Source organism: Oncorhynchus kisutch, linkage group LG13, assembly GCF_002021735.2.
Source record: "Oncorhynchus kisutch isolate 150728-3 linkage group LG13, Okis_V2, whole genome shotgun sequence".
Taxonomy (NCBI): domain Eukaryota; kingdom Metazoa; phylum Chordata; class Actinopteri; order Salmoniformes; family Salmonidae; genus Oncorhynchus; species Oncorhynchus kisutch.
Window position 1 is genome coordinate 39,055,503 of NC_034186.2, and position 126,519 is coordinate 39,182,021.

General features: G+C 43.2%; 2 protein-coding genes and 2 long non-coding RNA genes across 7 annotated transcripts; 1 reads left to right on the forward strand and 3 right to left on the reverse strand.

The window, feature by feature from the left end:
- Nucleotides 1-13,498: 13,498 nt before the first annotated feature.
- LOC109902435 (uncharacterized) lies at nt 13,499-69,772 on the reverse strand. 2 transcript variants are annotated; one of them, XR_004202395.1, is made up of 4 exons: nt 69,677-69,772; nt 57,656-57,787; nt 13,765-13,863; nt 13,499-13,614 (listed from the first exon to the last, which is right to left on the reverse strand). It is a non-coding gene; the product is annotated as an uncharacterized LOC109902435 (long non-coding RNA). The 2 variants fall into 2 exon arrangements; XR_004202394.1 differs by lacking the exon at nt 69,677-69,772 and adding an exon at nt 60,783-60,956.
- An 8,277-nt stretch (nt 69,773-78,049) lies between these two features.
- LOC116353072 (uncharacterized) lies at nt 78,050-86,596 on the forward strand. Its single transcript, XR_004202396.1, has 3 exons — nt 78,050-78,323; nt 86,030-86,223; nt 86,521-86,596. It is a non-coding gene; the product is annotated as an uncharacterized LOC116353072 (long non-coding RNA).
- An 8,355-nt stretch (nt 86,597-94,951) lies between these two features.
- LOC109902433 (scaffold attachment factor B2) lies at nt 94,952-110,581 on the reverse strand. 2 transcript variants are annotated; one of them, XM_020498777.2, is made up of 18 exons: nt 110,269-110,581; nt 109,555-109,645; nt 109,340-109,404; nt 109,017-109,244; nt 108,716-108,761; nt 107,522-107,927; nt 107,123-107,169; nt 106,869-106,978; nt 106,572-106,721; nt 99,977-100,062; nt 99,742-99,874; nt 99,491-99,633; nt 99,010-99,330; nt 98,655-98,792; nt 98,347-98,389; nt 96,837-96,919; nt 96,653-96,745; nt 94,952-96,523 (listed from the first exon to the last, which is right to left on the reverse strand). In XM_020498777.2, the coding sequence occupies exons 1-18, from the start codon at nt 110,431-110,433 to the stop codon at nt 96,415-96,417; spliced, it is 2,457 nt and encodes an 818-aa protein (XP_020354366.1). In that variant the 5' UTR covers nt 110,434-110,581; the 3' UTR covers nt 94,952-96,414. The 2 variants fall into 2 exon arrangements, with proteins under 2 accessions (XP_020354366.1, XP_031642060.1); XM_031786200.1 differs by having other exon boundaries at nt 98,655-98,807; nt 110,269-110,566.
- Nucleotides 110,582-113,934: 3,353 nt separating this feature from the next.
- Nucleotides 113,935-125,398, reverse strand: malt2 (MALT paracaspase 2). 2 transcript variants are annotated; one of them, XM_020498773.2, is made up of 17 exons: nt 124,956-125,398; nt 123,673-123,816; nt 123,257-123,423; nt 122,987-123,117; nt 122,304-122,454; nt 121,935-122,122; nt 121,652-121,748; nt 121,400-121,444; nt 121,242-121,283; nt 120,869-121,072; nt 120,574-120,751; nt 120,386-120,460; nt 120,170-120,297; nt 119,889-120,038; nt 119,539-119,696; nt 115,210-115,344; nt 113,935-114,960 (listed from the first exon to the last, which is right to left on the reverse strand). In XM_020498773.2, exons 2-17 carry the CDS (start codon nt 123,807-123,809, stop codon nt 114,502-114,504), a joined length of 2,445 nt encoding a protein of 814 aa, XP_020354362.1. In that variant the 5' UTR covers nt 123,810-123,816; nt 124,956-125,398; the 3' UTR covers nt 113,935-114,501. The 2 variants fall into 2 exon arrangements, with proteins under 2 accessions (XP_020354362.1, XP_020354360.1); XM_020498771.2 differs by having other exon boundaries at nt 123,673-123,820.
- Between the last annotated feature and the right edge of the window lie 1,121 nt (nt 125,399-126,519).

Here is a 126,519-nt window from a genome sequence, read left to right on the forward strand (position 1 = left end):
GCCGCCAGTCTGCCCAGCGCCGCCAGTGCCCCCAGTCTGCCCAGCGTCGCCAGTCTGCCCAGCATCGCCAGTCTGCCCAGTACAGCCAGTCTGCCCAGCACCGCCAGTCTGCCCAGCACCGCCAGTCTGCCCAGCGTCGTCAGTCTGCCCAGCGTCGTCAGTCTGCCCAGCGCCACCAGTCTGCCCAGCATCGCCAGTCTGCCCAGCATCGCCAGTCTGCCTAGCGTCGCCAGTCTGCCCAGCGTCGCCAGTCTGCCCAGCGCCGCCAGTCTGCCCAGCACCACCAGTCTGCCCAGCGCCGCCAGTCTGCCCAGCGCCGCCAGATCTGCCAGTCAACCAGACTCTTCCAGATCTGCCAGTCAACCTGACTCTTCCAGATCTGCCAGTCAACCAGACTCTTACAGATCTGCCAGTCAACCAGACTCTTACAGATCTGCTAGTCAACCAGACTCTTACAGATCTGCCAGTCAACCAGACTCTTCCAGATCTGCCAGTCAACCAGACTCTTCCAGATCTGCCAGTCAACCAGACTCTTCCAGATCTGCCAGTCAACCAGACTCTTCCAGATCTGCCAGTCAACCAGACTCTTCCAGATCTGCCAGTCAACCAGACTCTTCCAGATCTGCCAGTCAGCCAGGATCTTCCAGATCTGCCAGTCAGCCAGGATCTTCCAGATCTGCCAGTCAGCCAGGATCTGCCAGTCAGCCAGGATCTGCTGAAACCACCAGCCAGCCAGGATCTGGTAGATCTATCTACCTGCCTGAGCTTTCTCTCACTCCCGAGCTTCCCCTCAGTCCCGAGCTGCCTCAGTCCCGAGCTGTCCTTCAGTCCCGATCTGCTCCTCAGTCCAGTGGGGTTCTGGGTGAGGACTACTAGGCCATGGTCGGCGGCGAGGGTGGACTATCCAGGGACGAAAGGAGAGGGGACTAGGACATTAACTGAGTGGGGTCCACGTCCCGCGCCGGAGCTGCCACCATGGACAGACGCCCACCCGGACCCTCCCTATTGTTTTGAGGTGCGTTCGGGAGTCCGCACCTTAGGGGGGGGGGGGGGGGGGTTCTGTCACGCCCTGGTCAAAGTATTTTTTGTTTATCTTTATGTATTTGGTCAGGCCAGGGTGTGGCATGGGGTTTTTGTAACTGTGGTGTGTTTGTCTTGGGGTTTTGGTGGTGGTATTGGGATTGTTGCTTAGTGGGTTATCTAGCAAAGTCTATGGCTGTCTGGAGTGGTTCACAATTAGAGGCAGGTGCTTATCGTTGTCTCTGATTGGGAACCATATTTAGGCAGCCATATTCTTTGAGTTTGTCGTGGGTGATTGTCCTTAGTGTCTTACTTGTACTCTCTGTTAGTTTGCACTAGATAGGCTGTTTTCGGTTTTCATTACGTTTATTGTTTTGTAGTGTTTAGTGTTTAGTCGTGTTTACGTTTTGTTTAAATAAATATGGATCGCAATTGACACGCTGCAGTTTGGTCCGACTCTCCTTCATCACCACTAGAAAACCGTAACACCAAACAGCCGGAGGTGTCCGCATGGTCCTAAAGCACACAGTTGCCTCGTTATGTCCCCTCATCCCCAGCGAAAGTTGCGCCCCTGTCCTGAACAGAAAGCATTATGTTCGGGGAAAATCCAACACAACACATCACTGAGTATCACCCTTCATATTTTCAAGCATGCTGGTGGCTGCATCATGTTATGGGTATGCTTGTCACCAGCAAGGAATAGGGTGTTTTTCTGGGATACAAATAAGTGGAATAGAGCTAAGCCAGTCAATCCTACAGGAAAACCTGGTTCAGTCTCCTTTCCAACAGAAACTAGGAGACAAATTCACCTTTCAGCAGCACAATAACCTAAAACACAATGCCAAATATACACTGGTGTTGCTTACCAAGATGACATTGAATGTTCCTGAATGGCCTAGTTACAGTTTTGACTTAAATCGGCATGGAAATCTATGGCAAGACTTGAAAATTGATGCTTAGCAATGATCATCAACCAATTTTTTTTATACAATAATAATATGAAAATATTGTGCAATCCAGGTGCGCAAAGTTCTTACAGGCCTATCCAGAAAGACTCACAGCTGTAATATTTGTCAAAAGGGATTCTAACTCAGGGGTGTGAATATTTATTTAAATGAGATTTTTTTGTATTGAATTTTCAATAAATGTGCAAAAATGTCACTTTGTCATTATGGGGTGTTGTGTGTAAATGGGTGAGCAATTAAATGTATTTAATGCATTTTAAATTCAGGTTGTAAGACAACAAAATGTGGCATAAGTCAAGGGGAATGAATACTGTCTTGTCCCTTAGATTCTGATGCCTTTCCATTTGGCTGACCCACCAATATCATTTGGTCTCTTGTTTTTCAGTGGCACTCTCTTTTCAAGCTCCAGTACAATGGCTGATGAACAGCAACAGTTCTGAGTAAAACTGGATTATTCTGCCTGGTGTACCATGTCTGTCTACACAGCTTATTTTAGTCCTCACCTCATCTAGATACCTCAGTACTCCAGTGGACAGACATACACAATACAGGTGATTAGAGGTAATCCTCGTGTCCTTCAAACTGGTTCAAGCTGGTCCATTGTGTCAAATGAGACAATGCCACTACGGTGGAAAACTGGATGATTGTCAAGGATCAAATTAGCCTTCAGGTTCAAATTGCTAAGCGAAGGACACTGATGGAAGGCCATGGACGGAAGGAAGAATGGTACATGAAGTGCATGAATGGACAGGTGGATGTAAAAAAGAACATCCCACTCGTAGATCAGTGAGGGCAAAACAAACTTGGCGACACCCCCTTTTCCACCACACATGCATTGAGGAACGTGGCACAGAGTTATGACGTACTTGTTAACATAGATAGCTAGTTGACGGTTATAGTCTTTGTCCTAGTCAGAGACAGAAATGGAGCTACAGGGTGCATTCACACAGACACACGGTGCTGACCATCACGGCAGACAGAGTCATGATGGCCAGGAGAATAGCCTACCAGTGAGCCTGCGGACGACAAGAGCACAACAAGTCAAACATTCGCCCACTCTAGTTCAAGTCTGCTATAGTTAGCTGTTTAATAGCCAAAACACCTCCAATTCCATTTACTTTCATTCACATTGACTTGAGGTCTTTTCTTCAAGAAGCCATTTGCTACAGGACGTTAGTCAGTTAACATTCCAAATGTGACACACTGATTTGGATGGAACCAATGGGCATGCATTAGCGGTTCAGCTGTGGTGTGGAAACACTACTGTTGCCATACCACAGCCTAATAACCTTAACCATAGCTGGCATAGCTCCTAAACCAGTTATGTGTAGTACTGTCCTCGAATCAAAGAAAAGATAAGACATCAACTTTGAGCTGGGGGCCTCCCGAGTGCAGTGCTAGAGGCATCACTACAGCCCGGGTTCGATCCCAGGCTATATCGCAGCCGGCCACGATCGGGAGAACCATGAGGCAGCGCACAATTGGCCCAGCGTTGTCCGGGTTAGGGGAGGGTTTGGCCTGCCGGGATGTCCTTGTCCCATTGCACTCTAGTGATTCCTGTGGCAGTCCGGGCGCATGCATGCTGACTTCGGTCACCAGGTGTACAGTGTTTCCTCTGACACATTGGTGCAGCTGGCTTCCGGGTTAAACGGGCAGTGTGTCAAGAAGCAGTGCAGATGCATGGCTCTCGAACTTTGCCTATCGCGAGTCCGTACAGTAGTTGCAGTGATGGGACAAGACTGTAACTGCCAATTGGGGAGAAAAATATATATATATATATTTTCTTTGAGCTGGAAGGGGGTATGGATGCACAGATACGGACAATAGAAAATCCATTAATACTAAAAAGCCCTGGTCATAGGGAGTGAACGATCCATCTAAGCGCAAGTAGGGGCTGGGTTGGGTAGGTCACTTTCTTAATGTAATCCATTATAGTTACCTGTCCAAAATTGTAATCAGTAACGTAACTTTTGGATTACCCAAACTCAGTAACATAATCTGATTACATTCTGTTACTTTTAGATTACTTTCCCCTTAAGAGGCATTAGAAGAAGACAAAAATGTATGTTACCAATTGAATGACATCTATTGAAGGATAAATCAATGTTAAAGTTTACATAGCTGGCCATACTGTACATGAATGTTACATTTTACTTTATGGGTTGGTTATGGAGGATTCGTCTAACCATTCGCTTTCTACTACATATAATAATACGATTAAATTATATCTTTACATCAATATATATAATTTGTCCAAAAATGGATGTAGCAACTACAGATTGCCCTTTATCAAAAGTGTGCGAGTTTGAGCATGTGTCCATTAGGCAAATGGATGTCATTTTTTTATCAGCATGAATTAGATTGAGCAATAAAAGCCCCACTTTTATTCCATAGGCTTGGATCTGCGCTATGCAGCTGTTGCAAGAGCGCATTTTTCACTGGCTGTCCACTGGTTTCAAAAACAATGATTGATAGGCAGCTTAAACTTCTTGAAGTCATCCATTATTGGGTTCAAATATACATTTAGATTTGTGGACAGCCATCGACAACAACCACAATCCGTAAGGCGCAAATAGCTAAATGAGAGAGCAACAGTATGAGTCACATCAATGCGCTATGTAGATATCAATAATAAGTGATATCTGTATCGCCGAAGACTACACCACTGCTGTCATCCTTACCTCCAAGCATTTATTCAAGTTGGATAATCTTTGGATGCCGACAGCAGTCCAACAAAAGCCTATTCCAACTCTTTTCACGCAATCCATCAAACACATTTGGTGTGTCATCATAGTGGTCTCTGACTTGTGGTCAGACTCGCTCAGGTGGAACAAACTTAAACTTCCTTTCTGAATTTAAAAGTAATCCTCAAAGTAATCACATAGTTTTTCAAAAGTATCTGTAATCTGATTACAATATTTTTGCTTGTAACGTGACTGATTACTGTAACCGTAGTTTTGTAATCCCTTACTCCCCAACCCTGAGTAGGGGTCACCTTCTCGCTAACTCAATCTGACGTGTGACCCAAGTAGCTCTTTTAAATCCATGTGGCATTCCTGATTCACCGCACTTCACAGCGTGGCCAAAGCTCAAAGCCAACTGAGGCTGGAACATCAAGCTGGAACATCAAGAACATCAAAACAGGAAGCTTTCCATATACACACTGAGCTCAACACGCATCTCAACACACTACATCTTCTAGGATCCTCAGGCCTGTTGTAAATGAATAACCTGAATACATCATAGGGTAGATAGATAGCCGACCCCCATAAAACAAACCTTCATCCACTCAGACAGGTTGTCAAACTCATCCAGGTCTACCAGGTGGAGGAAGGAGTTCTTCAGCCTGGCGATGGGCCTGTCAGTGTTCAGGATGCCTAGAACACCAGGAACTTGTCGCAGTAGACCTGCTTGGCTGAACACGGCTCCAACAAGGCTACACGCTTCACCTGGAACTGCTTAGTCAGACAGAGGAAGTGGTGCAGGTCGCAGGTCGCAGGCATGTCTAAGGTGAAGAAATGCATGGGAAATACAGGTTTTGTTAACGGTGAAAGATTGAGTTTACCGAGGGAAAAAGCACATGCACACATTGGTAACCAAGCTCCTTATCCTTGTTAAATTCTGCTTTTACACAGCCCACCACATCAGATGCCCTTTTGGTTGTTAAGGGAAAGACTAAGCAAATGTACACGGTCTTGTTTGTCCCCAAATCATAAACACATTCCCCAGGTTTAAGCGCAGCAGGGGAGGAGACGGGGGTGAGGGAGGAGAAGAGGGTGAGGGAGGAGTCGGGGGTGAGGGAGGAGAAGAGGGATTGTGGTTACCTGGCTGCTGGCAGCACGTGGCACTTCCCTTTCTTGGACTCTCCCAGACAGTCACACTGCTCCAGGCTGTAACTCACACACTGTGACTCAAAGTGACAATTCTGAGAAATAGATGGAGAAATGGACAGAGAGAGAAGGATAGGCGAGAGGGAAGGAGGGAGAAAGGGCGAGAGAGAGATGGAGAAAGGGAAAAGGACAGGATAAGAGGAGGGAAGGATAGTGAGAGAGAGGAAAAGAGGGAGGGTGAAATACAATACAGGAGAGAAGGGAGAGGACATAGAGAGAATGAAAGGAGAACACAAGAAAAAGAAAACCAAAGTCTCACAGAAAAATAATTCTGCTAGATAGTGCCAGACAGGCCTACTCATTCTCACAAATCCTAAACATCCGTGTTCAGTTAACGTGTTCCCTGATCCAGGCTGCATCAGAAATGGGTTCTGGCCCAAATCTAATATTTCAGGATGTATGCCCCCATAGAGAGCCATACATATGGAATTTACATTGAAATCATCCCAACCAGAACGACTCTCCAAACCCAGAACCACATTCATCATCTGAAAGGGTAAAATAATGGAGGAAATTCACTCAAGATGGCAACCAAGGACAACAGATCCTGTTAAAGTGGATACTGCTGACGTTGGAATGTCATCACATTGAAACAGTGGGTACAAGGACTGAAAATGTTGAGTCATTATCTGGCCCTCCATTGAGACACACCCGATTCCCCCTGACTACATGCGGTCATGTTGGCCTTGGCTGTAGGCTCAGGGCAGATGAGGGAGAGACCAGAGCACACACTCTCCAGCTGACAGTCCGACTCCTCCTCACATCTGTCCCCTGACAGCTTATGATACACTCTTGGCCACAGCACAGTCCCTGACTGGGACTGAGGGGACAGAAGGAAAGAAAGAAACAGGTGGGTGGGCAGACAGGCAGAGACCATTTCCTAATGTGGGTGTTGTTTACTGTTACGTTTTGAATGGTATGAAATGCAGTAATTATCCCTTTAGCCACAACCACAACTCTGCTTTGTCAAACATGTTAATCTTCTTATTAAGAGCTCCATGGGAGATGTTATGTAAACTTTGGACAGAAATGAGTAATTACCCATAGAAACAGATCTAGGACCAGCAAATCACAAAGGGCTTTTTTCATCCTACTCCTGAACAGCTAATCAAATGGCTACCTGGACTATTTGCATTGTCCCCCCCCCATTTTTAAGCTGCTGCTACTCTGTTTATTATCTATGCATAGTCACTTTATCTCAACCTCAATTACCTGAATTTTTTAAAATTTATTTTTTTAACTTCAGTTTATTTTAGTAAATACTTTCTTAACACTTATTTTTCTTAAAACTGCATTGTTGGTTAAGGGCTTGTAAGTTGTATTTGGAGCAGGTAAAAATACTATTTGATTTGATTTTGATTTGATCCTACAGCAAACTTTTGACCAGAAGTTACCTGCAATGTTGCCAGGTTTCAGGCAACATTGGGTTCCCATGGGTTCCTTGTTCTCTGTGCAGCAGACGTCTGTCTTGTTATGGCCCAGATCACACTCCTCCCCCTCCTCCATGATCTGGTTCCCACAGATTGGCTGATCAATTGCTGACAGGGCATGTATACCCACACACATTATTTCATCAAACACTGCTGACTCATATACAGTATACCAAACATATATCTGTGCTGTCCTTGCAGCACCATATATCTGTGCTGTCCTTGGTGTGTCGTTTGTTATGAAAACAATGTATTCCGCTTCCAGAACTATGGGCATCAGTAACACAGCACTTTTGTCTTTCGTGTCAAATGACCTTCACCTAAGTTAACAAGCATTTGTGTCTATCAATAAAGAGACCTGGTTTTAGTCTTCAGCCTGTGATCTTGAGAGGAATTAACTATTTTAAAAAGTAGTTGCTTTCCCAAAATTGGAACTTTAGTTATTTTGGAGTGAAAGGCAGGTTCCTGATGTTCCCTCACACCACTAACGAGGTCTGGGAGAACAACGATAAGTTCTCTCACTGCAGCATCAAGTGTATCAGCCGAGTCCTGATGGTCAAAAGGGATGACTGCTTCGTGGGTGAGGCGCTACAGGACTGAACAAAAAATACCTCCTATGTCTCTCTCTCTCTCTCTTTCTCTCTCTGCAACTGAGTAATTCCAGGCATTTATGAAGATCAAATCAAATCAAATTCTATTCGTCACATGCGCCGAATACAACAGGTATTACAGTGAAATGCTTACTTACGAGCGCCTAACCAACAATGCAGTTACATTTTATTTTATTTTTAAATACAGACAACAAAAGTAACAAGTAATTAAAGAGCAGCAGTAAAATAACTATAGCGAGACTATATACAGGGGGGTACCGGTACAGAGTCAATGTGCACCGGTTAGTTGAGGTAATATGTACATGTAGGTAGAGTTATTAAAGTGAATATGCAAAGATGATAACAACAGAGAGTAGCAGCGGCGTAAAAGAGGGGGAGGGTGGGGGGCAATAGTCTGGGTAGCCATTTGATTAGATGTTCAGGAGTCTTATGGCTTGGGGGTAGAAGCTGTTTAGAAGCCTCTTGGACCCAGACTTGATACTCTGGTACCGCTTGCCGTGCGGTAGCAAAGAGAACAGTCTATGACTAGGGGGGCTGGAGTCTTTGACAATTTTTAGGGCCTTCCTCTGACACCGCCTGGTATAGAGGTCCTGGATGGCAGGAAGCTTGGTCCCAGTGATGTACTGGGCCGTTCACACTACCCTCTGTAGTGCCTTGTGGTCGGAGGCCGAGCAGTTGCCATATCAGGCAGTGATGCAACCAGTCAGGATGCTCTCGATGGTGCAGCTGTAGAACCTTATGAGGATCTGAGGACCCATAACAAATCTTTTCAGTCTCCTGAGGGGGAATAGGTTTTGTCGTGCTCTCTTCACAACTGTCTTCGGGTGCTTGGACCATGTTAGTTTGTTGGTGATGTGGACACCAAGGAACTTGAAGCTCTCAACCAGCTCCAATGCAGCCCGTCAATTAGAATGGGGGCGTGCTTGGTCCTCTTTTTCCTGTAGTCCACAATTATCTCCTTTGTCTTGATCGCTTTGAGGGAGAGGTTGTTGTCCTGGCCTCCCTCCTATAGGCTGTCTCATCGTTATCGGTGATCAGGCCTACCACTGTTGTGTCATCGGCAAACTTAATGTTGGTGTTGGAGTCGTGCCTAACCATGCAGTCATGAGTGAACAGAGAGTACAGGAGGGGACTAAGCACGCACCCCTGAGGGGTCCCTGTGTTGAGGATCAGCGTGGCGGATGTGTTGTTACCTACCCTTACCACCTGGGGTGCGGCCCGTCAGGAAGTCCAGGATCCAGTTGCAGAAGGAGGTGTTAAGTCCCAGGGTCCTTAGCTTATTGATGAGCTTTGAGGGCACTATGCTGTTGAATGCTGAGCTGTAGTCAATGAATTCTCATGTAGGTGTTCCTTTTGTCCAGGGCGAAAGGGGCAGTGTGGAGTGCAATAGAGATTGCATCATCTGTGGATCCGTTTGGGCGGTATGCAAATTGGAGTGGGTCTATGGTTTCTGGGATAATGATGTTGATGTGAGCCATGAACAACCTTTCAAAGCACTTCATGGCTACAGACGTGAGTGCTACGGGTTGGTAGTCATTTAGGGAGGTTACCTTAGTGTTCTTGGGCCCAGGCACTATGGTGGTCTGCTTAAAACGTGTGGGTATTACAGACTCGGACAGGGAGAGGTTGAAAATGTCAGTGAAGACACTTGTCAGTTGGTCAGCCCATGCTGATAGTACACATAATAGTACACACTAATAGTACACATTCACAAGCCCTGCGGCATTGTGAAAGTTGACCTGTTCAAAGGTCTTACTCACATCAACTGCAGAGAGCGTGATCACACAGTCTTCCGGAACAGCTGGTGCTCTCATGCATGTTTCAGTGGTATTTTCCTCAAAGAGAGCATAGAAGTAGTTTAGCTCGTCTGGTAGGCTAGTGTCACTGGGCAGATCTCGGCTGGGCTTCCCTTTGTAGTCTGTAATGGTTTGCAAGCCCTGCCACATCAGAGCCGATGTAGTATGATTCGATCTTCGTCCTGTATTGACGCTTTGCCTGTATGATGGTTCGTCAGAGGACATAGCTGGATATCTTATAAGCTTCCGGGTTAGAGTGCCGCTTATGGTCAGATTTGCCAAATGGAGGAAGAGCTTTGTATGCGTCTCTGTGTGTGGAGTAAAGGTGGTCAAGAGTTTTTTTCCACTCTGGTTGCACATTTAACATGCTGTCACATTGGTATGCATGATTCGGGAGACAGGCGCAGGAATGCGTAATAGGGTTTTTTATTATACAAAAATTACAGCGTGCCTTGTAAAGACCAGGACGAAGACCAAACAAACACTATACAAAACACAGGGTAGAAACCCAAACAAAAGAGTGAGGATGAATGATCCACCACCCAAAGGACATTCAGCCAACTTGACACAACTGTGGGAAGCATTGGAGTCAACATGGGCCAATATACAAACTGAGGATGTTCTGAGGGCAAAAGGGGGTGCAACTATATTAGGGAGGTGTTCCTTAATGTTTTTTACACTCAGTGTACGTTAGTCACTAAAGTTCACTCTTTTTAACATCTGGCAAAGTGAAGTGAATCATTCGCAGATTGATTCGTTCTCCAACAAGGCAAATAGCCATGTAGGTTTCAGGGTGCCCAATACGTGGGAAATGTGGCAGGGCTTGCAAACCATTACTGACTACAAAGGGAAACCCAGCAGCGAGCTGCCCAGTGGCGCGAGCCTACCAGACGAGCTAAATGCCTTTTATGCTCTCTTTGAGGCAAACAACACTGAAGCATGCATGAGAGCACCAGCTGTTCCGGATTGACTGTGTGATCATGCTCTCCATAGCCGATGTGAGCTAGATCTTTAAACAGGTCAACAATCACAAGGCCAGATGGATTACAAGGACGTGTACTCAGAGCATGTACATACCAACTGGCAAGTGTCTTCACTGATGTGTTCAACCTTTCCCTGACCTTAGTCTGTAATACCTTCATGTTTCAAACAGATCACCACAGTCCCTGTGCCGAAGAAAGCGAAGGAAACCTGCCTAAATGACTACCGCCCCGTAGCACTCACGTCGGTAGCCATGAAGTTCTTTGAAAGGCTGTCATGACTCACATCAACACCATCATTTCAGAAACCCTAGACCCACTCCACTCGCATACCGCCACAACAGATCCACAGATGACACAATCTCAATCACACTCCACACTGCCCTTTCCCACGTGGACAAAAGGAACACCTACAGTGCCTTCGGAAAGAATTCAAAAACCTCTTTCCACATTTTGTTATGTTACAGACTTATTCTAAGATTGATTCAATCGTTTTTCCCCTCATCAATCTACACACAATACCACATAAACAGTTTGTTTGGTTATTTTGCAAATTTATTACAAATAAGTATTCAGACCTTTTACTCAGTATTTTGTAGAAGCATCTTTGGCAGCGATTACAGCATTGAGTCCTCTTGGGTACGATGCTACAAGCATGGTACACTTGTATTTGGAGAGTTTCTCTTATTCTTCTCTGAAAATCCTCTCAAGCTCTGTCAGGTTAGATGGGCAGCGTTTCTGCACAGCTATTTTCAGGTCTCTCCAGAGATGTTCGATCGGGTTCAAGTCCGGGCTCTGGCTGGGGCACTCAAGGACATTCAGAGACTTGTCCCGAAGACACTCCTGCGTTGTCTTGGCTGTGTGCTTAGGGTCGTTGTCCTGTTAGAAGGTGAACCTTCACCGCAGTCTGAGGTCCTGAGCGCTCTGGAGCAGGTTTTCATCAAGGATCTTGCTGTACTTTGCTCCATTCATCTTTTCCTCATCCCTGACTAGTCTCCCCGTCCCTGCTGCTGAAAAACATCAACACAGCATGATGCTGCCACTACCATGCTTCACTGTAGGGATGGTGTCTGGTTTCCTCCAGACGTGATGCTTGGCATTCAGGCCAAAGAGTTCAATCCAGAGAATTTTGTTTCTCATGGTCTGAGAGTCTTTAGGTGACTTTTGGCAAACTCCAAGTGGGCTGTCATGTGCCTTTTACTGAGGAGTGGCTTCCGTCTGGCCACGCTACCATAAAGGCCTGATTGGTGGAGTGCTGCAGAGATGTTTGTTCTTCTGGAAGTTTCTGCCATTTCCATAGAGGAACTCTAGAGCTCTGTCAGATTGACCATCGGGTTCTTGGTCACCTCCCTGACCAAGGCCCTTCTCCCCCGTTTGCTCAGTTTGGCCTGGCGGCCAGCAATAGGAAGCGTCTTGGTGGTTCCAGACTTCTTCACTTTAAGAATGATGGAGGTCATTGTGTTCTTGGGGACCTTCAATGCTGCCTTCCTCCCGATCTGTGCTTCGACACAATCCTGTCTCGGAGTTCTACGGCCAATTATTTTGACCTCATGGCTTGCTTTTTGCTCTGACATGCACTGTCAACTGAAGGACCTTCTATAGACTGTTGTATGCCTTTCCAAATCATGTCCAATCAATTGAATTTACTACAGGTGGACTCCAATCAAGACATAGTAAGATCGCAAGGATGATCAATGGAAACAGGATGCACCAGAGCTCAATTTCGAGTCTCATATCAAAAGGGTCTGAATACTTTTGTAAATAAGGTTTTTCTGTTTTTCATTTTTAATACATTGGCAACAATTTCTAAAAACCTGTTTTCACTTTGTCATTATGGTCTATTGTGAGTAGATTGCTGAAAAAAATAATATTGATTAATATTAATTATTAATTAATATTAATAATACCGACAACGATGACACAGCCTATAAGGAGGAGGCCAGAGATCTGGCAGTGTGGTGCCAGGACGACAACCTCTCCCTCAAGTGGCCCCCCGGACTATCTACATTGACACCCCACCCCCACATAATTTTTACACTGCTGCTACTCACTGTTTACTATCTATGCATAGTCACTTTACCCCTACCTACATGTACAAATTACCTCAACTAACTTGTACCCCCGCACATTGGCTCGGTACCCTTGTATTATGGCCTCGTTATTGTTATTTTATTGTGTTACTTTTTATTACATTTTTTACTTTTGTTTATTTAGTCAATATTTTCTTAACTCTATTTCTTGAACTGCATTGTTGGTTAAGGGCTTGTAAGTAAGCATTTCACAGTAAGTTCTACACCTGTTGTATTCGACTCAGGTGACAAATAACATTTGATTAGATTTGATTTTGGATTGATCATGCTGCATGTACACAATCAAAACAAATCCTGCATGACAACAAGCCAGGACATGATCTTATCTAACCCTATGGCCTAATGTTTTCCTTTGTAATAGTTAGATATTGTGTGCAATACAGTACAAATTTCAAGAGATAAGAACAGATCTGCCCATAGGGTTCAAGTCCTGCAATGAATGTAACGGCCGTTGTTGGTGGAAGAAGAAGAGGACCAATGCGCAGCGTGGTAAGTGTTCATATCTTTTAATGAAGTAATAGAACACTGAACAAAAACAATAAACAACCAGCGAACAGTCCCGTAAGGTGAATGACAAAATTCACTAAACAGGAAAATAATCACCCACAACTCAAAGGTGAAACCAGGCTACCTAAGTATGGTTCTCAATCAGATTGACAGCTGCCTCTGACTGAGAACCATACCAGGCCAAACACAGAAATCCCAAATTCTAGAAAAAATAACATAGACTGCCCACCCCAACTCATGCCCCGACCATACTAAAACAAAGACAAAACAAAGGAACTAAGGTCAGAACGTGACAATGAATTAACACAGAGAGCTGCAACAAGACCTGTAAAACAAAATAAGTAATATAATCAAATGGCATATAATGATATATCAAACATCAAATATCAGTGAAATAACAAATAAAAGTATGTGTTGGAACACCAATGAGAAAAAACAATAACAATAGGCAAGGATGACATTGTCCAGCACTCACAGCGGCACTCGTGGGCCAGGGTGACCTTAACATGTTGAGGGGGGAGGTACTGGGTGTAGTTCTGCAGCGTGTGTCTTGAACAAATTCCTCCCCAGTTCCCTAAAATATAAGGGAAAGGTAAGTAGAGCAAAGGTAAGGTATTAAGTCTTGAGACTATAATTTAGGTGAAAGGGCAATTTGCTTGGCATAATGTGTACAGTAGACAACAACATGCCCTGAAAAGTGTCAATAGAGCTGGTGAATCCTCAGCTGCAGTGGGTTACTCATGAACGTGTTAGGTGTTAGTGCAGGAGTGGTATATACTGTACTGTAACTCTACTTAGACAGTACCAGTCAAAAGTTTGGAAACACCTACTCATTCAAAGGTTTTTCTTTATTTTTTACTATTTTCTACATTGTAGAATAATAAAACTATGAAATAACACATATGGAATCATGTAGTAAATAAAAAAAGTGTTAAACAAATCAAAATATATTTTATATTTAAAATTCTTCAAAGTAGCCACCTTTTGCCTTGATGGCAGCTTTGCACACTCTTAGCATTCTCACAACCAGCTTCACCTGGAATGCTTTTCCAACAGTCTGGAAGGAGTTCCCACATATGCTGAGCACTTGTTGGCTGCTTATCCTTCACTCTGCGGTCCAACTCCATCTCAAACCATCTCAATTGGGTTGAGGTCGGGTGATTGTGGAGGCCAGGTCATCTGATGCAGCACTCCATCACTCTCATTCTTAGTCAAATAGTCATTACACAGCCTGGTGTGTTGGGTCATTGTCCTGTTGAAAAACAAATGATAGTCCCACAAAGCGCAAATCAGATGGGATGGCGTATCGCTGCAGAACGCTGTGGTAGCCATGCTGGTTAAATGTGCCTTGAATTCTAAATAAGTCACTGACAGTGTCACCAGCAAAGCACCCCCACACCATCACACCTCCTCCTCCATGCTTCACGATGGAAACCACACATGCGGAGATCATCTGTTCACCTACTCTGCGTCTCACAACGACACGGCGGTTTGAACCAAAAATCTCAAATTTGGACTCATCAGACTAAAGTACAGATTTCCATCGGTCTAATGTCCATTGCTTGTGTTTCTTGACCCAAGCAAGTCTGTTCTTATTATTGGTGTCCTTTAGTAGTGGTTTCTTTGCAGCAATTCGACCACGAACTCCTGATTCATGCAGTCTCCTCTGAACAGTTGATGTTGAGATGTGTCTGTTACTTGAACTCTGTGAAGCAGACTGCTACTGTATATTCTATATATAGCCGTGTTAAACCTGTCCGCCAGACGTCCACAGGGACTTTTTTTCATCCTACAGTATATTGTTTGCATTCTAGGTTGCATAAATGACCACTGTGACCTTGACCCTAGCACATCCTTTCAGTAAATACTTTTACAAAACAGGGCAATTTTTTCCCAGAGTTTTATAGCGGTTGTCCCCAGCCCCCTGCATATTAGTGGAGGTGTGGACAGGCCAGCAGGCAGTCTTAAGTCTCACTGTGGCAGATGAAAGCCTCACAGCCAGTTGGATCTGTATCGGTGACCACCTTATATATTGCTCCTGCGGATCAGCTCTGCTTCTCGGGGGGCACTGACAGATACTTATTGATTAGATACATGAGGTAAAGAGATCAATGGAATGCAGACCATTGAGGAAAGAACAAGGACGCAGTCATTGGTGACATACATTTTTTTTTTTACAAAGTGGATATATTTGTTAAATCAGTCATGATTTTTGAGTTCTAACAGGCCCACAATGTGGTTACTAAAATCCGATGTGGATATATTTGTCTGTTTTTGCTGCATAATATTTAGAAATAGTCCTTTTTGGGGTTAGAAAAAATGTCTGCTAAATGCTAACTCCCAACTCCCATTTGTATAAGCTGGTAAGCATAGACATTTTTTTAAAGTGTAATGCAGTTGTTTGGGGACGATGACATGAACATGTTTTGGGGTTGACATCCATAAACCTATTATACTCAGATTTTTACCCCAACATAGTGTGTAATACACATACAAACAATAGCCTAAATGTAGGCTAATTTTGATGGGGGGAAATGAAGAGATTCTGAGGTTGTCACGTTCTGACCATCGTTCGTATGTGTTTTCCTTGTTTTAGTGTTGGTCAGGACGTGAGCTGGGTGGGCATTCTATGTTGTGCGTCTGGTTTGTCTATTTCTATGTTTGGCCTGATATGGTTCTCAATTAGAGGCAGGTGTTAGTCATTGTCTCTGATTGGGAACCATATTTAGGTAGCCTGTTTTGTGTTGGGTTTTGTGGGTGATTGTTCCTGTCTTTGTGTTTGCACCAGATAGGGCTGTTTCGGTTTTCACATTTCATTATTTTGTAGTTTATTCATGTATAGTTTTTTCCTTCATTAAAATATCATGAATCATCATCACGCTGCATTTTGGTCTGATCCTTGTTCCACCTCTTCGTCAGAGGAGGAGATAGAAGAGAACCGTTACAGAGGTTTTGAGTAGAGGGAGTACAGCTATGACCAGAAGTAACTTTTCACAGCAGTTTAGGAGAGAATTTTAGCTAACCCTAACCCTTTTCCTAACCTTAACATAAGTCTCCTAACCTGCCACGTTAGTTATCCTTAACTGCTGCTTAAATTCTTCTTACCTGGCAATTCCAATGTTTTGGTCGAGTTCGGTTGATCTCTTTACCACATCTGTGAATACTGTTCGGGAATTCAGGTCATGTGGTCAGGGCATGTGGGGGTGGCATTTAGCCTTTTCTACCTGTCTCAGACAAAGGATATTTGCAACTTATACAAGCAAATAGTGAGGAAAGCACGTATTATGATGTTCTCCAGGAAATAACCGCTACTAGCAATAAACATCGGCTACCACTGCAGAACAACTATAGTCATCATCATCATCAACACCACCAACAACAACAACAATGAAGAACAATGTCTCATTTGACTACTGTATAAATTTAGCTAATAATAAACAAGAACAAGAACAAGGAACTCCCCTCACACACATATACACCCCTACCCCCAAGTCTGTCCCTTTTCCGGTATTTCAGACCAATGCCTGATGTGTATGCTTTGGGTAACAGGGCCTGTCCAGCACATGCAAATGCTATGCAAATGCAAAACCTATGTCTTTTATATAACCATTCTGCTGGGTTGGGGAGTGACGGACTACATGTAATCCGTTACATGTAAGAGATTACAAAAAAACTGTAACTGTAATCCGTTACAAGCAAAAAATAATGCAATCAGATTACAGATTTAAAAACTAGATGATTACTTCGAGGATTACATTTCATTCAGAAAGGATGTTTGCGAAAAAAATCTTTACACTTCAAATCAGCATTGAAAAAAGGCACAAGTTTAAGTTTGTTCCACCTGTGCGAGTCTGACCACAAGTCAGAGACCACTATGATGACACACCAAATGTGCTTGATGGATCGCGGGAAAAGGGTAGGAATAGGCTATTGTAGGCTCCAGTCCAAGCTATGTCTTCCAATGGTGCGACTGCTGTCGGCATTAGAAGATTATCCAACTTGAATAAACACTTGAAAGGAAGGATGACAGCAGTGGTGTACTCTACGGCATAACGGATATCACTTATTATTGATATCTTGGGCTCCCAAGTGGTGCAGTAGTCTAAGGCAGTGCAAGAAACCGCACTACAAACTCTGGTTCAATTCCAGGCAGTATCACAACCAGCCGTGATAGGGTGACACAATTGGCCCAGTGTGGTTAGGGTTTGGCCGGGGTAGGCCGTCATTGTAAATGAGAATTTATTCTTAACTGATTTACCTAGTTAAATTAAGGTTAAATAAAAAATATAATCTACATAGCGCATTGAATCAAGCTGCTGCTCTATAATTTAGATATCTGCGCCTTACGGATTGGGGTTGTTGTGGACGGCTGTTCACAAATCTAAATGTGTATTTGAACCCAATAATAGTTGAATTCAAGAAGTTTCAGCTGCCTATCAATCATTGCTTTTGAAACCAGTGGACAGCCAGTGAAAAAACTGAAGATCTCGTACAATGCTGTGTACCACTCCCTTCACAGAACAGCGCAAACTGACTCTAACCAGAATAGAAAGAGGAGTGGGAGGCCCCAGTGCACAACTGAACAAGAGGACAAGTACATTAGAGTGTCTAGTTTGAGAAACAGATGCCTCACAAGTCCTCAACTGGCAGCTTCATTAAATAGTACCAGCAAAACACCAGTCTCGACGTCAACAGTGAAGAGGCGACTCTGGGATGCTGGCCTTCTAGGCAGAGTTCCTCTGTCCAGCGTCTGTGTTCTTTTTCCCATCTTAATCTTTTTATTGGCCAGTCTGAGATATGGCTTTTTCTTTGCAACTCTGCCTAGAAGGCCAGCATCCCGGAGATGCCTTTTCACTGTTGACGTTGGGACTGGTGTTTTGCGGGTGCTATTTAACGAGAATGGAATGGTCTAACGTATCAAAGCATTGGCCAAGTCAAAAGAATAGAAGCACAACATTGCTTAGAATCAAGGGCAATTGTGTCATAATATAGAACCTTTAAGGTTGCAGTGACACATCCATAACCTGAGCGGAAACCAGATTGCATACCAGAGAGAATACTACAGATGTCAAGAAAACCAGTCAGTTGATTAAGTTTTTCCAACAATTTTGATAAACAGTGCAAAATCAAAATTGGCTTAAACAGTTAGGACAGCTTGATCTCCCCCTTTCAATAAAGGACGGAGGACCTTTAGCTAAAGGAAGGTGTCTAAACCATCTGACCCAGATGTTTTTTTGGGGTCAAGTTTCAGGAGCTCATTTAGCACCTCGACTCAGTGACCGCCTGCAGGGAGAAACTTTGTATCATTGCAGGGGAAAAAGAGGGAGGAGCATCGGGGATAGTCACATTTGAAGGGGTGAGAGATGAGGAAATGTTGGACAGGCAAGGAGGCATGGCAGATTCAAATAGGAATCCTGACTTAATGAAGTGGTGATTAAAGAGCTCAGCCATGTGCTCCTTGTCAGTAACAACCACATCATCAATATTAAGGGACATGGTCAGCTGTGAGGAGGAGGGTTTATTCTCCAGGTCTTTAACCGTTTTCCTTGGGATTAAACCCATAGAGAGAGAACTGCTCCTTAAAGTAACTAACTTTGGCCTTCCGGATAGCCTGAGTGCACTTATTTCAATTTGCCTGAACGAGTATGCGTGTGCAGAGCAATTTGCCAAGTGGAATTCTTCTTCTAATGCCTCTTAAGGGGAAAGTAATCTAAAAGTAACCGAATGTAATCAGATTACGTTACTGAGTTTGGTTAATCCAAAAGTTACATTACTGATGACAATTTTGGACAGGTAACTAGTAATTGTAACGGATAATATTTAGAAAGTAACCTACCTTACCCAGCTACTCTGTTACACCATTACATTTACTTTGATATTTAAGTACAGTATATTTAAAACCAAACACTTTCTGACTTTTACTCAAGTAGTATTTTACTGGGTGACTTTCACGTTTACTTGAGTCATTTTATATTAAGGTATCTTTGCTTCTACTCAAGTACTAATTTTACTCAAGTATGACAATTGGGTACTTTTTTCACCACTGCACTGGAGGACAGTGAAGGTTGAGCTGCAAAAACAAGGCTGCCCTTTCCCTAATTGCTGATATAGGTATTATTTCATCAAGGCTATGTTAGGTTAACTATGATAATCTGATCCTAGATCTGTGGGTTAGGGTAACCTTTAATTTGAGCATCTAATCCATGCTGCTTTGTGGATGAGGCTGTTTTTACTGTACATTAATCTGAAAGTGTTCATCCCAAAGGCCATGCCTTTCAGGCTGATCAAAAAAGCAATTAAGAATCACCATCAAAAGGAGTCCCTGCTTGAGAACACATAGCCAACCCGGGCATGCTTTGCTTGGGGAATTCACAACATGGGCCGGCTGCATGCCAACACGAACATCTCCAGGCTAATCAAGAATGCCGTGCGCATCCTCACTGAATGGACCCAAAGGGACTATTCAGAGGGCTGGATTTCCTAGAAAGAGCATGGCTTTGGCACCAGTGTTGTGATCTTAGGTTGTGGTTTGGCCAACTGCAATCAGCTCTGTTTATATCATGTCCTCCTCCCCCTTTCCGCCCTAGAAAGAGCCCTGATGAATGCCTCCTATTATTAGTCTCCTAGACTCACCACAAACACACAGCCCCCACACACTAACACTCTGATGCAGTTACTCTCTCTCTCTCAGGGGAGCTCAGTGTTGGAGGAGAATTGGGAGACATTTTTCATTTATTAATTAATGCTATCAGGTTGAGTTCATGTTTTACAAAAAGCCAGGGAAAGGCAGATTAGTTATCAGGGCCAGCTGTCCAGTCCAGACTGGCTTCTCTCTCTCTCTCTCTCTCTCCCTCTCTCTCTCAATTCAATTCAATTCAATTCAAGGGCTTTATTGGCATGGGAAACATGTGTTAACATTGCCAAAGCAAGTGAGGTAGATAATATATAAAGTGAATATATAAAGTGAAATAAACAATAAAAATGAACAGTAAACATCACACATACAGAAGTTTCAAAACAAAAAAGACATTACAAATGTCATATTATATATATATACAGTGTTTTAACAATGTACAAATGGTAAAGGACACAAGATAAAATAAATAAGCATAGATATGGGTTGTATTTACAATGGTGTGTGTTCTTTACTGGTTGCCCTTTTCTCGTGGCAACAGGTCACAAATCTTGCTGCTGTGATGGCACACTGTGGAATTTCACCCAGTAGATATGGGAGTTTTTCAAAATTCGATTTGTTTTCGAATTCTTTGTGGATCTGTGTAATCTGAGAGAAATATGTGTCTCTAATATGGTCATACATTTGGAATGATGTTAGGAAGCAGTTTCCATCTCATTTTGTGAGCAGTGTGCACATAGCCTGTCCTCTCTTGAGAGCCAGGTCTGCCTTCGGCAACCTTTCTCAAAAGCAAGGCTATGCTCACTGAGTCTGTGCATAGTCAAATATTTCCTTCATTTTTGGTCAGTCACAGTGGTCAGGTATTCTACTACTGTTTACTCTTTGTATAGGGCCAAATTGCATTCTAGGTCACTCAGTTTTTTTGTAAATTATTTTCTATGTTTTCTCATGATTTGGTTGGGTCTAATTGTCTTATGGCTCTGTGGGGTCTGTTTGTGTTTGTTAACATCTTTTGTTAACATCTAACAACTTTTGTTAACATCTAACAACAGCTTCATTAGGGGTCTCTTCTCCAGGTTAATTTCTCTGTAGGTGATGGCTTTGTTATGGTTAAGGTTTGGGTGGTTTGGGAACCGCTTCCATTTAGGTGGTTGTAGAATGTAACTTTTCTGGATTTTGATCATTAACATGCATTATTTGGTGTTTCACATTGTACACTGAGGATATTTTGGCAAGAATTCTGCATTCGTCTGTGTTAGTGTTTGTCTGGTGTTGGTGTTTGTCCCATTTTGTGAATTCTTAGTTGGTGAGCGGACCACAGACCTCACAACCATAAAGGGCAATGGGTTCTACAACTGATTCAATTATTTTTAGCCTAATTGGTATGTCAAATTTTATGTTCCTTTTGATTGCATAAAAGGCCCTTCTTTGCGTGTCTCTCAGATCGTTCACAGCTTTGTGGAAGTTACCTGTGGCGCCGATGTTTAGGCAGAGGTACAAATGAAGTCAGAAGTTTACATACACTTATGTTGGAGTCTTTAAAACTCTTTTTTCAACCACTCCACAAATTTCTTGTTAACAAACTATAGTTTTGGCAAGTCGGTTAGGACATCTACTTTGTGCGTGACACAAGTAATTTTCCAACAATTGTTTACATACAAATTATTTCACTTATCATTCACTGCATCACAATTCCAGTGGGTCAGAAGTTTACATACAGTGCCTTGCGAAGGTATTCGGCCCCCTTGAACTTTGCGACCTTTTGCCACATTTCAGGCTTCAAACATAAAGATATAAAACTGTATTTTTTTGTGAAGAATCAACAACAAGTGGGACATAATCATGAAGTGGAACGACATTTATTGGATATTTCAAACTTTTTTAACAAATCAAAAACGGAAAAATTGGGCGTGTAAAATTATTCAGCCCCTTTACTTTCAGTGCAGCAAACTCTCTCCAGAAGTTCAGTGAGGATCTCTGAATGATCCAATGTTGACCTAAATGACTAATGTGTAATCAAGTCTCCGTATAAATGCACCTGCACTGTGATAGTCTCAGAGGTCCGTTAAAAGCGCAGAGAGCATCATGAAGAACAAGGAACACACCAGGCAGGTCCGAGATACTGTTGTGAAGAAGTTTAAAGCCGTATTTGGATACAAAAAGATTTCCCAAGCTTTAAACATCCCAAGGAGCACTGTGCAAGCGATAATATTGAAATGGAAGTAGTATCAGACCACTGCAAATCTACCAAGACCTGGCCGTCCCTCTAAACTTTCAGCTCATACAAGGAGAAGACTGATCAGAGATGCAGCCAAGAGGCCCATGATCACTCTGGATGAACTGCAGAGATCTACAGCTGAGGTGGGAGACTCTGTCCATAGGACAACAATCAGTCGTATATTGCACAAATCTGGCCTTTATGGAAGAGTGGCAAGAAGAATTCTTGGAAGAACACTCTTCCATTTCTTAAAGATATCCATAAAAAGTGTTGTTTAAAGTTTGCCACAAGCCACATGGGAAACACACCAAACATGTGGAAGAAGGTGCTCTGGTCAGATGAAACCAAAATTGAACTTTTTGGCAACAATGCAAAACGTTATGTTTGGCGTAAAAGCAACACAGCTCATCACCCTGAACACACTATCCCCACTGTCAAACATGGTGGTGGCAGCATCATGGTTTGGGCCTGCTTTTCTTCAGCAGGGACAGGGAAGATGGTTAAAATTGATGGGAAGATGGATGGAGCCAAATACAGGACCATTCTGGAAGAAAACCTGATGGAGTCTGCAAAAGACCTGAGACTGGGACGGAGATTTGTCTTCCAACAAGACAATGATCCAAAACATAAAGCAAAATCTACAATGGAATGGTTCAAAAATAAACATATCCAGGTGTTAGAATGGCCAAGTCAAAGTCCAGACCTGAATCCAATCGAGAATCTGTGGAAAGAACTGAAAACTGCTGTTCACAAATGCTCTCCATCCAACCTCACTGAGCTCGAGCTGTTTTGCAAGGAGGAATGGGAAAAAATTTCAGTCTCTCGATGTGCAAAACTGATAGAGACATACCCCAAGCAACTTACAGCTGTAATCGCAGAAAAAGGTGGCGCTACAAAGTATTAACTTAAGGGGGCTGAATAATTTTGCACGCCCAATTCTTCAGTTTTTGATTTGTTAAAAAAGTTTGAAATATCCAATAAATGTCGTTCCACTTCATGATTGTGTCCCACTTGTTGTTGATTCTTCACAAAAAAATACAGTTTTATATCTTTATGTTTGAAGCCTGAAATGTGGCAAAAGGTCGCAAAGTTCAAGGGGGCCGAATACTTTCGCAAGGCACTGTACACTAAGTTGACTGTGCCTTTAAACAGCTTGGAAAAGTCCAGAAAATTATGTCATGGCTTTAGAAGCTTCTGATAGGCTAATTGACATAATTTGAGTCAATTGGAGGTGTACCTGTGGATGTATTTCAAGGCCTACCTTCAAACTCAGTGCCTCTTTCCTTGACATCATGGGGAAATCAAAAGAAATCAGCCAAGACCTCAGAAAAAAAAAATTTAGACCCCCACAAGTCTGGTTCATCCTTGGGAGCAATTTCCAAACGCCTGAAGGTACCACGTTCATCTGTACAAACAATAGTACCCAAGTATAAACACCATGGGACCACGCAGCCGTCATACCGCACAGGAAGGAGACGCGTTCTGTCTCCTAGAGATGAACGTATTTTGGTGTGAAAAGTGCAAATCAATTCCAGAACAACTGCAAAGGACCTTGTGAAGATGCTGGAGGAAACAGGCACAAAAGTATCTATATCTACAGTAAAACGAGTTCTATATCGACATAACCTGAAAGTCCACACATGGGGACAAAGATCGTACTTTTTGGAGAAATGTCCTCTGGTCTGATGAAACAAAAATGGAACTGTTTGCTCTTAATGACCATCGTTGTGTTTGGAGGAAAAAGGGGGAGGCTTGCAAGCCGAAGAACACCATCCCAACTGTGAAACACGGGGGTGGCAGCATCGGGTTGTGGGGGTGTTTTGCTGCAGGAGGGACTGGTGCGCTTCACAAAATAGATAGCATCATGAGTTAGGAAAATTATGTGGATATATTGAAGCAACATCTCAAGACATCAGTCAGGAAGTTAAATCATTTGGGGCGGCAGGGTAGCCTAGTGGTTAGAGCATTGGACTAGAAACTGAAAGGTTGCAAGTTCAAATCCCTGAGCTGACAAGGTACAAAATCTGTCATTCTGCCCCTGAACAGGCAGTTAACCCACTGTTCCTAGGCCGTCATTGAAAATAAGAATTTGTTCTTAACTGACTTGCCTAGTAAAATAAAGGTTAAAAAATTTAATGTTTGCAAATGGGTCTTCCAAATGGGCAGTGACACCAAGCATACTTCCAAAGTGGTGGCAAACTGGCTTAAGAACAGCAAGTGGCCATCACAATGGAGTGGCCATCACAAGCCCTAACCTCAATCCCATAGAAACTTTGTGGGCAGAACTGAATTTTTACTGGGATTCAATGTCAAGAATTGTGAAAAACTGAGTTTAAATGTATTTGGCTAAGGTGTATGTAAACTTCCAACTTCAACTCAATGTATAGTTTATTGTGTGCTCAAGGGCAACTGTGTCCAGACGGAATTTGTATTCGTGGTCCTGGCAACTGGACCTTTTTTGGAACACCATTATTTTTGTCTTACTGAGATTTACTGTCAGGGCCCAGGTCTGACAGAATCTGTGCAGAAGATCTAGGTGCTGCTGTAGGCCCTCCTTGGTTGAGGACAGAAGTACCATATCTCAGCAAATAGTAGACATTTGACTTCAGATTCTATGTGCTGCAGACTGTTCTAGTGCCCTCGCCAATTCGTTGATATATATACGTTGAAGAGGGTGGGGCTTAAGCTGCATCCCTGTCTCACCCCTGGCCCTGTGGAAAGAAATGTGTGTTTTTTGGCAATTTTAACCACACACTTGTTGTTTGTGTACATGGTCAAATTTGTCTCCACTTTTGTGGATTTGGGTGATCAGTCCTTGTTTCCAAATATTGGGGAAACGATGCCAGAGCTGAGGATGATGTTAAAGACTTTAAGTATAGCCAATTGGTATTTGTGGTCTGTATATTTTATCATTTAATTTAGAATAACATCAACCCCAAAGACCTATTTGGGTTGGAGGGGTTGTATTTTGTCCTGTAGTTCATTCAATGTAATTGAACCAGTGGGTTCTGGTAGTCTTTAGTAGTTGATTCTATGATTTGTATTTGATCATGTACACTACCGTTCAAAAGTTTGTGGCCACTTAGAAATGTCCTCGTTTTTGTCCATTAAAATAACATAAAATTGATCAGAAATACATTGTAGACATGGTTAATGTTGTAAATGACTATTGTAGCTGGAAACGGCAGATTTTTTTGTAGAATATCTACATATGCGTACAGAGGCCCATTTATCAGCAACCATCACTCCTGTGTTCTGGCCTTCTAGGTAGAGTTACAAAGGAAAAGCCATATCTCAGACTGGTCAATAAAAAGAAAACCTTAAGATGGGCGAAAGAACACAGATACTGGACAGAGGAACTCTGCCTAGAAGGCCAGCATCCCAGAGTCGCCTCTTCACTGTTGACGTCGAGACTGGTGTTTTGCGGGTACTATTTAATTAAGCTGCCAGTTGAGGACTTGTGATGCATCTGTTTCTCAAACTAGACACTCTAATGTTCTTGTTCTCTTGCTCAGTCGTGCACCGGGGCCTCCCACTCCTCTTTCTATTCTGGTTAGGGCCAGTTTGTGCTGTTCTGTGAAGGGAGTCTTCAGTTTCTTGGCAATTTCTCGCATGGAATAGCCTTCATTTCTCAGAGCAAGAATAGACTGACGAGTTTCAGAAGAAAGTTATTTGTTTCTGGACATTTGTAGCCTGTAATCAAACCCACAAATGCTGATGCTCCAGATACTCAACTAGTCTAAATAAGATATTCTACAAAAAATCTGCCGTTTCCAGCTACAATAGTAATTTACAACATTAACAATGTCTACACTGTATTTCTGATCAATTTGATGTTATTTTAACAGACAAAAATGTGTTTTTCTTTCAAAACAAGGACATTTCTAAGTGACCCCAAACTTTTGAACGGTAATGTATATGTTTTAAAACGGTCTCAAATAAAACTGTGAAGGACCTCGGCGTTACTCTGGACCCTGATCTCTCTTTTGAAGAACATATCAAGACCATTTCAAGGACAGCTTTTTTCCATCTACGTAACATTGCAAAAATAAGAAACTTTCTGTCCAAAAATTAATCCATGCTTTTGTCACTTCTAGGTTAGACTACTGCAATGTTCTACTTTCCGGCTACCCGGATAAAGCACCAAATAAACTTCAGTTAGTGCTAAATACGGCTGCTAGAATCCTGACTAGAACCAAAAGATTTGATCATATTACTCCAGTGCTAGCCTCCCTACACTGGCTTCCTGTCAAGGCAAGGGCTGCTTTCAAGGTTTTACTGCTAACCTACAAAGCATTACATGGGCTTGCTCCTACCTATCTCTCTGATTTGGTCCTGCCGTACATACCTACATGTACACTACGGTCACAAGACGCAGGCCTCCTAATTGTCCCTAGAATTTCTAAGCAAACTGGAGTCAGGGCTTTCTCCTATAGAGCTCCATTTTTATGGAATGGTCTGCCTACCCATGTAAGAGACGCAAACTCGGTCTCAACCTTTAAGTCTTTACTGAAGACTCATCTCTTCAGTGGGTCATATGATTGAGTGTAGTCTGGCCCAGGAGTGTGAAGGTGAACGGAAAGGCTCTGGAGCAACGAACCGCCCTTGCTGTCTCTGCCTGGCCAGTTCCCCTCTTTCCACTGGGATTCTCTGCCTCTAACCCTATTACAGGGGCTGAGTCACTGGCTTACTGGGGCTCTTTCATACCGTCCCTGGGAGGGGTGCGTCACTTGAGTGGGTTGAGTCACTGATGTGATCTTCCTGTCTGGGTTGGCGCCCCCCCCCCCCTTGGGTTGTGCCGTGGCGGAGATCTTTGTGGGCTATACTCGGCCTTGTCTCAGGATGGTAAGTTGGTGGTTGAAGATATCCCTCTAGTGGTGTGGGGGCTGTGCTTTGGCAAAGTGGGTGGGGTTATATCCTTCCTGTTTGGCCCTGTCCGGGGGTGTCCTCGGATGGGGCCACAGTGTCTCCTGACCCCTCCTGTCTCAGCCTCCAGTATTTATGCTGCAGTAGTTTATGTGTCGGGGGGCTGGGGTCAGTTTGTTATATCTGGAGTACTTCTCCTGTCCTATTCGGTGTCCTGTGTGAATTTAAGTGTGCTCTCTCTAATTCTCTCTTTCTCTCTTTCTTTCTTTCTCTCTCTCGGAGGACCTGAGCCCTAGGACCATGCCTCTATCTGACATGATGACTCCTTGCTGTCCCCAGTCCACTTGGCCGTGCTGCTGCTCCAGTTTCAACTGTTCTGCCTGTGATTATTGGACCATGCTGGTCATTTATGAACATTTGAACATCTTGGCCATGTTCTGTTATAATCTCCACCCGGCACAGCAAGAAGAGGACTGGCCACCCCACATAGCCTGGTTCCTCTCTAGGTTTCTTCTTAGGTTTTGGCCTTTCTAGGGAGTTTTTCCTAGCCACCGTGCTTCTACACCTGCATTGCTTGCTGTTTGGGGTTTTAGGCTAGGTTTCTGTACAGCACTTTGAGATATCAGCTGATGTACGAAGGGCTATATAAATAAATTTGATTTGATGTTTTTGCTGTTTGTTCATTGTTTCAGAGCCAAAACAATTGGAGAAGTGGTTAATCCATACATCTCCATTTTGGATAGATAACTCTTTGTGTTGTTTGTTTAGAGTTTTCCAATTTTCCCAGAAGTGGTTAGATTCTATGGATTCTTCAATTACATTGAGCTGATTTCTGACGTGCTGTTCCTTCTTTTTCCGTAGTGTATTTCTGTATTGTTTTAGTGATTCACCATAGTGAAGGCTCAGGTTTTCTGGGTCTCTATGTTTTTGGTTAGATAGGTTTCTCAATTTCTTTCTTAGGTTTTTCCATTCTTAATCAAACCATTCGGCATTGTTGTTAATTTTCTTAGGTTGTCTGCTTGACATTTTTTGATTTGATAGGGAAGCTGAGAGGTCAAATATACTGTTTAGGTTTTATACTGCCAAGTTTACACTTTCACTATTACAGTGAAACCTTTTGTCCAGGAAATTGTCTAGAAGGGATTGAATTTGTTGTTGCATAACTGGAAATGGTTGATCTCCCTCTCTAGGATGGAGAAGCTGTCATCATTAAAGTATGGAGATTCTATTGGGGGGATATAGGTAGCACACCTGAGCCTATTTTCTCTGTTGAGATCATTTCCTTATTAATTTCTAGCCAGGTGTAAAATGGTCCTGTTTTGAGTAATTTAGTAGAGTGGGTTAGGTCTGCTCTATACCAAATTAGCATACCCCCTGAGTCTCTTCCCTGTTTCACACCTTGTAGTTTGGTGGTTGGGACTACCAGCTCTCTGTAACCTAGAGGGCAACCAGTCTTCTCTCTCTCTCTCTCTCTCTCTCTCTCTCTCTCTCTCTCTCTCTCTCTCACACACACACACTTACACTTTCATGGTCTTGGACAAACAAACAAACAACAGTAGAAGGAGGAGCTGACTCAAGTGATGCTCTCTTTTGAATGAGGACGCCCGGGAAACAGATGAGTGGACCGTGTGCTATATTTAGACTGCACTGTCAAAACAACAAGACTTTCCCATCATTTATCCACTTCACATTAAGCAGCAAAAGCGTAGGTTGTCGAGAGTTGCCACTGTACCATGTGAGTCCTTGTACAGGGATGTGTGTTTGGTTGCAGTCTGTTCCAAGCTGGAGCTATGCTTTCTACTGTGTGTCAGGCTAGTTTTTCACAGAGCTCAGACAATGCTGTTTTAGCTCTGTGAGGCTCTGTGTGCCAAACATTGTTGATGCAGCTCCAATGGAATAAGCTGTTGCTCCTCATCACTATGGACACCCTTCCACTGAGTTCATTGTCAACAGAGGAACAACTGGGGCAGTGTTTTGTGTGTGTGTGTGTGTCTGTGTGTCTGTGTGTGTGTGTGTCTTGGTTTGAGAGTGGGGGTAAGGCTTGTGTGTTTTGATTCGCTCATAGTGTCCTCACTCCAAAGAAATTCCCTTCCTATGGCTGATTATTAAAAGTGTTCATGTTACCCAATCTCTCTACCCAATAAATTCGGAAGTTTTGGATGATGGCGATACTGTGGATTTAGGCCTTGTATCTAGACTCAGGTCAAACATTCTCACATTGTGGTAATTCTTTGGGTTGTCACATGTCAGTGGTTCAAGCCATTCAATGTCACAGCGATGTCATCAAGACTGTGTGTGCGTGTTTGCATGTGTAAGCGTGCTCCTCATGTGAGACCTCACCATGGTGACCAAACTATGCTTCTGCAGGGGCTGTGGAATGCAGTCACTCTATGTTCAGTGAAGTTAAAGCGTCTGAGGGTGGGTGAGGGGGGTTAGCTGGAGCCAGGGTTCAAAGCATTCTGGTCACGTGTGACCATGAGAGTCTCTCTCTCACACCCCTCCGATTAGCCAATCAAAAGGCGGCCCTAGCTGACAATGTGATGGAAAAGGTGCTCCACCCATTGTGAGAACAGGTCCCACTTCCTCCAAAACAACAATAATTAAACAGAGAAGGCTTTGTCACCGGCCTGTGAAACCGCGCTGACATTAAGAAATGTCACATTGTCCATAGAATGGCAGCACTGTGTGTTTTATTGATGACATTTCGGAGGTGTTTTTGCAAAGATGATAAGTTTCCGTAAAAAAAAAAAAACTTTATCCACCAAACCTGGGGTATTCACACAGGTCAAGTTAGGTCAAATAAGATGCATATCAGATATGGACAAGTTCAGATGTGAATTTGGCTTCCAGCGAATACATTGGACACGCAACTTTGATTTAGTCATTTGTATTTATTTATTAGGATTCCCATTACAGCAGCTACTCTTCCTGGGTACCAAACAGGGTCAGAACAATTACATTAAAACAAAACACAACAACAGTTTACATCAGAAATAACACAATACATCATACATGTCATTATTACATTATTACACATTTACAATATAAAATCCACAATACCACAACATTACAACGTGTGTTTGTGTAGAGTGTGCGTGTTTGTGTGTCTCTTCACAGTCTGCGTTGTGCTGTGTTGTTTTATCCGTAAAAAAAAAAAATTTAATCTAATTTTACTGCTCGCTTGAGTTACTTGATGTGGAAGAGAGTTCCATGTAGTTATTGCACTATATAGTACTGCATGTTTCACAGATACTGTTCTGGACTTGGGGACTGTGAAGAGACCCCTGGTGGCATGTCTTGTGCGGTATGTATGAGCTGTGTGTTAGTTGTTTGAACAGACACTTTGGTGCGTTCAGCAAGTCAACACCTCTCACAAAGTGATGCAGTCAATCTCTCCTCAACTTTGTGCCAGGAGAGATTGACAATTTGTTATTGATACCCCCCCCCACCCTGCATGTCATTGCTCATCCATATACAGTATTTATATGTATATATTCTTATTCCATTCCTTTACTTAGATTTGTGTCTACTAGGTAGTTGTGGAATTGTTCGATTACGTGTTAGATATTGCTTGATGCCCTGTCGGAACTAGAAACACAAGCATTTCGCTACACTCGCAATAACATCTGCTAACCATGTGTATGTGACCAATAACATTTGATTTGATTTTAATTTAAGGGCCAGCCATGACGCTTGGTTCTGGGCCAATTGTAATTTGCCTATGATTGGACACACAGCTGTGATTGGAGTGCAGTCAAAATTCAGTGATTGAACTCTGGCCGTAGGGAGAGAGAACTAACAGGGCTCACACACTCATAGTACAATAATTCAGCACATGTTGGACACAGGCCAGCAGGAAAAATATCTATTCTACATGTACCATCTTAAAAACATCCACAGGAGTGTTGGCACAGCCCAGTTTATGGACTTGAAAAAGCACTATGCTAAACCCTTTTCCGGCCTTATGACAGCCGTGCTAACTTTCTTTATCCAAAGTCACCTGCAGTTTATGCTGTGAAGGTCAAATATTCAATAACCCTATTTACCTTGACTTAGTATGGAAACTTTTCCAATGTGGGTGTTGGGAGGGGCCAGGGGTGACCTCTGGCCAGAAACGGACAAAGGACAAATACCAACCACTTGAAAGGTGCTGAGCTAGCTCAACTGTTACAAATATGGGCACTGCCCCCCACAACTCACAGATAGGGGTGGGTTTGTATGTGTGGGTAATCCAGTGGTGTTTAAAAGGTCGTGGGGGGACTGTTTTTATGGCCATGTTGTAACTGTTGAGGGAATTTTGTTCGATCTCACCCCATAATAACAAGAGTGCTTCTGTCAGAATCAGAATCACTTTTATTTGCCAGGTACACATACCTGGAATTAGCCTAAGTGAGAAGGTGCTGCCAGCAATAGACAATATACAAACAGAATACAGACACAAGTGCACACAGACATCATACAGAATATAGCCATATCGGAACAGTATACATCAAACTCTAGGGTATAGATTGATTACAGCGGGAATATACAATTAACAATTTACAGAGGCATGGATGCTGCCGTGGCAATTATGTACAGTGTATATACAGTGTTGTGCGGAAAGTGTAATGCATTATAATGCAGATTAGTATTAGAGGCCATTGATGACAAGGTGGTCATGTGTGTCTGTCCATGTGTGTGTGTCTGTCTTGCCCTCCCAGACCAGCCCCAGGACTCCACTGTAGTCCCTGTTGATCAGCAGGTCGGACAGACAGTCATTTTCCCAGTTTCTCTCAGACACATCAGCACCACCTGAGAACACTGCATTATTTCTATAAGAGCTCTTCTTAAAATCGGTCATAAAGCAACCTTTGAGTCTAAGGAAGAGAGAATGAAAGGGAAAACATAACTCGTTTGTGAATTGCACATCAAGTTGAAGCTCGGGGTTACCATAGCATAAGATCCGCACTTCTAAATTGGATAAGCCCTGAAACAGGAAACATTGCAGCCATTGTGAGTCTAGAAAGTTCTTACACTGAGGTATTTCACTATGAAGTTGATCAGCTGGAGTCCATCACAGTCGGCCTTGCCATAAGTATCATTCACCGCTCTCTCGTAGGAGGCAACCAGGGAGAGGAGGACACAGAGCCAAAAAGGGACAGAATATTCAACAACAAAAAAACACTCACAGTGTGATTCGATACTTCTCTGCTTGAGGAGACTCACTACAGTTAGGGCTGGCACAATTACCATATAACCGTGTAACCAGCAGTTATGGATGAAAACCGCCATGGAAATAAAATAACCGTCATAACTATTTTGGGAACGAACAGCTGACTGAAGATGGGACGGGCGGTCATTTGTATGGTTGAGTCTGTTTCTGCGATAACATGGACTCAACAAAGTGATTCAACTTTGTTGCTCCTTGTTGAAACAAGCAAGGTGTTGTAGAAAACAATTAATAGAATGGGCTTGGAACCTCTAACTCAGGCAATTTGACTGGTAAACTCATGGGTACACTCACAATTGCTGCCTTGTAGAGTGGTGCAATCACTTCCATGGTAATATAGATTTTGTAATGTTAGTTGAGTTGAATCAAGAAATCGCAGCACATATTAATGGGTACACTTCCTGCTTTTACTTCCTGCTTTGCTCCTATGGATACACTCGCAATGGCCACCGGTCCACCCATTTTGCGACCATTGACTTGAATGGGAATGCCTGTTTTATTCATTACATTTCTATGGCAGAAAATGCAGTCAGGAGTGGAGGAAAGGAGAAAACTACAGTACAGTGGATATAGCACTAATACAATTCATAATCTCCTCCACAAAGATTTATAAGCCACTGTATTTTCAGCATGAGTGGGAGACTGCTGACATTGTACCCTGCATACCCTACACGTGCAAACCAGTCACATGCCAACCAAGGCATACAGAACATATAATCCCTACTCTTCTGCATGCAACAACGACGCACAGCGTGAACTTTCCTCTGTCATAAATATTGACACCTCGGAGTGAGGAGACAGCAGCCGTGTCTCTATCCTGTGAGAATGGGGTCATCAGTGACAACACAAGGGCCATATTTACAGGCAGACAAAATCAGTGCACCATTTACATTATAATGCTTTAAAAATAAAAATGCCCAATGGGCCACAACAAGGGCCATGGACAACATAAATTGTCACGAGTGGAAAGAATCTGGCTAGTCAGGAGAGGTGAGAAGAGAGGAGCAGAGTCTAAATAGCGTGGCTAATGCCATGTGCACATTCACTGAGGGCTCGATCCAGATTTAGGAATTTTTGCCATTCCTACGCACACCATTCCTACGCACACCATTCCTACACACACCTTTCCTACGCACACCATTCCTACGCACACCTTTCTTACGCACACCATTCCCACGCACACCATTCCTACGCACACCTTTCATTCGCACACCATTCCTACGCACACCTTTCTTACCCACACCATTCCTACGCACACCTTTCCTGTGCACACATTTCCTGCACACACATTTCCTGCGCACACCTTTCCTGCGCACACCTTTCCTGCGCACAACTTTCCTACGCACACATTTCCTGCGCACACCTTTCCTGTGCACACAGTTCCTACACACACCTTTCCTGCGCACACCTTTTTTCCTACGCACACCTTTCCTGTGCACACCTTTCCTGCGCACACCTTTCCTACGCACACATTTCCTGCGCACACCTTTCCTGTGCACACCTTTCCTGCGCACACAGTTCCTACGCACACCTTTCCTGCGCACACCTTTTTTCCTACGCACACCTTTCCTGCGTACACCTTTCCTGCGCACACCTTTCCTGCGCACACATTTCCTGCGCACACCTTTCCTGCGCACACATTTCCTGCGCACACCTTTCCTGCTCACTTCTCAGCATTTGGTATTCAGACTTAACTTATTCATTTGCATAACTTAGAAATATCATTGTTTTTGAAAGAAAAGCAAATTTTTTGTACATTAAAACAACATCAAATTGATCAGAAATACAGTGTAGACATTGCTAATGTTGTAAAAAAAAACATCTTTATTTCAACCTTGATTTAATCAGGCAGGCCAGTTGAGAACAAGTTCTCATTTACAACTGCAACCTGGCCAAGATAAAGCAAAGCAGTGTGACACAAACAACAACACAGAGTTACACATGGAATAAACAAACGTAGTCAATAACACAATATAAAAAGTCTATATACAGTGTGTGCAAATGGCGTAAGGAGGTAAGGCAATAAATAGGCCATAGTAGCAAAGTAATTACAATTTAGCAAATTAACATTGGAGTGATAGATGTGCAGATGATGATGTGCAAGTAGAAATACTGGTGTGCAAAATAGCAAAAAAGAAAAGAAAAACAATATGGGATGAGGTAGGTAGATTGGATGGGCTGTTTACAGACGGGCTGTGAACAGCTGCCGTGATCAGTAAGCTGCTCAGATTGCTGATGCTTAAAGTTAGTGAGGGAGATATAAGTCTCCAACTTCAGCGATTTTTGCAATTCGTTCCAGTCATTGGCAGCAGAGAACTGGAAGGTAAGGTGGCCAAATAGGTGTTGGCTTTGGGGATGACCAGTGAGATATACCTGCTGGAGCGCGTGCTACGGGTGGGTGTTGTTATGGTGACCAGTGAGCTGAGATAAGGCGGAGCTTTAACTAGCAAAGACTTATAGATGACCTGGAGCCAGTGGGTCTGGCGACTAATATGTAGCGAGGCCAGCCGTCGAGAGCATACAGGTCGCAGTGGTGGGTGGTATATGGGGCTTTGGTTACAAAAGATACACTGCATCCATGATACACTGCATCCAGTTTGCTGAGTAGAGTGTTGGAGGCTATTTTGTAAATGACATCACCGAAGTCGAGGTTCGGTAGGATAGTCAGTTTTACGAGGGTATGTTTGGCAGCGTGAGTGAAGGAGGCTTTGTTGCGAAATAGGAAGCTGATTCTAGATTTAATTTTGGATTGGAGATGTTTAATATGAGTCTGGAAGGAGAGTTTACAGTCTAGCCAGACACCTAGGAATTTGTAGTTGTCCACATATTCTAAGTCAGAACCGTCCAGAGTAGTGATGCACGGAAGGAGTATTGTGTGGCATTGAAGCTCGTCTGGAGGTTTGTTAACCTTTTGCGTGTAGGGGACAGTATTTTAGTTTTTGGCTAAAAAACGTACCCATTTGAAACTGCCTATTTCTCAGCCCCAGAAACTAGAATATGCATATAATTGTCAGATTAGCATAGAAAACACTCTAAAGTTGCCAAAACGGTCTAAATATTGTCTGTGAGTATAACAGAACTGATATTGCAGGTGAAAACCTGAGGAAAATCCAATCAGGAAGTGCCTCTTGTTTTGAAACCTCTCTGTTCCTATGCATGCCTATCCTTCATAAAAAGGGATATCAACCAGATTCCTTTTTCTATGGCTTCCCTAAGGTGTCACCAGTCTTTAGGTGGATAGGTGGGGGCTCTCAGAGTGAGTTTTGCGTAACAGTAAAGTAGTAAAGCGAGTAAAGCGGCCATTGTTTCTCCCTGTCCTATTGAAAAACCTACACTCACGGTTGATATATTATCGAATAGATATTTTAAAAACAACCTGAGGATTGATTATAAAAAAACTTTGACATGTTTCTGTGGAGATTATGGATATTATTTGGAATTTTCGTCTGCGTTGTCGTGACTGCTCTTTCCTGTGGATTTCTGAACATAACGCGACAAACAAACGGAGGTATTTGGATAAAAAATCATCTTTATGGAACAAAAGGAACATTTGTTGTGTAACTGGGAGTCTCGTGAGTGAAAACATCCGAAGATCATCAAAGGTAAACGATTAATTTGATTGCTTTTCTGATTTTCGTGACCTAGCTTCTTAATGCTTAGTGTACATAATGTTTTGTTATGCTATCGATAAACTTACACAAACGCTTGGATTGCTTTCGCTGTAAAGCATAATTTCAAAATCTGAGACGACAGGTGGATTAACAAAAGGCTAAGCTGTGTTTTGCAATATTGCACTTGTGATTTCATGAATATGAATATTGTTTAGTAATATTATTTGACTGTGGCGCTATGCTATTCAGCAGTTGCTGATGACAATTATCCCGCTTAGGGGATGGGTAGCGTCAAGAAGTTAACACAGTGTCCAAAGAAGGGCCAGATGTATACAGAATGGTGCCGTCTGCGTAGACTTGGATCAGGGAATCCCCCGCAGCAAGAGAGCCATCGTTGATATATACAGAGAAAAGAGTCGGCTCGAGAATTGGTACCCTGTGGTACCCCCATAGAGACTGCCAGAGGTCTGGACAACAGGCCCTCAGATTTGACACACTGAACTCTATCTGAGAAGTAGTTGGTGAACCAGGCGAGGCATTCATTTGAGAAACCAAGGCTGTTGAGTCTGCCGATAAGAATACGGGAATTGACAGAGTCGAAAGCCTTGGCCAGGTTGATGAAGACGGCTCCTCAGTACTATCTTTTACCGATGGCGGTTATGGTATCGTTTAGTACATTGAGTGTGGCTGAGGTGCACACGTGACCAGCTCGGAAACCGGATTGCACAGCGGAGAAGATAACGGTGAGATTTGAAATGGTCAGCGATCTGTTTGTTAACTTTGCTTTTGAAGACTTTAGAAAGGCAGGGCGTGACGCATATAGGTCTGTAACAGTTTGGGTCTAGAGTGTAACGCCCTTTGAAGAGGGGGATGACCGCGGCAGCTTTCCAATATTTAGGGTTCTCGGACGATAAGAAAGAGAGGTTGAACAGACTGGTAATAGGGGTTGCAACAATGGTAGCGGATAATTTTAGAAAGAGTGGGTCCAGATTGTCTAGCCCAGCTTATTTGTATGGGTCCAGGTTTTGCAGCTCTTTCAGAACATCTGCTATCTGGATTTAGGTGAAGGAGAAGCTGGGGAGGATTGGGCAAATGACGGGACCATACAAATACCGTGGCTTCCTCCTCCAGTGCTCCCTCTATTTTGCTTATCAAATGGGAGCCCCCACCTCCGAGAGGTCCAAGGTTGCCACGGTTATTTCCCTGTTGACCGGGCGGGCGTTTGAGTGGGCTACGGCCATCTGGGAGAGAGGAGGAGCTGGATTCCTATGGGAGGTTCATGGCTCTGTTCAGAAGAGTCTTCGGTCGTCCACCAGAGGGCAGAGGGGATTGAGCGCCTACTCCAACTATGGCAGGGGGACCAGACCGCTGCGGAGTACGCCCTCACCTTTCGTACAGAGGAAGCATCCAGCGGATGAAATTAGCCGGCACTCTGCACCTTATTCAAAAGAGGATTGCATGAGGAGGTCCAGACAGAGTTGGCATGCCGAGACAACACCCTCTCATTGGACACACTCATCACGATTGCCATCCATCTGGATAACCTCCTTCGGGAGCATCGGGACTCCCATCACCTCTCTCCCTCCTTCGTTGACCAGAGCCTGAACCCATGGAGGTAGGGGCCACACGCCTCCCCACGGCTGAGTGACGCGGTTGGAGACAGCTCTGTCCCTTTTGTGGCCAGGAAGGACACCAGCTTCAACAGTGTCCGCTATGTTCTACCCCGAGAGTCACTAGAGCAGAGGGACGGTCCAGTGATAATTTGTCTCGTGGGGTAGGTGTGAGTATTTCATCATCTTCACTCTCCACCAAAACCTTTTTAGTACCGGTTTCACTAGCTGGCTGTCCCTCACGTGTTGTTTCTACAGCTCTGGTGGACTTTTGACCAGGCCCTTGCCTCCTCCCGGAACATAACATCATACCCGCTCTCCTCTCCTTTTCTGGTTCAAGCACTGGATAACTGTCCACTGGGATCTGGCACAGTTACACGCATCACAGCACCCCTCACCATCACTGTGGGAACCCTGCACCAAGAAAGGCTTCCCTTCCTCATCATCCAGGCACCCGTACACAAACGCCACGACACCACCATCTCCTGGCCGAAGATAGAGATTATGGCCTGGGCACACACCTGCTTTCCTTTACCCTGTCATTCCATGTCGGTTAAGAGTCCTGTGGTTGCCTTCTAGGTCGACATCCGATGTTTACCAGGATCTCCGGGAGGTTTTCTTCAAGACTTGCGCCACCAGTGATTTCTACTCTATGCCTATAGGCAGCAACCTCTAATGTGCTAGTGATGGATGTTTAACAGTCTAATGGTCTTGAGATCAAAGCTGTTTTTCAGTCTCTTGGTCCCAGCTTTGATGCACCTGTACTGACCTTGCCTTCTGAATGGTAGCGGGGTGAACAGGCCGTGGCTCGGGTGGTTGATGTCCTTGATGATATTTTTGACCTTTCTGTGACATCAGGTGCTGTAGGTGTCCTGGAGGGCGGGTTGCTTGCCCCCGGTAATGAGTTGGGCAGATTGCAACTGTCTGTGGCTGAAGCAAAGGCTATGGAAGAGTACATCCAGGAGGCTGTCCAACAGGGTTCCTTCCGCCCATCCACATCCCCTGCGTCGAATGGTTTCTTCTTTGTGGCCAAGAAGGAGGGGGGTCTTTGTCCTTGTATTGACTACAGATGACTCAATGCCATCACCACCAAGTACCGCTACCATCCTCCCATTGGTGCCGTCCGCCATTGAACACCTCCGCAGGGCCCAGTGTTTTACCAAGCTGGACCTGCGGAGTGCCTACAATTTGATCCGCATCCGGGAAGGGGATGAATGGAAGACGGCCTTCAGCACCCTTGTCTGGGCACTACGAGTTACACAATGTGCTTTCTATTTGGTGTTTTTTCAGTAACTGGTGTTCATGTTCAGCTTTTCAGATGCAATATTGTTATTATGTTCGTTCCATGTTTAGCCAATGCTATGTCGGTGTTCAAGACATTCGTGAACGAGGGGTTTCGGGACATGCTTGGGAGCGCCAGGTGGTCGTGTATATTGACGGCATCTTGATCTACACGGCCACCTTGGGGAGCACATCGCCCAAGTCCGGGTAGTCCTGGGACGCCTCCTGGATAACCATCTGTACATCAAAGCAGAGAAGAGCCAGTTCCATCAGGTCTCCATCTCCTTCTTGGGATATTGGATCAGCCCGCAGGGAGTAGTTATGGAGGAAAGGAAGGTAGATGTGGTCAGGTCATGGCCAGTCCCAACCACCATTGAGACTACAACGGTTTTTGGGGTTTCCAACTTTTACCACCTCCTCATCAGGAACGTCAGCTCCATCGCCTCTCCGTTCACCTCTCTCCTCAAAGGGGATCCCCTTAAGTTGGCGTGGAATCATGCAGCTGATGAGGCCTTTCACCTGCTGAAGAGGCGTTTCACCTCCGCCCCATTTCTGAAACACCCAGACCCTACGCTGCACTTCGTGGTTGTGGCGGACACCTCAGAAGTGGGCGTGGGGGCCGTTCTGTCATAGTGTCAAGGTAATCCACAAAAACTATATCCATGTGCATACTACTCTAAAAAACTGTCCCCTGCAGAGAGGAACTATGACGTCGGTGATCGGGAGCTCCTGGCAGTGAAGTTGGCATTAGAGGAGTGGAGACACTGGCTGGTAGGAGCCACGGACCTGTTTCTCACCCTCACCGACCATTGGAACTTGGAGTAGATACAGACAGCGAGGCGTCTGAACCCACGCCAAGCAAGGTGGGCCCTTTTCTTTATTAGATTAATCTTCACCTTGTCATAACGCCCAGGTTCAAAGAACATCAAAGCCGATGCCCTGTCCCTTCTCCACGATTCGGGACAGGTCCCTGTCCTGAGTGGTCCCATCATACAGCCCTCCCAAATCGTTGCCCCCGTACTCTGGGACATAGATGTGGACATCCGCTAATTTCTGGAGAGGGAACCCGCACCGTACCCCTCTGCACCGTACCCCTCCCATACAAAACAAGGGAGGCGTCTTACATGGAAAAATAAACAATATTGCCTGGAGGGTGATAACAAAGGAGTGCTAGATAAAGGGGAAGTAATCAGGGTAATGCTGGAATCCAGGTGTGCCTGTTCCCGGAGTGCACCTACGTTCCCACGGAGGTTAAGGGATTAGCTTTTCACCTACACCCCTCAATCCAGCTCCGTTAAGTACTGGTGGCCCACCTTGGCACAGGACGTCGCCTGCTACGTCAACTCCTGCTCCGTATGTGTCCAAACCAAGTTTCCCCAGAAAGCTCCAGCAGGGAAACTCCTTCCCCTCCCCGTGCCTCTGTGGCCTTGGACCCATCTGTCAATAGATTTTGTCAATGATCTTCCCGTCTAATGGTTTCACCACTGTTATGGTTGTTGTGGACAGATTCTCAAAATTTTGCCATTTTATACCTCTCTCATGCCTCCCTACCACTCTCCAGGTCTCTGAGGCACTGTTCCAGTAGGTCATCTGGCACTATGGCCTTCCGAAGGATATCATCTCCAATCGTGGCCCTCAATTCACATCATGTGAGAAAGAGCAGGCGGAAACAATAGGCGGATCGCCACCACAGTGAGGCTCCCGTGTTGCATCCTGGTGATCACGTCTGCCTCTCCATCAGGAACCTCCTGCTCCATCTGTCCTGTAAGATGCTGATTCCCTGGTTTGTGTGGCCGTTCAAGGTCCTCCGGGAAGGTCAACGAGGTATTTACATATTACAATACCCCACTCACTAACTACCGGATCTCATCATATTTTCATGTATCCCTCTTCAGGCCGGTGGTTCCTGGTCCCCTGGCGGATGCTGTCCCCCACGACAACCCTCCGCCTCCCTTGGACATCGAGAAGAGCCGTGCCTATGCCGTCAGATCACTCCTGGACTCCCAACGTTGTTGGGGTCAGCTCCAGTACCTGGTGGACTGGGAGGGGTACGGTCCAGAGGAGGGGTGCTGAGTTCCAGTGGGCGACATTCTAGATCCCCACATCATCCAAGAATTACATCTTCGCTATCCGGACCGGCCTCCTGGCCGGCGTCATCCTGCGGTTGGAACCTTGCGTCGGGGTGAGGTACTGTCACCTACTCCCGCTCCCCCTCTCCGGCACTAGACGTCGCAGGTCTACTAACTCCCTGCATCTATGTTACAGGGCCTCAGTACATGTCATGTTGATTTGATTTTCAGTTTGCTTCCATATGGTTGGTTTCACATTAGTCTCCAAGGATCATCAGGAAAAATAATCTAAAACGATTGCTATGTGTATTTACAATCCCCTTCTCCAAACGGATTTCTCATTTACCTGTCTCTTATCAATAGCACTTATCAATTTTTTTATTGATTATTTGTGTGGATAATGTTCTATACACAGATATTTACAAGAAACCCACTGATCGTAACAGTTTGTTGAAGGCTGATAGATGCCACCCGAGTCCCTTGAAAAACAGTTTGCCCGACAGCCAATTCTGTCAAATCAAAAGAATTTGCAAAAAACAATCAAACTTCAACAGAAACATGGCTGAGATTCAAAGAAAATGAATTGAAAGGGGGTACAAAACATGGATATTGAGAAAATCAAAAACAAAATTGAGACAAAAATAATAATTATTGAGTTCTCACTACACGCTATTCAAAATGCTCTGAACAAATTAAGGGAATCGTCCACAAATATTACCACATTCTAAAATCCGATGACAGTATCGGTAATGTATTTTCGCACCCTCCCTTGGTCCTATTCTCCCGGGGTAGAAATCTATGAGATCGATTGGTAACCCCCCCCCCCCCCACCACACACACACACACAAAGTCTCCTTGCGCCACCACCAGATAGATACCACAAGTGTAATGGCTGCGCTCAATGCAATGGCACTTACAAACGTTGATCCTTCAAACCCCCCCAAACAAGAGAAACAGATCCCAATGAAAGGTGATATCAAGTGCTCCACTATGGCAGTTACTTATCTAATAACTTGTCCGTGTGGTAAAAATGATGTGGGCAAAATGAAGCGAGAACTAAAAGTAAGAATCTCTGAGCACCGTAGCACAATTAGGTGCAAAAGCGTGATGTACGCAGTTGCTGCCCACTTTTTGGAAGCGAACCAGCCTATTTCGTCCCTTCACTATTTTGGCATCGAACACGTCGTGAACTTGACAATTCTTTGTTAAAAAGAGAGGCTGCCCGAATCTTTAATTTAAAGACCCTCGCTCCCTTCGTTCTCAGAGTTTGATCTGAAGCCAGTCCTGTGATTCTTGTGTTTTTGCTATCCATTGTAACTAATATTGTGTTTGTAGGCCTATATGATGTAGCATAATTGTATCTATGATCGTATGTTATTTATTATTATTTTTTTATATGTACTATTGATATTTGTAAATCAACCAATGAAATCATGCCACAGCCGGCCACAATTACAAACACCTGCACAAGTCCTTTGAAACCCTAAAAAAACTGGTGACCTGGTGAACTGGTGACCTGTGCTGTTTGTCAGTATACCTCAATGAAGACAGCTTGGCTGTCGAAGCGGTGGAAAGTAAAGATTGCATCGGTGCTCTTCGAGTGTGACGCTTTTCCTTTTCTTTTTTAAGATGAAGTTATGTCACCAGACTCCCAGATCAATGTGTGACAATCTCTAATCCAGACCATCATACATTGTTCCATTATGGAACGTTTCCACATAGACACTTAAATCACTGCCATAGGGACATTTATTGCACAGCATCCCAGCCAGTCAGGCAGGCGGCGGGTGGACAGGCAGGCTGTTTGGTGGGCGGGGCGGTGAGCCTTTGACCCAGTCAGTCTGCCAGTTATGCCAGAGTTCACTACAGGTCTCTGGGGCTGCAGGGACTGGGACTGTGTCATGTGCATGGGGGCTCACAGTCACACGAACACCCAGGGGAAACTATCCTGGAACAAGGACTTGGCTGCAGCCATCTTGGCAGCCCCAGTATAGTGCTGGGCATGGCAGTGGTGTTACTACATTCTGAAGAGTGTAGCTGGCACAGACTGTAGCTGAGGGCCTGTGGAGGGGAAGGCAGCCAAATAGCACTAGAACCTGTGTTGATATGCCCTTAGCATTGGGTTAACTTATGGGGCAGCTTGCGCTTACACCTGGCACACTGTCTTGACACATATGGCACCATTTGCCCTGAAGCTCTCTCTTAATCCCTGCCAGTGTGGTGCCACAGCAGCTGTGTGGTCAGGAGAAGAGAGGGCTTGGCAAGTTGGCACAGAAAAGGTGGGGTGTCTTTAACGCCCATGCATAACGCAGACAGGCCTGAACGTTCAACATCAAAAGCTAATTTAATTAACTCAGACTGAACATACCAAATGGAATTCCAACATGTCTCCGTAATAATCTGTTTTATCCAGTCATCTGACTGAATAGCAGCATTGAACTTTTGACATTTATCTTTTATTCAATCTAACTAATCCGGAATAACATCAAACGCTATTAGGATTGCTTTGATGTCTGGTTTATGTAGCAAAGCTTTTAATAACTTCTTTGACAGACAGTCGAGATCCAAAAGCTCTAAAGTTATCAAAGGTTTTCATCAAATTCTGAAAAAAAACTATAATTCCCCAAAAGGAGTTCTGATATCGATAGACGGCAGGGAAGGCCTAAATATGTTGGACAATGGTTAACACAAATGCAAATGACCCAAAACAAGTGAGCTTTTGTCCAGATGTATCCGACATCGAGTAGTAACTCCAGTTCTGGACACAACTTCAGAGAACAAAGGTAAATATAACGGATGGGGTTACTGAGAGACAGGGAAATCCTGATGCCTTATCTCTGGCATACTAATACTACATAATGACGGCATCTAGCATGCTAGCGTTTCAAATGTACTGCACGTTCTCTGGGTCATGAAATACAGAACAAGTCAGATGTGGCAGACTCCCTTCCCATTGAACCAACTCACAAATGGCAGACGGAAAGGGCGGAGGTCAGTCCAAAAATGAAATAAATTCTCTCTCCATTCCATAAATGGACATTTGGAGTAAATACTTTGGAAAGTATTTGGCCATTGGGCTGAAAAGACAGGCACAATAAACCCCCTTACATAGACATGGATCCCATCTGGACAAGAGGAATACCTATGTAAGAATGCTGTTCATTGACTATAGCTCTGCCTTCAACACCATAGTACCCTCCAAGGTCATCATTAAGCTTGGGGCCCTGGGTATGAACCCCGCCCTTTGCAACTGGGTCCTGGACATCCTGATGAGCCACCCCCAGGTGGTGAAGGTAGGAAACAACACCTCCACTTCGCTGATCCTCAACTCACCGGCCCATAAGGGTGCGTGCTCAGCCCCTTCCTGTACACCCTGTTCACCCGTGACTGCGTGGCCAAGCACGCCTCCAACTCAATCATCAAGTTTGCAGACGACACAACAGTAGTAGGCCTGATTACCAAAAATTATGAGACAGCCTACAGGGAGGAGGTGAGGGCCCTGGAGGACCGGCGCTAGGAAAATAACCTCTCCATCAACATCAACAAAACAAAGAGCTGATCGTGGACTTCAGGAAACAGCAGAGGGAGCATGCCTCTATCCACGTTGACGGGACCATAGTGGAGAAGGTGAAAAGCTTCAAGTTCCTCGGTGTACACATCACTGACAATCTGAAATGGTCCACCCACAAAGACAGTGTGGTGAAGAAGGAGCAAAAGTGCCTCTTCAACCTCAGGAGGCTGAAGAAATTCAAATTTTGTTTCTGGTGTCCTTTGCCAGCTCTTTGGTCTTGGACATAGTGGAGTTTGGAGTGTGACTGTTTGAGGTTGTGGACAGGTGTCTTTTATACTGATAACAAGTTCAAACAGGTGCCATTAATACAGGTAACGAGTGGAGGACAGGGGAGCCTCTTAAAGAAGAAGTTACAGGTCTGTGAGAGCCAGAAATCTTGCTTGTTTGTAGGTGACCAAATACTTATTTTCCACCATAATTTGCAAATAAATTCATTAAAAATCCTACAATGTGATTTTCTGGATTCTTTTCCCTCATTTTGTCTGTTGAAGTGTACCTATGATGAAAATTACAGGCCTCTCTCATCTTTTTAAGTGGGAGAACTTGCACAATTGGTGGCTGACTAACTACTTTTTTGCCCCACTGTAGCTTTATGGCCTTGTGCATTCTCACACCACCACAAATGTATGGTTATTACTAGCTAAGGTTTGTTGTCAAAATCACATTGTCCGGTAAAAAAAAGAGAAGGTAATACGTCTGCCACATAGACAGAAGGCCAGTCACCTGTGGGAACGTGTTTGAGGGGAGAGAACGGGTTCGGCAGGATGGAACATTCCTCATGGAATAACATCTGCTCAATCCATTTTATAGCTAATCTCAAAATAAAGGAAATTATGTATGTTTCCAAGCATGTGGCTATAAATAACTTTACATGATGTTCTGTATATGTTCAAATCTCCCTGTACCCATTGTTGATCAAGATATAGGGACCATAACCAAACTAGCCTCATGCCTTAGAGACAATGGCCTGCCTATAATAGATTATTCATGGAGCTGACACGCAAAGTCATAACTGCTGTTTATTTAATCAATTTACAGGGTAGCTTATAGCTCTAAACATAATAGGACCTGCAATAGCTATTGTATCTGCAGATCATCTACAATACTAAACTCAGCAAAAAAAGAAACATACCTTATTCAGGACCCTGTCTTTCAAAGATAATTCGCAAAAATACAGATCTTCATTGTAAATGGTTTAAACACGGTTTCCCATGCTTGTTCTATGAACCATAAACAATTAATGAACATTCACCTGTGGAACGGTCGTTAAGACACTAACTGCTTACAGACGGTAGGCAATTAAGGTCGCAAATATGAAAACTTAGGACACTAAAGAGGCCTTTCTATTGACTCTGGAAAAACACCAAAAGAAAGATGCCCAGGGTCCCTGCTCATTTGCGTTAGCCAAACAGGGAGACAGGACGGACAGCTGATCGTCCTCGCAGTGGCAGACCACGTGTAACAACACCTGCACAGGATCGGTACATCCGAACATCACACCTACGGGATAGGGACAGGATGATGGGTTTGTGCCTGTAGGCCTGTTGTAAGGCAGGTCCTCACCAGACATCACCGCCAAACAACATTGCCTGTGGGCACAAACCCACCGTCGCTGGACCAGACAGGACTGGCAAAAGTGCTCTTCACTGATGAGTCGCGGGTTTGTCTCACCAGGGGTGATGGTCTGATTCATGTTTATCATCGAAGGAATGAGCGTCACACCGAGGCCTGTAGTCTGGAGCGGGATCGATTTGGAGGTGGAGGGTCCGTCATGGTCTGGAGTGGTGTGTCACAGCATCATCGGACTGAGCTTGTTGTCATTGCAGGCAATCTCAATGTTGTGCGTTACAGGGAAGACATCTTCCTCCCTCATGTGGTACCCTTCCTGCAGGCTCATCCTGATATGACCCTCCAGCATGACAATGCCACCAGCCATACTGCTCATTCAGGAACACATTATTCCATTTCTGTTGGTCAGATATCTGTGGAACTTGTTCAGTTTATGGCTCAGTTGTCGAATCTTGTTATGTTCATGAATATATTTACACATGTTAAGTTTGCTGAAAATAAACGCTGTTGACAGTGAGAGGACGTTTCTTTTTTTGCTGAGTTTATGTGGGCACTCTTTTCTCTTATCTTTTCTCTTACCTGCCATTTTATCATGAATTCTGTCAAACACTATGCCATAATGGTGCCAATACTAGTACCAAACACTGTGTGTGTGTGTGTGTGTGTGTGTGTGTGTGTGTGTGTGTGTGTGTGTGTGTGTGTGTGTGTGTGTGTGTGTGTGTGTGTGTGTGTGTGTGTGTGTGTGTGTGTGTGTGTGTGTGTGTGTGTGTGTGTGTGTGTGAGGTGATGTCTGGCCTACTTTATTGGATCTGAGGCTTTGGGCAAGGCGCTGCAGACGCTCTGCACCACAGAACCCGTCATGGCTGCTTCCATTGGGTGGAGAATCTATGTGGATTTTTATCCCTGATCTGCTGACAAAATATTTTTCTCTGCTCATACAGGAGTCGTAAAAGCCTAGTGCCTAGTGCACTAACTTGGTAAAAAAAAATCTTACAAAATATATATTTTACTGTATGAACACATGAACACATGCACAACTACACAGTTAAACATTTAAAGAACCCAAATGTGCAAGACATATTCAGCCTCTTGAAGTTTTCACAAAAAAATGCATGTTTCTGCCTTAATTCATCACAGTTCTTCAGGGTACCAAATACAAATGTATTTATTTTTTATTTAACCTTTATTTAACTAGGCAAGTCAGTTAAGAACAAATTATTATTTACAATGAAGGCCTACCAAAAGGCAAAAGGCCTCCTGCGGGGACTGGGGCCTGGGATTTTTTTTTTCTTTTTCTTTTTTTCTATTTTTTTTTTCAAATATATAGGACAAAACACAAATCACAACAAGAGACACAACACTACATAAAGAGAGACCTAAAGACAACAACATACCAAGGCAGCAACACATGACAACACAGCATGGTAGCAACACAACATGGTAGCAGCACAAAACATGGTACAAACATTATTGGGCACAGTCAACAGCACAAAAGTCAAGAAGGATCTTTAACAGAATGTGACTGGCAGAATGGGTGTTGTATGTGGAGAATGAGGGCTGCAGTAGATATCTCAGATAGGGGGGCCTAAGATGCCTAAGAGGGTTTTATAAATAAGCATCAAACACATTGACTTTCTAATTTGCATTTACTTCTAAATGTTTATTTGGAACACAAACCAACCCTAGCAACTCAATTCATAATATTTATCACGATTGTACACTGATGTTTTCCCGTAAAAGCAAAGACTCAACTGCAGCAATCTGAATTCCCATCAAACAGTCATTGCAGTAGGCCAAAGGTAATGGGCCTTGTACTATGTTCTACTCCTCCATTTAAGCGTAGGAGGTGGTCACATGATTGTGGATAATCCACCAGTATTGGCCCTAATATGGTGTTGTGTAAAATCAACACACCGATGACCGGCACACCCACTAGTCTAGGTTAATGGAGGCTGGATTGCTGAAATAAAAGCCATGGCCGGAGAAGGTTAATGACTCACTGTATGTGTTGGCGCGTGTGGACACCTGAAACATCAAACAGCATTTCCTCTTTGGCAGGAAGCAGTGAACGTGTGTTTGTAGTGTTGAAATACGAGTTGCACAGCTGCTTTTTATCAATAAGGACCTAAATTACTAATAACTGGCTTGGTAGATAGGAGCAGTTGTGTTTCCTGATAACTTCATGTACACAACAGACTGGATGACATGGAACATCTCCAAGTTGTATACAGAGATCTGTAATCTACTCCATGTCTCATGAGGCTAATACTTACTATTATCAACTACAAGGGTGCAAAGGGCAACTTTAATTGCTTTATGTCCCAAAAGATACAAACCACACCAACTAATAGATAAGTAAGCTTCTGTTTTATTTTACTCACAGTATTTTACATATATAATGTTCAACACTCTACAACACAACCAACTCAACTTTTTTGTTTTGTGTAACTCATACCATTCTATAGTGCCAGTGCATAAAATAATGATACATTTTTAAGTTGTAGTTGTAGGCCTATCTCAGAGTAGAAAACACGTATTTATCCAATCAACATAAACTGGCTGTGTAGCCTTTAGTATTACCATGTGTGGTTTCCCTGAACCACAATCATTTGTCTGAATTTGAATTAGAACTCAGGGACCATGAACCCTCAGAACTTTAAAAAAAATTATTGAGTAGCCATGCTGTCAAGGGCGACATTTTGTTTCCATAAATTGATGCATACAGGTAACTGCCAAAATAAAGGAAACATCAACATCAGTGTCAAATCAAATCAAGGTAGGGGTAAAGTTACTATGCATTGATAATAAGCAGCTAGTAGCAGCAGTGTAAAAACAAAGAAGGGGGGGGGGGTTGTCAATGTAAATAGTCCAAGTGGCCATTTGATTAATGGTTCAGCAGTCTTATTGCTTGGGTCTTTGACAAATTTTTTGGACCTTCCTCTGACACTGCCTAGTATATAGTTCCTGGATGGCAGGAAGCTTGATCCCAGTGATGTACTGGGCTGTACACACTACCCTCTGTAAATGTGTTGTCGTGCCCTCTTCACAAGTGTCTTGATGTGTTTGGACCATGATACATGATAGTTTGTTGGTGATGTGGACACCAAGGAACTTGAAACTCTGGACCCGCTCCACTACAGCCTGTTTATGTGAATGGGGGCATGTTCGTCCCTCCTTTTCCTGTAGTCCACGATCAGCTCCTTTGTCTTGCTCACATTGAGGGAGAGGTTGTTATCCTGGCACCACACTGCCAGGTCTCTGACCTCCTCCCTATAGGCTGTCTCATCGTTGTCTGTGATCAGGCCTACCACTGTTGTGTCATCGGCAAACTTAATAATGGTGTTGGAGTTGTGCTTGGCCACGCAGTCGGGGGTGAACAGAGAGTACAGGTGGGGACTAAGCAAGCACCCCTGAGGGGCCACCGTGTTGAGGATCGGTGTGTTAGATGTGTTGTTACCTACCCTTACCACCTGGGGGGCGGCCCATCAGGCAGTCCAGGATCCAGTTGCAGAGGGAGGTGTTTAGTCCCAGGGTCCTTGGCTTAGTGATGAGCTTTGTGGGCACTATGGTTTTGAACGCTGAGCTGTAGACAATGAACAGCATTCTCACATAGGTGTTCCTTTTGTCCAGGTGGCTACAGACATCAGTGCTACGGGGCGGTAGACATTTAGGCAGGTTACCTTTACTTTCTTGGGCACAGGGACTATGGTGGTTTGCTTGAAACATGTAGGTATTACAGACTCGGTCAGGGAGAGGTTGTAAATGTCAGTGAAGACACTTGTCAGTTGGTCCGCGCATGATCTGAGTACAAGTCCTGGTAATCAGTCTGGCCTCGCGGCCTTGTGAATGTTGACCTGTTTAACTTCTTTGGGATAGGGGGCAGTATTTTCACGTCCGGATGAAAAGCGTGTCCAAAGTAACCGGCCTGCTACTCTGGCCCAGACGCCAGGATATGCATATTATCAGTAGATTTGGATAGAAAACACTCTGAAGTTTCTAAAACTGTTTGAATGATGTCTGTGAGTACAACAGAACTTATTTGGCAGGCGAAACCCTCAATGGGGTTTCATTAGGAATCTAGAATTCTAAGGCAGAGGCTTGCAGTTCCCATCACTTCCACTGGATGTCAACAGCCTTTAGAGATTGGTTGAGGTTTTTCCTTTGTGTAATGAAGAAGTACGGCCATCCAGAACGAGGGTAACTTGAAGTGTACTGTTAGATAGAGGCGCGTGACCAGAAATGTTCGCTACACTTATCATCCTGTTTATCCCCTCTTCAATTTTATCGAATATTTACATAAAAAAATACCTAAAATTGTATTATAAAAGTAGTTTGAAATGTTTGGACAATGCTTACAGGTAACTTTTGAGATATTTTGTAGTCACGTTGCGTAAGTTGGAACCGGTGTTTTTCTGGATCAAACGCGCCAAATAAATGGACATTTTGGATATATATCGACTGAATGAATCAAACAAAAGGACCATTTGTGATGTTTGTGGGACATATTGGAGTGCCAACAGAAGAAGCTTGTCAAAGGTAAGGCATGAATTATATTTTTATTTCTGTGTTTTGTGTCGCGCCTGCTGGGTTGAAATATGCTTTTCTCTCTTTGTATACTGGGGTAGTATCCTCAGATAATAGCATCATTTTGTGACAATACAGAGGCGGATGCAAGATGCAAGCAACGATGGTTTAATGAATACAGTTTACAGCAGCAACAGGACAGACTGACTGTACTCAGACGGAATCCGACCCAGGGACTAGGGCGCATCTTCCGATGATAGCGTGCTGAGAAATCCAGGGGAGTGTGTCCGGATGTGTAGGAGGGAGCACAGCAGATAATCCACACAAGGGCGGTGAGAGATGAGTACGGACACACGACACAAACTCAGAGAAGTAACAACGATCTGACAACAAGAAACACTGGTTACAGAACATATAAAGGGAAGATAAGTGATTCCAGCTGGCACAGACAATCAGGCCGAGATTGGGAACCACGCCCACACAAACACGGGAGAGAGAGAGAGAGAGAGAGAGAGAGAGAGAGAGAGAGAGAGAGAGAGAGAGAGAGAGAGGCAGTGGATTCATGAACCGTGACACATTTGCTTTCGCCTTATTAAAGCATTTTTTACATCTGACACGCTGGCTGGATTCACAACAAGATTAGCTTTAATTTGATAAATTGAATGTGAGATTTCATCAAAGTTAAATTTTTATTGTAATTTATTTGAATTTGGCGCTCTGCATTTTCACTGGATGTTGGCCAGATGGGACGCTACTGTCCCACATATCCCAGAACGGTTAAAGGTCTTACTCACATCGGTTATGGAGAGCGTGATCACACAGTTTTCCGGAACAGCTGGTGCTCTCATGCATGCTTCAGTGTTGCTTCCCTCGAAGCGAGCATGAAAGGTATTTCACTAGTCTGGTAGACTCGCGTCACTGGGCAGCTCGCGGCTGGGTTTCCCTTTGTAGTCCGCAATATTTTGCAAGCCCTGCCACATCTGACGAGCGTAAGAGCCGGTGTAGTAGGATTCAATCTTAGTCCTGTATTGACGCTTTTCCTGTTTGATGGTTCATCTGAGGGTATAGCGGGATTTCTTATAAGCATCCAGATTAGTGTCCCACTCCTTGAAAGCGGCAGCTCTAGACTTTAGCCTGGTGCTTCAGTCTGTGCTAGCAAAACAGTCCTGTAGCGTAGCATCCGCGTCATCTGACCACATCGTATTGAGCGAGTCACTGGTACTTCCTGCTTTAGTTTTTGCTCGTAAGCAGGAATCAGGAGGATAGAATTATGGTCAGATTTGGTACAAACAAGCAAAATTTCTGGCTCTCACAGACCTGTAACTTCTTCTTTAAGAGGCTCCTCTGTCCTCCACTCGTTACCTGTATTAATGGCACCTGTTTGAACTTGTTATCAGTATAAAAGACACCTGTCCACAACCTCAAACAGTCACACTGCAAACTCCACTATGGCCAAGACCAAAGAGCTGTCAAAGGACACCAGAAACAAAATTGTAGACCTGCACCAGGCTGGGAAGACTGAATCTGCAATAGACAAGCAGCTTGGTTTGAAGAAATCAACTGTGGGAGCAATTATTAGGCAATGGAAGACATACAAGACCACTGATAATCTCCCTCGATCTGGGGCTCCACGCAAGATCTCACCCCGTGGGGTCAAAATGATCACAAGAATGGTGAGCAAAAATCCCAGAACCACGCGGGGGGACCTAGTGAATGACCTGCAGAGAGCTGGGACCAAAGTAACAAAGCCTACCATCATTAACACACTACGCCGCCAGGGACTCAAATCCTGCAGTGCCAGACGTGTCCCCCTGCTTAAGCCAGTACAAGTGCAGGCCCGTCTGAAGTTTGCTAGAGAGCATTTGGATGATCCAGAAGAAGATTGGGAGAATGTCATATGGTCAGATGAAACCAAAATAGAACTTTTGGGTAAAAACTCAACTCGTCGCGTTTGGAGGACAAAGAATGCTGAGTTGCATCCAAAGAACACCATACCTACTGTGGGTAACGGGGTGGAAACATCATGCTTTGGGCTGTTTTTCTGCAAAGGGACCAGGACGACTGATCCGTGTAAAGGAAAGAATGAATGGGGCCATGTATCGTGAGATTTTGAGTGAAAAGCTCCTTCCATCAGCAAGGGCATTGAAGATGAAACGTGGTTGGGTTTTTCAGCATGACAATGATCCCAAACACACTGCCTGGACAACGAAGGAGTGGCTTCGTAAGAAGCATTTCAAGATCCTGGAGTGGCCTAGCCAGTCTCCAGATCTCAACCCCATAGAAAATCTTTGGAGGGAGTTGAAAGTCTGTGTTGCCCAGCAACAGCCCCAAAACATCACTGCTCTAGAGGAGATCTGCATGGAGGAATGGTCCAAAATACCAGCAACAGTGTGTGGAAAACCTTGTGAGACGTTTGACCTCTGTCATTGCCAACAAATGGTATATAACAAAGTATTGAGATAAACTTTTGTTATTGACCAAATACTTATTATCCACCATAATTTGCAAATAAATTCATAAAAAATCCTACAATGTGATTTTCTGGATTTTTTTTCTCATTTTGTCTGCCATAGTTGAAGTGTACCTATGATGAAAATTACAGGCCTCTCTCATTTAGGTGGGAGAACTTGCACAATTGGTGGCTGACTAAATACTTTTTTGCCCCACTGTATATATGAGAGTTTTTAGGTGCTTTTTGGCAAACCCCAAGTGAGCTGTCATGTGCCTTTTACTGAGGGGTTGCTTCCGTCTGGCCACTCTACCATAAAGGCCTGATTGGTGGAGTGCTGCAGAGATGATTGTCCTTCTGGAAGGTTCTCCCATCTGAGTGACCATAGGGTATTTGGGCACGTCCCTGACCAAGGCTCCCCCGATTGCTCAGTTTGGCCAGGTGGGCAGCTCTAGGAAGAGCCTTGGTGGTTCCAAACTTTTTCCATTAAAGAATGATGGTGGAGGCCTCCTGGGTGGCGCAGTAGTCTAAGGCACTGCATGTGCCACCAGAGACTCTGGGTTCTAGCCCAGGCTCTGTCGCAGTCGGCCGCGACTGGGAGGTCCATGGGGCGACGCACAATTGGCCTAGCGTCGTCCGGGTTAGGGAGGGTTTTGCCGGTAGGGATATACTTGTCTCATCGCGCACTAGCGACTCCTGTGGTGGGCCAGGCGCAGTGTGCGCTGACCAAGTTGCTAGGGGCACGGTGTTTCCTCCGACACATTGGTGCGGCTGGCTTCCCGGTTGGATGTGTGCTGTGTTAAGAAGCAGTGCGGCTTGGTTGGTTTGTGTTTTCGGAGGACGCATGGCTCTTGACATTCGTCTCTCCTGAGCCCGTACGGGAGTTGTAGTGATGAGACAAGATAGTAACTACTAAAAACAATTGGATACTATAAAAAGGGGGTAAAATTGAAAAAAAAAGAATGATGGATGCCATTGTGTTCTTGGGGACCTTCAATGCTGCAGAAATGTTTTGGTACACTTTCCCAGATCTGTGCCTCGACACAATCCTGTCTCAGAGCTCTACGGAGAATTCCTTCCACCTCATGGCTTGGTTTTTGTGGGACCTTGTATAGACAGGTGTGTGCCTTTCCAGATCATGTCAAATCAATTGAATTTACCACAGGTGGACAACAATCAAGTTGTAGAAACATCTCAAGGATGATCAATGGAAACAGGATGCACCTGAGCTCAATTTCAAGTCTCATAGCAAAGGGTCTGAACAATTATGTAAATAAGGTATTCTGTTTGTTATTTTTAACACATTTAAAAAATGTTTGTCATTATGGGGGTATTGTGTGTAGTTTGCTGAAGATTTTGATTTATTTAATCCATTTTAGATTAAGGCTGTAAGGTAACAAAATGTGGAAAAAGTCAAGAGGTCTGAATACTTTCCGAAGGCACTGTACATCATTGTACTTTCACTGTACATCACTGTACATTCACTGTACATCACTGTACTTTCACTGTACATCACTGTACTTTCCGAAGGCACTGTAAGACATAACAATAATCACTTTAACATGTGATTTCCTGGATTTCTGCCATGTTATTAATTGGCGACCCATATTGGAGGGCTGACAGAGGAAGACCTGATTGTTGAACCGTGGAGGACTGAGAAAATACTACTGTCAGGCCTGGGTGACCTGTCGCTCCATCAAACACTCAGGGAGACAATGTGTGATTGGGTCACACCATTCTGCGGAGGCACCTATGGCCAATGAGAGTTGTTGGCTCTATAGATGGCATGGGTGGGGATGTTGGACTGGGGAGAGGGGGAGGGGTTAAATGCCAGGCGTTGACCCATTGACAGAATTATTTCCAGACATCTGCCATGGGCTCCCTGAGCCTCAGAGATGAAGAGTTGGGCTCTCTCTCAACTATGCATGCGTGGGGAGACAAAAATAAGCAAACGCTCTACAAGTTTCTGGACCATGCAGCCAAACTCTTTAAAAAAAGGCATAGCTCTTTGCCAACTTAAATAACTCAACTCAATCTGTCTCACTGCAGTAGAGAAATACCCCATACATAGTTTAAACAGCCTATTGCACAGCCTATTGTAACGGCCACGTTTGAAACGTACTACATCCATCATAAAACCCATAGGTGGATTTCCTGTTCGGTTTACCTGAACATCAAAACAATTCAGGACTAAGAGTTAATATTCAATCCTATAGGAGAACTTGGCCACATGAACACCCTGAATGTGCTAATTTAAAAGTTATGTCGAAGTAACAGAGTCATTTGCTAAAAGTAGCCACCCTTAGACGTCATCCGCGGTGGGCTTAAAGTCATGTCATCAACCCAGGCCAGGAGAAGACCTTGTGGGGGTGTTGCAAGCGTGGTCATGGGGGTATTTCCCAACACGGATTCTTTCCGCAAAATCCTCCATGGAGGGACTGAAATCAGTCTTCGATGATGGATGAAATTCAACAGCTGTCCCTTTACAACACACATTTTAGGAGACACTCATATCCAGTGACTTCATACATTTTTCATTATTTTCCTATTTTGTTCATACTAGTCCCCCATGGGAGTTGAACCCACAACCCTGGTGTTGCAAGTGCCATGCTCTACCAAATGAGCTACACGGGACTGCACTATGAACAATGTGTGAAAGCACTGTGTGAGGGCTGCCCATCTTTTGAATCTTTAAGCAAAAATGATTTCACACATCTGGAATACATATGCTTCAACTATTGTTTTTGTTTTGTTTTTCACCTACAAGCAGAACTAGAGACTTTGTCAATCTGCTTGCTTGCAGGGTGTTGGCGGGGATGTCTAAGTATGTTTTCATGAGTGAGCCTCTTAACTAATGATACCCAGAGTGGAAGGAGAGCTAGCAGGCTGAATGACAGAGCCCCAGCAAGCATGACAAATGCTCAATAGTTATCCCTCTCTCACACCAAGGTGCTGTGACTTCAAAAGAGAGGTCACATGACCAGGGTTTACCATGGAGAGCTCACACACAGACACAGTCGGACACTCCTCTCTCTGATATTGTTTAACTTTGGCTTGTCTGCCAGGACTCTACACAGCATGGGGACCTGTCAGTGCTGGCCTGCCCCTACCGCTCTATCTCCTCCCTGCACACAAACACACAGACTCACGCGCGGACACACACACTTCAAAATACTCTTATCAAAGCCATTGGAGATAACCTCAATGCTTTATAACCCCATGGGTGGTAAAATGTCCTACCCAGTGCCTTCATAACATTGTTATGAGCTTGGTCTTCATGGAGTAAATTTATGTGACACACACCTCACGTACCATGACTTCCTGAGTGGTGCAGCGGTCTAAGGCACTGCATCTCAGTGCTAGAGGTGTCACTACAGACCCAGGTTCGATTCCAGGCTGTATCACCCATAGGGTGGTGCACAATTGGCCCAGTGTCGTCCGGGTTAGGGTTTGGCCAGGGTAGGCTGTCATTGTAAATAAGAGTTTGTTCTTAACTGACTTGCCTGACTAGTTGGCTAAATAAATAAGAAGTCCTAATAATGAATCAGACAGTCTGTTAATAAAAGGGATGTTAAACAGACAGTCTGTCTGTGTGGAGGGCTGTTCCTAAAGGCCTATTTACAAACAAACCTAGGCTGTCCCATGTCTGGGGACCAGGAGTCCTTAATCCTTATCCAACCTCAAGTTCAGATGACAACCACAGGAAGTTAGTGTAGTACAAAAGAGCAACATTACCTCAGGCCCACATGCATTGATTGTACTGATATAACACATCGGTCTCCATCAGTTCTGGTGTGTTTCAATTAAATATCACGTACTGTAACGTCCTTATACTGTATTTTGGCATGTGTATAAAAGTACAGGACATTGCTTACAAGCAACATCAACAAAATGCAAAAAAATACAGTTTTACTACAGTTGTTTATTGGGGGGATACAAAAAGCTTGAGAAACCAGCAAGTTGTGCTTTGTGTGCGTAATATAGCTTTAGGGAGCAAACCTCTTTCCTGGAATCATCTTACACTGAAACACACACACACACAAGCACACGTTAAATAGGATGACGGCTCTTTCCAATGAGTGCCATCTGGCCAAACCTCTCTAGTAAGGCCCTCTCAGAGGCCTACTCAGCTTAAAGGGTTCCCAGCCTCGGGAGGAAAGTCACCCGACACTGCTCCTCCTCCTCCCTCACATCATCTCAGGTTTTTATTTTCTTTGGCTGGAGCTCTGAGTGAGTCTCCACCTCCTCCTAACCCCCAGAACTCCATAAGAGGACCCGTTACCCCCTGTCTGCTCTGAACAGCACAGGGCATGACTGGATCAGTGACCCATGGTAACCCCGGCCCACAGCCTGCTGGTTTAAAACTGGGTTAGGATAAAAGGAGAGATAGGGAACAATAGACAGGCTTTAGTCTGGCCCTCGTGCAGGATCCTCTCTGTTTTCATCAATGCCATGGTCTGCTCTGGTCTGGTAAGGTGTCAAGCCATGGCATTGAGCATTAGTCCATTTAATCTGACCATGATGTCATAAAATATGTCAGCTTGACCTTTGGTAGATGAGGTCATGGTCTGATTATAGGTTTATATTAATTTCCTCATTCCAAAAATAAGGAAGGGTGTATACATACGCATGTGACACAATGGCAGATATATTTTGAGAATTGTTTGTAATAGACCATATCATTTTGAGGACGCAACATAGCAATTTATATACATTTAAGAAGAACACTCATTACATGTTCAACAATCCTCTTACCTATGTTGTCCTCATGGTAGATGATTGAGTGGTGTTGTGAGGGGTCGCTGGTGTATCTGTGGATGGCTGTAAGGACGGAACCCTCAAACTGGCCTTGGATGACAGAGCTGTGGCAGGAGGAACCCCTCTCATCTGGTAAGAGAAAGACAGGTGGGAGTTAGTGAGAGATGGAGTGGGGAGAGAGATAGAGAAAGGCAGGCTTATGATGCCACGAGTCCCTGAAATGTCATACCTTCAAGTTCTTCAGAATATAAATGGAAGAGATCCGCTGTACTGGATCTGTTTTCAGAGAGCAAAATCAAGCAAAACACAGCTTCAACATCGCATGAAGGCCTTCGCATCAATGTCCCACTGGGCACACACCAGTTTAATCACTGTTGTACCCATGTCATTTCAATGAAATTAAGTTGAACTAATGTGGAATAGATGTTGAATTGATGTCTGTGCCCAGTGGGGAAGGCCTATGTTTGTTGGTCAAAGCATTCCACAGAGGACAAGCTTAAGCAGATCTCCTGTCTTAACTGACAGTTCCAAGCTAATGGGAGGCCAATGATTATTATTCTGACATTTCACATTCTTAAAATAAAGTGGTGATCCTAACTGACCTAAGACAGGGAATTTTTACTAAGATTAAATGTTAGGAATTGTGAAAAACTGAGTTTAAATATATTTGGCTAAGGTGTATGTAAACTTCCGACTTCAACTGTATATGCCAATTATGTGATGGTCCGACCGCATTCTGTCCCCTATCAACACTTGTTTTACTTTTGGTGCCAGAGAGAATGACATAAGAAAGTAATCAAGATGACTAGCTTGGGGAAGGCCCTTTCCTGTTTCAGCATGACAATGCCCCCATGCACGAAGTGAGGTCCATACACAAATGGTTTGCCGAGATTGGTGTGGAAGAACTTGACTGGCCTGCACAGAGCCCTGACCTCAACCCCATCCAACAGCTTTGGGAGGAATTGGAACGCAAACTGCGAGCCAGGTCTAATCTCCCAACATCAGTGCCCAACCTAACTAATGCTCTTGTGACTGAATGGAAGCAAGTCCCCGTAGCAATGTTCCAACATATAGTGGAAAGCCTTCCCAGACAAGTAGAGGTTGATATAGCAGCAAAGGGGGGGACAAAATCGATATTATTGCCCATGATTTTGGAATGAGATGTTTCAAAATCAGCATGCGTCCACATACTTTTGGTCATGAGGTGTACCATTGGAAAGGAACCCACACAGCCCAAGGCATATTCAGACTTGTTGTTAAGCTGGGGTTTATGTTAATTAAGTTAGGGAGTCATTTGAAATTAAATGAGTGAAGATTAATGTGAAATAGGAAACAGCAGTTTCACAACAATGGTGTTAAGAGTTTCATAGTGGTAATGACAGAGGTCATGAAGTAAATTGTGGAAGTAAATTGTGGTTGAAATGGTCACACTAACATGAATTAGGGTGAGAAGTTATCTTTACTTAGTTGTATTAGATCATGATATGCTGGAAACTTCTATTGGACACAGCGTGTGATACAGAGATGTGAAGTGTCTGATCATAGGTACATGTGTCATGCTGTTTGTGACATGACTTCATTAACACTTCCCCCAAAAAGGAAAAGAGGATCCACCCAACATCCAATCTATTTGGAAAATGTTTTATAATAGACCATTTATATATTTTGGGGAGCAATGTAGAACACATATCAAAGTATTCTCACCAGACTAATAAAAGGGAAGTAAATATAGGGAAGACTAATATAAAGGAAGTAAAAAACCTGTACTGTAGTGTTTTCAACGACCTCCTTTTACTTGCAAATATACTCATTTGAGGAACAAATGTGGACATTTTAAGTTTGGGAAACTGCAATAGAGACATTCCCATCCCTAGCGGATCAAGGCAACCCATTGACTTGACTGAACTATGGTGCACTCTCAGTGTTCGCATTAAGTGTCAAATCCAGTGTCAAAGCCAGGTTTATATATAAAGCCGGGTTCCTATATAAAGCCAGTGTCAAAGCCAGGTTCCTATATAAAGCCAGTGTCAAAGCCAGGTTCCTATATAAAGCCAGTGTCAAAGCCAGGTTCCTATATAAAGCCCATGTCAAAGCCAGGTTCCTATATAAAGCCCATGTCAAAGCCAGGTTCCTATATAAAGCCCATGTCAAAGCCAGGTTCCTATATAAAGCCAGTGTCAAAGCCAGGTTCCTATATAAAGCCCATGTCAAAGCCAGGTTCCTATATAAAGCCAGTGTCAAAGCCAGGTTCCTATATAAAGCCCATGTCAAAGCCAGGTTCCTATATAAAGCCAGTGTCAAAGCCAGGTTCCTATATAAAGCCCATGTCAAAGCCAGGTTCCTATATAAAGCCCATGTCAAAGCCAGGTTCCTATATAAAGCCAGTGTCAAAGCCAGGTTCCAATATAAAGCCCATGTCAAAGCCAGGTTCCTATGTAAGGCGGCAGGTAGCCTAGTGGCAGTGGCGTTGCGTGTGTAAAATCACCAGGGAAGCCAAGCCAGGAAAAAAAGGCATATTACAACCTGTGTGATAATTGTGTTGTTTGCTCTATAACCTGTTAGTTCATATTCCTTGACACTGTGATATATAGGCCTAAGGCAGAGACAATAAGAAGACACAGTGGCAGAATAAATTCAACCACAGCTTTGTTTCAGTTCAAAACCGGAGAGCAACATCTGTCCAGTGAAGTCCAAAAAAGATATTGCATGTAACAAACAGTCACATGAACAACAGCATGGTCAAGCAAGTTAATATTTCCGACATTTTCGGACTACTAAACAGCTATTGATTTAGAACCACGGCGTTACTGCAAGTCGAAAAGAAAACAGGCGTTGCCTCCAGTATTCCAGCACCATTTCAACTTCAACATTTCAACCATATCTAATCACCTATGCTTAGTCTAATACAGTGACAACTAAAAGATACCACAAACTATTATGTCCAATCGATGTAAGCTAAATATGATGTGACTGCCCATAGTACTGATTTTTTGTTGTTGTGTGTGTGTGTGTGTGTGTGTGTGTGTGTGTGTGTGTGTGTGTGTGTGTGTGTGTGTGTGTGTGTGTGTGTGTGTGTGTGTGTGTGTGCAAGTAGAAAACATTGTAGAAAAACATGTTGACTTACCCTACTTGTAGAGAAACTCCAATGACACTCTACTCTTTCCTGTTGCTCAAACGGTCTATGTCTGTCATACAGTACACACTTTTAGTTGTGTTGTCCTAGGCTACCTGACTAAAATGCTTGCTAGCAAGCCTAACTTCCTTTCATGGGCAACGATATGCCAGGCCAGTTAGTTAAAATTAGCCAACTACATCTAGCTACATGTTGAACTTCTATCCTCTCAGGCCAGGGGCACAATGTCTGAATTTATGGTTGGATCAGAATCCCCGTTATAATAATTGGCCAATACAGAGAATTAGGTAAAACCACAAGTCCAAATCCCTATCTCCATCCATGGATCATTTAGGAAAGGGACAATTTTAGCTAAATACAGTGGGGCAAAAAGTATTTAGTCAGCCACCAATTGTGCAAGTTCTCCCACTTAAAAAGATGAGAGAGGCGTGTAATTTTCATTATAGGTACACTTCAACTATGACAGACAAAATGAGACAGAAAAAAATCCAGAAAATCACATTGTATGATTTTTTATGAATTTATTTGCAAATTATGGTGGAAAATAACAATAAGAAAAGTTTATCTCAATACTTTGTTATGTACCCTTTGTTGGCAATGACAGAGGTCAAACGTTTTCTGTAAGTCTTAACAAGGTTTTCACTTATAACTTGTCCTTGTGGTTAAAATGTGGGTAAAACAAAGCACGAATTAAAGGATGAATCTCTGAGCATCGTAGCACCATTAGGTGCAAAAACTCAATGTACCCAGTTGTGGCCCACTTGTAGGAAGCGAACCATTCGATTTCGTACCTACGTTATATCGGGGAGGGGGTGACCTCGGTCTCAACATAGACTTTGATCTGAAGCCATTCTTGTGATTTTGCTATTCATTGTAAATGTTTGTTGGCCATTCATGTTTTTTGTATGTTCTATTTATATCTGTAAATTAACCAATGATATCAAGACACACGGTCATGATTACAGACACCTGTGTGTGTCCTTTGACACTATATAAACAAGTGACCTGCAGTGTTTGCCATTATACCCTGATGAAGACAGCTTGTCTGTCGAAACGTTGGCTATTAAATAATTGCGTCTGAGCTCCTAGAGTGTGCGGCTCTCCTTTTCTTTTTCAAGTGTTCTACTCCGCTGGCCAGCACCTCTCCTAAACAGGTGTGTGTTTCTTTCGCCTCCAGGGACACTGAGAGGAACTAATCATGACAGATCACAATATAGGCCAGACAACGTAATGTGTCTTAGACTGAAATGGAGACGCAAAACCTAATTCAACTTCTTGTTTGATCTGGTTTACCAGCTGTCACAAGTAGAGGTGGTCTGAGCTTCAGCCACTCTCATTTAGGTTAATATTTTGCTCTTCGGGGCTGTAACTGATCTCTCCAGCTGCTCTTCTAGTTTATGACTGCCTCCCCCAAACCTCCTGCCTTAAACTGATTGGCCAGGGTTGGACAGCCTGATCTAAAATATGACATCACACACAAAACCCAGCCCACATGGAACCACACTCCACACAAGGTTACTTTAGGACATTGGGGTGGGTTGAAACACTACCTCTCCCCATGCAATAGGATGTGATCTTAATATTTAATGGGATCTCTAAAGTTGTAAATGTACCCATCTATTCCAGTACGGAGTCTTTAACCAGCCCTGGGACAGGCCCAGATATAGAGCTCTTTCCTTTCCGTTCTGCTCCCTGCACTCAGCCTTTAGCTCTCGTCCCACAGGGGCAATATGTTTTAAACATGGGAATAAATTGTTCAAACTAGGTTCAAACTGCACCATATCGGCAAAAACGTTTATAGCGGTTTTTTTTTAACCCAATTTTGTGATTTTACATGCGATATAGATGAAAACATTTGGGTTAACGGATGGAATCATAGAAATATATTATTTATATTAAGAAGCAAAGTGGAAAGAATCCTCATTCTTGATTGGAACAATCTGTTGAACACATCTGCCCTAACAGTATAGTGAATCTGACAGCGAGGAGTAACTGTGACATGGGGCAGGGATTTGTGTGTAGGAAGCAGGAGCAAGAGGAGAGAGGGAGAGAGACGACAAACAGGGTCAATTCTAAAAAAACGGAAGTTACACGCACAAAGATGGCGTTTCAAAGATGTTGCATGCGATATGATCTCTTGCGATATGGATATTGCACATGTCAATATTTAGCGATTAGGATGTGAATTTGATGAGTTGTTCAGCACTACTTCAAACCAACTTTTACTAGCCTTTTTGGTTGCCAGTGACACTAAGTTAAACCAACATTACATGTGACATCCAAGCTGACCCTACAAGTCAGCGGTATTCAGACTCAGACAAAGGATTGCAAGTAATTAGGTTAAGACTATGTCCTAGCTGGATTATTTAGTTGTCCCTGGGTTTATGGGAATTATTATTACAGAAATGTTGCATGTGTTGTATATAAATCATTGAGAGACATGTAAGGTCTCACATACATGAGAAATACACATTTCAAAGCACTTGGATCATAACAAGTACAGAGGCTAATTTCATGATTCATTTCATTCATTGTGTTCTGTAGAAAGTTCAAATTTCATGTTTGGGTGCGAGGAAGGTCCACTCCATGACTTGCATAGACTACCTTTAGCAAAACATTGAATACAAATATCATCAGTAAATACAAAATGCACTGTTTTGCTCACAGAATATTAACACATTGTCTTCATCAGAAGAGAAATGTCTGCAATTATGTTCACCGTGTCCAGGCAATCAGTATATACTACTGCACAATATTCTAAACTATCCCATCAGTGTCATACCATGTACAATATATGGAAAGATCTGGAGAATGGGGACTGTCGGATTGTTGTGATTTTTACAAAATTGCAGACATGCAGAGAAATAAGTTGGGTTACTTATACGTAACTTTAGGTTACTCCTAGGTCATCATCTCCAACAAAGTTAGAACATTGTTTTGGTGTGGTTTGAGGCCTATATAGTATTATCAGTTGTTTTCCTCCACTGTGTTCACCTTTATTTATTTCTACTGTAGATAGTTTTTCTGTACCCCAATGAAAAGTCTACAAAACTACAAGCAAACCAATTTGATTGTGATGATACAAACATGGCATTCTTCACATTTGGTTCACATTCCTTTCAATTACAGTAATATGTCTTTCTTAACCTAAATTCAATGGAGCTGGACTGTGGCCACTGAATATGCATGCATGGTCTGACTACCTGATTAGTGTGTATGTCTTTGTGAAAGTCTGATGGGAAGTAGATGGTTGACATGTAGGTGAGTGTTCTGATCAGAGACCCTCTGTCCAACTTCTGCACCATGCAATGGCCATAGTTTCCTATGGTATACAAACACTGATCACCCATGTTAAAAACTTCTTATGGCTGGGGGCAGTATTGAGTAGCTTGGATGAATAAGGTCCCCAGAGGTGCCCAGAGTAAACTGCCTGCTACTCAGTCCCAGTTGCTAATATATGCATATTATTAGTATATTTGGATAGAAAACACTCTGAAGTTTGAATGATGTCTGTGAGTATAACAGAACTCATATGGCAGGCAAAAACCCGAGAAAAAATCCAACCAGGAAGTGGGAAATCTGAGGTTGGTCGTTTTTCAACTCATTCTCTATTGAAGATACAGTGTGATATTGGTCATGTTGCACTTCCTAAGGCTTCCACTAGATGTCAACAGTCTTTAGAACCTTGTTTGATGCTTCTATTGTGAAGTGGGGGCGAATGAGAGGGGAATGAGTCTGCCAGAATTCTTTGAGCTCGTGACGCTCGTTCACGTGAGAGCGAGCTCTGTTCCATCGCATTTCTACAAGGAGGAATTCTCCGGTTGGAACATTATTGAAGATTTATGTTAAAAACATCCTAAAGATTGATTCTATACTTCGTTTGACATGTTTCTACGGACTGTAATGGAACTTTTGCTCGTGCGTCATGAAGTTAGATTACTGGGCTGAACATGTTAACAACAAGTAGGAATTTGGACATAAATGATGGACATTATCGAACAAAACAAACATTTATTGTGGAACTGGGATGAAGATCCACACACACGCACACACACACACACACAACACCACTGCTATAGCTCTCGCTACATGTGTTCCTCGATCGGACAAGATCTTAAAAGGCTTTCCTCTGCAAGCTATGATTTGTCTCAACGCCGTCAGGAACAAATCAGTATCCATGTTCATCAGTAGATCCACATGTACAGCCTGGGTGGTCATGCACTTAAAGATGATGCACCATCTATTTTAATTTCTTTGGCCAATCTTGATAACATACGGTCCAAAGCAGTCCACACCTGTAGAAAATAATGTGGGCTTGTAGACTGGTTTCGGCACTTCCTGTATTTGGCACAACCAAGCTGGAAGCGATGGATACCTGCCCTCCCCCTCAGAATCCAGAACCCTTTACATACAACCGCAAACACTCTCTCTTGGTCCGGATGCCATAGCTGCTCGTCAATTTTTTTTATCAGTAGCCTTGTGACTGGATAAGCTGGGTCAGGACCACTGGATGAAGGCTGACAGGGCCCAGCTGATCACATCTCCAGAGGCGACTTCTAACATGGATCCGTCTGGTGTCGTTGTTGTACTCAGGGGCCACAGTCACCAGACGACTGCCCAGAGGGACTGGCTGAGACAGTGTCTTCCCATGTGTGATATCGTCAGCTGGATTGCTCTCCGTGTCCATGTAACAACAGGCCTGTGGATCCGTGAGCTCCTGTATGTCTGTGACTCTTGTTCCAACAAATACTTTGTACCTGCAGGAGTCTGACTGGAGCCAAGTTAAGACAGTTGTAGAATCCCACCAGTATATGAAGTCATGGATCTCCAGGGTGAGTCCTCTTCTGAGGACCACGGTCAGCTGGGCACCGGTGAGTGAAGCGCAGAGCTCAAGTCTTGGCATCGACTGTTGTTGTTTCAGAGCCACTCTTGATCTTGCTGCAAGGACTGCCACTTGGATCCGTTAATTGGTGTCTTGAATGCAGAGGTATAAGATGGCACCTTACGCACACTCTGAGGCATCACTGAAGACATGGACACTTCTTGTGCTGGTTGGGAGGTCCATGTCGGTGCTGACTTAACACCTTGGCAGTGTGGCCTGAGGCAGCTGTGGAAGTTTGTTCTCCCAAGTAAGCAACGCTTGGAGAATATCTTCAGGTAGGTCTGGGTCATCCCACCCTCTTTTCTTGTCCCAAAGCCTCTGGACCACAACCTTGGCCCTTCTGGTGTATGGGATGATGAAGCCGAGTGGATTCTACTGGCTGGCAAGGATTGATATATGTTGTGTATGGTGGGCTCAGCGTTCTTTATTTGACCTTGCTTGTAGCCAAGAGTGTCAGACAGACATTACCATCATAGTCCAAGGGTAAGCTCTTGGGGTTCCACGCCATCCTGGGGGAACTAGAGCGCACTGCTGTCTGACCTGGACTCTTGAGGTAGGTGTCTGATGACTCCTGGAAGGTTGCTGGCCCACTGGCGTAGGTCGAATCCACCCTCAGCAAGGAGGTGCTTCAGCTTTTCCACCAGATTCTTGGCTATCCGCAGACGGGAGGCTTGGTAGACAGTTTTTGTTTACATAGAAACAATGTTCTAGAGAGAGTGCACATCTTCTACGGGCTCGCTATGGTCAAACACATACTTCTGAAGGGTGAATGTGGCGCAGTAGGGACTACATGTCCTCCCAAAGGGAAGCCACTGCCACTCGTAGACAACAGGATGATCATCGTAGTACAGGTCTCGCCACAGAAACCGGAGAGGAGGCTGGTCTTCAGGTAGCAGGCAGACTTGATGGAACATACCTTTGATGTTGCTTCTGATGGCCACAGAGTGTTACCAGACACGCTGAAGGACTCCTCTAATTCAAGCTCTTGCCTCTGTAGTTGATAGACCAGTTGAATACGACTCTGTTCTTCCCACTGATAGGAATGTACCAACCTTGGCACTCTGACTGCTGGTGAGGGTACCTTCTTGATGTGGCCGGACTCCACCAAGTGGTTGCACCACACTGCTGCATTCTCTGGATCTTTTGACAGATGCTTCTCTGTCCCTCGCAGATGAGCCAGTATCTCCTTCGGAGCTTCTAAGTGAGAAATGTTCTTCTTCCACAAGAGGGGAGTGGCGTACCTTTGAACCCTGTCTTTGTAGCACTCGTGCTAGCGTTCTTGGTAGCGGTAGTGCTAGCGTTGACGTCATGGAGAATTTCAAGATGTTTCTTCTCACACATCTTGCGCTTTGCCTTGGGAGTACACTTGGTGCTTCCAACAACTGTGATTTATCTTGATCCAGGATTCGATCTGTTCTTTGGAATGGAGCTGGGAGTTCGTGCACTGATTCATTTGGTGCTTTATGGTATTACAGAATGGGCAATATTTCCTTGGCCTCTCCCATGACCTTTCTCTGCTCACCTCCGTGGAAGATGGTGGTGGTCTTGGGGGAAGACTTGTCTTTACGCTGATCTTGGCATGAGCCAGGCTGGTCCCTGCCTTGGTCGCTGCTGAACTGCATGCCAGGAGGGTTGGAATGGGTGTCTTGATCGGGTTCAACCATCTCTTGAAGCTGGCTCTTAGGTCATGTGGCAGCTTAGCTAAGAGGCGGGAGAAGTATTGAGCCGCACCTCAGTTCCATTCATCCATTGCTCCCTAGCTGTTCCAGCATGCCAACCAAGGCACTCAGCCTCAGAGCAAATGCCTTGATTTCACCACTCTAGATGTTAGGGCCGTTCATTAACCCATACAGTTCTATGAGGGACTCCATGGTGTAGCTGTACAGTATGGGTTCCTGCTGTTGCTGTAGGAGTCTGCAATGAGCAAAGCCTCTTCCAAATTCAGGTGGTCCACCAGTACCTGATACTTGAAGCACTCTGTTGCATTTACAGGAAGCACATTGTTGAGGGCAACCTTCAGCCTTGCAAAATCCTGTGGATCTTCATTGACAAAGTTAGGGATGGTAGGTGTTGGTTGACAGTAGGTGCGCTCCCAGCTGAACTGAGAAATTGTGTGGTAGCGGACATGTGAGTGCCGGCAGCAGCAGCGATCAGGTGAGGGCTGACGGTGACAATCATGTGAGGGTCTGACAGCAACAGTCAGGTGTAGGCTGATAGCGATCACGTGAAGTCGGCCCTCTAAGTGTCACTGTAGGGCTACGAGTACTGCAATGAGAAGAAGACCTGTCTCGATGGTGCAATGGCTCACGATGGAGAGGGTTTAATGGAGTGGGTGATGATGATGATGATGACTGGTCTGGGTTGGGGAGCTCTCTGATCCTGAGTTCTTCAATGAGCTGATTTATCTTATCACGTTTGTGACCGCAGTGTGTCCTCTTTGGTTGTTACCAGCTGTGACCGCTCAAGCTGGCGTTGATCTTTATGATCTCTAGTCGAGATACACCTGCTGTGGGGGGCCAGTGAGATGGCAACCGATGAAGATGCGGGTCAGCCTGGGTGCTGACTTGAACTGCTGGATACTCATTGAAGCAGATGAAGTTTGCTCTTCGAATAGCTCCATTATCTCATGTCTCAACTTCTCACATTCCTCTCCAATTAGCTGCAGGCACATTGCGAGTGTTCTGGAAGAACAGCTTCTCTCATCTCGCGCAGAAAGGTAGCTGGTACTTGTCTGGTTATGTGAGGAAATAATTCATTCCACAGCCTCCTCTTGGTCTCACTCGTTGGAGTGGTGTGTTGTTTGTGTGTTGTTATGCGTGCCTTGTCGATTAGACAATGTGGGGGGTGAGTCTGGCGGCTGGGACAAACCACAACTTGTGGAGGATCTTCTCTGGTGACTGGCATCCTTGGGCTGTGGCAGTTACTGCATCCGGCTCCTAAGGACCATGAAAATATACACTGAGTATACCAAACATTAGGAACACCTTCCTAATATTAAGTTGCACCCCACCCCCCTTTTGCCCTCAGAACAGCCTCAATTCGTCAGGGCATGGACTCTACAATGTGTCGAAAGCTTTCCACAGGGATGCTGGCCAATGTTGACTCCAATGTTTCCCACAGTTGTGTCAAGTTTTCTGGATGTCCTTTGGGTGGTGGACAATTCTTGATACACACAGGAAACTGTTGAGTGTGAAAAACCCAACAGTTTTGCAGTTCTTGACTCAAACCGGTGCGCCTGGCACCTACTACCATACCCCGTTCAAAGGCACTTACATTTTTGGCCTTGCCCATTCACCCTCTGAATGGCACAAATACATAATCCATGTCTCAAGGCTTAAACATCCTTATTTAACCTATCTCCTCCCCTTAATTTACACTGATTGAAGTGAATTTCACAAGTGACATCAATAAGGGATCATAGCTTCCACCTGCATTCATCTGGTCAGTCCATGGCATGGAAAGAGCAGGTGTCCTTAATGTTTTGTACACCCGGTGTATGTTTTTTTATAGGAATTCGAAGGACCAAAAATAAATAAGGATAGAAAACTTAGGTGCTGGGTTAAGGCCGGTAGCAACCACCAATGTGTCCGTCCAGATCATGAGGAAGCATTGTTTCCAGTTCAAGGTTTTTAATGAAAATCCACACACACATACAACACCACTATCTCTGATACTAAATGTGGTTCTGTACAACACAATTTGGGAAAATATGTCTATTTACATGTCAACAAACTAAACAGTCAATGTGGACCCAAACACATGCTAGATGCACAAATAATGTATAAATATCTATATATTATAAAACACAATAAGCATGAAAAAGCCTAGCACCACAGAGAAATGCTAACAAATGCTAATCACAAATAAGCATGCTAAATAGTAATGCATTTGGATTGCAATACTAATGCTAACATTCATGATAGCAGGAGTATGCATATGGTACATATTTATAACAGACACTATTTAGCTCCAAACAACAAGACATAAAGATTTAGGCACTTACATTTAGCTGCACACACAATCAAACATCAGAAAATAATTTTCCCCCAGGAGGTAGAATAAGCAGGAGGAAAAAAAAGATTTGGTCATCAGGATGGAAAACTACTGACTGAATAAGGTCCTGCCTGGTGGGGTCCTACCCTAAGTCCTGTGAATAGAGACTGCTGACTGGCTAATAAAATAATGATTGGCATGACCTTATTCCAATAAGAAAACTAAAATAATTTGGGGTCTTGAATAGGAGATGAGCTGACTGTTTTTACAGTTACTGATCTTGGAACTCGTTGGAGGTTTTATAGACAGAGGGTGTATGTCAATTCTTTGGGTTTGTGTACAAATGCACCATGGCTGTGCTTAGCTCTTGGAATCAATTCAAAAAGTGCCAATCTGTCTGCACACTCCAAGAAACACACAGTGCATGTAGTCAGGGACCATTCCATTGATCAAATCAAACTTTGGTAAACCTAAAATGGCAAATGAGTCCTTTATGCGCAATAGTCTGCCCTTATGTCGCAGCTATTTCTCCTAACTTCACAGTGGTTCTGTTGTTCGGTTTCTCATCTAAACATTCCAATTCCCTTGTGTGTTGCAGCCCAGAGTGAAGGCATAGTCCACAACCATAATCTCCATGAAATAGTTTGAAGTTCTGTAGTAATGGTCCTGCTAATGCATCACAAACACAACATAATGTGTGCACCATCTGTCACATTGACTGTCTTCAAACTCCCTGTCATAAATGAGCCAAGGCACAGCGTGCATGTAATTCCACATCTTTAATAGGAGTGAAACCTTCACAAAAAAACAGGTAAACAGAAACCGCCCGTGATGCAACCGTGGCGCACACAAACACTCACAGAAAACAAATAATTACCCACAAACACAGGTGGGAAAAAGGCTGCCTAATTATGATTCCCAATCAGAGACAACAATAGACAGCTGCCTCTGATTGGGAACCATACCCGGCCAACAAAGAAACAGACAAACTAGAATGCCCACCCAAATCACACCCTGACCAAACCAAATAGAGAAATAAAAAGGCTCTCTAAGGTCAGGGCGTGACACCTTCACGTGTCTCCATGACTGTTCACTGGGATGCTGCCACTCAAAACAAGTCTGTAAAAGAGTGGCACATTCCTCCACAAAATGTCATATCTGGCTTTTTGGATCCAAACCACAAGTCGCACAAAAGCACATGCTTATCTTTACTTTCCGGGTGTGTCTCAATGACACAACACCGTACTGATGAAATACTGAATTTGGAGGACTGAACGACTGGTACACAATCACAATTAAATTTAAGGGACAAGAAATCATCATCACAGTTTGCCATCAAGGGCTGATGTAAAGTGCCATCCCCTATGTCACGTATTACATGTCTACAACTGTCATCAGCACGTAAACATACTGTAGATCATGCATACCCTGATTGTCAAGAAGATCTTTCAGATTATCCTTCAATGGGACATTGATAAAGAAATGTCCTTCCTCTAAACTGTCTTTCACTGTTACAGATGAGGAACAGGACACACGTGAGTGTTTCTACTTTAGTTTGTGAATTGCCAAGGTACTGTTTACATTCTCTGCAGTAATGATGACGTTCATGTTGATCTACAATACCAGCTAGTGGTTTCTCAAAAACATACATGCTTGCTGGACCTGCACTTGTCCCAGCAGAATGTAACCGTAGAAGTGTCAGCAGGTCTTCCACCAACACACCAGTAGCGTCGTGTCTGAAAGCAAAGTAGAGAATCAATATGCGACTTCGATCTTCTGTAAGTCCATATGAGTGGGCATCCCAGTATCCTCTGTTTCTTGTGGGACCTTGTCCTACAAGTGGTAGGAAACAATATTAGAAGTTGAATTATGTAGGTACAGTTTGATTTTAGTTTTCCATTACTGCATTATAACCTTGCCCTGGTCTACTGTACTTTGCACAAAAGAGAAAGAAAGCCACAACACACATGATAGAAACAAAAATTAGAATGGAGAGAGAGAGGGAGGGGAAGTGTGTTTACAGTGGTGTGCATTTTGTCATTACTTTTTCTACATCTTAAGTTAAATAAGTCAGTTCACTTTGATTAATTAATGTCAAACATTATTTAATTAGCTCAACATCACTCACCTGGGCCCATGTGAAAGTGGCTGCTATTGATCCTGTGTTTGGTTTGTCATTTCTGCATCACTGACAATCTAATCATTACCAACAACTCATTAAAAAACATGCCAATAATGTTATCATATGAAGGCTTTACTCTGTTAGGTGCTCTCATATATATATACAACACTGTAGCTTGTCCAACACTGTAGCTTGTCCAAAACAGTAAAATATGTTGGTATTACCACAGGATCAACAAGTAGTCTCTCTCTCTCTCTCTCTCTATATATATATATATATATATATATATATATATATATATATATATATATATATATATATATATATATAATACCAACATATTTTACTGTTTTGGACAAGCTACAGTGTTGTATAAGGCCAATCTACCAAGGGGCCACATAAGAGACCTTAACTTCTTATGGCTGGGGGGCAGTATTGAGTAGCTTGGATTAATAAGTTGCCCAAAGTAAACGGCCTGCTCCTCAGTCTCAGTTGCTAATACATGCATATTATTATTAATATTGGATAGAAAATACTCTAAAGTTTCTAAAACTGTTTGAATGATGTATGTGAGTATAACAGAACTCATATGGCAGGCAAAATCCTGAGGAAAAATCAAAGCAGGAAGTGAGAAATCTGAGTTTTCCATGTATTCACTGCAGTCCCCAATGAAATCCCCTTGAGATATTAATGATGTTGCACTGCCTAGGAGTTCCACTAGATGTCAACCATCTATATAAATTTGAATGAGACCTCTGCTGTGTTGTGGGAGTGAATGAGAGCAGAATCAATCATGTGTCTGGCAGTCAGCCATTTTCTGATCACGCGCATTCTTCATGGTATCCACTTGCGTTCCATTGCTCATGAAGACACAAAATAATACTCCAGTTGTAACTTTATTGAAGCTATATGTTAATGATGTTGCACTGCCTAGGGGTTCCACTAGATGTCAACCATCTATAAAAATTAGAATGAGACTTCTACTGTGTTGTGGGACTCAATGAGAGCAGAATCTATCAGGTGACTGGTAGTCAGCCATTTTCTGATCACGTGCATTCCTCATGGTATCCACTTGCGTTCCATTGCTCATCAAGACACAAAGGAATACTCTGGTTGGAACTTTATTGAAGCTATATGTTAACATCCTAATGATTGATTCTGTACATAGTTTGAAATGTTTCTTCGAACGGTAATGTAACTTTTTGAAGTTTTTGTCCGACGTAACGGTGACCAGGATGAGCGTTTGGATATGTATACCAAAACGCGCTAACAAAAGAAGGTCATAAATAACGGACATTATCGAACAAAACAAACATTTATTGTGGACCTGGGATTCCTGGAGTGCTTTCTGATGTAGATCATCAAAGGTAAGGGAATATTTATCATGTAATTTATTGTTTATGTTGATGCCAACATTGCGGCTATTGTGACTTATTCTTCTGAGCGCCTTCTCAGATTATTGCATTGTTTGCTTATTCCGTAAAGTTTTTTGAAATCAGACACAGCGGTTGCATTAAGGAGAGGTATATCTATAATTCCATGTGTATAACTTGTATTATGATCTACATTTATGATGAGTATTTTTGTTGAATGATGTGGCTATGCAAAATCACTGGATGTTTTTGGAACTAGTGAATGTAACGCGCCAATGTAAACTCATATTTTGATAAATATGAACTTTATCAAACAAAACATACATGTATTGTGTAACATGAAGTCCTATGAGTGTCATATGATGAAGATCATCAAAGGTTAGTGATTCATTTGATCTCTATTTCTGCTTTTTGAAACTCCTCTCTTTGGCTGGAAAAAAATTTGCTGTGTTTTTCTGTGGCTTGGTGGTGACCTAACATAATCGTTTGTGGTGCTTTCGCTGTAAAGCCTATTTGAAATCAGACACTGTGGTGGGATTAACAACAAGATTACCATTAAAACGGTATAAGATACATATGTTTGAGGAATTTTAATTGTGAGATTTCTGTTTTAAATTTTATGCCCTCCACTTTCACTGGCTGTTGTCATATCATCCCATTAACGGAATTGCAGCCATAAGAAGTTAACAAACACAACCACTTGATTGGGGCATCCAGAACGAGCTATATACGGGGTAACACTCACCTCAGCCAATATGAAGACAGCTGCTTGTCTCTGCTCCTCTGATTATTTTTGTGTCTCTTACAAGTCCTGAAAAGAGACAAAATGGAATGGTCTGAAGGCTCTTCTTAACATGAAACATAACCGACACTAACCCCTCATATGACCACATCATGCATCGCTGACAATCTCATCGGTATCCTTAGTAAGAAAGAAAGAAATTACTTATTCAAAAACATGCCAATAATGTTATGTGGGCACGACCAAACCTAATTCCCCCCCAGGAGACTGAAAAGATTTGGCATGGGTCCTCAGATCCTCAAAAGGTTCTACAGCTGCACCATCCTGACTGGTTACATCACTGCCTGGTATGGCAACTGCTCGGCCTCAGGCCGCAAGGCACTACAGAGGGTAGTGCGAACGGCCCAGTACATCACTGGGGCCAAGCTTCCTATTTTCCACATAATTTGCAAATTACATTCATTAAAAATCCTACAATGTGATTTTCTGGATTTATTTTTCTAATTTTGTCTGTCATAGTTGAAGTGTACATATGATGAAAATTACAGGCCTCTGTCATCTTTTTAAGTGGGAGAACTTGCACAATTGGTGGCTGACTAAATACTTTTTTGCCCCACTGTATATAACCCACTATTGTTATTTACTGCTGCTATTTAAGCATTTGTTATTCTTCTCTTATTTTGGGGGGTATTTTCTTAACTGCATTGTTGGTTCAGGGCTTGTAAGTAAGCATTTCACTGTAAGGTCTACCTACTCCTGTTGTATTCGGCGCATGTGACAAACAACATTTGATGTGATCCTGACAAGTTTCCCAGTCCCTGTCATTGAAAAACATCCTCACAGCATGATGTTGCCATCACCGTGCTTCACCATAGGGATTGTGCCAGGTTTCCACCAGAAGTGATGCTTGACATTCAGACGAGAGTTCAATCTTGGTTTCATCAGACATGAGAATCTTGTTTCTCATGGTCTGAGTCCTTTGGTGCCTTTTGGCAAACTCCAAGCGGGCTGTCATGTGCCTTTTGGCTTCCGTTAGGCTTTTATGGTGCTGTACACAGATGAACTCTGGAGCTCTGTCAGAATGACCATCGGGTTCTTGGTCACCTACCTGACCAAGGCCCTTCTCCCCCCGATTGCTAAATTTGGCCAGGCAGCCAGCTCTAGGAAGAGTCTGGGTGGTTCCAAATGTCTTCCATTCATGAATGATGGAGGCCACTGTTTTCTTGGGGACCTTCAATGCTGCAGAAATGTTGGTACCCTGCCAAAGGTCTGTGCTTTGACACAATCTTGTCTCGGAGCACTAAGGACAATTCTTTCGACCTCATGGCTTGGTTTTTGCTCTGACATGCACTGGACCTTATATAGATAGGTGTGCCTTTCCATATCATGTCCAATCAATTGAATTTACCACAGGTGGTCTCCAGTCAAGTTGTAGAAATATCTCAAAGATGATAAATGGAAACAGGATGCACCTGAGCTCAATTTTGAGTCTCATAGCAAAGGGTCTGAATACATATGTAAATAAGGTATTTCAGATTTTTTTAAATAATAATTTGCAAAAAGTGTTTTGTGTTTTGTCATTGTGGAGTATTGCGTGTAGATTGATGAGTATGTTTTTATAAATCCCGTTTAGAATAAGGCTGTAACGTAACAAAATGTGGAAAAAGTCAAGGGGCCTGAAAAACTTTCCGAATGCACTGTATACATTACCAGTCAAAAGTTTAAACACACCTACTCATTCAAGGGTTATTATTTATTTGTACAATTTTTTACACTGTCGAATAATAGTGAAGACATCAAAACTATATAATAACACATGGAATCATGTAGTAACCTAAAAAGTGCTAAACAAAAAACCCTGACTGGTACTGTATATGTGCTATATGTTTCTAATCGTAATTGTCATGGGTTTGTATATGTTGACTTATAAAAACAATATGAAACCTGATAGGAAAACATTTATTTTGTAGAGGTTACATTGTCAGAACATGCACTTTTCTTACAATATTCATAGATGACTCATAATTCTTATAATTCTTAATTCTTATACTATATACACAAAAGTATGTGGACACCCTTTGAAATGATTGGATTTGGTTATTTCAGCCACACCCGTTGATGACCGGTGTATAAAATCGAGCACACAGCCATGCAATCTCCATAGACAAACATTGGCAGCAGAATGGCCTTACTGACGAGTTCAGTGACTTTCAACGTGGCACCGTCATAGGATGCCACCTTTTCAACAAGTCAGTTTGTAAAATGTCTGCCCTGCCAGAGCTGCCCTGGTCAACTGTAAGTGCTGTTATTGTGAAGTGGAAACGTCTAGGAGCAACAACTGCTCAGCCACAGAGTGGTAGGTTACACAAGCTCACAGAACGGGGCTGCTGAAATGCGTACTGCGTAAAAATGGTCTGTCCTCGGTTGCAATGCTCACTACCAAGTTCCAAACGTCCTCTGGAAGCAACGTCAGCAGAATAACTGTTCGTCGGGAGCTGAAATGGGTTTCCATGGCCGAGCAGCCGCACACAAGCCTAAGATCACCATGGGCAATGCCAAGTGACAGATGGAGTGGTGTAAAGCTCGTCGCCGTTGGACTCTTGAGCAGTGGAAACGCATTCTCTGGAGTGATGAATTATGCTTCACCATCTGGCAGAAGAACGCTACCTGCCCCAATGCATGGTGCAAATTGTTAAGTTTGGTGGAGGAGGAATAATGGTCTGCGGCTGTTTTTCATGGTTCAAGCTCCTTAGTTCCAGTGAAGGGAAATCTTAACGCTACAGCATATAATGATATTCTAGACGATTCTATGCTTCCAACTTTGTGGCAACAGTTTGGGGAAGGCCCTTTCCTGTTTCAGCTTGACAATGCCCCCGTACACAAAACGAGGTCCATACAGAAACGAGATCGGTGTGGAAGAACTTGACTGGCCTGCACAGAGCCCTGACCCTAAGTCCATCGAACACCTTAGGGATGTACTGGAATGCCGACTGTGAGCCAGGCCTAGTGGCTAAATGGAAGCGAGTCCCTGCAGCAATGTCCCCAAATCTAGTGTAAAGCCTTCCCAGTAGAGTGGAGGGGGGGGGGGCAACTCCATATTAATGCCCATGAGTTTGGAATGAGATGTTCAATGAGCAGGTGTTCACATACTGTTGGCCATGTAGTGTATTTTGTCTCATATGTAATACCATATCTATGTAGGAAAATCACAACAATCATGTATTCAAGTGTGTTAGTCACAAAATACATAAGTTAACACATACAGAAATACAAAACTGACATATATGGCAAAACATTAAAAAAATCTTAAGACACATTTTGTACAAATGATCTTCTGCCATATAAGATTCTTAGTTGATTTTCATTATTATTTTCTACATAGGTAAGTACATTACCCACTTCCTAAAGGATTCAATACAGAGATGCTCTTCAATTTCATACCTTTAAAGCACACAATGTCCACACGAGGCAAACGTCCATTCATCAGTGTCTTAATAATGTATGTTAGTCAGGGTTCCATGGATGAAAGTCCATACAGCAGGAGAGCTCAAGTGTAACCAATGGTCAGCATTTTGACCAATTTCTGTCCATTGAAGTCTATCCAGGCCGCAACCATGATATCATGGAACGTGTTAGACTCTAGACTGGCTACCAATGTCCCATGCACAGCAGACTGCTACCCCAGACATAGTGAACTATTTCAGGATGCTTCAAAGACTGTGAAAGGTGAAGGTATATCTTGTCATTACTCCCAGCCAGCAGATATGATCTATAGAAATAGTGAAGTACTAGAGGGGAGAAAGTCAAAAGACCCACATTCCCACCCCTAACAGAGGATTACCTGTTTGAAAAAGTCCTATCCTTCATGACATCTTCAGATGCAGTTAATTCAACCTTCAGGGGTAAACTTGGGAGTAATTCAAATATGGTATTTCATCGCCCCCTGCTGCAAGCTTTGGGGAATGAAAGTCTCTCTAGTGCACAAGATACACACCTCACTCTCTGCGTCACGCCCTGATCTGTTTCACCTGTCCATGTGCTTGTCTCCACCTCCCCTCCAGGTGTCACCCATCTTCCCCATTATATCCCCTGGGTACTTATATTTGTTCTCTGTTTGTCTGTGGCCAATTTGTCTTGTTCGTTCAAGTCAACCAGTGGTTTCGCTCAGCTCCTGCTTTTCCCCCAGTCGCGCTTTCCCTAGCAGTCCTGGTTTTGACCCTTGCCTGTCCCAACTCTGAGCCCACCTGCATGACCACTCTGCCTGCCGTTGACCCTGACTGCCTTCCTGTACCCTTTGCCCCTACTCTGGATTATCGACCCCTGCCTGCCATAACCTGTCGTTTGCCTACCCCTGTAATAGACATGGTTACTTCAACACAGTCTTCATTTGGGTCTTATTTGAAACGTCGTACTCTGTGAGGTAAGCATGGTGTTTGGGAAAGAGCCATTAGTTGCAGCACTGCAGCCAAGAGACCGAAACTTCAACAGACACAAGGACATGCATCCCAAAACAAGAGGCTAGGCAAGGACTTCTGGGTGGGGTGTTTGTCCACGCCTATCACTTCGGATTAGAAACTGTCCCTGATCAGCTACTTTATATCAGAAACAGCCTGTGATAGTCCTCTGCGTATATAAAACAATGAACAAATGACATTTCTGAACTACTTTAATCTTTGTTTTGTTAAATAATGAATCCTTGAATGGCAGATGTTTTTCGTAGAGGGGAAAGCCAAAACACGTCCTTGTTTTACCCTGGATCCCATACATGTGGGTTATCTGCAGCTGGGTGAAGCTTTGTCTAATGATAATAATATTATAATCAATATCACACTTCCTAATAGAAATGTCATATTACCAAAAAAGAAAATGAGATTAACATCCAAGAATGTTGGAGGATAAACATGTCTGAGAAAAATGACATACAGTCGGCCTATGCACTGAAGTTCCTTCCACTTGACATACTGTCGGCCTATGCACTGAAGTTCCTTCCACTTGACATACAGTCGGCCTATGCACTGAAGCTCCTTCCACTTGACATACTGTCGGCCTATGCACTGAAGCTCCTTCCACTTGACATACAGTCGGCCTATGCACTGAAGCTCCTTCCACTTGACATACAGTCGGCCTATGCACTGAAGTTCCTTCCACTTGACATACAGTCGGCCTATGCACTGAAGTTCCTTCCACTTGACATACAGTCGGCCTATGCACTGAAGCTCCTTCCACTTGACATACAGTCGGCCTATGCACTGAAGCTCCTTCCACTTGACATACAGTCGGCCTATGCACTGAAGTTCCTTCCACTTGACCTAAAGTAGTCAGGGTGGACTTGTTTTATTATTTCCTTCCACTTTTGTTAAAATGATGAGTCTGCCGTATTAATCAAATCGCTCACTTCCTCAACACAGGAGGCTGCCCTTCCCTGGCCCATTTGGACAACATGTGCCACCACGTGAACCATAGTTACCATTCATCAGCAAGGTTGGATGAATGATAGGCAAATCCTTCATATATACAGTCATTGTGAAAATCACATTCTGAAGGATATCTTCACACTTGCATAGGTCATGCCATTTGTCTTGGCCGTGGCCATATATGGGCAATTCCACAGTGCAAGGATAGCCCAAACAGGTCTTTTTGGGCAAGGATGTCTGGCATATCTTCGAAATGTGTATCCAAAATAATTACTTAAAAATTATTATTAAAGGCCTTCTCCAAAGATATGTCTGTAGATGCTAAAAAGCCATAAAACTTACCGTGTGTTCTAAAATACGAGAAGTGTTTAGGTAAAGAATACACCTTTTTGCATGAATTTATGGACAAAGAAGAATATTAACATAAATATCTCAAAAGTACCCTTTTTGATGCTCTTAATTATTAGGCATATTGTTGTAAAGATATTCTACAAATAAATCACATTTCCAGTGGGCTCTCTGCTACTTTTGAAGTGAGAGCTATGGAAATCTGACATGTTTAAAGAGTATAGCATTACAAACAATATGTCTAAAAACACTTGAGTTAATTAATATTTTAAATGATCCATAAATTCATGTAAATGAATTGAAAGCTTAATCTAAACACTACTCATATTTCAAGCAATGGTAACATTTAAGATGACAAAAAATCTGGCGTAGTAGCATTTACAGACACATTTAAGTGTCTTAAAAAAGGCCTGAGCAAGGCCAAAATGACACATATTTTAATAAAATATGTATTTTTACTTTAATAAAATTTCTCAATAATCATATTGACTTAAAATGTATGCCAAACATTCTTCCCCCAAAAGGACCTTTCTATGGAATTAAATTCAGGAAGATCCAAAACCTCAAATATATTTGGGCCATCCTGGCATGGAATTGCCCACATACATTAATCTAGTTGTCCGTTGGCTGACACTGAAGTTAGGTAATTAACATGGCAGGTTAGGATAATTAGGTTAAGGTTAGCTAAAATGTTCCCTGATATAACCAGGCCTGCCCTGAGAACAGTCTTGGTTTCCACTAATGCGATTCTGCGCTGTTTACGTTCTTCCTCCTAAATAAAATAGCCACTGTCCTAAAGAAACCCCACAAAGACGGAGAGCAATGGATAGAGAGAGGAACTGAAGAGACAACTCCAGAGGAGGACGAATAAGCATATTGGGCTCAAGGAAGTGATAATTGGGAAGAGTTCCTTCTGCTTTTTAAAAAAAACGATCAGATATTTTGTTGCTGATATGAGCGATCACAACTTTTTGAAGATCGTAGATAAGTCAGAAAAAATGTTGTCAATGTGAAGTATCTGTTTGCGTATGGATTCTCTGTATTGTTCGCCAGCCCGAAATATGAACGATTGTGTCATTTGGTAAGCAATAAATGTAGGGGGTCAATGCAACACAATTTGTACAGTACAGGTCGAAGGTTGTCTGTCACACGATCAGCTTTTCACCTTATTTCTTCAACATTGACTGGTTCATTCTGTGCAACATTTCACCCTTGAGGATTCTAGTTGGGCACATTTCATTAGAGACGGGCAGTCGCCCCAGTCTGCAGTTTCTTAATAACTCAGACCAGAGATGAGGCAATGGCATTAATTTAACTTGTCATTTTTTGCACATATAAAAAAAAAAGCCAGACATTGCATATTTCTGGTATTCATTATTACGAAATAACTACATAACTAATTAAAACAAAATAATCCATGATCTCCTTATTACAAGAAAGATAACTTCCTAACTATGGGTGTCCCGACATGGTCATACTTGTATTTGTAATCATATCCGTAAATTGACAGTTGATAGTCGGGATAGGACGATACTCGTGATCAGAAAAAGCGTAAGTGTTTTAATATGCCTAAATAGATGTTGGCTAAATACCTCTGCATGTTCACACAGCAACAAATGTGCAGATTAAATGTGCCTACGTTACAGCCTTATTCTAAAATAGAATATCAAAAAAAAATATATATACACATACAATCTACATACAATACCCCATAATGACAAAGTGAAAATAGGTTTAGACATTTTTGCAAATGTGTGTGTGTGTGTATGTATGTATGTATGTATGTATGTAGATTGTATATATATATATATATAATTTTTTTTTTAAATCCCTAATTACTTTGCTATGAGATTCGAAATTGTGACCAAGAACCCGATGTTCACGCTGAGAGCTCCAGAGGTCCTCTGTGGAGATGGGAGAACCTTCCAGAAGAACAACCATCTCTGCAGCACTCCACCAATCAGGCCTTTATGGTAGAGTGGCCAAACGGAAGCCACTCCTCAGTAAAAGGCACATGACAGCCCTCTTGGAGTTTGTCAAAAGGCACCTAAAGGACTCTCAGACCGTAACATAATTCATGCAAATTATAACAGTGAAAAGGTAACAGTGCGAAGAAAAACCGCAGACAACTTAACTCTACCGTCAAACACTCAGGGTTTATTTTTAAACACAAGGTAAAGGGGGGCCTGAAAAGGGGCTGAGCTGGACCCAAGGAAATAAATAATACATATCCAGAATCACCCCTAAGCTAGACTAGTCTGCTAACAGCTAGCTAACTAACCCAAAATACAGTGGGTGGTTCGCCCAGTTCTAACTAGTGTATTTAGACAAAGTTTACCTACAGGTAGTGTATGCCCATGGGCGACTTGTCTTTGTACCCCCTTTTCCCACCATCAAACAAATAGTCAATCATTGTAACAAAACTCACATAATTCCGGACAAATGTGACATGTATGAACAAAAAACAAAAGGGAGCTCAATCCAAAGAGAGAGAGAGACATAGCGAGAGATTGAGACCGAGAGATCGAGCTCCAGAGAAAACATGTGACTGGGTTTTTAAACCAAGGGAAAGGGGATGTAGGGTAAGGGAAAGGGGATGGAGCAGGTGTCTTCTGATTGATGACTGATTGGGGAATGATGATTGCCACCTGTGAGGGGAGGAAGGAGAGAAAAGAAACACACAGGATACTTGTATCAGTAACACTCCCACCCTTAAAAGAGCAACCCATGGGATTACAAAACATACAAAAATCATAATTTTTACACACGAGACAAAGCATCTGCTAATACATTATCAGAACCCTTTGTGGCGGATCTCCAAATTATAGTTCTGCACAATAAGAGCCCAACGCATAAGGCGCTGGATCTGGTTGTACATCCGGTGGAGAAACACTAAGGGGTTATGGTCAGTATATACGATCACTGGTAGGGCACTGGAACCAATATATACTTCAAAGTATTGCAGAGCTAACAAAGCTAGAGCTTCTTGTTCAATGGTTGCATAGTTTGTTATTTTTCACAAAAACACTCCACTCTTGTCCTGCTGCAGTAGAACAGCACCAGTACCTCTGGCACTAGCATCTACCTCAGCCCCAGCCACCTTTCAATGGCTCATGAACAAGGTCCTAAAACCGCACCAAGCATACGCCGCAGCTTATTTAGATGACGTGGGGATCTACAGCCCAGATTGGGAATCCCACTTACCCCGGGTACAGGCAGTGTCAGACACCCTTATAAAGGCAGGGCTTACGGCGAACCCTGCCAAGTGTTATGTGGGGTTAGAGGAAACAGAGTATGTGGGATACACCGTGGGAAGATAGTTCATCAAACCCCAACGTAAGAAGGTGGAGGCAATTAGAGAATGGCCAAAACCAGTAAATAAGAAGCAGGTTCGAGCCTTCCTAGGGCTGACCGGTTACTACCGGAAGTTCATCCCAAGTTATGCCACAGTGGCCGCCCCACTTACTGACATGACTAGAGCCAGAGGGCCAAGGGCCAAACATGGTCAAATGGGATGAAAGGGCCACCAAAGCATTTTGGACATTACAGGAGCCTCTCTGCTGTAATCCAGTGCTGGTGGTATGAGACTTTGAGAAAGAGTTTGTGGTTCAGACGGATGCCTCAGAGGTCGGCTTGGGAGCAGTGCTATCCCAAGAGGTAGAAGGGTTGGAACACCCCATCCCGTTTTTAAGCAGGAAGCTGGAACCACGGGAAACCAACTACGCAGTCGTTGAGAAAGAGGCGCCGGCAGTAAAGTGAGCTCTAGAAAGCCTGAAATACTACCTGCTGGGGCGCTACCCGCATGCTCGCATATTTTGCTGCGGTAGCCCGACCTAGGGGGTCGGATCTAGGGGGGAGATGTGTGGCAAAGAAGGGGGTCGAGTGATCATGTGAGAGCAGAACTAATAAACGGGCTCTGCCCGATCACTAAAATGGCCACCCCAATCAGAACTACAGATCACAAAAAAACGTAGAGAAAGAGACAATAGATATTGGCTGGATTTACCGTGTATGAGCTGGACTGTTTTGGACTTACCTGTTAGAACACGATTCGTGTACCGATCCCTGATATCCTTGACCTTGCCTACGGCCTGGGTGGACCAGGACGGAGAAACAAACACACAGGTACTGTCCTGTTCGAAAGAACTCTCATTCTGGGGTGATCTGGTGACAGTTTCCCACTTAATTTGTGACAAACGCTCATAACCTTGAAGAGGTTTGCCACATTATGTCTGAAACACCTCCAAAAATATAGTTGTGTATACAATATACCCATAGATACTGTTATTAGGTTCAGTTGTAGGTGTATCTGTGAGTAGGTACAGTTGTATAGTGTCTACCAATCTATTAGTTGATTGCATATTGCATACATGTGTAATGATAGCACATTATGTTCTATATTTTCATAGTTGCCAGGTTTGCTCCAGGAGGTGAAAAACCCAAAGAGGGAGAGAATGAGACACAATTTCAAAGGGTGTGTTTGTTTGGTTTAAGCATGGTGATCAGAATATGAGGAGTAGAGATTGAGAGTAGGGGGGATGATTAGAAGTTGTAAGGAGGTGGTTGAATGAATCTGTATTAAATCTCTTTAACTGTCTGTCATACTGTGTGTTCCCAGACATCATGGCTGGTGAATCCACACCCTGCCTCCAACCCCCAAAAGCAGCACTCCAAGACATAGCCATCACAACCCTACCAGACGTTATGATAGGGTGACTTCAAACCTTGAGCTGTGAAGCGGGGATGCAAACTAGTCACAATTTGAATACAAAAGCAGGTGTATTAACATTGTAACAATACAGCAAGCAGAAAAATACTCACGAAACTATTTCTCGTTAACTACTAAAACTATCTAATGGGAGTACAGCAAGCAAACAACGAGTCGTGGCGGAAAGGACCACGAGAGTGGTTTTATAATTCAAATGCATTTACTTACTTAAAGGGGTGGTTTACAGAAAAATACTTTAACCTCATTAGAACATTTGTCAAGGCATGAGTTTTTACCTGAAAGTTTAGGTTAGGTGGATCAGTATTTAGACTTCATCAATTTTATTTCAAAATCCGACATTTACGATTGTATGAAAAACTATATGTATTTATCCTCACTTATGCAACAAATGTTGTCTCGTCATTGACTTGCCCCAAAACAATCTGTTTTGCTTTAAAACATGTTACAAAAATCGACCTGCTAGAGGTAATGTTTTCTTCAGTTTGTGTCATCATGTTGATACTCTTCCTCTTGATTCAAATATTTGTATGTAAGTTCTCACTCTGACCTAAGTCGCGGCTCGGTGCGAATGAATGACTTCCTGGATTTTAATGAAAAAAATGACCGATATCATTGGGAAATATTAGGCTAGGTAAATATTTTACCAAAGTAATCTTATCGAGATTTTAACTGCAAGGGCTATTGCAGTGATTGGAGGCACCTTTGGTGTCTTTTGAAGGTATTGACGATCAACTTTGACTTTAAATTGGGTTTCTATGGGAGAGGGAGAAGTAGAATTTGCTGATGAGCTAAACTAAATAATGATCCAACCAACCTAAAAAAACTGTCTCTGGTGAAGACTAATGCCTAGGAAAATGTTCTAGTGAGATTAAACATATTTTTGATGAACCACCCCTTTAACATAGTTGATGAGAACATTAAACAAGGAAATACAGCAGTTTTCATTTCAAGATAATACTTTATGAGCAAAGCATTTATCTGAGCATGAATCTGAGAGGATGGCAGAGAACATATTCTTAGTTTGACTAAGTCCAAAACTCAATTCTAATATACTGTACTTAGAAACGGGGGAGAAAGATAGAAGGGGAGAGTGACAAAGCGAGGGAGACAGAGAGAGAAAGAATGAGATAATTGTTGTATAATTACCACTAGTGCTGGGGATAGGACTACAACCATCATCAATGGCAACGACGTGACAATGTCAAAAACAATGTTTTGTTAAATTTGCAGTCGACTCGAGAAATTCTGTTTTCAGAAACTTTTTAGAATCCCGGATGTTGATGTTAATAATCTATTCATGTGTGTGTGTTCTGCTAAGTCCTAATATCGGTAGCAAAAATGGTTTTGTCCGAATACTCGGCACACCCCTATTAAAGACATGCTGGGGAGATGATTGCCCTAACAAGACAACAAGGAAGTCAGAGCAAATACTAATATTAAAATACTGTATTGATTTCAGATATTAATGTTTGAAATATTCTAATATCATGCAAAAAAAAACAATGTTTCTGTCCACCACAAAGGAAAGTTTGAATACACATTGTTGATAACTACTACAGTACTCTGCAAATAGCAAAATCATGTGTAACTTGTGTATGTCTTTTATTAAAGTTAATGTTTTATGATGTTTTACAGGTGGAACTGGCAGAGGGTGTTAAACTCCAGGTGAACATTATCACTCGACTGAGCAAGGAACCATCAAAGCTCATGACAGCTCTGTTTCCCCAGAGAGGTGATGGCCGTCTCTTCGTTGACAGGAAAACATTTGAATGTATTCTGGGACCAGGAGGCACAGAAAAAAGCTGTGCCCAACCAAAGTGCCATTTGCAGTAAGTTTCTTAATCATTTTTTACTATAAATACTGTACATAATACTGTATAATACATGTATAATTATGAAAGATAAGACTTACTTCAAAATACAGAAGAACTACTAGTACTGTATGGCCAAAAAGGGGTTTTGTAGTTTATTTAATTTAATTATTTAATTATTACAAGTGTGAATGTATGTGTGTAACCTGATCTCAGGTCTATTAGTTTGTGCTAAGACTGTTGATTAATTTGGGGTTGGGCAGACTATTCTGTACTCAAAGCAAATTTGTTAAAACCCTCTCTTTTTCTCCACAGCCTTTTATTTAGGTGAAACCAGATGGAGGAGAAGGATGTCTTTAAAATAATTTAATTAAAGCTTGAATCGAAATTGCTTAAGAAGTTCAAGATTTAGGTTTAAAACAGCTTTTTTTTTACTCAAAGGGAGTAACTTGGAGGCTAAGGCCTAACTTTTGATTTGTTAACTCAGGGAAAAAGGATTCAAATTGATCATCTTTCAAATATGATGTCCTCGTATCTGTCAACTTCTTAATGTACACTGAACAAAAACATTTCAAAAGTCTACTATAGTTATTGCTGTAGTATCACTATAAGATTGTTTTAATATTACCATAAGATATACCATTAGTATATCTTTGTACATTGGTATAGTAATGTATAATATTAGTTATTGCTATAGTATCACTATAAGAAGATGTTATAGTATTCCTTTAAGATAACTATAGTTATTCTACACTATGTCTGAATTTACAATAAGAATACTATAGAATTTGTCAAATGTTTTTCTGTGATATTTCTATAATATTCTTCTATAGTAATCTTATAGGATCACTATAGTATTGCTATAGTTATTGCTATATTATTACTATAAGATTGCTATATTTATTTTTATTTTATTTCACCTTTATTTAACCAGGTAGGCAAGTTGAGAACAAGTTTTCATTTACAATTGCGACCTTCTATAGTATGTCTGAATTCACAACAAGAATACTATACGTTTTTTAAAATATATTTATATAATACTCTTTTATATTAATCCCATAGTGCCTTTTCGTGAGGGTGAGATCGATCATCTAGAAAACTAAAGCAGATACTGTAGTTTGCTACGGCCAACCACACATGAATATCAATATTAGTTTTGCATTTGTCTATTTTGCCCAGCTCTCAGACTGTATGTCTGTCTGTCTGTCTGTCTTGGAGTTCCAGATGTGGCTGGAGCAGTGGCCACCCCTGGAGGGCAAATTTACTGGAGCACATGTAGGAGATCATCATTAAGTTAATCTATAACATTCGATACAAGTAGGCTATTCTATATTAGGCACTACTACAGTGCTAGCTAGCTAGCTTATAGCCTACATGTACATATGGATTTACAGTACTAATCATATTTCATTAATGTCCATGGTCCTCTTGACCCAAGAGAACAATCCAGACTAAGAATTTGCAAAAGGTAAGATCATAATGAATACTAAACTCAGCATAAAAAGAAACGTCCCTTTTTCAGGACTCTCTCTTTCAGAGAAAATTTGTAAAGATCCAAATAACTTCACAGATCTTCATTGTAAAGGGTTTAAACACTGTTTCCCATGCTTGTTCAATGAATCAAAAACAATTAATAAACATGCACCTGTGGAACGGTCGTTAAGACCCTAACAGCTTACAGACGGTAGACAATTAAGGTCATAGTTATGAAAACTTAGGACACTAAAGAGGCCTTTCTACTGACTCTGAAAAACACCAAAAGAAAGATGCCCAGGGTCCCTGCTCATCTGCGTAAACGTGCCTTTGGCATGCTGCAAGGAGGCATAAGGACTGCAGATGTGGCCAGGGCAATAAATTACAACGTCTGTACTGTGAGACGCATATGACAGCGCTACCGTGAGACAGGACGGACAGCTGATCGTCCTCGCAGTGGCAGACCACGTGTAACAACACCTGCACAGGATCGGTACATCCGAACAACACACCTGCAGGACAGGTACAGGATGGCAACAACTGCCCGAGTTACACCAGGAACGAACAATCCCTCCATCAGTGCTCAGACTGTACGCAATAGGCTGAGAGAGGCTGGACTGAGGGCTTGTAGGCCTGTTGTAAGGCAGGTCCTCACCAGACATCATCGGCAACAACGTTGGCTATAGGCACAAACCCACCGTCGCTGGACCAGACAGGACTGGCAAAAAGTGCTCTTCACCGAGGAGTTGCGGTTTTGTCTCACCAGGGGTGATGGTCGGATTTGCGCTTATCATTGAAGGAATGAGCGTTACACCAAGGCCTGTACTCTGAAGCAGGATCGATTTGGAGGTGGAGGGTCCGGGGTAGTGGACCCCTAGGGACAGAATGGGTTCGACCCAACTATATTGTGTGCATGTAAAAAGAGCTCTGTTGGTTAGAGGTGCAACACAATATTGATTATTGAATTACCTTTGATCTCGTTCAGTCTAATCAATCATTTAAACATATTTAATGATAATATCTTGCCTAGCTTGACGACCTTGGGCATTTTTTCTTGTTTTATTTGTTCTAAATAGAGAATGCTAGAAGGGACTGTGTAGAAATGGAGGAAATGAGCTTTAGATGCCCAAAAGATGTCTGGAGGATGTCTGTCCGAACCGCCATGATCTCTGTTGGGACCCGCAGGTCCTGCGGGCTTCCCATCGCCGAGGTGAGGAATAGTCCTCCAGTCGAAGTAGGAGATAAGTTAATCGCTATGCAATACTGACCGAGGTAGCCTATGCTTTGAGTAGCAACGGACTGACAGACAGGCAGTCAGGCAGAGAGACACACACTCACATTTGACTTGACCTTATATTGACAGCAATCTACTCCCAGATCCCCCCCCTCAACCTTTCCCTCCCATTAACCTCCCCCTGTCTCTACCCTAGGTGCCACGTGGTCTCCCATCTCTTTCATAGGTCATTGTAAATGAGAACTTGTTCTCAACTTGCCTACCTGGTTAAATAAAGGTAAAATAAATAAATAAATAAAATAGCTGGATCACCATGCACAACACCAAGCATCGGCTGGAGTGGTGTAAAGCTCGGCGCCATTGGACACTCTGGAGGAAGTGCGTTCTCTGGACTGATTAATCACGCTTCACCATCTGGCAATCCAACAGATTAATCTGGGTTTGGCGGATGCCAGGAGAAAAGTTTGGTGGAGGAAGAATAATGTTCTGGGGCTGTTTTTCATAGTTCAGGCCCCTTAGTTCCAGTGAAGGGAACTCTTAACGCTACAGCGTACAAAGACATTCTAGATGATTCTGTTCTTTCAACTTTGTGGCAACAGTTTGGGAAGGCCTTTCCGGTTTCAGCATGACAATGCCCGTGTTCACAGAGCGAGGTCCATACAGAAATGTTTTGTCAAGATCCTTTGCTGTTGTTCTGGGATTGATTTGCACTTTTCACACCAAAGTACGTTCATCTCTATGAGACAGAACGCGTCTCCTTCCTGAGCGGAATGATGGCTGTGTGGTCCCATGGTGTTCACACTTGTGTAGTTTGAAGGTAGGCCTTGAAATACATCCACAGGTACACCTCCAACTGTCTCAAATTATGTTAATTAGCCTATCAGAAGCTTCTAAGGCAATTACAAGGAATTACATGGAATTTCCAAGCTGTTAAAAGGCAGTCAACTTAATGTATGTAAACTTCTGACCCACTGGAATTGTGATACAGTGAATTATAAGTGAAATAATCTGTCTGTAAACAATTGTTGGAAAAATGACTTGTGTCATGCACAAAGTAGATGTCCTATCCGACTTGCCAAACTACAAAGCTCTCCCTCGTCCCCCATTTGGCAAATCTGACCATAATTCTATCCTCCTGATTCCTGCTTACGAGCAAAAACTAAAGCATGAAGTAGCAGTGACTCGCTCAATACAGAAGTGGTCAGATGGCGCTGATGCTATGCTACAGGACTGTTTTAGCAGACTGAAATATGTTCCGGGATTCCTCCAATGGCATTGAGGAGTATACCACCTCAGTCACCGGCTTCATCAAAAAGTGCATTGAGTCCAATGAGCTCTGAGGCGCGTAACGATGGTGACAGGTGTTTAATGAGGTGGAGAGCGGGAGCAGGCGTGAGACCTGTTCCAAGACAGGTGCATGATAATAGTCCATTCTAAATCAAAACTAATTTCACACATATATTATTTACTATAATAGATGACATACAATTAAGAATAGTCTCATGGTTGACAATATTAGCCTATCACTTGTGAATGATGTATTATCACTTGTAAATGATGCCCAGCAAGGCAAGAAACAGTGCATGCCTTTTTTTGTTGTTGATTTTTTTCAAATCATAGTTGCACTATTTAGCCTAGCCCAAAGGCCGGAATATTTTAATAAGGTTTGTGTCACAATTTAAAAGAAGTTATTTGGCCACTGTAGTTAAGTTAATTAATCCGCTTTACAAGGGGTGTAGAGCCTAACTGGCATACATAAGCGGCACGTGAGTTTCAAGTTTGGGGAAGATCATTTTCATGACATGTATAATTGCATTTGCAATCAGAACAGTGTTTTCCCACTAATTGATTGCATTTTGGATCATTCATAAAATGTGAAGAAATAGCCTAATAGTATATCAGCATTTTAAGCTGAATGTTCTGATCTGTTGCACCAGCCTCATTGCTTTAAAAAAAAAAATTGATGCGAGTGGTTGTATTCATTTGGAATCTATCGCGTCCCACAACTGTCCCAGCTTATGTTAAGAATATTTATTTATTGCACAGGACAAGTTGACAAATAGAATAGGTCAACTGTTGTACTATGTGGGATAGTAGATTAACATAGGCTAGTGTTTTTGCTGTTTGTTAGGCCTACTCATCTTGTTGGCTGACTAAAAATCGGCAAAATGTGGACGGTTCTTCTAACATCTTCAATATGCACCTCAGAATTCTATAAGAGGGATGTGTCCGTCTTCACTTGTAGCCTACTTCTTAGCTGCGAGAAGGACCCAATCACATGACGGGCATTGGCGAATAAGAATTGAGATATCTGATAGCCGTGTGAGTGAGAGGTGATTCGGAGCACGGCAGCCGGGAGAATGGAATTATATTTATTATATTCAGCCCAAGGGCACAACGGCCACTTTGGCCGCAAAAGGCATGGATTTTTAGGGGTATTACAGCCACATAATGGGGATCCCACTGGGAAATTGTCAAATTGTGAATGAGAGACTGATGAAGTGTGTGCAGCATGCACATGAAACAAATCAGAGCTCATGCCGTTCATGCAACTTTTTTCAGATCATCATTAGTTGCATCATGCAGCCTTGGAATATATAAAACATCTAAACATATAGTCCCAACATTTGTATGACAGCTAAAGTTGCATAAATAACTCTAAATTAAGCATATAGGGAGGATCTGTATCTTTGTTAACCGCTCAACACAGAATAGCCGCGTGGGCGAACTTCCTTGGAAATTATTTGCAGAAAATATCCTTTCTATTTTATTAGGCTATGTTCAATAGTATTCTTCATACTATAAATTAATACAAAATAATGCCACAGAAATCGAAACAGATCTTATCTGCTAAATGAACTAGTGTAGCCTACATCCATTTGGCATAGCCATATCAGGGCCTAACATAAGGACAACTCAGAGTATGCTATTCTGTTCTTCTGAAATAGACTACATTTCCTACATATCATGTTTCTTTAGACCTGTCTAAAATAAATAATGGATTTATTGTGATGGTGTAGGCTATAGTAAATGGATGGTCCAAAGGTCTGCATCAGTGGCTTGCAGGCTATGCGTGTAAGCCAGGAGATAAATGTTATGTTAATTAACGGTCAATTACCATGAGTCCAGCAATTATTTGCTTAACAATCATCTTTCATGACCGCCACTGCTAAGGTCATTCTCGGTACTTGAAATATCACAATTGCGTTCCTGACTGACATGCCCTTTTTTACATGCCTTCACCAATCTCTCATTGTCCTCTGATAAGCTTCTTATGCCCACTCCTGCAGCCATGGACTACCTTACCACTCGGCAGACAGGATAAGGTCATCCTCTGTACTTGAAATTTAAAAAAAATGTAGGTGCTGGCATGGTATTGTCACTGTAAGGACATGAAAAAATACTTTCAAGACACAGATGATAGGTATTTGGTGTCACCTACTGCTTTTATTTTTCTAATGAATGATCATTAATTTAACACAACACAATTTGGAATCAATATATTGCATCAAGATTATTTGATTCCGGTAGACACCACCAGCCAGCAACAGTAACAACCTTAATAAATCGAATCAAACTTTATTTGTCACATGAGCCGAATACAAGTGTAGACCTTACCGTGAAATGCTTACTTACAAGCCCTTAAAACTTCTTCAGGATTGGTGGGTCCCCTGCGGGACAGTTGAGCTAACGTAGCCTAATGCAATTAGCATGAGGTTGTAAGTAACAAGAACATTTCCCAGGACATAGACATATCTGATATTGGCAGAATGCTTAATTTCTTGTTAATCTAACTGCACTGTCCAATTTACTGTAGCTATTACAGTGAAATAATACACAGTTTTGAACATAAAAAGTTATTAAAAACAAATTAGGCACATTTGGGCAGTCTTGATACAAACTTTGAACAGAAATGCAATGGTTCATTGGATCAGCCTAAAACTTTGCGCGCACACTGCTGCCATCTAGTGGCCAATCTCTAAATTGCACCTGGGCTGCAATAATACATTATGGCCTTTCTCTTCTATTTCAAATGACGGTACAAACAAATACAAAAATATTTTTTTTTCTCCTTTGTATTATCTTTTACCAGATCAAATGTGTTATATTCTCCTACATTCCTTTCACATTTCCACAAACTTCAAAGTGTTTCCTTTCAAATGGTACTTGCTTCAGGGCCTGAGATACAGGTAGTTAGATTTGGGTATGTCATTTTAGGCGAAAACTGAAAAAAGGGGCCGATCCTTTAACCAACAGTGCAGTTAAGAAAATATTTACCAAATAAACTAAAGTAAAGAAATAATAAAAAGTAACACAATAAAATAACAATAACGAGGCTATATACAAGGGGTACCGGTACCGAGTCAGTGTGCGGGGGTACAGGTTAGTTGAGGTCATTTGTACATGTAGGTCTCGGTGAAATGACTATGCATAGATAATAAACAGCGAGTAGCAGCAGTGCACAAAACAAATGGAGGGGAGCGAGGTGTCAATGTAAATAGTCCGGTGGCCATTTGATTAATTGTTCAGCAGTCTTATGGCTTGGGGGTAGAAGCTGTTAAGGAGCCTTTTGGTCCTGGACTTGGCGCTCCGGTACCGCTTTCCAACACTGCATATTATATAGGTCCTGGATGGCAGGAAGCTTGGCCCCAGCAATGTACTGGGCCGTATGCACTACCCTCTGTAGTACCATACGGTCAGATGCCGAGCAGTTGCCATACCAGGCGCTGATGCTCTCGATGGTGCAGCTGTAGAACTTTTTGAGAATCTGGCGACCCATGCCAAATCTGTTCAGTCTCCTGAGAGGGAAAAGGTTTCGTCGGGCCCTCTTCACAACTGTCTTGGTGTGTTTGGAGCATGATAGTTCGTTGGTGATGTGGACACCAAGAAACTTGAAACTCTCGACCCGCTCTAGAGCCCTGTCGATGTTAATGGGGGCATGTTTGGCCTGCATATTCCTGTAGCTCCTTTGTCTTGCTCACATTGAGGGAGAGGTTGTTGTCCTGGCATCACACTGCCCGTTCTCTGACCTCCTCCCTATAGGCTGTCTCATCATTTTTGGTGATCAGGCCTACCACTGTTGTGTCGTCAGCAAACTTAAATGGTGTTGGAGTCGTGTTTTGTCTGATCGTTAACTGGGCTGGCAGAATGGATTGTGTGAAGCGCAAGGGACACCTTCTATGAAGAAATGTTGAAGTCTTACTCTTAGTTCTGCAAGGACTACCATGTCAGAGGTTTGGGCCACTTGGTGTATTATGACATGCAGAAATAGCACCAAAATTGGCCACCAAATGTGATTTTACTTACAAAACATGTTTAGGTTTATTTGACCCATAGCTATCCAGATAATGTCTCTCCAGATTGGAGAAAAAGTTATTTACTTGTAACAGATGGAAGGAGCAGTATCTTTGCTTGATAACAAGCAAAAGTACACTGCACAAAAATAGAATAGAATGTTACATTTTCTACCATAAACTGCCTCCCACTGTCGATTTAGAGAATTTGTCAGTACGTCCAACCGGCAAAACAACGTATAACGTCAGCCCAGGACCTCCACATTCGGCTTTTTGACCTGTGGGGTATCAGGCTCCCCAATTGGTGGGCCTAGCTGCCAAGTGGTAGGCCCATGTTCTCCAAGGCCCACCATGGCTGAGCCCTGGCCCAGTCATGTGAAACCCACAGATTAGGGCCTAATGAATTTATTTCAATTGATTGATTTCCTTAAATGAACTGAGTAAATTCTTTTACATTTTTGCATGTTGCATTTGAATTTTAGTTCAGTATAGCTGGCTAGCTAGTGAAAGAATAAAAAGCTAGTTTGGTAAATAATCACAGTTTGACTGTTTAATCCATGTGAAATCACTTTGCAGTGGATCCGTTAGCTAGCAAATCGGGTTTCTGTCAACGCCCGTCACGTGTGTGGCGCGAATTGGGTACAAAGACCATACTGGACCAATCGATGGGTTGGTGGTTTAGCAACAAAACTGTCGCGGGCAAAACAGACAGGGTTGGTTTAGATTTGTTGACATGTAAACTATATCGTCTCCAACGTTTATTGAAAACAAATACATTTTCACAATGAGCACTCGTCTCTCAAATACGTCATTACAGTTGTTGGTTATCTAGCTAATTTTAACCGTCAACATTCCAGAATGTGGTGAAAATGGCAACCAGATTGGTCAGGGAGAAATCCAAAACCCCTGATTTTACTTATGCAGGAAATAAATACTGTCACTATAAATACTATTTCTATATGAATAGCCTCTAAAATATGCAAACAGCCAGTAAATGTCTAAATGTTTTTCTTGGAACACTGAACGCTATTATGATACAATATCAGTACTTGTTGCATTTACAACTTGTCTGTCCAACTCCCTGACCAAGATGGCTGACCTTAAGGTTCATGTCTATCGTAGTATGCTAATTCTATGACTGGACCAAAGATTAATCTTTAATCTCTGAGCTGGGCAAGATAGACACCAAAGATTATGGCAGGCTGCTAGAGGGGAAAACTGCTGGTAGGTTAGGAGAAAATCAAGTAGATTAAACAACTGTTTACATCAGTGTGGCCTAGGCCCTATGGAGTAGATAGACAATCATGCCAAACTAATCAGGTTATTTTAACACTCTTAAGCTCATTATGAAAAGATGGTCACAAAAAAATTTAAAGTGTAACACTCCAAACATGTAGCCTACAAGTATGTAGGTGAAAATACCCACAACACATTTCACTAGGGCAAGATGATTAATGTACTTATAATTTTTCTGGTTGCATGAAGAGCCCAGAGCTCTTAGGTCTAATTCTTTTTGATTTGTGGAGAGTTATCTACCACGAACCAAACCTGTGTTAGTAATATTTGATTGCAAAACATTGCTCTTAAAAACAATCATGATGAAAAAGTAAATAAAAAATGTTTGCCCTTGGCCTGCAAAAAGAAAACTTTATTAGGCAGCATTTTCATCTCACAGAAAATAGCCATCTGGTGCCATCCAGTGGTGGTATTGTACAACTGCAGTTGAATCAAACGCAGTTAATCGTTTACTACTATCCAATACAAATTCTTAAAAGATTTGTACATTACCACTAAGACAATGCCACATTTGACAGTAATTGAAATTAAGCCTGAAATGCAATCATAACCATTGTGTTCATACTTTTCCGCAACCAAGTTTAAGCAGACGCATTCCTGAGCATTTCTTACCAAGATTCAACCACATACAAAACACAAATTGAACGGAATTTATCAATTTTCTATTTGAAAAAAAAAAAAAAAAAAAAAGGTAATTCAGAGTGAAAAAACTATGAATGATCTGATCAGACATTTAAAACTCAGATGTTCAGTTAAATTCAATTGCAATCTTAAATTTTAAAAGGAGGAAGAAAAGTCAAAGGGTCTATAAAAGCAACATCGAATTCACAAAGCTTTTGTGAGCAATATACATGCTGCAGACAGTTTCACAATACATCTAAACATGTGACTGGGAACAAGGGTGTTCAGACCTCAGTAGCGGCGACCGAAGGCCCCGCCACCCTGCATCATCTGATTCTGACGATTCAGAGCTCCAGAGAGGGACTGGGAGGTCCCGGTTGTCATGTAGCCTCCTCCACGACTGGGGGGGGGTCAGAAAACAAGACACCATAAGGACCAGAATTGCTAAAGGATTTTGCACTTACTGGCCCCACATTTCCGGATGTCTCAAAAACATAATCAATATTGCCATAAACACATACGAGTTTACCTCGCCATTCCTCCCCGTGCCCCCATGTGACTTTGGCCTGGGATGCCCCCGTCTCGACCGGTTTGCCAGGTTCTGTCCCAGTCACGGCCCTCCCTGAAAGAAATCAGACAGACAGTGATGAGCAGCTCAAAGCACACCGTCGCATCCATCTGGTGAGAGGCAAATTAAAATTGACAAAACTAACCTTGGATTAATAGTACGCTTGTCATAACTTCCTGCTGCGGTCCAGGTGTCCCTCCCGTGCCTCTCGGTACGGTCCGAGAAGTGCTGGTGAGGGAAGCACAATTAAAAACAAAATCGCATCACATTTTTTAAAAGGCACCAAATGCTGTAAAACAGTGGTACGACATGATCAACAACTCATATTGGTGCCTAATAGCATACAGTGCCTTTGGGAAAATATTCAGACCGTGACTTTATCCACATTTTGTTATATTACAGCCTTATTCTAAAATTGATTAAATTGAGGGGAGACAAATCGTCACAATACCCCATAATGACAAAGCAAAAACCAGTTTAGACATTTTGCTAATTGATTAAAAATAACAAAAATCACATTTACCTAAGTATTCAGACCCTTTATTCAGTACTTTGTTGAAGCACCTTTGGCAGCGATTACAGCCTCGAGTATGACACCACAAGCTTGGCACACCTATATTTGGAGAGTTTCTCCCATTCTTCTCTGCAGATCCTATCAAGTGTTGTCAGGTTGTATGGGGAACGTTGCTACACAGCTACTTTCATGTCTCTCCAGAGATGGTCGATGGTCTGGAATACGTTTTCAACAAAGATCTTTGTACTTTGCTCCGTTCATCTTTCCCTCGATCCTGACTAGTTTCCCACTCCCTGCCGTTGAAAAACATCCCCACAGTATGATGCTGCCACCACGCTTAACCGTAGGTATGATGCCAGGTTTCCTCCAGAAGTGACGCTTGGCATTCAAGAGTTCAATCTTGGTTTCATCAGACCAGAGAATCTTGTTCCTCATAGTCAGAGTCTTTAAGTGCCTTTTGGCAAACTCCAAGCAGGCTGTCATATGCCTTTTACTGAGGAGTGGCTTCTGTCTGGCCATTCTAGCGTCAAGGCCTGATTGGTGGAGTGCTGCAGAGATGGTTGTCCTGCCAGAAGATTCTCCCATTTCCATAGAGGAACTCTAGAACACTGTCAGTGACCATCGGGTTCTTGGTCACCTCCCTGACCAAGGACCTTCTCCCCCGATTGCTCAGTTTGGCTGGGCGGCCAGCTCTAGGAAGAGTCTTCGCGGATCCAAACGTTCTTAAATGGAAGATGGAGGTCACTTGGGGACCTTGAGTGCTGCAGAAATGATTTGGTACCCTTCCCCAGATCTGTGTCTCGACACAATCCTGCCCTGGAGCGCTTCCTTCGACCTCACGACTTGGTTTTTGCTCTGACATGCACTGTCAACTGTGGGACCTTATATAGACAGGATTGCCTTTCCAAATCACATTCAATCATTTGAATTTACCACAGGTGGACTCCAATCAAATTGTAGAAACATCAAGGATGATCAATGGAAACAGGATGCACCTGAGCTTAATTTCAAGTTTCATAGCAGAGAGCGAGCACGAGAATCTTTTTTTAAATATTACATCTGCAAAAGAAATCTAAAAACCTGTTTTCGCTTGGTCAGTATGGGGCATTGTGTGTAGATTGCATGAGGCCATGTCTCTTACCGTGCTATCCCTGTCTGCAACTACAGCCCGTGAAGTGTCCCTCCTACAGGAAAGATTACATTAAACATTACTAAACACATTGATTATTGACCGAAACGTGTGGCATACAACCACAAATTCACCACCAAGCAGTTGACCATTAAAACTGCTTTTTATGTAAGTATAAATATAAGCATCAATTCAAGTGATGCAGAAACAGGCGGAAAATATTTGAGGCCCTCCCATCATAAGACCTACATAACAGATGTTATAAACAGTAATGACAGCTGGTGTCAGCGCACTGCAAATAATCTTAGTCTACTCTGTACCTGTCAATGACGGCATCGTCCTGGTAGCGACCGCGGTCCCTGTGGTCAATGTCTTGGTAGCGCTCCTGGCGACCAAAGTCTGAGCGCCCCCCATAGCGGTCATCCATAGCCAGCCTCTTGTCCTGCCAGTCGTCTTTCCTACAAGCAGCAGGTCTGTCAGTCGCAATAAAATATTTTCAAACCATGCATGTCTTTAGATGACAATCATGCACACTGAAGATCTAGAGTAAGGCTGAGGTTGTTATATGGCCATATACAGCCATCTAGTCTATGATAAGAGACCTGGTAACTCAAACAGGGGTACTGACGCTGTGGAGAGGGGTGAAAGGTTGGCAGACGTGGACGAAGTGTGTACCTGTTGTCCAAGTCGGCGTAGGGCCTCTTGAGGGGGCGGCGGTCCTGCTCGAAGCGCAGCTGCTCCTGCTGCCTGCGGAGCTCATCCCTCTCCCGCTGGATCCTCTCCTGCTCACGCCGGCGCTCGTACTCCACACGCTGACGTTCGCGCTCCAGGAACTCACGCTCCATGCGGTCAAAGTTCAGCCGCTCCTTCTCCACCTCCAGCCAGTTCCTTTTCCGCAGGAGGCGCTCACGCTCCTCCTTCTCCCGGAACAGGCGGATACGCTCACGCTCTGTGCGGTTGTCCACGCTGCCACGGTCTGGGCCACTGCCGCGCTCCCTGGGCCAAACAGAAAGCATAGGAGATATTTAGTGGAATAACTTTGAATGACCAGTCTCTTTTCAAAGCATTCTAACTGCTGTAACAAGCTAACAGTGTACAAGCTGGCTTCATTCTTAGCATTGAGGTGAAATGTTGTGCAGCTATTGCAACTCCTCACCCAGAGGGCCTGCGTCTGTCCACCTCCCTGACCTCCCTCTCCCTCTGTCTCCGTCTCTCCCGCTCACGCTGCTCCTTGATCTGGTCAAACGACAGGATGTCCTTCTCTTTGCTTGGGGACTTGCGGTCGCGACTCTTGGAGCTCTGTTTTGAACAAGACAAAAGCTCATGTTGCATAACAATTTTTACCACAAAAGTTTGAGGTGAAAGTTCAATAGACGGAGCATAGATTTCAGCGTTTGGGTAGCTTACCCGGTCTTTGCTTTTGGCTTTCACGCTGATGACAGGCTCTCCCTTGGACTTGTCCATCACCACTGTCCTCTCATTACGTTTGCCATCTTTTCCGACTTCACCTTCAGCCATTTCATCCTTGTTGGCATCGGACCTGGATAGAGAAAATGGTTAAAAACATGAATCTAGTATCTGATGACATACAATAGGTACATAGCTTAATGTGTAATGACATTGACATGTTCTCAGAGCTTACTTGGAGTCTGAGGAGTGTCTCCTGTCGGTGCCAGACTTAGCATCGCTCTTGTCAGCAGGCTTCTTGCCAGCAGGCTCGTTCTTAGCCTGGAACAGAGGTCGGATTATAAAAACGGCAGACTTGCCAACCATGAAGATTTTTTTTTTTTTTTAGTACAACTTCAGGGTGGCAGCAGCATCTCCGGCTCCCGTGCAAATCCCACACTTCCCACATCATATGCACTTTTGTTTTGCTTAATAATGTTGGCGGCAGAAGCAGGAATGGTATGCTAGACTTACGGGTACTTGGTAATTGGCTGATTTTCAGTAGCTAACTAGAAAATGATTAATGTACACATTTTTACAATTAAATGTATACTTTAACAGGCGGATACGGTCACGCTCTGTGGGGCGGCAGGGTAGCTTAGTGGTTAGTCCAACTAGTAACCGGAAAGTGTCAAGTTCAAACCCCCGAGCTGACAAGGTATAAATCTGTCCTTCTGCCCCTGAACAGGCAGTTAACCCACTTCCTAGGCCGTAATTGGAAATAAGAACTGACTTGCCTAGTTAAATAAAGGTTAAAAAAAAAGCTCTATTCAGATGGGATTAGTTTTACTGGGGGAGGTCGGGTAATGTAATTATGTGCACAAGCACAAAAGTACAATTTCAGTCACGTCCGAATCTGCCATGTCAGTAAATTCTCCATGCCAGGAGAGTAACATTTCCAACCATAATAACCTCCTATGATAATACTAGCCCTTTGCGAATCGGCATCCCTGTGCTATGAGAGAAATGTTAGAGTTTGACAGGGGTTGCTCGCGGTTTGAGCAAAAAATAATTAACCGATTTGATAACATTTTCCATCACAGCTCACTTTTTATGTTATGCTTTCTATAAACCAATTTCTGTGTTCATGCTAGTGACTGATAGTGAGGATTCGTTCAGTGTCTGCAATTTGGCAGCAAACCCAGAAGCCCGTGAAGTATTGGTCAGTCACATGAAGGAAGCAAATGTTGAATGAATTATAAATAAGCTAAAAAAATTACGCAAATATGACTTGTCTATCATATATAAAAGAGGACTAAACGGGACTGTCCCTTTAGAGCTCTTGACAGACATTCACTTTGGTGCATCAAGTTTGATAGAACCTCTCCAGTGCACTGACAAAAAATGATTCATTGAAGATTGACTTTGAGTGTCCCCGTGTAGCAATTTCCACAACAACGTTGTTTAGGCTGGGGGGCATTTAGGACGTCTACTACTGTGGATTGCTAAAATATCCTAATGATCACACTTCACTTAAATATTATGACGACACTATAGCAAAGATCGTTTGGTATCGTTTAAAGAAACTTGAGTTATCAGTGTAGCCTGTTGTCGCCTGGACAAGCCTAGAAAAAAAACTTCAAGGCTTCTGTCATAACTGTCAATTTATTGAGAGAAATAATTATAGGGAGCATTTTGGGAAAAAAATATCCTGTACGAATCATCCTCTGGCGTAACGGACATTCTGGGGTTATAAATACCAGCGTTCTCTAATAATAGAAGTCCCGTCTGAATAGGGTTTAAAAAAACATTGTAGACAGCCTATATGAGCTGGTTTCAGGGGAATGGCCCTAGCCTCCCTCTGATCCAACAGGTCCCAGAAGTGCTCAACGGGATTGCAACCAGGCTCTTCGCTGGCCATGGCAGAACACTGACATTCCTGTCTTGTAGGAAATCACACACAGAATGAGCAGTATGGCTAGTGGCATTGTCATGCTGGAGAGTTGTCAGGATGAGCCTGCAGGAAGGGTACCACATGAGGGAGGATGTCTTCCCTGTAACGCACAGAGTTGAGCTTGCGTGTACGCGCAGTCTGATGGTGTGACAACGCCCCAGACCACGACAGACCCTCCACCTTCAAAATCGATCCCGCTCCAGAGTACAGGCCTCGGTGTAACGCTCATTCCTTCGACGATAAACGCAAATCAGACCATCACCCCTGGTGAGACAAAATTGCTACTCGTTAGTTAAGAGCACTTTTTGCCAGTCCTGTCTGGTCCAGCGACGGTGGGTTTGTGCCCATAAGCGACGTTGTTGCCGGTGATGTCTGGTGAGGACCTGCCTTACAGGCCTACAAGCCCTCAGTCCAGCCTCTATCAGCCTATTGCGAACAGTTTGAGCACTGATGGAGGGATTGAGCATTCCTGGAGTAACTCGGGCAGTTGTTGCCATCCTGTACCTGTCCCGCAGGTGTGATGTTCGGATCCTTTGCAGGTGTTACACATGGTCTGCCACTGCGAGGACAATCAGCCGTCTGTCCTATCTCCCTGTAGCGCTGTTTTAGGCATCTCAGAGTATGGACATGACAATTTATCGCTCTGGCCATATCTGCAGTCCTCATGCCTCCTTGCAACATGCCTATGGCACATTCACGTAGATGAGCAGGGACCCTGGGCATCTTTCTTTTGGTGTTTTTCAGAGTCAGTAGAAAGGCCTCTTTAGTGTCCTAAGTTTTCATAACTGTGACCTTAATTGCCTAAATGGTTAGTGTCGACCGTTCCACAGGTGCATGTTGATTAATTGTTTATGGTTCATTGAACAAGCATGGGAAACAGTGTTTAAACCCTTTACAATGAAGAGCTGTGAAGGTATTTGTATGAATTATCTTTTAAAGACAGGGTCCTGAAAAAAAGGGACATTTCTTTTTTTGCTGAGTTTAGTATTAACATCTTGAAGCTAGGGGGCACTATTTTTATTTTTGGAAAAATAATCTGAGCTCTGAGTGATTCTTGCGTTAAGTTGCTCCTACCCCCTACTTTTTCGAACATTCTGTTAAAAATCGCGCAACATTTCAGCGCCCTGTTACTCATGCCAGGAATATAGTATATGCATATGATTAGTATGTATGTATAGAAAACACTGACGTTTCTAAAACTGGTTAAATCACCGCTGTGACTTGAACAGAGCGTGTGTTTCAGCAAAAAGCGCAAGAAAATCTGGTCACTGAAAAAAGTATCAATCCACCAGTTCAATTGTTTGTTAAATGGAAACCATATTACTTATGGCGAAGGTTGCAATCCCTACAGCTTCCACACAATGTCGCCAGTCTCGTCATTTTCGGGCTGTTTATTTCTTGGGCAAACCAACCTGGGAGATCACTTTCCATCCGGTCTCCGACTGGAAGGTTTGGAAGAGAGATTTTTGGAAGATTTGAAATCCTGGAGCTATTGAATACACATCGCCCCGTGGTCATTTTGATAGATTATTAACGTTTACTGATACCTAAAGTTGGATTAGAAAAGTATTTCGAAGTGTTTTGTGAAAGTTTATCGTCAACTTTTTTAATTTAAAAAAATGACGTAGCGTTTTCAAACAGTTTTTTTCTGAATCACACAGTTTCCATAGATGGCTATTTTAGGTATATATGGACCGATTTAATCGAGAGAAAAGACCCAATAGTGATGTTTATGGGGCATATAGGAGTGCCAACAAAGAAGATCTTCAAAGGTAATGAAAGTTTTATATTTTATTTATGCTATTTGGGTAGCGCCGGCTATGCGAAATCTTTTGTTTATGTAGCATTCAGGTATTTCGTGGTGTTGCATGCTCTCTTATAATAGCTTCTCATGCTTTCGCCGAAAAGCATTTCAATAATCTGACTTGTTGGCTAGATTCACAACGAGTGTAGCTTTAATTCAATACCCTGCATGTGTATTTTAATGAACGAGTTTTAACGAGTGCTATTAGCATGTAGCGTAGCGCATTTGCATTTCCAGATGTTGGGACGCAAATGTCTCAAGTAGGATGAAGAGGTTAAAGAGGGAGCCATTTTTCCTCCCGGTCCTACTGAAAAGCTAACTGTCCCGGTTGATATACACTGCTCAAAAAATTAAAGGGAACACTTAAATAACAATGTAAATCCAAGTCAATCACACTTCTGTGAAATCAAACTGTCCACTTACGAAGCAACACTGATTGACAATACATTTCACATGCTGTTGTGCAAATGGAATTGACAACAGGTGGAAATAGGCAATTAGCAAGACACCCCCAATAAAGGAGTGGTTGTGCAGGTGGGGACCACAGACCACTTCTCAGTTCCTATGCTTCCTGGCTGATGTTTTGGTCACTTTTGAATGCTGGCGGTGCTTTCACTCTAGTAGTAGCATGAGACGGAGTCTACAAGCCACACAAGTGGCTCAGGTAGTGCAGCTCATCCAGGATGGAACATCAATGCGAGCTGTGGCAAGGTTTGCTGTGTCTGTCAGCGTAGTGTCCAGAGCATGGAGGCGCTACCAGGAGACAGGCCAGTACATCAGGAGATGTGGAGGAGGCCGTAGGAGGGCAACACAGCAGCAGGACCGCTACCTCCGCCTTTGTGCAAGGAGGAACACTGCCAGAGCCCTGCAAAATGACCTCCAGCAGGCCACAAATGTGCATGTGTCTGCTCAAACGGTCAGAAACAGACTCCATGAGGGTGGTATGAGTGCCCGACGTCCACATGTGGGGGTTGTGCTTACAGCCCAACACCGTGCAGGGCGTTTGGCATTTGCCAGAGAACACCAAGATTGGCAAATTCAGCACTGGCGCCCTGTGCGCTTCACAGATGAAAGCAGGTTTACACTGAGCACGTGACAGTCTGGAGACACCGTGGAGAACGTTCTGCTGCCTGCAACATCCTCCAGCATGACCGGTTTGGCGGTGGGTCAGTCATGGTGTGGGGTGGCATTTCTTTGGGGGGCCGCACAGCTCTCCATGTGCTCGCCAGAGGTAGCCTGACTGCCATTAGGTACCGCGAAGAGATCCTCAGACCCCTTGTGAGACCATATGCTGGTGCGGTTAGCCCTTGGTTCCTCTTAATGCAAGACAATGCTAGACCTCATGTGGCTGGAGTGTGTCAGCAGTTCCTGCAAGAGGAAGGCATTGATGCTATGGACTGGCCCGCCCGTTCCCCAGACCTGAATCCAATTGAGCACATCTGGGACATCATGTCTCGCTCCATCCACACCACAGACTGTCCAAGAGTTGGCAGATGCTTTAGTCCAGGTCTGGGAGGAGATCCCTCAGGAGATCATCCGCCACCTCATCAGGAGCATGCCCAGGCGTTGTAGGGAGGTCATACAGGCACGTGGCGGCCACACACACACTACTGAGCCTCATTTTGACTTGTTTTAAGGACATTACATCAAAGTTGGATCAGCCTGTAGTGTGGTTTTCCACTTAAATTTTGAGTGTCACTCCAAATCCAGACCTCCATGGATTGATTTCCATTTATCATTTTTGTGTGATTTTGTTGTCAGCACATTCAACTATGTAATGAAAAAAGTATTTAATAAAAATATTTCATTCATTCAGATCTAGGATGTGTTATTTTAGTGTTCCCTTTATTTTTTTGAGCAGTGTATTATCGAATAGATATTTGAAAAACACCTTGAGGATTGATTATAAAAAAACGTTTGCCATGTTTGTCGATATCATGGATATAATTTGGATTTTTTCACAGCGTTGTTGTGACCGCTATTTCCGGTGGATTTCTGAACGTAACGTGACAAACAAAACGGAGGTATTTTGGGTATAAAAATCATCTTTATGGAACGAAAGGAACATTTGCCGTCTAACTGGGAGCCTCGTCAGTAAAAACATCCAAAGATCAAAGGTAAACGGTTAATTTGATTGCTTTTCTGATTTGTGACCAAGCTTCCTGCTGCTAGCTGGACATAATGCTATGCTTGTCTTGCTGTCGCTGTAAAGCCTAATTTCAAAATCTGAGACGAAAGGGTGATTAACAAAAGGCTAAGCTGTGTTTCGCTATATTTCACTTGTGATTTCATGAATATGAATATTTTCTAGTAAGATTATTTGACCGTTGCGCTATGCTAATTAGTGTAGTTGCTGACAATTCTCCCAGATCCGGGATGGGTAGTTCCAAGAGGATTTATTAAGACTACAGGGCAGGCCGGAGCGGAGAGCTAGAGATCATTGTCTGATTGGCTCAGCTCCAACTTTACAGTCAAAACTTGTTAGGGATAGGGTCTAGGTTCCTGAATTTCCTCCTGACTGACATGCCCAAAGTAAACTGCCTGTTATTCAGGCCCAGAAGCCAGGATATGCATATAATTTGTAGCATTGGATAGAAAACACTGAAGTTTCTAAAACGGTTAAAATAATATCTGAGACTATAACAGAATTGATATGGCAGGCGAAAGGCCAAAGAAATACCAACCAGAATGTTTTTTTTAGGTCCTAGACTTTTACAATGGAAAGCTACGGGGTCCTATGTAACTCTGGCTCCCAGATTGCAATTCCTATGGCTTCCACTAGATGTCAGTCTATTCAACACTTTAGCTGTAAAGCCTATTGTAAATCAAGACAGCACAGTTGGATTAAGAATTTAAGTTTTTAAATGACATAAGATACTTGTATGTTCATGAATGTTTAATATTACGATTATTTATTTGAATTGCGCGCCCTCTGACGTCACCGGATATCAAATGGCGTACACGGTACGCAAAATGCATGCAGGTCGGCATGGTCAATCCTAACTTTTCTGAATGAAGGCATCCTATACATATGACAAAACTACAGGTTTAGAGCAGTGGCCACTGATATAGATGGTAGATAAAGACCCTCACCCTCTCCACAGAGATCATTCTACCATGGAGCTCGGTCCTGTTCAGGTGGCTGATACACTTGGTGGCCTCCTCTGTGGAACACATGGTGACAAAACCATAGCAGCGAGCCCCGGGGCTCCGGGCGTTAGTCACCACTTTAGCGCCAACAACCTGATGTTGAGACGGAGAAGGATAGAACACTTAATTCGTGGGCAGGGAAGGTGTGTGGGGTCCAAAAGTACAGTACCATTTCACACCTACATCTTACATGAACATATATACCAAAAAATTAGCTTATTTTCCCCTCAGGATACTGACCTTTCCGTGCTTGCTGAACAGAGTCTTTAGATCAGTTGCTCTGGTGTTGGAGGAGAGGCCACTAACCCACAGGTTTCTGCCACTACTAGCTGGAGCACTACCTGCAGGGCCTTTCAGAAAACAGACAAACATGAGACAAATGTACAGACATTCATCTGAGCTGATTCAGCACCTCATTCAGGTGTGAGCAAGTCTACTGCAATTTCCTACAATGGACACATCACAATTACAGAATGAACAATGTTTACTCTTACCCTTTTCATCTTTTGAGTCAGGCTTGCTACCTTTTTCCTCATCAGAACTAAAGACAAAGAGAACACACAATGAATATCTTGAAGTGAGAAGACCTGGGGGAGGGGGCTCATCCAGATGAATTATACTTACCCTGTGCACATAGTAATTACCCCAGCATATACAACACTACAGTGAATTGGGTGGGTGTCAATGTTACAAGGCAGCCTTACATGGCCAAAGAAACTCCCAATACATTACTTTATGAAGGTAAAGAGGTGAGGTAGGGGTGGGAAATGACAAAATGATAACTTGACACAAATGCAGACCATTTTACATCCAGAGGAGCACCAAAACTTGCTAAAAAAAGGACCCAATGCAACAGAGATAGCCATTGTTCTAGTAGACAGAAAACAACAAACCTCTTTTTCTGATCATCACCCTCAACAGAAGAGGACTCTTTCACTGTCGTTGATTCTGCAGCATTCTCTTCAGTCTTCTCCTCACCCTCAGCCTTAGAGACCATTTCCGAATCAACAGCGCTTTCGGTTTCACCCGCGCCCTGCTCGCTTACGCTAACAGCCTGAGCGCTCTCGCTTTCAGCGTCATCTGCCTCGTCGGGAACATTTTGTTTGTCGCCAGTGTCTTTCATTTCACTCGCAGTTAGCTTAGCAACGTCCATGTCGCTAGTCGACAGTTCAGGCTCCAAATTGTCTTCCTCGGCAACATTGACCTTGTCCCCGATGGTGGCTTGATCTTCTGTCGGTGGCTCCTGGCGCTCTTCATTTAGCGGCTCAGATAAACAAGACCCGGCTACTTTATCAGTTTCTACGGATTTAACAGGAATAGAATGGCACAGAGTTTAATTACTTCTGAAACACAGCAATGGTTAACGTGGAACTGGCAAGGCTGGAAAAGGACGTGGCCCTCCGCTGTCATTGAACTACGTATACACAGATACACACGTAACAAGAGACTGGAAAAACCAAAGAGACTGACCAAGCAGCCTAACTCCTCATTCAAGTCGACCATTTCAGTTCACCTGATCCCTAGGCAGAAAAAGATCTGATCTGAAGAAAGCCAGAAGATCAGCAGAGGCTCCATGAAGGTCCATCTTCATGCAATTGCTGACTTCATGAGTGTCCATAATCTGGTAAGTGACAGCGAATTCAGAATTCTTTTGGTTTGTATAACAAGTCCATTAGTCTCATCTCCAGTGAGAATATTAGTCAGAGTCCTAAAAAGGCTTTTGAATGGTTGGTTTCAAATGATGGGCCTCAGTCTTCTCTTCTTGGTCTTTGCGTGGCAAGCTAAAAACACTGCGTGCTAAAACTGCAACAACTAAACCTTTAATTACTGTCTTTGTGCTTCAGATTGTTAACCAGTTCTGTTTTAATAATAGGAGGGTGCCCAAAACAGACAGATTCATATATCAGTGTTTAGCAATTCCAGTTAACAAGCATCAACACACAGTCAGCAATTTTCTTTGGATTTCCAGTCTCTTCCTGAGCAACCACAGGCAAGAATGTTAATCTAAAACGACTTGCATACCGGATTTAACACTGCAAAAAGATAGTGTGCATTCATATCAACTTCCAACCCCTTTTCAACAGTACCTATTTCTTCCTTTGAGTCTTTGGGCTTCGGATCCTTCTCTTGAACCTAATGGAATAAAAGGAAAATGTATCTTGTGTAACATGGCTCCTAGCACACATGGGGTTTTACAGTCTGTTTTCCTTACAACTAAACACAAATTATGAAATGTGCTTGCATTTTATTTTAACTTTAACTCTTTAGATCTTCCTTCTCTTAAATGTCTGCTAATTCAGGCTGTGCTTCCTAATTAACAAAAAAACAAGTGAGAATATTGGAATCATTAGATATGACTGTGCCACAACAGAAGCGAGTTTGTCTCACCTCTTCAGGTTTGGCTTCACGCATCAGCTCAAGAGAGCCAGAGATTCCATTGCGTTCATCTTCATTCATGGCCTCTTCGTCAGCCAGGATCTCGGTGTTGACTTCATCCGACGGAGAGTTCAGGACTTCATCTGTGTCATACTCCTCCTCTGCCGGCATACTGTTGTCATTCTCAGCCTCATCAAGCACATTCATATCCAGGATGTCCATGTCCTGCATGTTGTCATCCTTGAATGGAATTATGGAAGGTGAATTTATGAATAGATTGTTATCCAGGGAGTGCATAGTGATTGCATTAGATAAAAACGGTGGTAGATGCTCACCTGGCCATCACCCGAATCTTCCTCAATGGTGCAGTCCTCTGATTCATCGTTCTCCGGTCTTTTCCCTGCAGACAAGACCGTAATTGGATCGCAATTAAAGATCACAAAACTGGGGAGAAAAGTGGGGTTAAAAACTAATATTTAAGTCCCTAATATCAATTTACTCCAAGACAATATTGCTTAATTAAGACCTTGATCTCACTCCCTAAACATACCTTTGGAGGTCCGTTTAGCCAGTGCCGCCTTAGGAGTTGCATCGAGAACAACCACCATCTCATCTGGGTTTCCACCCTCTTCTTCAATCGCCTGTGGAGAAATTACATAAGGAATTATTATAGTTACCTGGCAAGCTAACTACGTTATATCTGGTTTCAGTTTAGCCAACTCTACTATTATCAAACACACGGCTATGTGGTCAGCTACAACACAGTACTAGTTGCTACAACATAGTGCTAGTTGGTGAACATTATCACTAACAAACATCTGACAAGCCAGCTTGCAGGCCTTGTTTCAGTGTTTCCTTAACCTCTCCTCCAGTGCCTACAAGCATTAAACCTATTCGATGTATTGTAGTACGAACACATTGGATTCAAATGGTCAACTAATCACTAAGGCTTTCATTTGTTGAATCATGTATGCTAAACTAGATAGTTCTGGAATACGGAGCGGGGGTGCCCGAGGAGGTTTGGGAAAGGGGACCATGTGGCTATCACGTCCGCTCACAAAGGCCTTGCCGTTCGGCTACGCAAGGCCATGGCTAGCTGACGTTAGCTTCCTTTATTTGAAATATAATACTTAGCTAGCAAATATTAGTGGTTATATACATCATGCAACTAACTAATGACGTGACACTGGTTCCAGTTAATTTGTGAATTATCATGATGCATAAGCACATCTACATAGCTACTAGTTAGCTTGGCTAACGTTACCTTTTTCAGCCTCTCTGTCAGCGTACTCTTGATGCCAGTGGCGTCCAGATTTCGTCTTTTTAATTCTGCTTTCAAGTCAATGACTCTCAGCTCCGACAATTTACGAATTGCTCCCTCAGGAATCTCAACGCCCCCTGCTTCCCCCGTCGAATAGTTTTCAGCCATGATTACACTGAGAAAACGTTATTTTGTTTGCAAGCACAGGTTAACTAATCTCTTGCACGAAACAAGCGGCCTACTGTCACAAAATGGCGCACTATGAACAGGGAACTCCACTGCGCATATGTCATCTGAAAACAGTTTGTGAAAAGGGGCAGTGTTCTTATAATTGTGAACGCCTAAACGTGCGCTTGTTCTTCTTCTTTGAGTTTTACGTCGCGCTACACGCAGAAGATGGTGGTGTATTGTTGCCACCAACTGAACGGGGGTGCAAAAAATATACAAGAGAAAAGTACATTCAATACGGGGAAGCGAAAATATACACGAATCCACACAAAATATATATGTTGTATTCGTGGATTCGTGTTAATTTTCCCTGAACACACTGAACAAAAATATGAACGCAACAATGTCTAAGATTTTACTGAGTTACAGTTCACATAAGGAAATCAGTCAATGGAAATAAATTAATTAGGCCTAATCTATTGATTTCACGTGACTGGGAATACACATATACATCTGTTGGTCACGGATAGTTTAACAACAACAAAAAAGTAGCGGTGTGAATCAGAAAACCAGTGTGACCACTATTTGCCTTATGCAGCACAACACTTCTCCTTCACATAGAGTTGATCAGGCTGTTGATTGTGGCCTGTGGAATGTTGTCCCACTCCTCTTCAATGGCTGTGTGAAGTTGCCGGATATTGGCAGGAACTGGAACACGCTGTCATACACGTCTACCCAGAGCATCCCTAACATGCTCAATGTGTGACATGTCTGGTGAGTATGCAGGCCATGGAAGAAATGGGACATTTTCAGCTTCCGGTGATTGTGTACAGATCCTTGTGACATGGGGCCATGCATTATCATTCTGAAACATGAGGTGATGGGGGTGGATGAATTGCACAACAATGGGCCTCGGGATCTCGTTACAGTATCTCTGTGCATTCAAGCTGCCATCGATAAAATGCACACACGACGCCAAACACGTGGTCTGCGGATGCGAGGCTGGCTGGACATACTGCCAAAATAACGCAGGAGTTCCTTAGGGACAAGTCACTAAATGTCCTTGAGTGGACCAGCCAGAGCCCGGACTTGATCTTGATCGAACATCTCTGGAGAGACCTGAAAATAGCTGTGCAACAACGCTTCCCATCCAACCTGACAGAGCTTGAGAGGATCTGCAGAGAAAAATGGGAGAAACTCCCCAAATACAGGTGTGCCAAGCTTGTAGTGTCATACAAATCAAATCAAATGTATTTGTCACATGCACATGATTAGCAGATGTTAATGCGAGTGTAGCGAAATGCTTGTGCTTCTAGTTCCGACAATGCAGTAATAACTAACAAGTAATCTAACCTAACAATTCCAAAACTACTACCTTATACACACAAGTGTAAAGGGATAAAGAATATGTACATAAAGATATATGAATGAGTGATGGTACAGAACGGCATAGGCAAGATGCAGTAGATGGTATCGAGTACAGTATATACATATGAGATGAGTAATGTAGGGTATGTAAACAAAGTGGCATAGTTTAAAGTGGCTAGTGATACATGTATTACATAAAGATGCAGTAGATGATATAGAGTACAGTATATACATATACATATGAGATGAATAATGTAGGGTATGTAAACATTATATTAAGTAGCATTGTTTAAAGTAGCTAGTGATATATTTTACATCAATTCCCATTATTAAAGTGGCTGGAGTTGAGTCAATGTTAGTGGTGGCTATTTAACAGTTTGATGGCCTTGAGATAGAAGCTGTTTTTCAGTCTCTCGGTCCCTGCTTTGATGCACCTGTACTGACCTCGCCTTCTGGATGATAGCGGGGTGAACAGGCAGTGGCTCGGGTGGTTGTTGTCCTTGATGATCTTTATGACCTTCCTGTGACATCGGGTGGTGTAGGTGTCCTGGAGGGCAGGTAGTTTGCCCCCGGTGATGCGTTGTGCAGACCTCACTACCCTCTGGAGAGCCTCACGGTTGTGGGCGGAGCAGTTGCCGTACCAGGCGGTGATACAGCCCGACAGGATGCTCTTGATTGTGCATCTGTAGAAGTTTGTGTGTGCTTTTGGTGACAAGCCAAATTTCTTCAGCCTCCTGAGGTTGAAGAGGCGCTGCTGCGCCTTCTTCACGATGCTGTCTGTGTGGGTGGACCAATTAAGTTTGTCTGTGATGTGTACGCCGAGGAACTTAAAACTTACTACCCTCTCCACTACTGTCCCATTGAGGTGGATAGGGGGGTGCTCCCTCTGCTGTTTCCTGAAGTCCACAATCATCTCCTTAGTTTTGTTGACGTTGAGTGTGAGGTTATTTTCCTGACACCACACTCGAAGGCCCTCACCTCCTCCCTGTAGGCCGTCTCGTCGTTGTTGGTAATCAGGCCTACCACTGTAGTGTCGTCTGCAAACTTGATGATTGAGTTGGAGGCGTGCATGGCCATGCAGTCGTGGGTGAACAGGGAGTACAGGAGAGGGCTCAGAACGCACCCTTGTGGGGCCCCAGTCTTGAGGATCAGCGGGGTGGAGATGTTGTTACCTACCCTCACCACCTGGGGGCGGCCCATCAGGAAGTCCAGTAGCCAGTTGCACAGGGCGGGGTCAAGACCCAGGGTTTCGAGCTTGATGACAAGTTTGGAGGGTACTATGGTGTTAAATGCTGAGCTGTAGTCGATGAACAGCATTCTCACATAGGTATTCCTCTTGTCCAGATGGGTTAGGGCAGTGTGCAGTGTGGTTGAGATTGCATCGTCTGTGGACCTATTTGGGCGGTAAGCAAATTGGAGTGGGTCTAGGGTGTCAGGTAGGGTGGAAGTGAGTGCTACAGGGCGGTAGTCGTTTAGCTCAGTTTACCTTAGCTTTTTTGGGAACAGGAACAATGGTGGCCCTCTTGAAGCATGTGGGAACAGCAGGCTGTAGACCCAAGACTGTAATCACTGCCAAAGGATATTCAATAAAGTATTGATTAAAAGGTTTGATTACTTATGTAAATGTGATGTTTTTTTAATTTTCTATCAATTAGCAAACATTTCCTAACCAGTTTTTGCTTTGAAATTATAGGGTATTGTGTGTAGATTGATGGAGGGGAAAAAAACGATTTAATCCCTTTTAGAATAAGGTTGTAATGTAAGAAAAGGTGGAAAAAGTCAAGGGGTCTGAATACTTTCCGAAGGCACTGCAACTCCTCAGATGTAAAATCCTTTAATCCTTGAAAGAGTTCAGCTGCAGGATCAATGTCGATCTTTCTTGACTTATTTTACTTCTGCAGTTCCATTTATCACCATTGCTATAAATGACACAAAGTCCACTTTCTTTACTTGAAGAATGTCTGGATCCTGCAGGTGACACGCAGGCATCGCTGCTTGTTGCTGTGTCGGGCCTTTTGCTATTTCTACCCTTTATAGAACCTTCCGCATAGAAGACGGACTGAACTGCCCTGATTTTGGCCACCTCCACCTCTTTCACCATATTTGGACATTCCAAGGATGTTGCCTCTTCACCACAGTTACAACACTTTATTCCTTTGCAATTCTCTTCTGCTATATAGTCTCTATCAAACTGATTTTCCACCACACGTTCCACATCTCGGCTCCTTCCGTCTGCAGACACTTTTTACATGTCCAAACATTTTACATCTCTTACACTGCAAAGGCTCTGACAGGATAATAAACATATCCCAGCCTAAATTATTTGTGTTTTGTGTACAATATTTGAGGGGCCAGAATCGAAATATTCAAACACATTTTAATAAGTTATTTATGTCTGTTTTAAAAAAAAGAAGAAGTTAAATCCACCATGTGAAAGATGTGAAAGAAATGTATTAACAGCATGCCCAAATGGTTATGCTTTAAGGCACTATATGTTCATAACATTAAGACAAACACCCATTACATGAGCTAAAAAAAAATTTGATTACATCAGTTTTTCTCTACATATTCTTTAACATATAAACAATGCAGGTCATGGGATCAATTTGTTGTAAAGTAATTTGCACTATAAGTTAATGTGTAGGTCTGTGGACAAAACACAATGGGTTGCACGGCTTACAACACTGCAAATTGACATAACTAACATGAATGGAAGTTGTGCATGTTACTGAACCGATATGTGAGGTCCTCTACTTGACCATGAGGCAGGCTTTTGCTTGTGGTGAGAGGCTGGGGGGCGTCAGAATCAAACAACTCTGGACTGTCATCCTCCACAGGTAGATTTAACTTCCCGGGGGAAGATGGGGTGGCAGACACTCCTGGCTGTGAGTAATATGACCAGGTGGTGGAGGCTGAGCCAATGGAGGAAGTCTCTGAGGCAGGGAAACTTGGCCCAAAGCCCTCTGGGAAGGAGGAGGAATGGCTGAAGGAGTGAAGGTCGAATGAGGAGGAGGCCGAGTAGGAGCGGGGAAGCCGAGGTTCGTGGAGATTGAGTTTGGATACCAGTGGTTTGCCCACAGTGACAGTTTGCCTCTCATGGACCTCCTCATCCAAGTTTGTATACTTATACTGAAGGCACACAGTGAATGTCAACTCCTTCTGTAATGAGAACAAACAAAAGCAGATGCGTCAAAGCTCAGAAAATGGTGATAGTCACATAACTCATAGGCCAACACAGAGAAGGGATTCACAATCACCTTGAGCGAGGTTCTTACAGGGTTTCTGGGCTCTCCCGTATCCCCAAACAAAACGGGCAACAATGAGATCTGATTTAGAGTTTGAATACCAACACTGGTCCCACTGTTGTGGAGCACCCATGAGATTTCAATGTGTAAAATGAACCCTGACCTTAAGTCTCTGCAGTCCCTTCAGGCGGGTGTAGAGGCCTGGAAGCTCTGCAGGCAGGAGGATCTCCATAGGCAGTAAACTCCCTGCATCTAGGAGGTTCTCCTGATTACTCATCTTCAGATCCATATCCAAACCCTGCCATCATACAGAACACAATTGGAAACCGGAACAAGTGTGATTGCATGTCCACATGACAGAAACATAAACTCATCAAAAAAAAAGAAAGGTCCTCTCACTGTCAACTGTGTTTATTTTCAGCAAACTTAACATGTGTCAATATTTGTATGAGCATAACAAGATTCAACAACTGAGACATAAACTGAACAAGTTCCACAGACATGCGACTAGCATAAATGGAATAATGTGTCCCTGAACAAAGGGGGGTTCAAAATCCTCATGGACTGCACAAGATTTGCCAGTTCTTGCTGTGAGATGTTACCCCACTCTTCCACCAAGGCACCTGCAAGTTCCGGGACATTTCTGGGGGGAATGGCCCTAGCCCTCACCCTCAGATCCAACAGGTCCCAGACGTTCTCAATGATATTGAAATCCGGGCTCTTCCCTGGCCTTGGCAGAATACTGAAATTCCTGTCTTGCAGGAAATCACGCACAGAATGAGCAGTATGGCTGGTGGCAATGTCATGCTGAAGGGTCATGTCAGGATGAGCCTGCAGGAAGGGTACCACATGAGGGAGGAGGATGTCTTCCCTGTAACGCACAGTGTTGAGATTGCCTGCAATGACAACAAGCTCAGTCCGATGATGCTGTGACACATTGCCTCAGACCATGACGTACTCTCCACCTCCAAATCGATCCCGCTCCAGAGTACAGGTCTTGGTGTAACGCTCAATCTTTCGACGATAAACACAAATCCGACCATCACCTCTGGTGAGACAAAACCACGACTCGTCAGTGAAGATCACTTTTTGCCAGTCAAATCAAATCAAATTTTATTTGTCACATACACATGGTTAGCAGATGTTAATGCGAGTGTAGCGAAATGCTTGTGCTTCTAGTTCCGACAATGCAGTAATAACCAACAAGTAATCTAACTAACAATTCCCAAAAAAAACTACTGTCTTATACACAGTGTAAGGGGATAAAGAATATGTACATAAAGATATATGAATGAGTGATGGTACAGAGCAGCATAGGCAGATACAGTAGATGGTATCGAGTACAGTATATACATATGAGATGAGTATGTAAACAAAGTGGCATAGTAAAGTGGCTAGTGATACATGTATTACATAAGGATGCAGTATATGATATAGAGTACAGTATATATGTATACATATGAGATGAATAATGTAGGGTATGTAAACATTATATTAAGTAGCATTGTTTAAAGTGGCTAGTGATATATTTTACATTTCCCATCAATTCCCATTATTAAAGTGGCTGGAGTTGAGTCAGTGTGTTGGCAGCAGCCACTCAATGTTAGTGGTGGCTGTTTAACAGTCTGATGGCCTTGAGATAGAAGCTGTTTTTCAGTCTCTCGGTCCCAGCTTTGATGCACCTGTACTGACCTCGCCTTCTGGATGATAGCGGGGTGAACAGGCAGTGGCTTGGGTGGTTGTTGTTCTTGATGATCTTTATGGCCTTCCTGTAACATCGGGTGGTGTAGGTGTCCTGGAGGGTTGTGCAGACCTCACTACCCTCTGGAGAGCCTTACGGTTGTGGGCGGAGCAGTTGCCGTACCAGGCGGTGATACAGCCCGACAGGATGCTCTCGATTGTGCATCTGTAGAAGTTTGTGTGTGCTTTTGGTGACAAGCCAAATTTCTTCAGCCTCCTGAGGTTGAAGAGGCGCTGCTGCGCCTTCTTCACGATGCTGTCTGTGTGGGTGGACCAATTAAGTTTGTCTGTGATGTGTACGCCGAGGAACATAAAACTTACTACCCTCTCCACTACTGTCCCATTGAGGTGGATAGGGGGGTGCTCCCTCTGCTGTTTCCTGAAGTCCACAATCATCTCCTTAGTTTTGTTGACGTTGAGTGTGAGGTTATTTTCCTGACACCACACTCCGAGGGCCCTCACCTCCTCCCTGTAGGCCGTCTCGTCGTTGTTGGTAATCAAGCCTACCACTGTTGTGTCGTCCGCAAACTTGATGATTGAGTTGGAGGCGTGCGTGGCCACGCAGTCGTGGGTGAACAGGGAGTACAGGAGAGGGCTCAGAACGCACCCTTGTGGGGCCCCAGTGTTGAGGATCAGCGGGGTGGAGATGTTGTTGCCTACCCTCACCACCTGGGGGGCGGCCCGTCAGGAAGTTCAGTACCCAGTTGCACAGGGCGGGGTCGAGACCCAGGGTCTCGAGCTTGATGACGAGCTTGGAGGGTACTATGGTGTTGAATGCCGAGCTGTAGTCGATGAACAGCATTCTCACATAGGTATTCCTCTTGTCCAGATGGGTTAGGGCAGTGTGCAGTGTGGTTGAGATTGCATCGTCTGTGGACCTATTTGGGCGGTAAGCAAATTGGAGTGGGTCTAGGGTGTCAGGTAGGTTGGAGGTGATATGGTCCTTGACTAGTCTCTCAAAGCACTTCATGATGACGGAAGTGAGTGCTACGGGGCGGTAGTCGTTTAGCTCAGTTACCTTAGCTTTCTTGGGAACAGGAACAATGGTGGCCCTCTTGAAGCATGTGGGAACAGCAGACTGGTATAGGGATTGATTGAATATGTCCGTGAACACACCGGCCAGCTGGTCTGCGCATGCTCTGAGGGCGCGGCTGGGGATGCCGTCTGGGCCTGCAGCCTTGCGAGGGTTAACACGTTTAAATGTTTTACTCACCTAGGCTGCAGTGAAGGAGAGTCCGCATGTTTTTGTTGCAGGCCGTGTCAGTGGCACTGTATTGTCCTCAAAGCGGGCAAAAAAGTTATTTAGTCTGCCTGGGAGCAAGACATCCTGGTCCGTGACTGGGCTGGTTTTCTTCTTGTAGTCCGTGATTGACTGTAGACCCTGCCACATACTTCTTGCGTCTGAGCCGTTGAATTGAGATTCTACTTTGTCTCTATACTGACGCTTAGCTTGTTTGATAGCCTTGTGGAGGGAATAGCTGCACTGTTTGTATTCGGTCATGTTACCAGTCACCTTGCTCTGATTAAAAGCAGTGGTTCACGCTTTCAGTTTCACGCGAATGCTGCCATCAATCCACGGTTTCTGGTTAGGGAATGTTTTAATCGTTGCTATGGGAACGACATCTTCAACGCACGTTCTAATGAACTCGCACACCGAATCAGCGTATTCGGCAATGTTGTTATCTGACGCAATACGAAACATATCCCAGTCCACGTGATGGAAGCAGTCTTGGAGTGTGGAATCAGCTTGGTCGGACCAGCGTTGGACAGACCTCAGCGTGGGAGCTTCTTGTTTTAGTTTCTGTCTGTAGGCAGGGATCAGCAAAATGGAGTCGTAGTCAGCTTTTCCGAAAGGAGGGCGGGGCAGGGCCTTATATGCGTCGCGGAAGTTAGAGTAACAATGATCCAAGGTTTTTTCAGCCCTGGTTGCGCAATCGATATGCTGATACAATTTAGGGAGTCTTGTTTTCAGACGGTGGGTTTGAGCCCATAGGAGACGTTGTTGCCGGTGATGTCTGGTGAGGACCTGCCTTACAACAGGCCTACAAGCCCTCAGTCCAGCCTCTCTCAGCCTATTGCGAACATCCCGATGGAGGGATTGTACGCTCCTGGTGTAACTCGGGCAGTTGTTGTTGCCATCCTGTACCTGTCCTGCAGGTGTGATGTTCGGATGTACCGATCCTGTGCAGGTGTTGTTACACGTGGTCTGCCACTGCGAGGACAATCAGCTGTCCGTCCTGTCTCCCTGTAGCGCTGTCTTAGGCATCTCACAGTATGGACATGGCAATTTATTGCCCTGGCCATATCTGCAGTCCTCATGCCTCCTTGCAGCATGCCAAATGCACGTTCACGCAGATGAGCAGGGACCCTGGGCATCTTTCTTTTGGTGTTTTTCAGAGTCAGTAGAAAGGCCTCTTTAGTGTCCTAAGTTTTCATAACTGTGACCTAATTGCCTACCGTCTGTAAGCTGTTAGTGTCTTAATGACCGTTCCACAGGTGCATGTTCATTAATTGTTTATGCTTCATTGAACAAGCATGGGAAACAGTGTTTAAACCCTTTACAATGAAGATCTGTGAAGTTATTTGAATTTTTACGAATTATCTTTGAAAGACAGGGTCCTGAAAAAGGGCCGTTTCTTTTTTTGATGAGTTTATTAATGTGAAATGTTTAATAAAGAGTCACCAACCCTGACTGTGCTGCAGTTGAAGTCTATTGAGCATATTAAGATATTTTGACAATGGAGAAGCTAACCTCAGTGAAGTCTGTGAGATGGGCCGAGCAGGACGCAATTTCCTTGGGGTTCTCCAATATTCGGGTGTAGATGATCATGATGTTGGAGAACTCTGCTGCGAAGCCCAGCTGCACCGTCACACCACAGTCAAACTGAAGGTTACGGCTCTTTGGAAGAACTGGACAGAGACAGCTAATGCTTATTGAAGCCGTCATGCAGTGCTTACTTAGGTCTACCAGAAAACGCATATCAGCTCCCAGAGCTAATGTATTGGATTTAGCTCAGAGGGATCATGTAACACATATGACCTGGTCACTCCACTAATGTACTTTGATTGAAAAATGCATGGTGAATTAGCCAAAGGTCTCACCGTGTGCTATGGCCCACTGCAGGTTGCGTGCCGAGGTGGTCTCCGGGCAGCCGGAGCTCTGGATGCGGTCAGTGAGAGCACGCCGCTCAGAAAGATTACTGCGTAACTCTAGAGCCTGACGCCCTCGTGTGATCTCACACCGACCCATGTCTGTACAGATACATGAACAAAACAGAGAAACTACATTAACAGTCATTTGTAAAGATTGATATTCACGATATCAAGTGTCACAATACGTCAAAATATGTTTTTTTTGTTTTTTTTTACTTCATTAGTCATACCTTCGGCCACCCTGTCCAGCATGACAGTGACCTTCTCGTCCTCCATGACTCTCTGTTTGAGGAAATTGATGAAGATTCCATTGGACAGGTCGTCTTTGTTCACCTCAAAGGCCTCTGCATCCACACACCTAGACATAATCAGAGATTAATATAACACATTCTATGATACGTGTATGAGTGAAAGAGGTACTTTAAGTTGGCAGAGAAGCAACTCACGTGGCATAACCAAACACTATGTTTGCGGTCACTTTCAGTTGCCCTGGCTGTGGAGGGACGCCGTCGTTCAAGTTTCTAAAACAGTACAAGTTTAGTACAGATATGAGTTAATTTACAACATCATAACAGCAATATCATTATTACATTAACATAGAGCCCAATCACATAGTTGATGCTGAGAACTGTACCTTTTGCGACACATGTCCAATAGAAATACATTGAGGCTCGTCTCTCGCTCCTGCATCCGCTGTAGCACATCCTGCACCCACAGGCAGTTCTCTGAGGTATAAGAAGCTGGGGCATCAATGGGCACCATGAAACTGTTCCCATAGTTCTCATAACCATGACCCGCAAAGTACAGAAGCCCTGGAACATGACGGGAGAGGAGGAACGGGAAAGGGATAGGCACTATTAGACACAGCTGGACAATGCAAATAATATTACTATTTAACTACTATTATTCCTTATAGTAACTAAACTGACCATAGACGCCGCGGTCGAGCAGCAGTAGGAACTCAGTTACAGCGCTGTGCATCTCCTGCCAGTTGAGGTCCAGCAGAGAAACCACCTTGAAGTCCAGCTGGCGCAGCAGGTTGGTCATCTCGTGCACGTCAGCCATGGGCGCTCGCAGAGGCCTGTGGTGCAGGTAGTTCATGTTGCCCATCAGAAGAGCCACCTTGTCCGTGGCTTTGACAAACAAGAGGAAATGAAGGTATGAGGAAAAAGGGTACACATCAAAAACATTCTGTTATTAATGTTATTCAAATGGACAATCAACTACAGTCATTTATGTTTTTAAAGCTTTTTTTCAACACTGCATATTCTTTTAGATGGCTATGTTGTTTACTGCACTTACCATATAATTTACTTATCTGCCTGGCAGGGCTAGGTGTGGCAGCTGTAAAACATTGTTTATAACATGGTTATGAATTAATCACATTACCACCCAAAAACATTGGTGCGACATGGAGTACAAAAACATTGAAGTTGGTTAAAATACTATCATGTCTGTACCAGGGTCTATTTCTCCCCAGGAGGCATCAATGGAGGAACCAGGGTCTACAAAAACCACAAACAAGGAAGTCAGTCAAAGCACTGTGTCATGTGCTTTCTGGGACAATCAAAATATATTCATAGAACCACTTCTGCACGAATCCTCACAACTAAGCCAACACTAAAAAGGAAACATACAAAATACATCGTAAAATTGTGACCACAGAACAGAAACAACAGACAATACAATCATTGCCGATGCACCACTCTCACCTATTTTGACATGGACCTGGTCGCTCCACACCTCATGGTACAGGTTGAACACCCTGCAGCTGTACATTCCTCGATCTGCTGTGGTCACACACAGTATCTGCAGACAATCACGACACATAACAACCCCAAACATGACAATCATATACAGCCAATGAACAGACACATACAAGTCCCAAGATATCTGACATAACTGGACCTATAATTATGATACAGGCTTTTTAAACATGGAGTTTAAAAAAAAGGTAAGTAATCATATATTCAGGGGACCCAAAACGGCACTGACCCTCAGGGTGCTTATCTTGCCTGTTGGCATTGGTTGTTTATTGTGGTACCACTGGTACTGAGGAGGAGGGTTGGCCTCAGCAAAGCAGTCCAGACACAAGGAGTCCCCCTCAGCTACTACCTGGGGCCGGGGCTGACGAACAATACGCACTCCACTCACTGAGGGGGGGAAGAAGCTGCTACTGACACCTGAAACACAACCAAAGGGCCTAATGGTTATGACACAAAAAAATGCAAGGTGAAGTCAATGTGATGAATTCAGGAAGGGCAGAGCCTAAATGCCAAGACGATCTTCTAATACCATCGGTGCATTGACTACATTAGTTCTACTGATTGAACTATATTTGAAAATATAGTTGAATTGAGTTACCTGTGCTGGACCCGGCTGACCTGACAATGCGGACATGTGCCCACTGGGAGAAGACGAAGTTCTCTCCATGGTTGACCCGGCAGATGTAGTGTCCCTGGTGGGTTGGGGTTAAAGGGCAAAGGACCAGCTCTGGACCACTTCCACCCAGCACCTAAAGAGAGAATACATTATCTCACTCATACACTTTACACTGTATGTGGGCACACAGTGAATACACCAAACATTAGGAACACTTTCCTAATATTGAGTCACACCCCCCCCCCACCCCTTAATTAAACAAGTTGGCTGGATGTCCTTTGTGTGGCGGACCATTCTTGATACAGACTGGAAACTGTTGAGCGTGAATAACTTAGCAGCATTGCAGTTCTTGACACTAACGGGTGCGCCTGGCACCTACTACCATACCCCATTCAAAGGCACTTACATCTTTTGTATTGCCTATTCACCGTCTGAATGGCACACCTACACAATCCATGTCTCAATTGTCTCAAAGCTTAAAAATCCTTCTTTAACCTGTCTCTTCCCCTTCACCTACACTGATTGAAGTGGATTTAACAAGTGACATAAATAAGGGATCATAGCTTTCACCTGGGTTCATCTGGTCAATCTGACAGGGAAAGAGAAGGTGTTCTTAATGTTTTGTATACTCAGTGTATAATCACTGTAATATCCAATGGACTGACCTCTTCTTTTCCTTTGAACCACTGGTAGCCCATAGCAGCAGGACCAATGGCCTTACAGACCAGCACAACCCTGCCTCCCTCTGTAGCATGCTGGGCCTGGGGCTGCACTGTGATCTGAAACCGCTCCATCACTACACACACATATATACACACGCACAGTGACTGAGGTAACAAGTAAGGTGACAGAGGACACCTGTAGTGTTGCTAAAATATAGCAAAGATCATATATTTCAGAGAGAAAGAGACAGGCAGGCAGAGGTTAAGACTGACCGTTAGCAGTGAGGTACTGCACAGCTTCATGGTGCTCCATCTTCTTCAGGCAGTGCAGCAGGAAGCCCAGGGTGCAGGAGCGCTCAGATAGCCTCTCTAGGAGGTAGCGGCTGGGGCTGCCTGTCGGGCTGAGCACCTGGAGCGAACAGCTGGTCATCTCATTCTCACTGTCAATAAATGGTGACAAACCACTAACAGGTCAGGCTAAACATCGACATTCTCTCTGTATGGCTTTATACCATCATTAAGACACCACAATTTCACAACATCACCATTAAGAAAAGTTACAGATTGAGTGTTATCATTCGGTATAGATTACAGATTATTCTGTGAAGAATATTGGGTGCGAACTCAGTTATCAACATCATAGCTCTAACAATGCTATTAGCATTGAGTGTTTCATTTCAAAGTCTCACCTGCAGCGGAATCGAGGTTCCTCAGTGACAACATTGGCAAGTTGTCTCCATCCACATTTAGCATTATCCAGCATGTCAGCTAACCTGCTCTGAGCTCCTTCACTCAAAGTCCCAATGCTGAGATTCCAGTCACCCATCTCTAGTCTGTCTTCAAACAATATTGTTTTTTTTGTAGGGAAGAAAAGAAACAGCTAATGGTTATTGACCTTAGTTTTCACAGTCCTCAAAACATTTTGGAATAAACTTGTAACAGTGGTCATCCAGAGTCAATCGTGCCAGTCACGCCTTGAGTGGCTGTGATGACAGAACACACTACAGAAGACACATTGTTCCAACCATAGATATCCTGTTAAATTAGTAGAAGGGGTATGTCATAGATCCTCAAAGTTCCAGAATGGGAAGAAAATGGCAGCCATATTGGTCAGGGAAAAATCCCAAACAGTCTAACTGGAATGAATGGCAGTAGAGGCATAATCCTGATTTTACTTATACATGAAAATAAAAGTAAGGCATGTGATATTTTAGAAATTGTCTAATATAATTATTGTCAACATAAAATATTGTCATATAATTATACATACAGTTTATACAGGTTTTATACCTATTTTCTTTATAAATAGCCTCTACAATATATGTAAACAGGCCAGAAATGTCTCAGTTTTCTTGTAAAGCTGTGAGTGCTATTATATGATACAATATGAGTACTTGTTGCATTTACAACTTGTATAAGTCCTGTCATCAATTAGTTTCAGCCGGTGTATGGCCATGGATAGCGGAAGTGGAGTTTAGTCCGCTAGGCTGTGGATTGATTGCATTGTTTGAATGGAATGGTGGAATATTAGCAGTTCATTTGACCCATTAATGGAATCATTCCTCTAAAACTGGCTTGCTATAGCTAGCTAACAAACATACACTGCAGATAAATTGTTCAAATACATTATTTCACACAATATCTAAATCACAGCACTGGCAAACCATGGTTGACAAACTTGACCAAAATGTCTGACCTTTATATGATCATAACAACGTTCATGTCCATTCTAGTATTCTTAATGCTATGGTTACAACTTTCACTTGATGATGCTTATGGTGACTGGCAGTATGCAAAGCCTGTGACAAAATAGTTGTATGATTGGATTGTACGTAGCCTAGTTAAAAGCTATAACAATTAAACAAGCACATTACAAGATAACGAATAGGCCTAAATATCGGTCAACTGCTATAGCCTATTTATCCGAATGTATCGCTCACTTAAATGAGTGACTGAAAGCGCATCCATTTACCTGCGTTCTATTCAGCAGCTTCCGGAATAACCTGAGATGAATTTCTTCGTCCACGTAAACGAGACTACTGTATCTTTATCTCAAAATTTACAAACGCCCGCCTCTTTACCGATTCCGACGATGTTTTCGATGAGACAAGAAGTTGTTCAATAGTTTTCAGTGGAAGAAGAGACAAACCGACAGCTCTCATCTAGTTCAGAAATCTCTATCGATAATCATATATTTCGGAACTAGAGTAGTCCGTTTTGCCAATCTCGTCTCGGTGTGAATCAACTCTCACAATTGGTTGAACAATGTCTTGTTTATCATTTCACATCGGTTCCTCTTTTTGTGTTGTCCCTTGTATTTGCATGAAAGCAACCATGTTCCCCCTCAAGTTTACTTTCACCTTCCCTACGCCAATAGAATCACACCAAAACTCAGCGTCAGTGGAAATATGTATCAGAGAGAAGTTTGGAACTATCAACAAAAGTGACAACTCCATCACGTTGCAGAAACACTAGCGGTTCATGAGTAAAATCACTGAGAAAGCCAAGCCAATAAAAAAATATATATTACAACCTGGTATGATATTTGCGTTGTTTGCTCTACAACCCATTCATTAATACGCCACCGTGAAATACAATAAGGCCGTGACAACAAATAGACAACAGTCACACAGTGGCGGAACAAGTTTAAATCCACAAAAAAAATTATATTCCCCATTTACACACAAAATCTTGCACGAAATAAGTAGATCTCAAAAGGTGACGAGAATAAACATGGCCATTTTTTTCAGAAGAACTCTAGCAGCAGCGGTGCATGTGTAAAATCACAAGCGACGCCAAACCACACAAAAAAAATGCCATATTCCAACCTGTGATAATTGCGTTGTTTGCTCAGCATATCTAACTTTTTCAGAAGTAGGGCCATATGATATGTTTTATTCGGCAGGTGATGGAATAATACAAAAAACAAAAAAAATTGCCATTAGATGGAGAATCACACCAAAACTCGTTGCGTTGTTTGCTCAGCATATCTAACTTTTTCAGAAGTAGGGCCATATGATATGTTTTATTCGGCAGGTGATGGAATAATACAAAAAACAAAAAAATGAGCCATTATCTATACTAGATAATCTCTAGTATAAATTAATTCGATTTTACCACAGATTTTTTTTTCGACCCCCACTCACAGTTCAATTAATTTCAGTCATCCGGCCAATCCTGGTTTAGTATAATGGCATTAGCGATTTTTAGGCATATGCTGGTGGCAATGTTAATTATAGGATGACTTGGGATACATGATCCACGACCAGTGGTGGAAAAAGTAGCAAATTGTCATAGTTGAGTAAAAAGAAAAATACAACGGACAACACAAAACGAGGAACCGATGATGACTCAAGTAAAAGTGAAAGTCACCAAGTAAAATACTACTTGAGTAAATCTAAAAGTATTCTGTTTTAAATATACTTAAGTATCAAAAGTAAATGTAATCGCTAAAATATACTTAATAAGCATAAATCATTTCAAATTCCTTATATTAAACGAACCAGATAGCAACATTTTCTTGTTATTTAAATTTA

Excerpts from the sequence above, each read along its gene's own strand:
- LOC109902433 (XM_031786200.1), bottom strand. The coding sequence starts at position 110,433 with ATGGCTGAAAACTATTCGACGGGGGAAGCAGGGGGCGTTGAGATTCCT. Across the intron at positions 109,245-109,339 it reads AAGATTCGGGTGATGGCCAG|GATGACAACATGCAGGACAT; the intron begins GTGAGCATCTAC and ends ATTCCATTCAAG. Across the intron at positions 100,063-106,571 it reads GAATGATCTCTGTGGAGAGG|GCTAAGAACGAGCCTGCTGG; the intron begins GTGAGGGTCTTT and ends CCTCTGTTCCAG.
- malt2 (XM_020498773.2), bottom strand. The coding sequence starts at position 123,809 with ATGGGTGACTGGAATCTCAGCATTGGGACTTTGAGTGAAGGAGCTCAG. Across the intron at positions 121,445-121,651 it reads CCAGGTCCATGTCAAAATAG|ACCCTGGTTCCTCCATTGAT; the intron begins GTGAGAGTGGTG and ends TGGTTTTTGTAG. Across the intron at positions 120,752-120,868 it reads GCTCGACCGCGGCGTCTATG|GGCTTCTGTACTTTGCGGGT; the intron begins GTCAGTTTAGTT and ends GTCATGTTCCAG.